The sequence below is a fragment of the Urocitellus parryii genome, chromosome 13, assembly GCF_045843805.1.
Source record: "Urocitellus parryii isolate mUroPar1 chromosome 13, mUroPar1.hap1, whole genome shotgun sequence".
In the NCBI taxonomy this organism is placed as follows: Eukaryota; Metazoa; Chordata; class Mammalia; order Rodentia; family Sciuridae; genus Urocitellus; species Urocitellus parryii.
Genome location: NC_135543.1, coordinates 68231968 through 68376146, shown reverse-complemented (window position 1 = coordinate 68376146; position 144179 = coordinate 68231968). Strand labels below are relative to the sequence as shown.

The 144179-nt window shown below is 41.9% G+C and overlaps 2 protein-coding genes and 1 pseudogene across 2 annotated transcripts; 1 reads left to right on the top strand and 2 right to left on the bottom strand.

Moving 5' to 3' along the window:
* Positions 1-23411: 23411 nt before the first annotated feature.
* On the bottom strand, positions 23412-23645 carry LOC144249986 (uncharacterized). The gene has a single exon (XM_077792233.1). The coding sequence runs from the start codon at positions 23643-23645 to the stop codon at positions 23412-23414; it is 234 nt and encodes a 77-aa protein (XP_077648359.1).
* A 1202-nt stretch (positions 23646-24847) lies between these two features.
* Positions 24848-27919, top strand: LOC113177989 (matrin-3 pseudogene; annotated as a pseudogene).
* Positions 27920-52987: 25068 nt separating this feature from the next.
* Positions 52988-113908, bottom strand: LOC144249979 (NUT family member 2F-like). Its single transcript, XM_077792216.1, has 7 exons — positions 113244-113908; positions 111979-112107; positions 110857-110996; positions 110012-110385; positions 109589-109739; positions 108385-109035; positions 52988-53676 (listed from the first exon to the last, which is right to left on the bottom strand). Exons 1-7 carry the CDS (start codon positions 113906-113908, stop codon positions 52988-52990), a joined length of 2799 nt encoding a protein of 932 aa, XP_077648342.1.
* Positions 113909-144179: the final 30271 nt, after the last annotated feature.

Here is a 144179-nt window from a genome sequence, read left to right as displayed (position 1 = left end):
AGACAGAAAAATGGAACAAGTGGAGACTATTAAGGGTCATTAGGATTCTACTGTAGTATCAAACATCTATAATCATTGGAATATGTGAAGGCAAGAAAACGATTAAAAGCATAAACATATCAATGAAATATCAGAAAATTTCCCTAATCTTGGAAAAGATTTGGATATAGATGAACAGAGACTTAAAGACCCCAAATAGATATGACCAGAAAAGATTTTCAAAACAAAACATTATAGTCAAACAGTCCAAAAGTACAGGACAAAGCAAGAATTTTCAAGAGGAAAATCATAAAATCACATTTAAAGGTAACCATTAATAAGTCAACAACAGATTTCTCTGCTAAAATCCTACAGGTCAAGTGGAAATGGAATGATATCTACTAAGTCCCAAAAGAAAATAACTGCCAACCAAGATTACTATTCCCAGCAAGTTTATTCTAGGGAATAAATAACTATTAGATCAGCCTTACAAAAGACACTTAAGGAAGTCCTAACTCTAGAAATGAAAGAAAAATAACTGCTGTCATGATAGCATGTAAATGTGTAAATCCTACTGAAGAATAGATACGCAAAAGAGAAGGAAAAAACCAAACTTTAATAAAATAATCATTAAGTAACAAACATGAGAGGAAGAATAAAGAATATTCACCACATAAACATAAATAAAATAAAGGTATTGTGCCCATATACAACTAAAAATAAATGATGAACTTTAAAAAAATATTCAAAACAAATAGAAAATAAAGATAAAGTATAAGCCTATACCTTTCAATAATTTTGAATGTAAGTTGACTAAATTCCCCAGTTAAGAAATACAGACTTATCTGGATGAATTTAAAAACAAGACTCTATAATATCCTACTTTTACAAGAAACTCACTTCAGTGAAGATACAAAGTTAAAGGATGGAAAATGACACTCCTAATGGAATCCTAAAGTCAGCAGGAGTAGCTATACTCATCTGACAAAATAGACCCTATGTGAAAGGACACAGTGAAGATAACTATGGTCAAGGGATCAGTTCATTAAGAAGATATAAATATGGCAGATTAGAAGGGTGCACTTTTGAGTTTCTGATTTGCGATTCAAATAGCAAGAGTACTGTGCCTCTGCAAGATGTGTGATGAAGAAATCACAGAAATTTGATAGTGGATAGTCATGGAATCATACTGACCCAGTAATCTGGGTGCTTAGAACAGAGGACATGAAAGAATACCCTGGAGATAAGCCAGTGGTAGCAGCAGCATCAGTTCACCTTGGAGGAAAGGTGTAACAAAATAATGGCAAATTTGGCACAAGAAAACCTACAGATAGAGAAAAGCAGTCTGAACTTATTTGAACCAGAGGCTGCATTGCAGTTGGTGTTAAAAGTCCTGTTTCTCAACTATCAAGTGGAGAGCAAAGGTAGGGAGCCATCTTGAAAAGGCCACACTGCAGCTTGTTGCTGCAGGAGCCTGAGAAACCATAGTAAATATTGCCATGTTGTTCTGGCAAGTGCTTACCCTGTGGCCAAGATGTGTTTAGCAGAGTGCAGTGGAAACAGGTTCAGAGGATTGTGTGCAGTGGAAACAGGTTCAGAAGATTGTGCCTAAAGGCTTTCAGGTCAGGGAAAAAGAGTGGAGTGGTGCTTACTTTCCTTGAGTCTGGTAATTCCAGACTTAAAAAAAAAATCAACCTGATCTCTCTCATCTTTTGAGATCCTAATGAAATGAAACAAATAAATAAATCAACAGCCAGTAATACTATAGAAACCATATAAACAGATGCCAACTGAACAAAAGTCTTTTGAATGATGAATGGATCACAGATTAAATTAGAAGAGAAAAATTAGAAGAGAAATAAAATTCCTAGACTCAAAGGAGAATATTGATGCAACATACCAAAACCTCTGGGATACTATAAAGGTGGTTCTAACAGGAAGATATAGAATTAAGTACCTGTGTTAAAAAACAAAAGTTCCAAAATGAACAATTTAATATATCTCAAAAGTCCTAGAAAAGCATGAACAAACATTCCCAAACCAGTCAAGACAAGACATTGTTAAGATCAGAACCAAAATTAATGAAAAGGAGAATAAGGAAACTATACAAAGGATCAATGCAACAAGAGTTTGTTTTTAAAGATTAACAAGATTGGCAAACCCTTAGCCAAACTAAAAGGAAGTAAAGATCCAAGTCAACAAAATTAGTGACGAAAAAGGAAATACCACCATAGACATTTCTGAAATCCAGAATATCATTAGGGACTATTTTGAAAACTTATACTAATAAATTGGAAAATCAAGAAGATACTGAGAAACTTTTAAGCACATATGATTTCATATTCAACCAAGAGGATATAAAAAAAACATGAAACAGACAAATTCTGAGCAGTGAGATTAATGTAAGATTAAGCCTTCTAAAAAGGAAAGCCCAGGACCAGGCAGATTCTCAGCCAAGTTCTACCAGATTTTTACAGAGCTAATGCCAATCCTTAAATAATTCATGAATTAGAAAAGGAGGGAACAACTTCCAAATTCATTCCATACAACCAGTATCACCCCGATATCAAAACCAGATAAAGAAACATCAAGAAAACTACAAAGTAGTATACCTAATAAACATAAATGAAAGGATTCTCAATGAAATATTAGCAGAAGCAGTTGAGTGGTTTCATCACAGGGATGCAAGTTTGGTTCAACATGCAAATGAATAAATATAATTCATTACATAAAGAGAATTATAGAAAAAAATTACATGATCATTTCAACAATAGATGCGAAAAAGCTTTAATAAATCCATTACCCATTCCTGTTAAAAATACTAAACTAGGACTAGATGGAACTTACTGCAATATCATAAAGGTTATATACAATAAACCTAAAGCTGACATTTTCTCTGAAATCAGGCAAGACAAAGATGTCCCCTCTCCACTCCTATATATAGTTCTTGAAGCCAGCCAGAGCAATCAGGCCAAAGAAGGAAATTAAGGGCATGTACATGTAGGAAAAGAAATTGTTTCCCAATGACATCCATTTCCTGATGACATTATCCTGCAGTTTGAAGACCCAACAAGCTCCATTAGAGGACTTTTCATGGTGACAAATTCAACAAATGTACAAGATACAAGATCACCATTCAAAAAACAGTAGCTTTTTTACAGTCCGATAATGAATCTGCCAAGAAAGAAATTGGGAAAACTAAGGAGTTGAAAGTTCTCTATAATGAAATGATCGAACACTGAAGAAAAACAAGAAGATGGAAAGAACTCCCTTGTTATTGGAAAGGTAGAATTAATTTTGTCAAAATAAGCATATTACTAACAGGATCTACATTTCAGTGTGATCCCCATCAAAATACCAATGACAGGGCTAGGGTTGTGACTCGGTGGTAGAGCACTTGCCTTGCATGTGCAAGGCACTGGGTTCAATCCTCAGCACCACATAAAAAATAAATAAGCAAAATTATTGTGTCCATCTACAACTACAAATATATATTTAAAAAATACCAATGACATTCTTAACAGGAAAAAAATAAGATAGTTCTATAGTGTAGTACTCTTCCGTGCTAAGGCATGGAGCTATATTAGGAGGGTCATTATCTAGGTGTTCTACATGGATGATCAAAAAAAAAAAAAACACTTTTAAGTATCTATGAAGTTGGATAGCTGTTTTTCACTGCTCATCAAGTGCCCACTGTAAATCAATTTGGGACCAGGAAAGAATCTATAATAGGCCAGCTGAGAACTAGATGGTAGGAAGCATGGTCTGCTGATCTGATGGTATAGCAAGTGAAGAGAAACTGGCAAGTCCAGCTGTATATGTATTTGTAAGGGGGTCAGGTCCAGTGGAAAACCTGGTGCCCAAAGTTCCTCATCCACAAAAAGATCCCCATTGGTGCTTGTATCCCTCCCATGTCCAGAGGTATTCAGGTCACCACTGCAGCAGGTAGGTTTCCTGTGCTTTCTTTCTTTCCCCTCTCTAGGTCAGAGGACACCCACCTGAGACTCTGGTTACCGGAAAGAGATGATGGTACCTATCTGTCGAAAGCTCTAGGCAGTAGGAAGTGCGGTCTGTTAGTCTGGTCAGCAAAACAGAGGAATGCATAGCATGCTTCCTTTCTTTGAAATAGGTGATTTGAGATGCCTGGGCCCACTGCAGACAGAGCTTGCAGAGCTACTTTGCTTACACTGGAGAAATGCAGCATTAATACCCTTAGGCATGTGATACTTCTGAGCACATAAAGATACAGGGATTCTGGAAAAGAACCAAACAGAAATCTTGGAGATTAAAAAAAAAAAACAAAACCCTCAGCGGACAGTCTCACAGATAGACTAGACCAAGCAGAAGAAAGAAATCAGGGCTCCAAGACAAAGCGGATGAACTAGAACATTCAGACAATTTTAAAAACAAAGTAGGAACAGAATGCATGACAATTTGGGCATTAAAAGTTCAAATTTAAGACTCAGGACCTGAAGAAAGAGTGGGAATACAGACTAATGGCATAAAAAACTTATTTGAAATAACAGCAAAAATAAAAGCAAAAAACCCCACAAAACTTTCCCTAATGTTGGGAATCAGATGGACAAATAAATACTGGAGGCATTTAGAACTCCAAATACACATGACCATAAAATAACCTCTCTGTGAGCTGGGGTTGTGGCTCAGAGGTAAAGTGCTTGCCATGCACATGTGAGGCACTGGGCTCAATCCTCAGCACCACATAAAAATGAATAAACATGTACATGTATAACTAAAAAATATTTTTAAAATGAACCCCTCTGTGCCTTATTATAGTTAAAATGCCAAAAGTCCAGAAGGAAGGATTTTAAAAGTTGCAAGAGAGAAGTATACCACATCACAAGGCAAACCCATCAGAATAACAGATTTCTGAGAAGCTCTAAAGGCCAGGAGGGCATGGAATGGTCTTAATTCAAGTTCTAAAAATAATTGCCAGCCTAGATCACAGTGTCCAGTAGAGCTAACCTTCACAATTGAAGAACAAATAAAAACTTTCCAAGATAATCATGAACCAAAGGAAATCAAGCAAGCCAAATTTGGCAATATGTCAAAAAAAAAAAAATCACCCACTATGATCAAGTTAGTTTCACTGCAGGGAAGTAAGGATGATGGGTCAACATATGCAAATTAAAATCAAAGCAAGAGCAAAAACAATATACCATATAAATAAAATCAAGGTCAAAAAAATCACATGATCATCTATGACAGATGCAGAAATAGCCTTTGATGAAATTCAGCTCCCATTCATGTTAAAACCCCTGAAGAAACAAGGGGCGGGCGGAAGGAACTAACCTCCACATAATAAAGGGTGTATATGATAAACCCGAATCTGACATCATATTGGTTGGAAAAAAACTGAAAACATGCCCTCTAAAATCATTCTCACACCTCCTATCCAATATAGTACAAAGATGTCCACTCTCTCCTTTCTATTCAATATAGTACTAGAATTTCTAGCCAGAGCAATTAAGCAAGAGGAAGAAATAAAGGGATACAAATAGAAAAGAAGTCAAATTATCCCTGTTTGCAGATGGTATGATCCTGTACTTTGAAGATACTAGCTCCACCAGAATACTTCTAGATTTAGCAAATTCAGCAACGTAGCCAGGTGTGCTGGCATACGTCTGTATCTCGGGAGGCTGAGGTAGGAGGGTCACAAGTTTGAGATCTGCAATTTAGCAAAACATTGTCTTAAAAATTTAAAAGGGCTGAAGGTATAGGATATAGCTCTGTGATAGAGGATCCAAGGGTTCAGTCCCCAGGAAAAACACACACATGCATAATTCAGCAGGATATAAAATGAACACAGAAATCAATAGTTTTTCTATGCATCAATAATAAACCCACGGAGAAATAATTCAAGAAAACAATTCCATGCATAGTAACTTTAAAAATTTTTTAAAACCTAGAAATAAACCTTACCTGGGAAGTAAAATTCTATACAAGGAAAATTACAGAATGCTAAGAAAAAGTCTAGACACTAGAAGATGAAAAGACTTCTCATGCTCATGGATTGGCAGAATTAGTACTGTTTTAATTGGCCACATGAGTGATCTACATATTCAGTGTAATCCCCATCATAATACTGATGACATTCTTCACATAACTAGAAAAAGTTATAAAATTCATTAGGAAGAACAAAGACCCAGAATAGATAAAGCAATACTGATAAAAGAGCAATGCTGGCCAGGCACGGTGGCACACGCCTGTAATCCCAGCAGCTCAGGAGGCTGAGGTAGGAGGATCATGTGTTCAAAGCCAGCCTCAGCAACAGTGAGGCACTATCTCTAAATAAGATACAAAAGCAGGGGATATGGCTCAGTGGTCGAGTGCCTGAGTTCAATCCCTGGTACCAGCCCCCTCACCCCCCCACACAAAAAATGCAATGCTGGAGGGACCTCAACACTTGGCTTTAAATTACATTACAGAGCTGTAGTAACAAAAACAGCTCAGTGGTGGCATAAAAACAGGCACAGACCAATGTAATAGGACAGGACACAGAGTCAAGTCCTGTGGGGATAGATGCATGAAGTATGCAAACGTGGCATACATTAAAGCCATTCCCCTTGTGCTAGGCACAGCCCTGGGCATGAGGCCATGTGTTGCAGTCCCTGTGCTTGCTCCATGCCCCACTCTTCAATTGGTCACTGCAAGAACAGTTAGAAATTGCATTGGTGGCTGCCTGTAATCTGCTTAGCTACTGTTTGAGTATATATACATGGTAACTTCGCAGTAAAATCAGACCTGCTTCCTGCTGGTCTCCAGAGGTCTTGATTATTGACTCTGCAGCCACACTCTCCTCTACCCTGTTCTGTGGACCTCCTTGCTGGATAAGAGAGATCCCCCACAAAGTCCACAGAACTACTATCATCTGATTCTTTTTAAAAAAATTTTTTTTAGTTGTAGTTGTACACAATAAATTTATTTATTTTTATGTGGTCCTGAGAATTGAACCCAGTGCCTCACAAATCTGAGGTGGGCGCTCTACCAATGAGCTATAGCCCTAGCACAATCATCTGATTCTTGACAAAAGTACCCCAAACATATTGGAACCTTTTTAAAAATGATTCTGGAAGAACTGGATATACATACGTAGAATGAAACTAGATCCTTATCTCTCATCCTGTGCATTATTGAACTCAATTCAAAATCAGTCAGATACCTGAGACCAAAAACTTTGCAATTGTTATAAGAAAAAGAAAACTAGGGAAAATACTTCAACATAGAGGTATAGGCACTTGATTGCCCGAATAGGGCCCCGATAGCTCAGGAAATAACAAGCATCAATAAATGGGATAGTATCAAATTAAAAAACTTTTGCACAGCAAACAAAATGATTATCTGAGTAAAGAGACACACTATAGAATGGGAGAAAATCTTTGCCAATTAATATTCCTAACAATATTAAGATTCAGAATATATGAAGAACTCAAAAATCTGAAAGTCAATAAAGCAGTAAGCCATTTTAAGTGGAAAAATAAACAGATATTTCTCAAAAGAAGTACATATGACCAACAATTTTTTAAAAGTGCTCATCTTTAGCCATCAGGGAAATGTAAATCAGAATTACACTCAAGATTTCATTTCATGTCAGTTAGAATGGCAGTCATCAAAAATACAAATAACAAATGATTGATGAGGATGTGGGGAAAAGGAACTCATATACTGTTGGTCGGGATATAAATTAGTACAGCCTCCGGAAATCGGATAAAAATAGAATTACCTTGTAATCCAGGTATAACACTTCTTGGTATTTATTTGGAAGAATTAAAGTCAGCCTCTTTTAGAGATAATACGCATACCCATGTTTATCTTAGCACAATTCACAGCTAAGTTATGGATTCAGCCTAGGTGTCCATCAGCAGTTGAATGGATACAGAAAATATGGTACACAGTGTAGTATTATTCAGCCACAAAGAACAAAATCGTGTCCTTTGCAGGAAAATGCCAATGGAACTGGAAAGCATCATGGTAAGTGAAATAAGCCAAACTCAGAAAAAAACAAGTATCATGTTAAGGCAGAGGAGACAATGACAACAACAAAAGGATGCCATGAACGTAGAGGGAAAACCACTAGTTTAGTGGAAGGGCATCAAGAAGAGAGGGAAGAGGAGGGAAAGGGGAAGTGCTAAAGGCTCAAATTGATCACATTTTGTTCTAGGCATGTATGAAGATGTCACAGTGGAACTCACTATTGTGTGCAATTATTATGCACCAGTAAAAGCTATGCTATGGATCAAATGGTCTTAACAGATTATCAGAACTTTCCATCCAACAGCTGCAGAAGGCACATTTTTTTTTATCAGCACATGGAACTTATGTAGAATAGATAATATATGAGGCCACAAAACAAGTCTTAAGGAATTCTTAAAAAATAAAATATCTTGTATCTTTTCTGGTCATTGCAGAATGAAACTAGAAGCCAATAATAACAGCAACTTTACAAGTTATACAAATAAATGGAGACTGAATCAAACACACCTTTGAATGAATGGTAGGTCATTGAGGAAGTCAATAGGGAAATTAAAGGAGTTCTTGAAACAAATGACATACCAAACTCAACATACCAAAACACACAGGATGCAGAAAAAGAAGGAAGCTTATAGTAATGAATGCCTACATCAAAAAATTAGAAAGCTTTCAAATAAACATTGTAATAATGCATTTCAAGGACTTCAAAAGCAAGAACAAACCAAACCCAAAATGAGCAGAAGAAAAAATAAAGATTAGAGTAGCAACAAATGAAATACAGTCTAAAAATTACAAAAGTTCAATGAAACAAAGAGATGGTTATTTGAAAAGATAAAACTGACAAATTTGTAGCTAGAATAACAAGGTGGTGAGGGGAGAAGACCCAAGTAAATAAAATTTGTGATGAAAGAGGAAACATAAGAGATAGAGAAATTCCAAAGATCATCCCGGTATGGTGGCACCTGCCTGTAATCCCAGCAGCTCAGGAGGCTGAGGCTGAGGTGGAGGATTGTGAGTTCAAAGCCAGCTTCAGCAATATAGCGAGGCCTTAAGCAACTTACTGAGACCCTGTCTCAAAATAAAAATTAAACATGTCTGGGTATTTGGCTCAGTGATTAAGCAACCCTGGGTTGAATCCCTGATACAAAAAAAAAAAAAAAATTGAAAGCATTCCCTCTAAAAACTGGAACAAGACAGGGATGCCCTCTTTTACCATTTCTATTTAACATAGTTCTTGAATCTAGCCAGAGCAATTATACAGATAAAAGAAATTAATGGGATACAGATAGGAAAAGAAGAACTCAAACTATCACTATTTGCCAACAACATGATTCTACACCTAAAGGATACAAAAAATTCACCAGAAAATTTCTAGAACTAGTAAATGAATTCAGCAAAGTAGCAGTGTATAAAATCAACACCCATAAATTAAAGACACTTCTATACATCAGTGACAAATCCTCTTAAAGAGAAACTAGGAAGACCACCCCAATTACAATGACCTCAAAAAATAAAATACTTGGGAATCAACTTAACAAAAGAGGTGAAAGACTTCTATAAATGAAAACTGCAGAATACTAAAGAAAGAAATTAAAGAAGACTTTAGAAAAGATTGAAAGATCTCCCTTGGTTTTGGATTGGCAAAATTAATATTGTCAAAATGACCATACTACCAAAAGTACTTTACAGGTTTAATGCAATCCCAGTGACATTCCTCATAGAAATAGAAAAAAAAGCAATCATGAAATTAATATGGAAAAATAAAAAAACCCAGAATAGCCAAAGCAGTCCTTAGCAAGAAGAGTGAAGCTGGTGGCATTACTAGTCCAGACCTAAAACTATACAGTAGAGCAATAGTAACAAAAACAGCATGGCGTTGGCAGCAAAATAGACTTGTAGACCAATGGTACAGAATAGAGGACACAGACACAAACCCAAATACTGTTATCTCATAATAGACAAAGATACCAAAAACATATATTGGAGAAAAGATAGCCTCTTCAAAAATGGTGCTGGGAAAACTGGAAATCCATATGCACCAAAATAAAATTAGGCCCCTGTCTCTCACCATGCACAAAACAATTCAAAGTGGATCAAGGACCTAGGAATTAAAACAGAGACCCTGTGCCAAACAGAAGAAAAAGTAGGCCCAAATTTTCATCATATCAGATTAGGCTCTGACTTCTTTAAAGAGACTCCTATAGCACAAGAAATAAAATCAAGAATCAATAAATGGGATGGATTCAAATGAAAAAGCTTCTTCTCAGCAAAATAAATAATCAGAGGGCTGGGGCTGGGGCTCAGGGGTATAGCACACTTGCCTGGTACTGGGTTCAATTCTCAGCACTGCATATAAATAAATAAATAAATAAAGGTCTATCAACAACTAAAAAAATATTTTTTAAAAAAGAAACAATCAGGTGAATAGAGAGTCTACAGAATAGGAGCAAATTTTTAACCACACGCACATCAGATAGAACACTAATCTCTACAATATATAAAAAACTCAAAAACTTAACACCAAAAAACCACAAATAACCCAATCAATAAATGAGCCAAGGAACTGAAAACTTTTCAGAAGATGATATACAATAAATCAATAAATATATGAAAAAAATGTCTGACATCTCTAGCATTTTAAGAAATGCAAATCAAAATGAAGATTTCATTTCACTCCAGTCACAATGGCACCTATTAAGAATACAATAGCTGATATGTGGATGCTGACCCCAATAGGGGTTGGGGTTTTGGCTCAGTGGTAAGAGCACTTGTCTAACATGTGTGAGCATCATTTTTCATATCTCTGGTTCAATACAAAGCATCTTTACACCATTCGTGTCTTCATACATGTACTTTGGATACTGATGTCCATCTCATTCCACCATCATTTCTATCCCCATGCCCCTCTCTTTATCTCCCACCCCTTTTTGTCCTCTCTAGAGTTCGTCTATTTAAAGGAGGGAATCTTTTCAAGTTCATTCTATGAGGCCAGCATACCCTGTTGCTAAACTGGACAAGGACAGAACAACAAAAAAGCAATCTATATATCAATATCCCTGATGAGTATAGATGCAAAAATCCTCAACAAAATATTACCAAATCAAATTCAACACCACATCAAAAAACCACACACCATAATCAAGCTGATTTTATGAAAGGGAGTAAGACTGTTTCAACATGCAAATCAACAAACATAATAAGCCAGGCATTCTGGCACACACCTGTAATCCCAGTGATTTGGGGGCTTGAGGCAGGATTATTGTGAGTTTGAGGCCAGATGAGTAACATAGCAGGTCGCTGTCAGGAAAGGGGAGGGGAGGGGAAGTAACTGTGCTACATCATGTAATCAGAATAAAGGAAAAAAATCATATGATCATCTCAATACATGCAAAAAACCCCATGTTTGATAAAAATGCAATATTCCTTCATGATAAACACTCTGAAAAAATTAGATATAGTATGCTCATACTTCAATAAAGTATAACTCATAGTAAACATTACCCCTAAATGGGGAAAAAACTGAAAACATTTCTTCTAAAGACAGTGTTCACTGTCACTTCTTTTTTTTCAATGGAGTACTAGAAGTTTTAGAAAAAGCAATTAGGTGGGCTGGGGTTGTGGCTCAGTGGTAGAGCCCTTGCCTAGCATATGTAAGGCACTGAGTTCGATCCTCAGCACCACGTATAAATAATAAAAGATTTTTTTTTAAAAGATCCATCAACAACTAATACTTTAAAAAAACAGGCAAGAGAAGGAAACAAAAGACATTCACTTGGATAGGAGGCTATCAAAGTATTATCCCTGTTTACTAATGATATCATTCTATACACGGATAAACCTAGTAACTACCAAATGACTATTACAGCTGAGAAATGAATTCAGTAAAGTAACAGTATGTAAAATCAACATACAAAACTTAGTAACTTTTCTATATGCAGTAACATTTCTATGAGTTTGCTGAGAAAGAAATCATGAAATATCTGGAATAAACTTAACTAAGAAGTGAAAGTCCTCTATGATAAAAATTATGAAGTGTTGAAAAAAAGTTGTAGTAACCAAATGGTGGAAAGGTCTCCCATGTTGGATTGGTGGAATTAATATTTTAAATATGTTAAAATGTCCATCTCACTAGTTATCTATAGATTCAACGAAATCCCATCAAAATCCTAATGACATTCTTCACAGAACTAGGAAAAAAATCTTAAAATTCTTACAGAAGCACAAAACCCCTGAATAACCAAAGAAATCTTGAGCACAAAGAATAAAGCTTAGGCACCACAAGACCTGATTTCAAGGCATACTACAGAACCATAATAACAAGAATAGCATGGTATTGGCTTTAAAACAGATACGTAAACCAATGGAACAGAATAGAGACTCAGCAATAAATTCACATATCTACAGACAACTGGTTGTTAAGTGCCAAAAACATTGGCAAAAGGACAGTCTCCAACAACAAATGGTGCTGGGAAAGCAAGATATCCACATGTAGAAGATTGAAATTCCATCCCTATCTCTTGCCACATACAAAACCAACTCAAAATGGATAAAAAAGACCTGCAACTCCTAAGTATTAGAGGAAAAATAGGGGAAACATTTCATGATATTGTGATAGGCAATGACTTTCTGGATATGACCCTGAAAACACACAAAACAAGAGCAAAATTTGACAAATGGGATTACGTCAAACTAAAAAGCTTCTGTACACTAACAATCAATAGATAGCCTACAGAATGGGAGCAAATATTAGCCAGCTACTCATCTGACAGAGTTAACATCAAGAATATATAAAGAATATGTCAAGAGCTTTGTAATGTTGTGAACAACCAATTAAAAAAATAAAAAAAGACAAAAAAAAGAATAATAAAGATCTCAGAAAACAGTGTGTCATATGCCTGTAACCCCACCTATTTGGGAGGTTGAGGCCAGAGGATCTCTATTTTGAGGCCATTCTGGGCAAATTGGTGAAACCCTGTATCAAAAATAAAAACAGGGCTGGAGATGTATCTCAGTGCTAGAGCAGTTGCCTAACACATGCAAGGCCCTGCGTTCCATCCCCAGTACTGTAAACACAACAACAAAGACCTAACAATAAAACAACACAGTTTTAAAACAGGCCAGTGATCTGAATAGACACTTCTAAAGTGAACAATTATAAATGGCGAATACATACTTAATATCATCAATCAGGGAAATTTGTCAAAACTACAACAAGATACAGTCTCTTCCCAGTTAGAATGGCTATTATATAGACACACATTATATATATATATATATATATATATATATATATATATATATATATATATATATATATAATGTGTGTGTATATTATATATAATATATACACATATATATATAATGTGTATATATATGATATATATAACAAAATAACAAATGATAGCAGAAATGGAACTCTTATACACTGTTGATGGGAATGTAAAGTAGTACAGTCATGACAGAAAACACAGAAGTACCTCAAAGAAAGAGAATTACCATATGATTCAGCTACCCCACTCCAGGGTATATATCCAAAGAAAATACAGTCAGCATACAAAAGAAATACCTGCATGTCTATGTTTATTGTGGCACTGTTCACAATAGCAAAGACTATGGAATCACCCTAGGTGCTTACCAATAGATGAATGTATAAAGAAAACACAATACATAAATATATGCATAATGAAATATTACTCAGCCATAAAGAAAAATGACCCCGGCATCCTTCCCAGTCCCTAGTAACCACTATTCTACTTTCAGGCCAACACTTTTTTTTCTTAGTTTCCACATATGAGAGAAAACATGAGATACTTACTTGTCTTTCTCTATCTGACTTATTTCACTTAACATAATGTCCTCCAGTTCCATCTACTTTTCGGTTATGACAGAAACTAAGAAAAAAAAAGTGTTGGCCTGAAAGTAGAATAGTGGTTACTAGGGACTGGGAAGGATGCCAGGGTTGGGTGGATAAAGGTTTGGAAGAAGGTGATTGGATATGATCAATACTATATACATGTACGGAAATATCAGACCAAATCCTATTAATATATGTAATTAATAAGTACCAATAAAAATTAACTGTAAAAAATACTGAATAAATACAAAAGAGAAAAATATTCTGTCTTTGCAGACTAGGTCTGTTTTGGCACTTATCTATCACTTTGCCAAGTTATTTTTTTGACATGGAAAATGAATTTTAGGAAACCCAGAGGCTAAGGTCTTGAAGAATAGACTAAATTTTGGGTTAGAAACATGAAGTTTTCTGAGATGAAGGTCAACCCATGCCTGTCTGGGTTGCTCCAGTAAGCAAGCAGTGTATATGTGTAAGACTTTGGCTTGAACAGAAAAAGAAGAGTAATGTACTCCTATAAACTGAGGGTTGGTGTACCTTTTACCCCGCAACAATATTTAGCAAGAGAAGTTTCCTGTAGTGGACCAATTATTTCAGGTACTCTGGAATGAAATGATGCCCTTACCACCTCGGGGGATTACCACGGCAGTTAAAGGAGTCAGTAAAGCAGAGACAATAGGCTGATGCCAGTCTCCGGAGCATGGTTAGAAGAGACCCCTTGCAAGCTGCATGCTTCTGCTATTGTGACAATCGTGTGGTTATACATGCCATTATTCTGGCCTCTCCACAGAGGCATATTCTAAAACTTGGGCTAAAATGGCTAAAGCACTACTGAAAATCACTAAAAGCAAGGAAATGTATATCCCAGCTCTTCCAAGAACTCTTGTAGATGTGGAAATCTTGCTGAGCAGGTGCTCCAGTGCCCAAGTACATCAAGGCTACTGCTTCTCACAGGACACCACCTGTAGACGAGGAGGCAGGAGCCCAAACTCTAAGAGAGCAGACAGATTGAACAACCCCAGGAAGACTGACTCCATAGGAAAGGAGCACAGTGTCCTCACAGTCATGATTAGGATAATCTACCTTTTTTTGTTAGTCGCCAGCAAATTGATAACAATATAAAATACAAGCAGGAAGGGTCAAGGAGGGGACTTCTATTATTTAGAGGAAGAGATACATTCTTAAGAAGTAGCCCAAGAACCAAATAAAAAGGGGCTGCTTGGATACATGGAATAAATCTGATAAGGAGCAGGTTCTACCAAACTGAGGCTGCCAGAGCATAAGAAAGATTATATCCCTATTAAGGGCTCCAGAAAATCAGTGTGGAATGTGGGAATGACCCACAGAGGTGGTTTTGGACCCTGTTCCATACTTATCTTGATGATGTGAACTTCTATGGCTTAGAAGACTGCTCATCTTATATTACTGTTATCATCCTATCTTACTACTAATTTACCTAAAACATTCCCAGAAAGATTATCAATAAACAACACTGATGAAGCCAAAGAGATCCTCCATTATCTGGGAATACTGGAATAGGTTCATCAGGCAACAGATGGTATGTGTCATGTCTTGCCAAGTATGGAGAAGGTTAAATCCACCCAGCTGTTTCTCAGGGGCATTCCTAACATATTAAATATAAGTCATCTTAATTGATAATGAGAGCTAATGCTAAAATAATTCAAGAGACCATACTTGCCCTGGACTTAATAGGATCTCTTGAAGGGCAAACTCAGAATCAAGTGTTGCCTATTCTGCAAACAAAATTTGACCTAAGTCAAAATTACAAAAAAAAAAAAAAATTACACATGGCAAGGCTGTCCCCCTCAGCCAGGTTGAAATAACCACCCACAACTGTGTTTCTGCTCACATGAATCCCAAGATGAACATGAGAGGTTATACTGAACACTGCGGGATCAAATTTGTTTTCTGGGAAACTGGCAGAGCAGTTACAATACTTAATAGGGTTAAGTTACAGTTACCACCAGTGCCATGCACCCACCTTACTGAGTGGTCATGGAGACAGGCTCCTTTTGGCAAATAACTACAGCAATTTTGCTTTGGGTTCCAAAAATACACAACACTGGCTAGCTCTGTTGGACATACATGCTCAAATCTCCCTGATTCTAAGAATCATGCATGCTTTACAAAGACCCCTCAAGGAGGTAACAGGCTTGGAAGGAGAATTAATTGGGGGTAATTAATCAATTATTAAAATTGACCCAGATTTGCTAAGAAATATTTCTGTTCTTGTTGTTTCCCATTATTAAATGGACCTTCTCTCAATAGGGAACTTCAGGAAGCAACCCTAAGGTTTTTATACTGTTGTGGGCACCACTCCATGGGAACCAATGAGCTTTTCCCTGCCTGGTTCAGGTGGTAAATATGCCACAGTAATGGCTTAGACAAAGCACTGAAGGATGACAGCCTGTCAAAGCTGACTCACATAGGAAGGGGTACTGATTCCCACAGTCTCACCTTTCAGTTCCCTGATATGGCCTGTGCTTAAAGCCACTAATAATCAATGATGAACTATTGATCACAAAATTACAGAACAAGGCAGTTCTCTTTATTAGAGAATCTCTACCAGATATTGTCACCTTAATGAATGACAAAACAATGTGGGTAAATAGTTACAGAAAGGTCAACCACAATTTACCTTAACTGTGAAGATCAGCAGCACACCTTTACCCCATCACCTATAGGGTACTTATTTAGCTTTATAGTTTTGCTGACAGGGCATCACACTTGCCCCACATTTCCACCAAAAAACTTGGTGGAAAGTCAGTGGCATCATATAAATGACATTCTCCTCAATGGTCCTGACCAAATATGTCTCACAGTCCATTACAACCATGAACAAACACCTCACTGGGAAGGGATGGGCAATTGCCCCACGTAAGATAAAAGACCCTTCCTAATTTGTCAAAGCCCTCATCAGTTCAGGGATACAACCAATTGCAAATTCTGGTACCAATACATTCTTTCCTCTGATATTTGCTGGTCCTTAACTATTCAATAACCCACAACTTTTCCACTTTTCAGTTATCAAAACTGAAGTCCTTATTGCAGGGCAGGGCCAGTTTACCTTATGAACTGAGATTCCTACTATGCCTGGGTAATGGAAAAAGTTCACTGTAAAACTGAGTCAGCAACAGAGACCTCCTTATTAAAGTGGATCTACAGAATCAAGATACACTGAACCCTACTAGAATGTCATCCTCCATGGAAATAGATACATACCCTGCCACTAAGGTTAACTTGCCAAATCCCTCCATGAAGGGATTTGGATCTGGAGGGAGAATGGTCAGCATTCAAAACAAGAAAATCAATGGTCTTTCTTTACTGGTGGAGTGAGCTCAGGACATAAGGGAGCCAGACAAAGGAGAGCTGCAGCCTATCGTCCCCAAACAAGTGCTCCAGTCTCCTTGTGTGCAATACTCCCAGCAATACAGTATCCCCTTGACAAACATTAACACTTATATTTTCACCCATTAGCCACCAACCACTTATTGGTTGGTGGCTAATGAGTGAACTAATCGGTTGGGACTTTGGCAAAATCAGTGCTATAAAACATCAGGCTAAGGCATTTAGGGTAAAAAAATGTGGGAAAATATTATCACACTGGCTCCTTTTTTGTCTCCCTTGCACAAATGAACTCAGCCCACACAAGACATAGAAGAAGCACATACAACCCCAAAGTTGATACACTCACCAAAACATCAAAGTGAGTAAACCTATTGCAGTAGGCAGAGTCCCAGACTTTAGGGATGAGGCACTCTACCTCTTCTACTCAAAGGTATGTAAGAGAAGAGGTCAGGGCATTTGGGCATCATAGAGTTATGAAAATAGACTTTTCACAGAGGAATTGGGATGTTTACACAAAGCCTGGGACAAACTTAGTGATATGTTAGAAACATAAAGACTGGGTCCACTACTTGGGAGAACCTGCAGAAGAGAAAGGCCACATAAGAACTGGAAAAATCCACTTTATTGGGTCTCTTCCTGTCCTGTGGCAGGGTCTTCACAGTGGTGGATACTTACACAAGTCTACAACAGGCACAAACCTCCATTAATGTTATCGAGGAATGAACAAAACACCTTTCATAGCCTTAGTTCATTTTTTTGTTGTTATAACAAGATCTGAAGCTGGCAAATATACAAAGAAAAAAGTTTTGTTTAACTTATAATTATCATGCTTGGGAAGTCCAAACAGTAGGGCACCAAGATATAGCAAGAACACGCCCTGCCCCAGCTGCATCACAACATGGCAGAGGAGTAGAAGGAAGTGGGCATGGACAGAAGAGCACATGTGTGAGAGGGGAGAAATAAGAGAATGAGCTGAGAAACCTTAACTCGTAACAGCCTATTCTCAGTACTCTCTCAATTCCCAAAGATCTGACCTCCTCCTTCAAGTTAACAGTGCATTAATAAGGTCAGAGTCCCTATGAACTAATCGCTTTCCACTAAGTTTCCACCACTTCTAAACCACCACACTGAGGGCCAAGATTCCAGCACATGAACCTTTGGGGAATACACTCAAACCATATCCATAGCCTTTGGTAATGTCACAAGTTATAAAGACAGATTGAGGTTCCCATTTTACTGCATAGCAAAACTAGCAATGAACATTACAAAATAAGAGCAGATAAAGACATACTAGGCTTTTTAAACAATGGCTGTTGAGGGAACATTGAGGACAATGATCTCTTAAGTCATAAAAACAATGCCCTTAGTTCTGATTACATTGTCTACACAATATTGTGGAGCATGATGTTTTGGATAAAACACCATGTGGTGCACCTGCAAATGCTGGGAATTTCCTTTACAAAGTATGGGACAAGACAGCCCAGTTGCTATGGTGATGCCCTGTTTATAAAAGGCTCTGTGCAAAGCACAGAATCTTGGCCTAGATCTCAGAAGCCAGTTCCCAGGGATGGAGGATTCTGAGCATAGTCAGATAACTACAATGTTTCACCAGATCTGCTAACTTCAAGCCTGCCTAGGCTTAATAGAAACTTTGGACAATGGGCTTCCTGGGTGCCACATGAAGCTCCTAGCATTGCAACAGTGAAGTAGCTACAAGAATGTTTCTAGCCCCATAACTTTCTAGTGCCCAAAGAACAATGCCTCTGCAGTCTTTACCTTCCTGATTATGAGACTATATATAATAAGCTTGCTGGGCCAGCACTGCGTCACTGTTTCTCCTTCAGAATGCAGTATTCCACCTGACCCAGCTTTCTCACTGTGTCTATGTGTTGTGTTTTTCTTAATTCCCCATTGCCCCTGACTAGTTTCTCAGTTTTAGCCACACAAGTCATGCACAATAATCACCCCATATTTAAACTCATAACAAATAGGGAGATAACCAACAGAGATGCTATGACTTCTGCTAATAATCATATTGGATACAGCATATTTACAGTTTTAATGGACAGGGGAGCCCTGCCAGGGTTGCTCACAGCCAAGGAACCATGGCTCTTCCATCTTTCCCTTCACCTTCAAAGACTGAACAGTTTCCCCTTGATCCCAACAAGGCACTGGTGCAGACCATTGACTCTGGGACACTTCTCGACCTGTATCTGTTTATCATCCACTGTAAGCTGAGCACAACACCCACACCACCCGCCACTATCTGGAGAGACATCCTCAGCTGCCATCCACGTGCTGTGTTCCACTACAGATGCTGTGGAAAAAACAATTCTCAGGATGCGCAATACTACCGTGTGATGCTCCGGATACAGCACCCCTCCTGGATGTAGATGACCTGTAATTTTAACCCCTACTCTGTTGCTGTGCCTCTTCTTTACCTGAGGAGTTCCCACATTGGCCATGTCAACTTCATTGTCCATCAGTGGGTCACCATAGTCTTGGTCATCTGCACCCCTACGACCGATGACAGCATGCCATACAACATAACAGGGACACACAACATGGACAGGTCTGGGGCAGTGGGACCACAGTGTTTGTCACCTGGGCTGGTTGCTCAACAACTGAGGCTGGATCTCTTCCCATCTCTGTCAGTGTAAGTCATGCAGTAATGTACACCCTTGTAACTATTGGCCTCTTTTTCTATTAATTATAATGATTTTCTCCTCCTATACTATTAATCATAATGATCTTTTACCTCCTATACTACAATCTCCATTTACTGGGGAGAAAAGAAATCTCGCTGAGTTGCCAAGGACGCATTACCATGGACCTCATCTGTGGCTTCGAGGAAGACTATGAATACTAAATAATATTACCTGGGCAAGGTGTATCTAAGAAATCAGTGACTACAGCCAGTTTTAAGAATTCTCCACAACTTAAACCTCTCACAATGCCAACTACAACTGTTACACAACAATCTGTGGAAATAGGCTCTACAACAATGAATGCTGCTCACAGAAAATAATCATATCACTTGGGTGTTGCAGCAAAGATAATTCTCATAAAAATATATTTGATCAGACTGATGGAGTTACCTACTGTACTCTCTGCACGGGGGTTTCTCCATCCAACTGCTTGCATACAGCTATTGTAAAATTTGCTAGGCCTACCAACACCACCCACAATAATGACTTGGGAAATATTTGAGGGAAATCATCATCCAATGTTAGTCTTCTGGGGGCCACCTTAGGAAACCATTCACATCTCACTTTATAGAATATAGAAACAAGAGTGAAAAGATCAGCATGAAAACTAACCTGGGAGGAAATTTATTGGTGTATTCACACCACCACCTCACTAGAGGCCACCCCTGGGGCTACTAGAGCTATTCAAACTTCCTTGAGAAGTATCCCCTAGAATGGAAAAGATGTAGCAGGTAGTCATACTACAAAACACAGCTATAATATGTTGCAACAAATAGAGATGGAAATGAGCCAGTTGTACAATACAATTAATGTTTATTTTTGGAATAACTCTTCTCACCTATGAGGATCTCATGTGTGAGTGCCCCATAGTTTCAGGCCCAATTTGGTATACAGCTAAATTTTTTTTTAAACTGTTGAGAACACCTGAATCTATGTACTACTCAAATGTAATAACGCTACTGATCATTGGCAATCAGTAGAATACTCAATCATTAATGCACACAAACTTTATGGTCATATTGTATATAGCCTTAGATACAGTAATACATATCTGCACAGATCTAAACTACATGCTGAGGTTGATTCCAAGAACCTGATCTTCACAGAGTTTACCACCTCTTGCTTGATTTTCCTTTCCCATAAACTTCCCTTATAAGAGGAGCCTATTCTAACCACCAATATCCTACAATGACATTAACATCCAATAAACTGTGAGACTTACCTCATGCAAATATGTGGGTAGTGGTAGGCTGAAGCCATAACCAATTGAGTTGAGTCAGGTACTGAAGGTGAAGTAGGTAAACCATAAGCTTATCTGACATTATATGCTCCCGTTCCCACTATTTGGAACTGCACTAAGTCACTCAAAATTACCTTCACAGGAACACAGAGAATACAGGTTGTAAGGGGAACCCAGCAGGCCTGAAATAAAATCAAATAGCCTCGCTTATCACAATCTTTCTCCCATCCAGCCCTGGAAAATTGTTTCCACACTTGAATGTTGCCCAAAAATGCAAAAATAATTTTATAGAACAGCAGTCTGTCCCTACAAGCTATACTGGCCCAACTCTCCAAAGCCACAGAGAATTTTCCCAACAGTCCTCCCTGATTATTAACCCTGGATCACTAATTTGGGGGGCAGCAGGAATAGCATATATGTGGCACACCACACAACAATTAAAAGAAACACAGCCATACCCAAAGACTTATCTACACAAACTATACAACTGCCCAAGGACTGAAATTTCTCATGGAAGTGCACTTCAGGGACCATGATGTGAGATAACTATACCCCTGGATCAATAATTAGCTGTGCATTTGATGAAATTGATGCTTGTTGGTGGACATTATTCACTAAGTTTTAATAATAGCAAGAACATGTATCAAAGTGGTCAGAAGGTCATTCTATTAACAAAATGGATGGAATAAATAAAAAGCTTCTTATTTTATTATCTATAAGTGGGCCGGCAGGCTAAGAATAGGCTTTGAAACTCTGGTTTATGTCCGTGTGGAATGCTAGGTCTTCAGGAACCTATATCACTGGCTCCAAACTCAGGCACTACAAAGTAACATCCAACTTAGATTATAACACAACATGGAGCCAGAAAAATGGGTTACTACATAAACCAGCCCCTGTATGTAGGCCCCAGTGTTATTTATTTCTTTTTAGCTGGCCAAGACTCTTGGCTCAAAGCCTGATGGGACCAAACAAAAATACTCAAATATCCAATTGTATTAAATATAGCCTGAACAAACAAAAATTTCTTATGCATTTAGAGCTGCCTGCTTTGCATTCTCCATAAAACTGAACTCAATATCTGCTAGCAGTAGATAAAGACAAACCCTGGGGTATAAAGGACCCCAAGTTGGACTGGAGTTGTGGCTCAGTGGTAGAGTGCTTGCCTGGCATGTGTGAGGCCCTGGGTTCGATCCTCTGTACCACATATAAGTAAATAAAATAAAAAAGATCCATTGACAAACAAAACAAAACAAAACAAAACAAAACAAAACCCAAGTTGCTGCTCTTCAGAGCTCTGTGGCCCAGGGACTCCCTGTGATGGGATGAATTGTGACCACCCCTAAAATTAATATGCTGAAATCCCAACACCCAGGATCTCAGAATATGATCGTACTTGGAGATAGGGGCTTTACGGAGGTAACCATGTTAAAGTGATGTTTTTAAGTGTGGGCTCTAATTCAACGATTGATGTCCGTGTTAAGGGGCCATGGGAACATAGAGGGATGTCTACAATATGCCCTATATATTGTCTTTTATTTAATCCTTAAAACAATCTTTTGATATAATTATTGCTATATCCATCTTGAATAAAAGAGTTCTAATTCCAGGATCACACATGTAATAGATACAAACTTCTAGATTTGAATTGATTATTTTTTTAAAATATTTTTTTTTTAGTTGTAGATGGACATAATACCTTTATTTTATTTATTTTTTAATTTTTAATGTGGTGCCAGGGAGCAAACCCAGTGCCTCATGCATGCTAGGCAAACACTCTACCACGGAGCCACCACCCGGGCCCTTGAATTGAGTCAAGTTTCTATCCTTTTCCCACTATATTATTTTCCTCTTAATTTTGGCATCAACTTTTTTATTCATGCTATTCAAACTATAGACAAACAACTGAAATTAAGTCAATTAAGGCATTCTAAGGCAAATATGTTTCAGGCATGATATGTATTTCATGGTCAATATCAGAAAGATCTTGAAAACAGCTAAGCTTTATTCTTGTCTCAGGGAAATCTCTTAAGAAAATATGCATTGCATATTACTATTTCAAGTTGTAAAGAAATGGTATCATGGGAAAAATCAATGCTTATTCTCTTTCAGGAGATATCAGTTGATTTTCAGTAGACATTCCATTTGCATCTTTTTATCTGTTTTTGTACTTGTCATAGTTGCTTACACTGCTTTCTTAGGTTACACAGAGATAACAGGAGACTCAGATTTTTTCTAATAGAAACTCAGTTGAACTCCTCACCTACAGTAACATCAGTCACCAGAAAGACATTCGAGGAAAATAACCAGTTGTTTGGTGAAGCTGTATCATAAACCTTCTCAGGGCTAATTTTTCTTGCTCAATCTCTTTGAACCGGATGATTAAAGATTTCTGAAGTTTTTCAATGTGAATCCTGGTCTTCTTTTCCTCTCCGAGGTTGTTCACAAGAGCCCTACGCAGGAATATGGGATCTCCAGGCTTTAAGATGCTCCTCTTTATCATGAAGCCCATTCTATCTGTCCTTAAACTGTGACTGAAGAGATTCAAGGCAGGATAGTGAAGCTGCCTGTAAGTGTCTCTGTAAAATGATTTGTGTTTTAGAATATTAGAAACCATAGCACCATGGGAACAGAGCCTCAAAGAATCTTGGAGTTGAGTGACATCAGAGATCTACCTAGTCCAAACCCTTAAATTTACTAATCAGAAGATTTTAAGTTTGAAGATAAATTATTCCTAGTTTAGGAATATAGATGAGTGTAGTGAAGGCTATCTAATACTAACCACCATCTTGTCCCTCTACTTAGGTTAAATAGTGCCTTTAGGGGCTTCTAATCAGGACCAAGATGTTCACGGAGAGAGAAAATTAGAAGGTTGATTCAACAATTGGGTTTTAGAAACTTATTCTTCATTCTCTTATCTATTTACCTAAAGTTTCTGAATGAGATTGTGTCTTTGTTTACACTTAAAGTGAGACTTAGACAAGAATATTTTCATGAACTATCTAATTTTCATATAAGAATAGGAAACAAGAAACATGTATGTATTCTATTCATCTTCACAAAAAACAAAAAATATAAACTAAGAATTAATGAGATTATCTAAATGGAAAGAGGCAATGCAGATAGGATGGAGAATGGGAGCTAGGTAGGAGGAATATGAAGGCTTCTTCTTTGAGTACACCCAAGTCTAACTTCTGACATTTAGAAATGCTCATTTTTCTTGTGCTCAAAAATAATTAAATTCAACAAGATTGGGGGAGGTGATATCCCAAACTACTTCATATGAACTCCAGGATTGAGCAAAGATGCAAAAAACTTTGTGAGGATTGAGAACTAAATTCTCTGTTGGAGAAAGAGCTACAAATGAAGAATGAAGAAAGGCTATTCTGTATTCTATGGTGCTAGACTGGGATGTGTGCTTTTATGAATCAGCATGAATTTGTTATATGAGTCGGTACTAATCTGTGGTTCTATGCATTAGTATGAATTTGTGATTATATGACTCAGCATAAATTAATCATTCCATGAATCTGAGGCTATATAAATCAGTATAAATTCCTATGAGGAATGGTCCACTAGAAACTCTGGCCTCCAGAGAAACCTTAGAGACTTGAAACTTTGTGACTGTTCCAACCTAAATTGAGGCCTGTTTATTTATTCCCAGCTTCACTTTCTGGAAGGTGCAAAAAACAGGTTTATGGGAGCCTCCGCGTCCCGCTCGCTGGGAGAGAGGTACCTCTCCTTTTCCCTCTCCCTTTCCCTAAGAGCTGTCTGCTGGTTCTCAGCTTGAAGAAGATTCTACAGTCCTTATTGATCCTTTTTCTTGGCGTTACCATTTTTTGAAGCAAAGTTAACCTAGCTTTCTAGTTTGAGCTTTCTTTTTGGCCATCTTTAAAATTTTTTTTTTCGATCTATAAAATAGACAAGAGATAGTTCTACAATGTCCAAGTCATTCCAGCAATCATCTCTCGGTAGGGACTCACAGGGTCATGGGCGTGACCTGTCTGCAGCAGGAATAGGCCTTCTTGCTGCTGCTACCCAGTCTTTAAGTATGCCAGCATCTCTTGGAAGGATGAACCAGGGTACTGCACGCCTTGCTAGTTTAATGAATCTTGGAATGAGTTCTTCATTGAATCAACAAGGAGCTCATAGTGCACTGTCTTCTGCTAGTACTTCTTCCCATAATTTGCATTCTACATTTAACATTGGAAGTAGAGGTCCACTCCCTTTGTCTTCTCAACACCATGGAGATGCAGACCAGGCCAGTAACATTTTGGCCAGCTTTGGTCTGTCTGCTAGAGACTTAGATGAACTGAGTCGTTATCCAGAGGACAAGATTACTCCTGAGAATTTGCCCCAAATCCTTCTGCAGCTTAAAAGCAGGAGAACTGAAGAAGGCCCTACATTGAGTTATGGTAGAGATGGCAGATCTGCTACACGGGAGCCACCATACAGAGTACCTAGGGATGACTGGGAAGAAAAAAGGCACTTTAGAAGAGATAGTTTTGATGATCGTGGTCCTAGTCTCAACCCAGTGCTTGATTATGACCATGGAAGTCGTTCTCAAGAATCTGGTTATTATGACAGAATGGATTATGAAGATGACAGATTAAGAGATGGAGAAAGGTGTAGGGATGATTCCTTTTTTGGTGAGACCTCGCATAACTATCATAAATTTGACAGTGAGTATGAGAGAATGGGACGTGGTCCTGGCCCCTTACAAGAGAGATCTCTCTTTGAGAAAAAGAGGGGCGCCCCTCCAAGTAGCAATATTGAAGACTTCCATGGACTCTTACCGAAGGGTTATCCCCATCTGTGCTCTATATGTGATTTGCCAGTTCATTCTAATAAGGAGTGGAGTCAACATATCAATGGAGCAAGTCATAGTCGCCGATGCCAGCTTCTTCTTGAAATCTACCCAGAATGGAATCCTGACAATGATACAGGACACACAATGGGTGATCCATTCATGTTGCAGCAGTCTACAAACCTGGCACCAGGAATTTTGGGACCTCCACCCCCCTCCTTTCATCTTGGGGGACCAGCAGTTGGGCCAAGAGGAAATCTGGGTGCTGGAAATGGAAATCTGCAAGGACCTAGACACATGCAAAAAGGCAGAGTGGAAACTAGCCGAGTTGTTCACATCATGGATTTTCAGCGAGGGAAAAACTTGAGGTACCAACTGTTGCAGCTGGTGGAACCTTTTGGAGTCATTTCAAATCATCTGATTCTAAATAAAATTAATGAGGCATTTATTGAAATGGCAACAACAGAAGATGCTCAGGCTGCAGTGGATTATTATACAACCACACCAGCATTAGTATTTGGCAAACCAGTGAGAGAGTTCATTTATCCCAGAAGTATAAAAGAATAAAGAAACCTGAAGGGAAGCCAGATCAGAAGTTTGATCAAAAGCAAGAGCTTGGACGTGTGATACATCTCAGCAATTTACCCCATTCTGGCTATTCTGATAGTGCTGTCCTTAAGCTTGCTGAGCCGTATGGGAAAATAAAGAATTATATATTGATGAGGATGAAAAGTCAGGCCTTTATTGAGATGGAGACCAGAGAAGATGCAATGGCAATGGTTGACCATTGTCTGAAAAAAGCCCTTTGGTTTCAGGGGAGATGTGTTAAGGTTGACCTTTCTGAGAAATATAAAGAACTAGTACTGAGGATTCCCAACCGAGGTATTGGCTTACTGAAAAAAGACAAACCCCGAAAGAGATCTTATTGTCCAGATGGCAAAGAATCTCCAAGTGATAAGAAATCTAAAACTGATGGTTCTCAGAAGACTGAAAGTACAACTGAAGGTAAAGAACAAGAAGAGAAGTCGGGTGAAGATGGTGAGAAAGATACAAAGGATGACCAGACAGAACAGGAACCTAATATGCTTCTGGAATCTGAAGATGAGCTACTTGTAGATGAAGAAGCAGCAGCAGCACTTCTAGAAAGTGGCAGTTCTGTGGGAGATGAGACTGATCTTGCTAATTTAGGTGATGTGACTTCTGATGGGAAAAAGTAACCTTCAGATAAAGCTGTAAAAAAAGATGCAAATGCAAGTGCTTCAGCAGCAGCAAAGAAAAAGCTTAAAAAGGTGGACAAGATCGAGGGACTTGATCAAGAAAATGAAGCTGCGTTGGAAAATGGAATAAAAAATGAGGAAAATACAGAACCAGGTGCTGAATCTGCTGAGGCTGCTGATGGCCCCAACAAAGATACAAGTGAAAATGCAGATGGCCAAAGTGAAGAAAACAAGGAAGACTATACAATCCCAGATGAGTATAGAATTGGACCATACCAGCCCAATGTTCCTGTTGGTATAGACTATGTGATACCTAAAACAGGGTTTTACTGTAAGCTGTGTTCACTCTTTTATACAAATGAAGAAGTTGCAAAGAATACTCACTGCAGCAGCCTTCCTCATTATCAGAAATTAAAGAAATTTCTGAATAAATTGGCAGAAGAACGCATGCAGAAGAAGGAGGCTTAATATGTTCAAGAAGCTTAATTTCAAAGAAAACAATGGTTCTTTGTTTTTAATGTTAACCTTTTTTAAATACAATACTGATAGTTAGAAGAAAACTATTGTACTCTTTTGTTTTAGTGGAAAAATAATAGATGTCTGTTCATGTGTTAAGTGTTATAGCAAAAAAAATACACATACGGTTAAGTTAATGAAGAATAGTTTTTGTTTCATCAGAATGGCAACAGACAGAAGTACTTTGTAGAGACTGACTCCATAAGCTACGTTAAGACAACTTGCACCACTAAGTAAAAGATAACATAGAACTGTTCAGAGAAATGAAATTTAGTCGTTCCAAGCTTCAAAGAAATGTCAATTTTTGATCCCATTCAATAAAGAACAAAAACAATTGTATTTTTATTACTTTCATCTGAAACATTCCACATTTTAATCTGAGCCTTGCAGACTTTTCATTTGGAGTTTGAAGCTGTTTTGGTTGCATTCATTTTTAGAGAACTTCATGTGAAATTGGCAATTCAAATGCAGGTGCAGTTTTCTTTTAATGTCATGCTGTTGTTTAGGTAATAAGAAATATTAAGTAATTGGCTTTAGATTTTGTAATTTTTCCCTGAGTTCCTGCTAGGTTTTGTATTCTAGTAGTCAATGTATTTTCAGTGAAATGTAAAAATATTCCCGTTCTCTTTGACCAGTATTAATTTCTTGAGATCTACTGCTTGTCACTTGAATCCTATAGCTGTCATACATCGCTGGTATAAGAAATATTTGATTTTTGAAGTGTGTAGACCATCTCTTCATATTTTCAAGATGTAATTTCAACATTTCTGCATTTTAAAGTTTGGCCATAATTCTAGATGCACGCTTCTAATTCATGTACCTGTACATGTGACCTTTGTGAACAAAAATTTGCATGTATAATCTGTGTTTACTTGTAACTCTGGTTATTTACTGCTTATATCTGTGGATTCAAGTTACTGAAGTGAATACCAATAAGAAAAATCCTAGGCCATGTTCATTGGTTATATATGTTTGGATTGTTAACCAAAAAAAAAAAAAAACAGGTTTATTTCTCTCTCTGTGGGTTTTATCTCTTACTTTCACTTAAGTCTTGATTCTGTTGTTTTATTTCCTTTAAACTTTTTACACATGCATAATTCTTTTAGCTCTCCTATTACTGAAATCTCAGGCCAGAGAGTCAACTTTGGGGATCCCAACAAATCAGGTATGGCTACTCACCCCAAAAAACCAAAAGGAAAAAGTAATGGTGAAAAGCAGAAAATGAACTTAAATCAATATAGCCATAGTGGAAGGCAAAGCAAGACAGCATCTTGGCTTTGTCTTCAGAGTACTGACAAGAGGTTTAGGTTTAGCAGGGGGTAAGAGGTATGCATAATTAAACATTCCTGGTCAAATCCCGGCCTGATTGGTCATTATTTCAGTCCTGGTTCTGTGAAGTGGCGCCAGAGAAGTCCTTAAGTACTTGAGGGGCATGATTATCTATCAGATCTGTGATCCTCAAAAGGGGCAGTCAGGTTCCCATGAGATGCCTGTTCTTGCTTAGAATTGCAGTCTCATTATGGTGTGATCTGCTTGCAAGGCTACACTATTCCGAGAAGAGGTTGGGCAATGATTGGAGACTTCTAGTGCTGCTCTAGGGGATCTAGAACAGGACGCTGGCAATTCAATGTCCTTACAAACCAATACGTTAGTTACTTTTATATTGGTGTTCTCAGTTCTGAAGGGGGACGAGATAGGTCAGGGCTAATAAACCATGTATCTGAATGAAAGTATTAGAAATATCAGGATGCCCAGAAAGCAGACACATACTCAGCAAGGCAAATTTTGCTTCTGCAGAAAGGTGTGCTACCGAAAAAACTCAAGCAAGAATAATAGGCGGGAGGTCTGTCCAGGTTTTTATCCCTAAAGCATCACTGCCCCTTTCTATCACTATTATTTTAGTGATAGAAAGTCACACAATAGGTAAAATATTTTCAAATTGGATTTTTAAAAAGCTAACAGACCAAAGAAACTCAATGAGCCCAACAAATAAGAAAAAAAGAAGAAAATTAAATCAAAGCATATTATAATCAGATTGTTCAAAATGTTATAAAACAGCCAGAGAAACAAGATACATGACATATAAAAGAACAATGATTATATTCCATGCTTATGACAATTTTATCAAAATGGATTCTACTATCATGTGTAACTAAAATGAACCAATTAAAAAAAGAACAAAAGAATATTTCTCTTAGGAAACACGTTAGGGTAGCAAACACTGAAGTAACATCTTTGTAGTACTTACACAAAAAAATAATTTTTAAATCAAAGACCTTTCTTTTTTCTTTTTTTTCTTAAAGAGAGAGAGAATTTTAATATTTATTTATTTATTTTTTTAGTTTTCGGCGGACACAGCATCTTTGTTGGTATGTGTTGCTGAGGATTGAACCTGGGCCACACACATGCCAGGCGAGCGCGCTACCGCTTGAGCCACATCCCCAGCCCATCAAAGACCTTTTCATACAAGGAAAACCATAATCAGTCAACTGAATATCTGCCATATGACAAATGTTAAAATGTTTGCCTTCTCCTTGAAGGAAAGAGATGTCATATGAATCTTCACAAAGGAATAAAGAATATTTGGATAATAAGTATGTGAGTAAATGATTTTTAAAAATTTCCTAAAAAATTAAAAATAGAAGTACAATATGATCCAGCATCTCACTTTTGAGTATGAACTTAAAAGAATTGAAATCAGGATCTCAAAGACATATCTGCACATCCATATTCATTGTAGCATTATTTACAATAACCAAGATATAAAAACAACCCAAATATCTATGAACATTAGAATTAATAAAGAAAATGTGATGTGTATACACTCACACACACATACGTACACATACGTACATCATGGAACACTATTCTACAGCCTTTAAAAAGAAAAAGAAAGAAATCCTACCATTTATGACAATATGCATAAAACTAGAAGATGCTAAGTGAAATAAATCAGGCACAGAAGGACCAATACATAATTCTACTTACATGAAGCGTCTAAAATAGTCAAAGAAGTAGAAAACTAAATGGTAGACTCCAGGGGATAAGAGACAGGAAAATGAGACATTGTTGTTGAATGGGAATAAAGTTATAGTTACACAAAATGAAATAAGTTCTAGAGATCTGTTGAACAATGTAGTGTCTATAGTTAGCAATATGGTATCATGTACTTAAAATTCCATTAAAACCTGATGTTAAATTATTTTTTCATGGTGCTTAGGGATCAAACCCAGGGCTTCATGCATGTGAGGCAAGTGCTCTACCACTGAGCTACATCCCTATCCTCATGTTAAATATTTTACTATCAAATATATATACACATCAAAAAAAAAAAAAAAAACTCCAGTAACAAAGCTGGCCATGCTGGTCTATGCCTATAAACTAAGCTACTCAGGAGGCAAAGGCAGGAGGATCACAAGTTAAAGGCCATCCTGGGAAACTTAACAAGAGTTTGTCTCAAAATAAAAAGGGCTGGGGATGTAGCTCACTGTCAGAGAACTTGCCTAGCATGCAGTATTGCAGCAAACAGACAAAACCACCAGAAGCAAATGAGCGAATCCAAAAAAGAAACAGAAGGAAAATTTTGGAAACAACGGATGTGTATTACCTTGGCAGTGAGGATATTTTCGTGGATATATGCATATGTCTAAATTCATCAAGTTGTACAGATTAAATATGTGCCAAGGTTTATATACCAATTATACTTCAGTAAAGTTTAAAATTTGAATTTACACATACAGTAACAAAAATAGAAAAGGATAAGCAAATTAAACCCAAAGTAAGCAGAAAATAAAGACCATTAATCATGAAGTAGAAAAAAGGAAAAGCAATAAAGAAAATAAATGAATTTAAAAGTTTATACTTGGGGCTGGGGCTCTAGCTCACTGGCAGAGCACTTACCTAGCACATGTGAGGCACTGGGTTCCATCCTCAGCACTATATAAAAATAAATGAAGGCATGCTGTCCATCTACAATTACAGAGAGAGAGAGAGAGAGAGAGAGAGAGAGAGAGAGAGAGAGAGAGAGAGAGAGAGAGGAGAGAGATTGATTAACCTTTTTTAAAAAACTTATTCTTTGATATTTGAATAAAATTTCAGAGTCTATAAATACTAAACAGATAATAAGAGAATCACAGGCTGTGGGATATGTTTCTCCTTTGCTAGAAATCAAGAAAACTCTTTTTTCCCTTTTGATCAAAACCTTGTCTTCATTATTGGTTTGGCATCAGGGATGAGTATTGAGCATTCAGTAACAATTGGTGGTCCAGATCAGATGGAACCTGATGGTGGTCCAGATGGACCTGCCACTCCAATTTTCTAGGGATGGTCTAGCATTCTGGGGAACCCTCCTTCCATGCTAAGGATGCAAGGTAGCTGGTGAGCTTGTTGAGAGCCAACAACTGGAGAATTAGGAGATGAGGTGAGTTTGCCTGGGGCCAAACCAGAGGAGCTGTTCCTGTGAGTAAAGGGGAGGGACTGAGGGACCATCCCAGCAGCTGCTGAAGTTTATTTTGCTTCTGGGAATGCCTTCCTTCTCTCCCTGAACTGCATGTGTTGCTCCATCAATTGGTCTACCCTGAGAAAAAGGAAACCCAAAGCAGTAAACTTGCAACACCTTGGTCATTCATTAAGCTCCCTGGGTGTGCACTCTGAGATACTTGATTCCATATATCTGGTTCCCTTTCATAGGAACATTTGGTTCCTCTTTATTGAGACATCTCTGGCATCACTGCTGTAGGAATTATGGTTAAGTGGAAGTAGGGAACTTAGGGGATTTCCCTCCCATCTGGTCTATTTTAAAGGTTCTTATCTGTCAGTCATGGTTTGGGGGCTCCTCTCTGGTTGTGTGTGTCTGTGTTTTTGTTTGTATCCATTACAAGCTCTTTAAGAGACAGGCGATACTGCTTTGATCCTATAGGCAATCTCTTGGGAAAGATCTTGGCTGAAAAGTCATCTATAAGACTTTCTAAGAAAAAGATGAGTTTTACTATAATGATCTAGCCTTAAAATAGCTCTCTGAATTATATAATTTTGCAGTTGGAGTTGTTCTTTCAGAGGTAAAATAAGTAGAAGAAAACCTGCCGGTACATGCATGATAAGGAGTCTGAACAGCTAGAAATTAAGCTAATAGTGCAAAAAGGCACTGCTTCTCAGCCCAGCACCAGGGAGTTGCAGATCATCCAGCTCTGAGTCAGGGACATCGACCCTGGGCTAGAGGAGAAAGTCTCAGGAAAGCTGCCTGGGCTGTTAAAAACAAACAAACAAACAACAACAACAACAACAACAACAACAACAACGGGCAAAAAGGACTTGGCTTCTGTCCTGCCTTCAGCCCTTCTTTCTAATGGGGGAAACCAGATTCTGAGAATGGAGTTGGTTGGGTGGGGTCTGTGTGGGCTGCAGGCCTTGCTGATTTCTTTCTTCATTCTTATCTCTTAGGTTCAAGGAGTGATGGTAGAGGGCAAGAATAAAAGAAGTGAGTTTTGTTTTGAGTGAAAGGAAGGGAGATAGAGCTCTCGAGATGCAAGGGGGGACCTGGCAGTAGGGTTTCCCATTTGGGTGCTAGTCTGAACACTTGTATGGCTTCTGGGTAGGGGCAATGATCAGAGTCCATGCTGAACAGATATTGGAAAGTGCTGGGGCTGCTGATTGGAATTTATATTGAACAGGTATTGGGAAGGTACTGGGGCTATTGGCTTGGCTGGTAACCTTCTAATTGATTATGTCCCTTTAGTCCTTAAGTCTAAACTTTTCTGCAACCTCCATTTGGGTCTGCCCCCACTTCTGTTTTCCCACAGCTCTGGGGCAAAGGACTTGGCTGCAATGTTTCTACAGGTTAACCTCAAATAGTGATCTTTACATTTGAAAAACAACAACAACAACTTTAATTGGTGCCCATTGCCCTGACTGCCCAACCATTAAACTATGTTATCTTTTCCAGGGGGTGTAGGCTGTCAGTCACAAAGGATGTGGCAAAGGGAGCCAGTATGCTAGATTATGACCTGAAGACAGGAGTAGTTTCCCCTTTTAAGATTTGATAGGATACCCCATTTGACCAGGGGCCATCCATCACTGGAGCATATCAATTCTTGATATTACAATATCCCATTCAATTAAATGCATGGGGAGACTAGCAGGATAAACAACTGCATCCAGAAAAAAAAAAAAACCAGAAAATAAAGCCAACCTGTGTTTTGTTGGCAGCCACTGCAAAGGGATCTTCAACAAAGCCTAAGGAAAAGGATGGACAGGGCCTCCCCCATTGAATATCAATGTGCCTAGTGTAAGAAAAAGAAAAAGAGCCTCTGGGCATGACCGACAGTGGGGATGCACTTATTAAAGCTGATGGCATTTTGATAATGATAAGGGCGACAGGTCAGGCTCAACAATAGCCTGTGTTCCAACCCCTTCAATGCAATGTGGGCACAGGTTTTGTATATACCAGACTGTCCGATTCCTCTTGTGTAATGAATTTGTTGTGTGAATTAAGTGCACAGATCAATATTCGTACCCAAAAGCAATAACTTAATTTGCAAGTGCCTCCCCAAAATTCACTCTGGTTCCAGCTTTTGCTTGCTAACCAGGAAAAGAAACTAAGCACATTCCATTGGATGTCTACGAAAAACATGATCCCTGCCCAATGTATTCCTTGTCCAGTCACCAGCCAACTGCCACCATGGGCCTCTGGACTGCCCTGATGCTAAATGCCCTCACACTGTTCATGTCCCACCTGATAGAAACAAGGTATTTGGGTCACTTCCCCCCAACTTCACTCTCTCTCAGCAGGAAGCAGCTTGGGGGTGTCATCACACATTTTCCCAAAGAAATGGAAGACAGAAATTGACAATGGAGAAATGTAACAGTGGTCCACTACATGCTTTGAATATAGCCCTTGCTGCTCTGCCACTGAGGCTTATTTTAAAATGGGCATGTTTTTTCCTCTTCTCCTTAATGTCCCCTCCCTAATCTCAGGAGAAACAGGATTACCCCTCTTCTCCGGTGCAGATCAAGTTCTTTGTCCCTGAGCACACACTCTCACCACAGTAAAGAAGTAATTCAGACTTTGGGGAAGGTATCGGAAGATCTAAGAAGATCCCAAATTTACAAGTTAATTACAATTCCCATCAGGAAACACCTGGAATCACATCTTTAAAAACCTTCTGTTTCCCTAAATAGGTAGAATCACAGACTCTGGGACAGAAATCCCCTGTGTTTCCCTTTACTAGCAAAGCAATGAAATTTATTTTTCCTTTTTTAAAAAAATGATAATATTAATAACAATTTTATTTATTTTTATTTGTTTTACTTAGTTACACATGACAGTACAATGATCTTGACATATCATATATTTGAATCAGATGGGATATAATTTCTCATTTTTCTGAGTAAACAGGGTGCAATTTTAATATCCTTGTGCTTCTGACAATTTTCCTCAGGACTGTCTTAAGAATTGTTCAATGTTTAAGAATCACCAGGAGAACTTGAGACATATTCCTGAGTCTACCTTTAGAGTTCTCATTTAGTACTATTGGGGTAGGGGCTTTAAAATGAGCGTATTTTCCTGTTCTTTGCGCCAAATTACGAATCTAACATATCAATTCTTTGTATAATATTAAGGCTACTTATCTGCTTTTTAATTTTTTTTAGATAAGATCTCACTAGGTACCTGGGCTGATCTGGAACTTTGTAGCTCAAGTCTTAGCTTTCTAAGTAGCTCAGGCTACAGTTGTATACCACCACTTTCACCCACAATATTTATTTCAAATTCATGTCTGTTATATTATCTTCATAATTTCTGGGTTTCTTCCTGTGGTCTGTTTTTTAGGGTTTTTATTTGTCTGTTTTTTGGCCTTACCTTTTTGTATACTTTGTTATTTTTGTAGAAAATACTGGATACTGTACATTTAAAAACTTATAGTTAACTTGGATTTCTAATTGATTTTGGAAAGAAACATAGGCATTAGTAACCCCAAATCTTAACCTTATAAAATATTGAGATACTTAAAAGCTGGTTTTCAATCTCTGTGTAAACTGGTCTATTTTCCACTTAATTGTGTATAATCAGTGCATCCCCAGTAATTTCAGGCAGAGTTTATAATGGTCCCCTCCTTTGTGTGACTTTGAACATTAATATTTTTAATTATAGCTCAATAAATCTATCAGATGCTGAGTTTATCTTTTTAGGTTTCCTTTGCCACTCACAGAATTGGTAAATGCCTCAAGAAAACAGGGCACCAAATCTTAGGCTCCTGGATTCAAGTCAAAATTACAAGAGATTAAATATTTCAATGTAATTTTTCTTATAGTTCTCAGTGTCTTGGCCATTTTAAATCATCTTCTTCCTTATTATTCCCTGAATTAATAGCCATAGCTACTGAGTTTGTTTGTTTTGGTGCCAAGGATAGAATTCAGGGCTTCAAATATGATAGCCAGTGCTCCCAGCTATCTCCCTAATCCTTTCATGCTCTCAAAAATGGTGTTTTTTGAAAATGAACAAATATTTTCATTGAAATTCTATTATAATCCATGTCTTTTCCTTTACTTCGTGGTCTGAGAATTTAAAAATATTTATACTAATGTTATAAAGTATACATTTAAAGACTACTGATTTGCTTTCCAAATTTTAGTCTTTAATTCCACTACATTTTTAAGTTTTTTCCAGAATTAAAAATGAATTAAGTACTACTTAGAATAGAATTACTACATTCAATGCTGCTACATCACATTCACTTGGGGAATACAGTTCACAATAGTTTATGGGCTCAAAGATAATAAATTGTTACTGAAGGGTTTTGAGGTAAAGTATGGAAATTATTTTATAAATTCTCCAGTTGAGTGAAATACAAAGCTATTGTTTAAACCTCTGGCATATCTCTTCTTTGCCAAGTTATTTTCAATGCCAGTTTAGTTATTCATAAAATTTCCATATGATATGATTTTATTTTTAACTTTTACTTCCTTCCCTTACACAACTATCTTCTTTCCTACATGATCACCTATCAAATGCATTCAAGTTTAAAACAGGCCCCTCTACACTGAATTTTGCCTTGTTCTTCAAAACTATCTTTGCTATATCTGGCCCTCTTATCTTTCATATAAACTTTAAAATACATTTTAGAATCCCACGTGATTGCTATTCTAAATGTCTCTTAAAAGATTTACTAAACGTAGATTTTAGAGGTTGGAAGGAAACGTGAATTATGGGCCCTGACGACTCGGACTCATTAACTTCACTATAACTCCTGTTTCATTCTAAGAGACTTGGGAAAATGAGAATAAAACATAATAGCCACAGTATGGTTTGAATATTAAATGTCCCCCAGAAGCTCACGTGGTAAAGGTTTGGTCCCCAGCTGATGACAATACTGGAAAAGAGTGGCAACTTTAGAATCTGGGGCTTGGCTGGAGGAGGTCATTAGGAAGTTAGGACCTCTACTGGGGTCCTAGCCTCGTCCTCTCTTCCTATTTTTCAGCCACCGGGAGGTAAGCAACTTTGTTCTGCCACATGCTCCCGGTCATGAGGCTCTGCTTTGCCACAGGACCCAACAACAGAGCCAACTAATCACAGACCGAAGTCTCTAAAACCATGAATAAACTGATGGAAATAGTAATCAAAAACTTTCTAACTGGCTGGGTGTGGTGGTTCATGCCTGTAATCCTAGCAGCTCGGGGGCTGAGACAGGAGGATCATGAGTTCAAAGCCAGCCTCAGCAATGGCAAGGCACTAAACAACTCAGTGAGATCCTGTTTCTAAATAAAATACAAAAAAGGGCTGGGGGAGGTGGCTCAGTGGTGGAGTGACCCTGAGTTCAATCCTGGGTAGCCCCCCACAAATGTATGTGTGTACACACACACACACACACACACACACACACACAACTCACAATCCCTCAAAACACCAAACATTTCAAGATAAATGTAAATACTTCTCAAACTCTTCCAACAAATTTCAACCTAATTCTATGAAGCCAGCATTACCCTGATATCAAACCAAAGATACTACAACAAAATGATAGAACAATATATCTTATATAGTGATGTAAAAATGTTCAACAAAACACTAGCAAATTTTCTCCTGAAGTCCCTCCATATAAAAAAGTATACCTAGGTGTGGGGACAAGTGCATGGAGTACTGCATACATGGCATATGTTAAGGGCATCTGAGTGGCAGGCCACTCCCCTCATGCTAGGCTTGTGAGTGGCAGGCTGCTTACACTGTAGACACAGCCCTGGGCGTGAGGCCATGTGTTGAAGTCCCTGTGCTTGCTCCATGCCCTACTCCTCAATTGGTCGCTGCAAGGACAGTTAGAAATTGCATTGGTGGGTGCCTGTACTCTGCTTAGCTACTGCCTGAGTATATATACATGGTAATGTTCAATAAAATCAGATCTGCTTCCTGCTTGGTCTCCTGAGGTCTTGATTAGTGACTTCACAGTCACACTCTCCTCTACCCTGTTCCGTGGACCTCCTCATTGGACGAGAGAGAACCAAAGAACCTAGGGGCTAGGGTTGTGGCTCAGCAGTACAGCGATCACCTAGCATGTGTGAGGCCCTGGGTTCAATCCTCAGCACCACATAAAAATAAATAAATAAAAGTATTGTGTCCACAGAAACCAATCCACAAAACTACAACTATCTTATATTTGATAAAGGGGCTAAAAGCATGCAATGGAGGAAGGATAGCATCTTCAACAAATGGTGCTGGGAAAACTGGAAATCCATATGCAACAAAATGAAACTGAATCCCTTTCTCTTGCCATGCACCAAAGTTAACTCAAAATGGATCAAGGAGCTTGATATCAAATCAGAGACACGGTGTCTGATAGAAGAAAAAGTTGGCTATGATCTACATACTGTGGGGTTGGGCTCCAAATTCCTCAATAGGACACCCATAGCACAAGAGTTAATAACTAGAATCAACAAATGGGACTTACTCAAACTAAAAAGTTTTTTTCTCAGCAAAAGAAACAATAAGAGAGGTAAATAGGGAGCCTACATCCTGGGAACAAATCTTTACTCCTCACACTTCAGATAGAGCCCTAATATCCAGAGTATACAAAGAACTCAAAAAATTAGACAATAAGATAACAAATAACCCAATCAACAAATGGGCCAAGGACATGAACAGACACTTCTCAGAGGAGGACATACAATCAATCAACAAGTACATGAAAAAATGCTCACCATCTCTAGCAGTCAGAGAAATGCAAATCAAAACCACCCTAAGATACCATCTCACTCCAGTAAGATTGGCAGCCAATATGAAGTCAAACAACAACAAGTGGGGAAAAGGGTACACTTGTACATTGCTGGTGGGACTGCAAATTGGTGCGGCCAATTTGGAAAGCAGTATGGAGATTTCTTGGAAAGCTGAGAATGGAACCACCATTTGACCCAGCTATTCCCCTTCTCGGTCTATTCCCTAAACACCTAAAAAGAGCATACTACAGGGACACTGCTACTTCGATGTTCATAGCAGCACAATTCACAATAGCAAGACTGTGGAACCAACCTAGATGCCCTTCAATAGATGAATGGATAAAAAAAAATGTGGCATTTATACACAATGGAGTATTACTCTGCATTAAAAAATGACGAAATCATAGAATTTGGGGGGAAATGGATGGCATTAGAGCAGATTATGCTAAGTGAAGCTAGCCAATCCCTAAAAAACAAATGCCAAATGTCTTCTTTGATATAGGGAGAGTAACTAAGAACAGAGTAGGGACGAAGAGCATGAGAAGAAAATTAACATTAAACAGGGATGAGAGGTGGGAGGGAAAGCGAGAGAGAAGGGAAATTGCATGGAAATGGAAGGAGACCCTCAGGGGTATACAAAATTACATACAAGAGGAAGTGAGGGGAAAGGGAAAAATAATACAAGGGGGAGAAATGAATTACAGTAGAGGGGGTAGAGAGAGAAGAGGGGAGGGGAGGGGAGGGGAGGGGGGATAGTAGAGGATAGGAAAGGCAGCAGAATACAACAGACACTAGTATGGCAATATGTAAATCAATGGATGTGTAACCGATGTGATTCTGCAATCTGTATACGGGGTAAAAATGGGAGTTCATAACTCACTTGAATCAAAGTTTGAAATATGATATATCAAGAACTATGTAATGTTTTGAACAACCAACAATAAAAATTAAAAAAAAAATAAAAAATAAAAACATATTGTGTCCAACTACAACTAAAAAATAAATATTTTTAAAAAAATGTATACCTAAATTTTTCCCTTAAAACCATGATCATACATCAGATTTCTCTATTATGAATACACAAACCTAACACAGAGCAATAAAATGCATACCATTAGCTATCTATTCAAATATATGCACAAACATTCACAATATCTCACAATGCCCTCAAAAAACATAGAATTACCACTACCACTCAAATACACATACACAATTCACACACCATTTCCTAAAATCACATTTCCAATACCACTAGAATACATGTTAAACCCATCCATGTGCAATTAATACACACTTTAAACAGATAAAATATAGGACTGGGGTTGTGGCTCACGGGTAGAGCACTTGCCTAGCATGTGTGAGGCCCTGGGTTCGATCTTCAGCACCACATAAAAATAAATAAATACAATAAAGGTATTGTAAAAAATAATTCTTCAAAAAAAGATGAAATATATACATGACATGATGCAGATTACACACACCCAATGCCTCTCCCTCAAAACATACACAAAATTGCAAAAGTCATTATTATTAAAAATTCCAAACGTGGCAATGCAATTCGTGTCACACAGCAGCCTTTCCACACCTAAACACAGGACCTTATAATGTCTTGATACTCCTTTGGGAAATGTACATACAGTAATGGAACAAGATCTAAATACATACACAATATGGTAGACATACCATTATGACAAGTATTTACTGTCCCTCTGTGGTGTCTCTAAATCCTGACCTCACTGAACTCAGGTTCAAGTACCATGTCAATTGCCTTGGCTAATGAAGTATAAGGAGAAATCTCTGTCACACATGACTCCCTCTATTCTTGTCCCAGATGGATTTCTCATTTCATTTGGATCTAAGGTGAAAAGACCATATTGACTTAAAATTAACCAATGGAAGGTAGGCAATGTAAGTGAGGAACAAAAATTTGTGTATGGAAGTCACATAGATGCAAAATTATATTTTTATATAATATACCAAAACAGAAAAATGTGCCACTGTATACACACACACACACACAATCCCATCAAAACTCCTCAAATACACACCCTCAATCCCTTAAAATTATACACACATCCATAATACTCTGACTCAAATACACACATCCCAAACCCCAATCCCCAGATGCATATATTAGATACCTTAGCCAACTCAAACACACGCATAAAACTTGTACAAGCTACGAATTCACAATGCTCTGTCCAATAAAATTCAACGTGTACTTTACATAAACTCACCCTCCTCAAATACTTGTTGAGCCTTCCTACAAACTCTGAATATTCACATAAATAAACTACCCAAAGAATCATCATGAAAGAACATATAAGCCCTTCACCCAATCAAAATCCAATTCTCTTAGCTTACACCTGCGCTGTCACTCACAGATTATCTGCACACTATAAACCCAGCTAGAAATGCACAAGACCCTCCCTTCTTGGAAACTCCCTAGTCCAAAGTTATGGGAGAAGGTCGCACCTGAAAACATGCTTGCCAGAAATGTTGACCATGCCAGGCACGGTGGTGCACACCTGTAATCCCAGCACCTTGGGAGGCTGAGGCAGGAGGATCGAGAGCTCAAAGCCAGCCGCAGCAACAGTGAGGTGCTAAGCAACTCAGTGAGACCCTGTCTCTAAATAAAAGACAAACTAGAGCTGGGGATGTGGCTCAGGGGTCGAGTACCCCTGAGTACAATCCCCAGTAACCACCCCCACTCAGAAAAAAAAAGAAATGTTAACCACAACAAAACCCACAAACCACATACAAAAACCTTGATCACTTAAGTCTTGTTTCGATCTACTGGACTGGAACTCTTGGTGACTTACATGAATAAGATAAGACATACACAGCCCACACTCCAGAAGAGGCTACTTTTTGAAACACTAGACAACTGATGCACCCACCTAGGACCATCATACATGTTCCCTGGAGCCTACCATCTTCCATTCCAGCAGGCCAGCTTGTTGCTCATAAAGCTCATTCTCACTACTTCTCAAGTCATTGACTCTACTGGGTGACAGTGAAAAAACATACACACACACACACACACACACACACACACACACACACGATGTAAAATGCTCAACAAAACACTAGCAAATTCTCTCCTGAAATTCTTCCATATCAAAAATGTATGTTAGAGGCTGGGCTTGAGTTCTCACAGCCCCTAAATTCACACATGTAAACCTAAACATATAATCCTAAATCACTCTGAACATATGCAAACAACTCCCACAATCCTGAACACAAACACACATTTGTTTTTTCCTTCCTCAGAATGGAAATGAAAGTAATGAATTTGAGCTCAACAGAAGTAGACTATGTTGGACACGGACATCTGCAACCTGGATCTATTCTCAATGAAGGGACACTTTTACCAATTTCTGAGAATGCTGCTGGAAACAGCCTTGGCTGTCAGCTCCTTTGACCTCTGCATCAGCTATAGAGAGCACCCTCAAGAGCTCTTACAACTTTCTAGGGAGGTTTCATGGATAAATGCGTAATAAACAGCTGAGCACAGCCCTAATGACAATATTAATTCTCCCCTGACACATGAGGCTAGCAGAGACTGTTTGGGAGCCTGGGTCATATTTCAACATCTCCTCAGCCTGATTATGGTCTTTTTGAACTTTTCTTCAAAAAAAAAAATACAATGCAGAAAAAACTGTCTCAGGACTGAACTGCAAGGAACTCAACATAAGACAGCATTCTTTGATTCCTTCAATGATTACTCATTAAGCACCAAGAGGCACTGAAAGACCATCTCTCTTATGGATATTTCACCCCACAGAAGGAAATAGACAATAAACAAATATATGTATTATGGAGTCACACATGGAGTTTTTGGAGAGAATCAGTAATTAGATTAAGGGTCAGGGTCTCTACAGAAAGAAGGGAAGGACTACAAATATAGGCTGGAGGAAAAGTGCAAATGGAAGAATACATTGCCTTGTACTGAACAGTTTCAACTTCTGTGTTTTTCTCCTCACTGGATACAGTCTTATCTTAAGGTGTACATTCATTTTCGGGTGCACTAGATACCTAGTGAACCCATATTGTAGACTAACAAACACTGGAAAATTCAGCAATTCAAAATGACAGGCATTTATCCTCTCAGGCATGGCATCTGAGGGTCAGGATTAGGGGTGGCTCTGCCAGACAGCTCTCCTTTCCCAGTCTGGCCTCACTCAAGTGACAGGGACATGCAGCTCTTCCAGGGCCATATCCTCCAGCAATCAGCCTCGTGATGTCCTCCTGTCTATGACAGAAAAGAAAGAGGAGGACTCCCAGCAAGGCAGAAAGCTCAGAGCCAGGACACAAGGGAGGCTGTGTTGAGCCACATGGCGCAGGGCAGAGATGCACTGAGGTAAGGAACCAGGTCATTTCTGCTACTCCCTCAACTAGGTGTAGACTCGGGAACAAATATTACCCAAGAGCAAGTTATCATACTTGAACTTTTGGAAAGTCAAAAACACACCCACCTATATCTTTTTCATTGCTTACTTAATGCAGTCACAGAAGGATGCCCTGGAGGATTTCAAGACAATGGGACTGCTTGCTGTCCCTGAGGTATCAATCCTACATGAGACAGATGCTAAACTCAATGTTCTTATGAGGGAGAGGTGGGAGTTGGGGCTTTAGGAGCAAGAGCAGGGAGCCCATGTTCCCCATGGGCCATGGAATACATGCTGATGCACTGACATGGATGGAAATGGGGTATATATTAAGGAGGTGGACAGTTATATTCTGGACGGACCAATAAACAGGATATCAAACATTTTTGGCAACTACTAAAAACACACCCTTCACTGCTCCAAGCACTTTACACCTTAACTCTAATCTTCACAATCTTGTAGAGTTAGCTTTATTATTCCAGTTTTATAGAGAAGGAAGCTGAGGCTCAGAGAGGTTAAGACACTTGAGCAAAGTCACTTGCCCAAGGATCAGTGCATCACTGAACACTGTGATACACTGTGTTTAGTGGCTCCAGTTTGGTAGTGGAATTTAAGCATGGTGGGACACTTACACCCCTGTAAACTAGAAGTCAAGGCTCTTCTGCCTACCCCTAAAGGACATCTTACTAGAACGCCTCTAGTGTGTATGTGTGTGTGTGTATGTGTGTGTGTGTGTGTGTGTGTGTGTGTGTATGAGGTTTGAGGAGGCACATGGCAGCTGAGACAGATTTTGCAGGCTTTCAACAGCTCAAACCATGAAACCAGGTGTCTCTGCCCACCAGCTATGGCCCAGAGAAGCCAACAGCCCCTGTAGCTGCCCAGCTGGTTATCAGAGCATTCTGCATAGAGAGAACATCTCCCATCTCACCTCATGCCCAAGAAATCACACAACTTTATGACTTCTGCACATCATGTAGCCAATGCTATGAACAATAGAAGCCACCAAGCAGCTGACTGGGAGGCTACTCGGCCTCTAAGTATGGCCACACTCAGCCTTTCGAGTGTGTACTTTTGCTTTGCAATCAAGCTCTTTCACTTTCCCTAAAATCCGGGCCTTCAATTCTTCTCTGCCAAGAAACCTGAAGGTTTGAGTAGAGGATCCTACATTTCTGAAGACCTTCTCAAACCCTTCACTGGTGACACCTGCACCATCAACACATAGACAAATTACCAGTTTTTACCTAAAATAGAAAACCATAGTACTCTGAATGTTCACGCCATTCCTATACCTATGCGCACACATACACATGCGCTAGATACAAACATACAACAGACACACTGACCATATGCACACCGTGAAAATACTATGGGCACAGACTCCAGAAAACCACCTAGCATACACAAGTTGTCTCACACACCACCCCAGCCGAGACTGAAGGTTTTCAGTAGACTTTCATAGACTTTGCCTCCATATCAGCAATAAATTCATAGACATAGGCAAAGAGGGATGAACTGAGGGAAGGGGTCGAGAGATGCTCTCACCTAGGGAGTGGGTATGAGGAGCTGTAGGGACGGCCACCAAACAGGAATTAGGTCCGTGGAGTGGGTAGGAGCCCTCCTGGTTAGAGAGCAGTGTGAACAAAACCATGATGTTTCTTGTTCTCATCAGAACAAAAGAAAGCTGCAATTTTGTGCACTCTCTTTTTGCATAAAAAATTTGTTGTGAGCAATTACCACCAAGTAGAAAAGAAACCCTGAGGGAGTGGGTAGTAGAGATGTTTATGCCTGTGTCAGAGGGAGATATTTGAAGAGACGACTGATGTATGAGTTAGCTTTTTGTCACTGTGAAAAAATACCTGAGAAAATCATATTAAAAAGAGGAAATTTTACTTTGGGTCCTGGTTTCACAGGTTTGTACCTCAGTTACATGCTGATTTGGACACATTCTTGTAGGAGGCCTGTGGGAGAACAGTGTGCCACGGCAGGCGCACATGGTGGAGGAGTCCTTTTCACCTCATGGCAGCAAGGAAGCAAATGTGGGGACATGGTCCAAACATCACGTACAGAGCACACCCCCAATTCCTAGGCTCTGCTGCTTAAAGGTTCTGCCATCTCCTGACAGTGCCACAGGCCAGCACCCAAGCCTTTTGCACATGAACCTATGGGAGTCATTTAAGGTCCGAGCCATAACACTGGTAATGGTCCAGAGCTCCTCCTAGGAAAGTAAGAGGGTTTGATCTGAGGCACCCCTTAGTACCCTCCCAGCACCAGGATTCTCAGCTCCTCCAGTTCTAGGAGGTGGTGGGAAGCCCTACATCCTGAGGTTGTGAGTTGAGTGTTCACCAACCTGGAGCAAGAAGGCTCCTGAGTGTTAGAAGGGAGGAGACAAAGCTGCCTGGAATCAGGGCAGGGAGGAGGGGTCCAGAGCAGGGTGGGCAGTGGGATGAGGATGCAGGAAGAGTGGGGGCCCCAGAATCAGAGACGATGCTGCTGCCACTCCCTAAGGGTTTCTATTCCACTAGGTGGTAAGTGTTCACAACAAATTTCTTATGCAAAGAAAAAGTGCTCCAAATTGCAGCTTTCTTTGGTTTTGAAGAGAATCAAGAGACTTCATGTCTTTGTTCACACAGCTCTCTACCCGGGAGGCCTCCTACCCACTCCATGGAACTAATTCCTCTTTGATGACAGTCCCTAAGGCTCCTCTTAACTGCCCCCTATGTTACAGAATCTCTCTCGACCCCTTCCCTCAGTTCAGCCCTCTTTGCCTATGTCTATAAATTTATTGCTGATATGGAGGCAAAGTCTCCGAAAGTCTATTGAAAACCTTAGAATTCTAATATTTGATGAGTGATGTGTGTCATGAGAAGGTCTTCCTAAAGTTTTTTATAATGAGCTAAAGCAAAAAATTTAAGATGTTAGCAGACCACGGCTCAGCTGTTGACTGGCATGGCACAGGCTGGCCAAGGTCCGGGGAAACAGGAGACTCTGACCAACCCTACCCAGTGCAGAGACACCAGGAGGAGCTTCTTCAACTGAGTTTCAATGAAGGTGCAGCTCACAAAGGGCATCCATCCACAAGGGGCCAGTCCCTGTGGTCACCGTCAGAAAGCAGAGCACATCAGTAATTGGGGGAGTGGGTCTTGCTGGTGGTGTCATATGACGTTTCCCTAGGGCGCTGTGACTTCTTCCCCTAGAAGCCAGACCTTGTCCTCTCATCAGGCCACCTACCCAGGAAGACCATGGCCATGCTGGGGATCAGTCCAAACTCACTGTCCAGCATCATTCATGGGAGGAGAAAGAAGCTGTCTAAAAAATAACACTGTTTCCAGGCTTACTTCTAGAAACCTGATGAAAGGCACAGGGGGACCAAGAGCCAAAAGCAACCCTCCAACCAAATGAGACAAGAAGGCCCAAAGCTGTCAAGAGGCACTTGATAAAAGATTGTGTCCCTGCCTGTGATGCTCATGGCTGCCACAAATGTCTCATGGTACTCGAGCCTTCGTTTCCATACAGGTCCTCCCCTGATGGTTCCACCCTGTAGTGGAGAGGCTCTAGATGACTCCACCCCTTTCGGGCCCTTCAGTGGTCCCCAGTGTGATGCCCAAGGAGCCCCTCCCCTGCCTGTGCTTATGGAGAAATGCTGCAGGTATCTGGAAGGACACTGCATGCCTGAGGCCACCTTTATAATTCAAATAAGATTCCTTCTTCACCTCCTTAAGCAAACCTTCCCTTGACCACTTCCCCTTCTGCCGCAGCATGAGTCCTAATGAAGGCTCTTAGGGATGGGTAGAGTTTATGTTCATGACTCTCATCTCAACTGGAGCAGGTCAAATTGGTTGCACTGAAAACTGGCAAACTGGGCAGGTCAACCTGAGGGTGGTGAGCACAGAGGATGACCCAGAGCAGTGGGGAGCTACAGGAGCTGCTAGATCTGGCGGTCAGATGGTCTCCACGGAAGTGTTGGAGGTGGCTGGCTACTGCTCCCAGGGAAGCAACAGGAGAGCTGCTATCACTAGGTCACTGACATTCAACGTCAGGGCTGTTCACACTACAATCTGAGGGCCACCAGTCTGTCAGTCCTCAGACCTCAGAGCTGCCAACACCCAGGGAGATGCGCTTTGGCTCTTCGTGATTCCTCTTCATGCCTGGCCCTCAGATGATTGGTAAGAGAGACGTTTAAGGGACACAGATCATGAAGGGATGCACAGGGACAAGATCCCCTAAACCAAGTGACCCCTTTGCAGTGGGGTGATGAGTGGGGTTCTGGGAGCTTGTTGGCTCTTTTCTCCCAGGATCAGTGGAAGGACCAGCCTCAATCCAGAGGCAAGACCCAGTGGATGGACACTTGTGCACCCTGGTGCTTGGCATCTCCAGTTACCTCCTCCTCTCAGTTCTCACTGCATGGTGCTACACAGACTCCATGGCAGAAGCAGCAGCCTGAGAAGATTTTTCCTACAAATCTGCCTTTATTCCCAGTGACACAAGGCCAACAAGGTCCAACCTCCCTCCAGGCTTGAACATCCCGCCCCCTCCTCTCAGTAGCCTCCCTCTGCCCTCCCCTTCCCAATCCCCTTCCCTTCCCTGTCCCGAGGACTAGCTGGAATTGTCCTGAGTGAGGAGGAACTCTGGGTGTGCAGAATGAAGCAAGGGTGAGACCTGGCTTGAGGGGCTGCCACCCCAGAGGCCACCCACCAGCCCTACTGTCCATAGAGCCTCCTTTTCTTCTTCGGTTTGCCTGGTGCCTTGCACTTCCTCTTCTGAGGCTGTGAGGTTTGAACCTGCTTCAGATGCAGGTCTTTCCCTCCAGTGACCTCCAGGGGAGGCCTGGGGCGAGGCATCTTTTCCACGTTGCGGGAGCGTCCAGTGAGAGCGCTCTTCTTGGACATGGCAGCTGGAGGAGGGTGGGGGATGAGGCTGCCTGTCTGGGCAGGTGGGGCCTGGGGTGCTTGGTCTCCTGAACAGAGGGGTTCCATGCGAGGACCCTGGCTCTGGCCCAGAGCCCAGGGCAGCAGACGGTGCTGGGAGACCAGGAGGAAGTCCAGGCATTGGAGGTCATCGTCCACACTGCAGCCATTGGCTGTCCCATGTGGCCCCCCTGAAGCAGTGGCTCCCCTGTGTCCACCAGCACCTTTTCCCCCCAGGTTTAGGGAGGGGGATCTGTGGTTCTGGGGTGGATGGTTGGACCCGATGGCCCCCCGTGAGGGAGACACTTGACAGCTCGGGAGGATAGCAGTGTCCTTTGGACCCAGCAGCTCTGGCTCTGTGGCCCTGCGCCTCTTCACATCCTGGGAAGCCACCTCTGGGGGCCAGTTCCTTGTGTTGACCCCTTGGTCAGTGCAGTGTTTACGTTTCTCTGCACCTTGGCTGGCAGCTGCCTCGGAAGCTCTTGAGTCCTGTTGGGACATAACATGACCTTGGGGCACCTGCAGAGGTGCCTCTCCACCAGTTCAGGAGGGGATGGGCTCTGGCTAACTCTTCTTTATGCATGATGAGGGCCAGAGGGACCAGGGACAATCATATTTCCACGGGAGGTGGCAAGTGGAGCTGACACTCGTCTTGGTCTCAGAGGACAAACTGAGGCTCTACTGGCCACCCTGCTGGGCTTCCTTTCAGGTTGATACCCTGAGCCTGTCATGACTCTTCTTCTTCCTTTTACCCCCACCTACATCCTCTGTCCTGGGGCATTCACACTCACGAAGCCATGTGTCACAGGCAGGATAGGGACAGACAAGTTCCTGTGTGCCATGTGAGTAGGGTCCTGTACATTTCTCATCTACCTGCTATTCCTTGGTCTCCTGTTCACCTCTGGCCACTTCCTTTCCTGTCTACTTGTCTCCTGATCTTCCAGGGAATCCTGTGTGCTTTATCCACTTGGTGTCCATCTCCAAGTCCCTACTTGGTGTCTCTACTTCCATATTCTACCTAGTGCCCCTTTTTCCTTGTCTACCGTTTGTTTCTCCCCAACCCCTGGTGTTCTGTGACCCTGCACTTGTTTATCAGATGTTCCTGCCTTTCCCTTTTTTTAAAGAATATTTTTTTAGTTGTCAATGTACCTTTATTTTATTTATATGTGGTGCTGAGAATCGAACCCAGTGCCTCACACATGCTAGAAACGCGCTCTGCCCCTGAGCTACAACCCCAGCCCTCCCTGCCCATCTTTTATAACTGGTGTACCTCCTGCCCCTGGTCTACTGGGAGACCCTCCTTCCCTCCTCTACCTGGTTAGGGATAAGCCCTCTACCTGCTCCAACTGTTTTGTTAGGTCCACGATATTTAAACATGGTTCGGAGGAAAGCAATTCTTCCAAGAAGTGGGGGTTAATCATGGTTTCCATCTAGGAGGAGAAAGAAGAGATTGTGAGTGACCTTGGGGAGAAAATGGCCCCAAGTCGGGAAGACTTCTAGGGAACAGGAGGCAAAGATGACCCCATCTTGGTCCATACCACAGGGTTAATAAATCCCATCCACTAGCTACACACATGTATACAAGCGTGTGCGTGCACACACACACATGAACACAATACTGAGAATCTAAGCTATGAAGCTCAATTCTACGGGTCCTAAAACCTTGTAGAGAGCAAGATTGTAGGCCCAGCCCACCTTGTTGACAAAGCCCTCATCAATGTAGCTCAGGAGACTTGGATCTGGATATAAATCATCCTCCACTGGCTGTTGCTCCAGTCCTTCGTCTCCCAAGTTTGCAGCAATCTCTTCTATAGACAAGTGGAAAGGCTCCCAGGTGGCAAAGTTGGTAGGCCCGACTAGCTCATCCAGGATGTCCATGAGCTCTTGGATGGCTTCAGGTGGGATCTCCTCTGGCGCCTTGGTCTCACACATCTTAGTCTCTGGTGCCTTGCGTTTGGCTGGTACTGAGTGGGCACACTGTGCCATAGGGGTGGTCTTTCTGGAGTTGCACACTAGGACAAGGAGTACCAGAACAGTGCATGGATGGGGGATCCACCTTTATGCCTAACACCTGGTAGTAGGCAGGCTTCAGGGGACTTAACCTGGTCTACCATGCACTAGGACCACCATAGGAGGACCCAAGGGAGATGACAGTGCACCAGGTGCAACATCTAAAAGAGTCACGTGGGAGGAAATTTGGAGCCACTGATATACCATGCACTCTGCCCAGCCAGACTCAAGTCATGGGCACATGGTATGTTGGTTCTTTGGAAAGGCAGGGAAAAAGAGGAGCTATGTACTTGGCACAGTCAATACGCAGTTCAACAAAACGGGTAGCATGGATCTCAGGTACTAGAGGCTGTTCTTGCAATACTGAATGCCCCATGCTGAAGGTAAAGTTCTTATTTGGGACAACAACTTGCCTTGGCCCTTGGCATACTTTGGACACTATCATGGGTTTCTGTGGAAAAGCAGGGGCCCTACCTGGTTGTTGCACAGCCTTAGGGGCTGGGGGCCTTGGAAAATCCCTCCTTAGAGATACAGAAGGAGGTTGGCACTGGAAGACCTCTGACAGCTGCATCCTTGGATCCTCCATCTCCTCTGCAGCTTCAAACTCCATGTACCTAGGTGGGGTTTGGGTAAGGGAGGCACAGGCTGAGCTGAGAAGTGGGTCAGCCATACCAGGCAGATATGAGACAAGCTGAGAGACCTATATACCAGGCAGGTACTAGCCCCATACCAGGGGGAGCTGAGGGCAGGGATGTGGAACTATGTTCTGGAGTGGGCTGGACCAGTCCCAGGAGGGAGCTGCTACACAGGAAGAACCACAGTTCTGGGGAAACACTAAATCAGCCAGCACCTGAAGGGAATCAGATCTGAGGGACCCAGGTAGGGCCCCTTGCTGACCCTTGTTTCAGATCTCTCCTGTTTCTGCCTGGAACCACAGAGATGAGGTAAGTGCCAGAAGCTGGTAGGGATGTGATTTATATCAGGGAACACCAGGTGTCCTGATCCAACTCAGGGACACTGAAGCTGGGACCATGAGCCCTGGAAGGATCACTTGGGAGACAAAGGGACAGGAAAGGTCATGTGAAAATGGAAGCTAAATGAGAACATTGGTGGCTTCCAATGAGGGTGGGTACTTTTTCTTCTCTTCACTTGTTAGAATGGCAGGGATTATATAGAGAAAAGGTGATAAAGACTGGAGATGTGTCCTTGGGGTATCTGAGATGCTGTATGCCCCTGACCATGCACTCTCCACTGCCACCTTCTTCTGGAACATCAGGTTGAAGTAGTGGCCATTTTCATGACCTCATGTAGTCCCTACTCTGTAAATACAGAGGTGCCAGTTCCCAGACAGGTGGCCTATGTAAGGCTAGTGGGACTTTTCCCCTCTGCAGAGCCAACAAAGCTCCTCCCCATCTTGACCCTGAATCTCAAGGCAGAGTTGGGATCAGGAACATTGAGGCTGCAGTTTCTGGGATTGTTGCAGAGAGAATGCCCAGGCCTAGAGGGAGCCACTATCTGGAGAGCCAGATGCCTTGGAACCAACACATAGGTAGGTGACAGGCCCTACCAGACCCTGCTGTGCAAACCATGATCCTCCAGCACTCAGGTCCGGGCCCTGAAACCTGACTCACTTTTCTGCAGTCTCATAGAAGGCCATCCGGTCAAAGTTGCTTGTGCACTGCCATTCCTGCACACCCTTCCACAGGGCCTCCTCCATGGTCATGGTGGGCTCCAGTTCAGAGAGAGACCGAAGCACTGGGCTGGAATTCATTGGGATCGTCAGGGTCCACAAGGTCACCCTCCGCTCTCATCTTCCCAACGTTCCCTCCTACCTGTGTTACATCTGCCCCATCATGTTCATCTCAAAGCATTAGCATTTAGACTCCAGGACACTGTTCCTTAGGCCAAACATTAACACCAAGGTCTGCACTGGCCTTGGGATTTTACTTGGGTTCTTCAGTGGTGTGGTGTACTAGGTGCTGAATGACTTTTTATCCTCCAAATCCACCTGTTGAAGTCCTAACCCCCAATGTGGTGGTATCTGGAGACAGGCTTTAGTGTTTAGGAGGGTTTGATGAGATCCAGAGAGAGTGGCTTCATGAGGGCATCAGTGGTCTTCCTGGAGAAGACAGAGCCCTCATGGGACTCTGGGTCAGGCACTTTTTATCTGGGACTCCAGACTGCAGAACTCTGAGAAATGACTGTCTAGGGTTTCATCTGCCCAGTCTATGGTGTTCAGTATGGCAGCCCAAGCTAACCAAGACCATGCAGAGAACAGCCTGGGAGCAGGGTTACATACTGGGGCAAAGATGAACATCCCCATCCAGAATCCAAAGTGAGCTCCCCCATGAGTGCCACATCATATAGCATCTTTATTGGGGTTTCAGGACCATGTGTGTGAGTGTCTGCAGTGTTCACCCTTGGGGCCAGTACCCCTAAACCCACTTCTGCTGGTGATGTCCTTTGTGCTGGGAACAATCAGGTCTATGGAGGAAGGTGAAATGACCAGGGAAGGAACCATCTTATGGAGTGAGACAAATCCTGGCTCATGTTTCCCCAAGACACTCCTCTGACTTTGGGATCTCCGTGTGATGGAAACAAAGTTTGCTGAACTCACAGGGCTGTGATGGGCACCTGAGATAAGGCACATTTTCTCCCCTGGTGTGAGGTGAATATGGCTGGGAATATAGCTTGTCCCCTACCCTCAAGACCTCCCTTCCAGTTCTCTACATCCCAGCCTCCTTTGTCCATTCCATGCTTTTCCCAATCTTAGAGTCCCAGAGGGTGTTCTGGGTCCATGGGGAGAACACTCACACAAGGAAGCAAGAAAGCGCTTCCACATCTGGAGTCTGAGGAAGGTGCCTGCGGACCAGGGTCTTGAAGCGCTGCCAGCGCCTGAAATCTTCATAGTTGCTCTGAGGTCCACCGGAGTCATCTGGTGGCACTGTAGCCTGGAAGGTGGGCAGTGCGCCCTCCCCAGACTCTGTACCTGGCCATTGGCAGGCATTCATTGGGAAGACGATGGGGGCCAGGTCGGTAAATGGTGGTGGTGCTGGGGGACTAAGGCCCAGTTGACAGTCGCCCCCATGGATCTGGATTCCCCCACTGGCTGAGGCAGGCACAGTGGTCCTCAGGGCAGAAGGTGCGGTGAGGAATGGAGCAGGATGCTCCACACCCCCACACAAGGCCCCTGGGGCCCTCCAGTTGAGGGGTGCCTGAGTGTGGGCAATGTTCTGAATATGAGGGGGCCCTGCTGGCCTCAGTTGTGGCCCACGTTGTCCAAGGGTGGACAACCCTGGCACATATGGTTGTCCAGGGTAAGTGGACAGCACCAGAGGGTTACCCTGGGAGATGGGTGCAGTCACCCATGGTGCCAGGGGTGGCTCCCAGAACGGCTGGTGTGTTGGCACAGGGGCAGCTGGAAGAAAGGGCAGGCCCCTGAACGCAGACATGTGGGCACCAGGATTGAAGTTCATGCCTGGTCTCTGGGATGCAGATGCTGTGGAGGCAAAGAAAGGGGAGAATGGAGGAGGGGGAAATGGCAGCAGGATTGAGGCCCCCAGTTTCTTACTCAGTGGGAATCTGAGGACAAATGCTCACAGCTCAGGGCCCTGTGGGCAGGGAAACTGTGCAGTTTGCAAATGTCCCTGAGTGAATTTCATGCTGAGTTCCCTTCGTCATAGTTCTACCCTGAGAAAACTGTTTCCCCGGACACCAGGACTCCCTGAAGGCTGTCAGTGGACTGTGGCACCTCAGCTTTCCCTGCCTCTGAGAGGACCCTTGTGCATCCTTGGCAGACAATCCATTGGCCTCCTAGGTGACTCCCTAGAAATGGATCAATTTGACTCTGCTCAGTGGCACCATGCCCCTCCCACGCTCGCCAACAGGAAAGGGATCTCCTCGAGGGCAGATGCAGGTACTCCAGGGTCATTTGTGAAGGTGACAGGTTCTAAAGTTATTGCCCCACCACCTCCTCAGCCTTCCTTTTGCTAATCCTCCTTGTGTAGCCTCCACTTCTTTCCTAGGCTTCCACAAACAAACAAAAAACACCTGATTTAGATCTCTGCCTAGCTAGAGGCTGAGGAATCCTGAAGTTCACCCAGGAGCACATCCTGCCCAGCATATGGGTGCCTCTCCCAGCACTTCCCACAGCAAACACTATGGGGGGACAGATTCTGGCCAGCCATGTCCCCAGTGTTCACTGGATCCTGCCATGACACAGGGAAGAGGTCTGTGTGATAGACACTGATTTCGCTGAAACCCTCTCCTGCCCTGACCAGCAATGGCTGCTGAGGATCATGGAAGGTGATGGGATGGTGAGGATTGGGGCATTTCAGAGATTTTCACAGCCACTGGTCATGTTGGTACTGGGCCTGGGAATTGGGGCCATTCTGAGGTCCTTTTCCTTTGAGCTCCCATTCACAGATTGATGGTGTCACAGAGAACCAGGTCTGTGCCAGCTGCCACACCAACCAGGTGTGGCCAGGTTGTCTGCAGCACATCCCTGTTCACTAGTGTACCAAGGAGTGCGAGGTCCACCGCTCTTCCACACTTGCACATGTTGATCAGGACCCCTGCCTAACTTCAGTGACAATATGAGTAGGGCCCCTTCCTAACTGGGTGCTATTCTCCTTCCTCTCTTGAAAAGAACCCAGTCATCTTCAAACCTGATCCTTGAAAAAAGAAGGACACCCCACATGTGTTCATGGAGTACCCAACAAGGAAGATGAGAGAAGTCTTCCTGCCAACATGAAATGAAAGGCTTGGGCTACCCCACAGGGAGGGGCCAACACCAAGAAGCTCTGAAAGAACTCCTCTTTCCATCAAAGTGATAACGATTCAGAAGACCTCACAGGAGCCCAGATCTATGTTGGTTGAGGTTTCCTGGGTTCCCTGACCTTTAGGAATCGAGGACACCAACTGTCTGAATGGAAGGAGAAGTTTTCCTGGGCAGGAGGTTGGTGAGGTGCTCTGGGCTGTGGCAGTTGGAGTGCCCTGCAGCCTCACCCACAAACAGTATATCACACTGCTTTTGTGGTCATTGAGAACCCCACTGGGCAGTTTTCTAACTAAGAACACTTCTCAACACTGCCCAGTTATGATCTGAGACACTCGGTCAATCCCCTCAGAATGACATCCCAGGCGGCTTCCCTGTGTCTGAAGAATGGACACAGGGTTCAGCATCTTGAGTCCTGGGAGCCCGAACTGACCACCACTGTGACACCATCTGTGACTGCCTAAAAATCCATGCAGTGACCTGTGTCCATTCTATAAGGAATCAAGCCCTTGGCCTCTCTCCCTTCTGTTGACCCCATGTAATTCCCCTGAGTAGCCTGGACCTGGGTCTTAGGAACCCTCCTCCCCATGAGCAGTGTCAGTGTTCCCAGTGCTTCCTGGGCCATGTCAAGTGCATCCTCTAAGGCTCTTTCCTTCCCTTACTTCTGCTCAGTGAGTTGACCTCAGGGGAAATACTCCATTCTAACTCCCAAGGGTTGGGGGGTGACTGGCCCTCAGATAACAAGCCCCTGACCCTCCAGGCTCACCTCCTTCCAAATGTCAGGACACTGGACACAATGTCTCACAGTCTCCACAGTGGGAAAAGTCAGTACAGGACCCAGAGAGTGACCTGTCTGTAACAGATGCTCAGGGTCCAACTGAGCCAAGCTGGGCAAAGTTTAAATGTAAACCCCAGTGGAATGTTGGACCCAGACATTCTGCAGGGGGAGGGGCCAAGGGGAGCTGGCCTGGGTGGGGGCTGGGCAGACATTCCATGAAGAGCTCTGGCAGGTATAGAAGAACCTCGAGTTTCCCTCAGGCAATTCAGTGGTGACACAAGTGGTGTGTGCCTCTGGGTCATTTTGAAGTAGTTTCTCAAATGCACAGCAGAGTGGTGAGAGCCATGGCTCTCATGAGCCACACAGTCAGGGGTCTGAATGGCCCCTGCTCTAAACTGGAGGGTGTGGATTGCATTTTATGGATAAAAGTGTTATTTTTTTAAAATCCCATTCCCTGTTTGCAAAACAGACTCTTGGGTGTTCCTGAAATATTCAACACCTTATTATAAGTCTTTTCAATGAATGGGCGAAGGGGCAAACTAAGAACAAGCTTCTGTCACTCTTCCTTCACTTTTCATGTAGTTATTCCCCACACTGATGTCATTGATGATATAGCTGGTGGGGCTTTATTTTTTAAACTAGTGATATAAAATATGCAGTGTAGAATAACTGTCTTTTTAATTCCACATTTTGTTTTTAGTAGTTTCTTATACTGAATGATGGAGTTCAGATTCTCAAAGCAAGCTTTATTTGCTAGACCCAGGTTGAATTCAGGGGCCTTGCATACTCTTGGTCAGTGCTTTGCCACGAGCTTCAGCATTACCCCATCAGTCTTGCACTGCTTCAAACTGCTCATATAATCACACTACTCAAATGCAATTTGTGCAAAGTGGCCATGGGAAGGAGCATTGAAATGTCCTTTTGTCCTACCATCTGACCTTTACTCTTGTAAAGTCCTGAACTCATATTGATTGCTGAAGGGAAAATAATTAAAAACACTGTGAACATAGATGTCCTTGTCGTCAGGAACATTGGCGGAATGCGAAAGGCCCTGTCTGCCTCCTGTAATGCCTTTCTGTCCTAGGACCTTGGCGGTGTCACATGTGACATGTCTTCCACATTATCCTTTGGAAAGAAACGGTGCTAATTATCTAAATTTCCAGAAAGAGAATCAAAGGATTGTTTTTGTTTGTTTGTTTTGGGGCAATGCATTTCAGGGTCAATGGGATCCACCGTACACATATGAAAAGTCAGGCTAAAAATATGCCATGGAGTAGAAAAGGAAGAGGATGCATTTGGTGTGTGCGCAAATTGGTCGACATTGCCAAATGTTCATGAAACATACGAGAAAAACTGTCAAAGAGAACATTTGAGCATCTGTATATAGTGGAGGGCTCTCCTTATGCAATAATGGCTCAGTAGGCAAAATCAAGGAATGGGGTTTTCAGAGTGTTACCCAGACCTATAATTCTTTAATGGAACCTATGCTGGACTAGGAGGAAAGCACACACTGATGTCTGGACAAGTGAACAGGAACCAAAGGGAGTTAGTGGGAAGGGGGTGAAAACACTGGGCCCAAATGGGGAGCCAGTGCTTCAGGGTAGAGAGATCCCAAGGGCTGCACAGGGCGGTCTCTAATTCCTAACAGTGAAAATCACTTTGTCATTAAAGACGCCCTGGCTGAAAGAAGGGCCAGCCCAGAGGCTCTGGAGGAGGAGCCGCTTTGCAGCCTTCCTGACCCACTTGGTGCTCCTGCAGGGGGTCTCTCCTGCACCCCTCGCGCATGCGCACGTGCTTGGCTGGAAGCGCATGCTCACAGGTCGCCATCCAACGGCTCCAGCTTCCGTTGGGGCTGCAGCGGGGCAAGGCGCAGGCGCGAAGGCGGTTGGCCGGTTCCCAACGGCCGGCGGGGCGCCCATGGCGGAGTCCAGACTCAGTCCCATAGGCCCGAGGTACTGGACCCGCGAGCCTCTCCCGTCCCCAGTGTGTCCCTGCCGGGTCCTCTGGCCCCTGTGCCTCGCCGGGGGCGCCGTCCTGGCCTCCCCTGGGACGTGGCCGCCCGCACCAGGCCCGGAAGTGAGGGGCCCTTGGCCAGTGCGGCCCCCACATTGGGGCGTCGTCCCTCCGTGTCCCTTGCATCCTGTGTGGCGCCAGGCTCCGGGGCACCTGTGCGGTGCTTGAGAAGCGTGGTCCCGGTCAGCAGGTCCGGGGCTCCTGTCGGTGTCAGAGGAAGTGGTGACGGTCATCTCCTTGTCGCTGTGAAAGCTGTGAATGTTGGGGACACCGTCAGCTGGCATCCGGGTTGTTAGGCTGAAGGACGCGCATTTCCCGTGACGTTAGCGACTTTGCAGAAGGGAACACACTGAGCTGAGTGTGCTGGGTCCACTGTGGTCACACCGTGATTGACGGCCCTCATGGGTGGGCTGTCGGTGGACAGAGCACCTGAATGATGACCGGAGAACGGTGTGACCCCAAGTCGTGTGCAATAAAGAGACTCGTGTTGTATTATTAGTGTGTGGTGCTCGTGTATTGCGCAGTGACACTGATGATGTGCTCTCAGCGTGGTTGGGGGGCTGTTGGGGGGCCCTTGTGGGTCTTTCTGGGTGCCAGGAAGTTTTCCTTCCGTCTTGATGGGCATGAGGATCAAGGGGTAGTAACTTGTGCAAGAAAATGAGACGCTGCGCTGGTCCTTCTATGGTTGGTAGGAGTTCAGAGGGCATGAGTGGTTTTCTCTGTTCTTTGGTCAGGTGGTGGTGTCCCTAATGTGTTCATATGTATTCAGAGTGTTGGGGTGGTTGTGTTTTCGACTGACCAATGACAATCTGCTATGTATTCAGAAGTGGGCGTATTTGAGATTAAGGGAAAGTCATGACTTTTTGTGAGACTGTGTAGGGTTGGGTGTGTTTGGAGGCTGTGAAAAGTAATGAGCATAAACACTGGGAGTGGAGGTTAAGTGTTTGGAAACTGGGTTTTGTAATATTTCACCTGTGGTTTTTTTTTTCTTTGTTCTTTTGTTTGTTTGGCTCATGAATGCTGGGAAGTGTGCATGCACCATGGGAAGTTTGGAAATAAATATGTGTGGGTGTACATTTGGGCAGTGTTAAGGACTGTGTTTGGGTATATTTCTCTGGGTTTGCAAGATGATTGATATAATTGGGAAATGTATGAGTATTTTTATATTCAGGACATGCTGTTTGTTTATGTGGGTTTATTTTTATTTTCCATATTCATATTCATGTATATATACTTGACTGTCTCTGGCTGGATTGTGTGCACATTTGTGGAGTAGTAGGATATGGAGTTATTAGGATTCTGCATTTTGGAAGATGAACAGTTATTTCTTTGTATTGGCAATTTGTGATCTTGTGTATGATGGTAGTATAGATATCGGGTCTCTTTGGGAATATTTGGGTATTTGTGTATGTTGGGGAATTGTATAGAGGTGTAATGCCTGTGGAGAGGTACATGTATATGGACATTATATTCACTAGCACACCCCAGAGGTGCTCATATGTGTGTGTTTTGCATGTAACAGCCATAGTTATGAGAAGGAAGAGTATTTAGGTGTATGTGTATTTAAGGACATGGCAGTTTTGATGTGTAATTTCTTAGGCTATGTGTGCATTGAGTAGAAACTTATTTGTATACAACTGAGAAGTGTGTATTTAAAGTCTGTGCATATACAGGATACAGGATACTCAGGATGTTTGAAGATTTAGGTGAGGTTTCCTGAATGAGTGGTCCTTTTGTGTTTAGTCTCATGTGTTAGAGAAATATATGTTGTTGGTGGCTGCATGTCTTTGAATTCATGGATCTCTTGGGGTGTGCATTTTGGCAGATGTGGGAAGTTCATTGTGTGCTTGGAAATAGATTGTATACATTGTGTGTTTAAGTGTTGTGGAGAAATGTATTTTACAAGTGTGGGATTTCACGTGTGTCTTTTTGGGTACGCATGAGACAAGTGTCTGTGTACTTGTTGGTTTTCTAGAGTCTGTGCCCTGTAGGGTATTCATTGTGGGTATAGCAGCAGTGTGTTGGTTGTACAGGCATGTCTCCAGCTCATGTTGTATGTGTATGTGGTATATTTGAGCATTTAAGGTGAATAGGGTGTTTTTCTGTAAAAGTTCATGTAATAACAGGAGTTATATCTGCTTAGGGTGCAGTTAGCAGTTGTACGTATATTCAGAAGCAATGAGGAATATTTATTGCTGGAGATATAATTTTTTTGTGTATTTGGTTTTGTGTATTGTAGTTTGTATTCCAGAGAAGACAAATTGCTTGTAGGAATTCCTTTGTATGCTGGAGATGGCTGGAACTAGTTGTGGTAATTGATGGGGCTCATCCCTTTTTGGGTTTGTATTTAGTGGTATCTGGTTGTTAGGTTGAAATTAGTCTTGGTTGGATAGACACACCTCATAAACTAAAAGTCAAGACTTTCTACCTCCCCCTGGATGACACTGTATTAGGCATTTACTAGCACACCTCTAGACTGTGTGTGTGTGTGTTTTCAGAATGTATGACTAGTCATCTGTGTGAAGTATACATAACTCAGGCAACAATGAGTTCAGGTGTTGGTAATTCTATGTGTATTGTGAGGGGGGCATCAGGAATCCTTGTGTGTATGCATTGACCACATGCATTGACCGTGGTCATTGTTATCCACTACATTGATTCTGACTGGGTTAGTTTATTCTTTAGGGCCCCAAACACTCATGAATGTCGATTCCTTACTCTTCCTCATGTGAATATCCATTCAGGTAGTTGTGGATATCCATTCAGGTAAATGGATATCCTTAAGCAAGTAGTTTCCTCTTCAGCGTTTGTGTGATCCAGGCATTTCAGTTGCAAGATGGATGGACCTGACTGACAAAACAGAAATATTTTATTAGGTTTCCTATTTGAGATGGTCAGCAAGCATAAAATTGTGTCATTTCCTGGACAGGAGGTGAGAATCCCTCCCATGGCAGTGCCCCGAGAATCAGCTGGGCCCCTGGATGAAGTTGGCTTCTCTGAGGTTAAGCAGTGGATGAAGACACCAGCCTCCACAATGTGAGGCTGCCGCATGTCTGCAGAACTTCTACCCCAGAACCACTTGTGCCCTAGGTAGTGTTTGCTGCTGGATGCCAGGCAACCCTTCCTTGTGGAATCCTGAGGCTTCAGGGCTGGTCAGGACCTCCAAGGGCCTCTTGGTAGGGGATTAGAGTGTTGTCCTTTTTTTTCTTACTAACCTACATGGCATTTTCCCTGGGAAACCAGGTCTTTTTAATGTCCTTTGCAGTGGATTACAGCTACTTGTTTGGGGAGGTGGAATGCCCCTGATAATTTTAGAATAATTTTAGATTTTCTGTCATTCGTTTAGTAGGAGAATTTTTTGCAGTAAGCATTCCCCTGTCTTTCCAGTTGATTGCATATGCAACCTCATCAGCAAGGCCTTATCAAGGCCCTGTCTCAACATAAAAAAGGTGGGGATGTTGCTTGGCGATTAAATACCCCTGGGTTCTTTTTTGCAGGTACCCTCCTCCCCAATAGAATATATCCTAAGTAATCTTTTGTTTTGTGGCCTGATTCAGAGTTTAGATTCCCAGTAAACCCATTGTGCTAGGAAGTTTAGTTGCTGAATAGTATTTTGATCAGAGTTGTTTTTATTCAGGTTACAGGTGAGGATGTCATCTACATACGGAAGGGCAGTTCTAGCCAGTTTTGAATCCATAAGTACCCATACAAAGAAATGGGGGCTGTATGTCCAGATAAGTTGTTTAGAGTGTGTGTCTCCGGATCTCCCCATCCAATGGCAAAAGAGTTTTAGGAGTGGGATGCAGAAGTATAGAGTAGAAAGCCCCCTTGAGATCAAGGACAGTGTGCCACTGAGTGGTAGATGGAACCTGGGACAGTAAGGTGTGTTTGTTACCATGGGGCAGAGGAAGATCACTGCCTTGTTGACCAAGTTTAAATCCTAGAATAATCTACAGTCCCCATTTGGTTTAGGCCCAGAAGAATTGAGGCATTGCAAGATAACTGACAAGGAATTATAATGCCATACTGTGAAGATATACATGCAGTGGCTCTTAATCCATGCAGTGCTTCTGAGAGCCTTAGGGAATATTGTCTTTTGTATGAATAACTTGTTCCCTTTAATGAAATCTGCATCAGTTGTCCATTCAGGGCTTGTCATGGGATTCCACTGTGTCAGACTTTGGATCAACCACCAAAGAAACAGTATGAATTGTGATTTTACTCCTATACCAGTCGTACTTCTGAAATTGAGAGTAGCAGCATAGGATGTCAGGATGTAGCAAGTGTCCACAGGGAACTGCACTGACTTATCTGACTCCTCAAGAACTACCCAGGGTTTCCTCATGTGAAATGGGAATGGTTGTTAGGGGCTTCTTTCTTCCATTAGACTCTCCAGTCTTCTTTCTTTTTAAAAATTATTCTTAAGTTTTAGGTGGACACAATATCTTTATTTTACATTTATGTGTTGCTGAAGATCAAACCCAGTGCCTTATGCATGCTAGGTGAGCGCTCTGCCACTGAGCAACAACTCCAGCCCTCTCTCCAGTCTTCTTGAAGGGGCCAGGTGTTGTGTTTTCAACCCTTTTCTCAGTGGGAACGGGCCAAGTTCACCTTTCAGTGTCAGTTGACAGGGTCATCCTTACATATAGAGAAAGTCTGGGGCAGGAGTGGGTGTTGGGCTTGTGCACTTGGGTGCCAAATGTCCATTTCCCTTGCATTTGGAGCTACTCTGCTTTCAGTTGCTTCCTGCTGTATTATCATGAGGACTGAATCCTGACCTGTCAAGTGGTGGGTTTTTACTGGAGGTGCGGCTAATTGTGAGTGGGACATTTGGGCCTTTTGTGCATCCCTCCTTTTTCCTTAGCAGATGTTATTGAAGACAGAGAAAGTCATATCAACTGATTTTGAGGAGCCCAAAGTTCCAATTGAAGCTTTTGGAGTTTTCTCTGGATATCAGTGACAGACTGAGCAATAAAGGGCTTGTCCCTAAAGGGAGATCAGGTCTAGACTGGTGTAGTTGCTAAAGATCTAATTAAGACATGTATGGAATCCACAGGATTTTCTTCCCTTCCCAAGGTAATCTTGAATTTTTCATGATGAATATGATTTGATTTTTTAAAAAATATATTTTTTAATTTTTTGTTTTTATTTTTATGTGGTGCTGAGGATTGAATCCAGTGCCTCACACGTACTAGGCAAGTGCTCTACCACTGAGCCACAACCCCAGCCCATGAACATGTTTGTAATATAACTTTTCCTTCCCATTGCTGTGCTCATCTGTGGTGCAGCAGGTAGAGAGATTAAATAAATATCCCTCCACCTGAGATGGAAGGCAAGAATGAGTGTTTGAAAATTACTGGTAAAGCAGGAGGAAACTTCTGAGCAATTGTCAAGTCTTTCTTTGGATTATTTGCAGGTCATCTACATTTTCACTCAGTTTGGTGCCCTCCTTTTTGGGCAGGAGTGTTGGAACCAAAGATTTGGGCATTGGATGGTACAAGGCTCTTCTCTGGGTGTGATGTCGAGGACTGACAGTAGCTGCTAAGACATTTTTTTTAAAGAGACAGAGAGAGAGATAATTTTTTAATATATAATTTTTAGTTTTTAGTGGACACAACATCTTTATTTTTATGTGGTGCTGAGGATCGAACCCAGAGCCCCGCGCATGCCAGGAGAGTGCGTTACAGCTTGAGCCACATCCCCAGCCCTGCTAAGACATTTGAGAGTACTTTGGGACATAGAGAGGAATGCCAGGGGATCCTCTTTGTTATTATGAGCTATAGCCTCCCCTGGTGAGACAATAGGAACTGTCAGCAAGGCATGATCTGGCTTTCCATAGTCTTAAAAATCATTCCTTGTCTCCCCATGTCAGTCTGGATTTTGATAAAATGCCATGAAGTCTTGTCCCATGTGGAATCTCAGATCATTGGCATGATCATTCGCAGAAACAAATCCAGTCGTATGATGAAATTTAGGCCACCATTTTGGTGCCTAAATATGGTTCCCCATATCCCATCTTATAATTTGTCCAGGCAATATTATGATAGAAAATGAAGCACTTTTGCCTGAGGACACCAGGGTCAAAATCATCCCATTGTTTTAGACTACAGTGTAAAGGGGGTACTCCCTTGTGTTGAAAGTGAGGCTCCCATGTTGTGATACTGGCCCCTAAAGGAAAGAATGAAAGTAACTGACTCAGAGGTAATTGAAGCATTTCTTTTTGTGCTATCTAATGAGTTTCACACTGTGCAGGCAGAAGGTGGGGTGTCCCCCTACTTCTGCCTCACTGCCAGATATCTCTGGCAACTTTCTGAGTCCCTTCAGTGAACTGTGTCTGCTTTCCTCCATTGTGTGGCCAACTATCAGATGTGGATGCTTTGATGTATTAATCTGGACCTTGCATCCCTCACCTTGTCAATTTGTAGGTCTTGCCATCAGTAACGAGCCTCTGGAAAAGCCCCCGTGAAGCCAAGTGACAAAGGGACAGATGTCCTTGTGCAGTAGATCAAAGAGCCAGTAGTGTTGCTGTGAGTTGGTCCTGTAAATAATGGGGAAGTTGCCGTCTCCCAGTAATTTGAATAAGGAGTCCTCCTTAAGAAGCCCTATACTTCTATAACTATGCCGTAGATCACAGGGTGATCACTGGGTTTTTGCAAAGCTCCAGGAAGTCCAAAAGAGTATCTAAAGGGATGAAACCTAGACAAAGGTCAAGAGGGGGTTTCTCACAAATCGTGCATCAGAGAAGTCTAGGAGTGTCAAGGTGATGGCTAAGACTAAAGAAGGTCTCCAAGGTATGGTCCCAAACCAAGAAGTAAAGATGGAAAAGAAGCAAAAGTATCCATAGCACTTGGATTATGGAATTCAGGGGTGGTGAGAGGGAACGTGAAAGAGCTGTAATGCAGCCTCACAAGACACAGAACATGAACCTATATGGTGTGTGGGTTTGCTTTACGCTGGGTATTTTTTGTCCTTTCATATATGTTTATTTTTCTCCTTTCTATCTATTATAGGTGTATTTCCTTTATTTAAAGTAGAGGATTTGTAGTTACATATGTGGTCGATATCATTGATTCCCCAGTGCTTTCTTTCCCTTCTCCCTCCCCCTGAGCCCTTTCCTCTGCTCTACTGGCCTCCCTTTGCTTTTCATGAGGTCACCCAAGCTTTCTTTCCCTTCTTCCTTTCTAGCTTCCACATTTGAGAGAAAGCATATGACCCTTGACTTTCTTAGTTTCAACATAATGTTCTTATGTTCCATCCGTTTTCCTGCAGATGATGTGATTTCATTTTTAAGGCTAATAACTCCATTATTGATGTATATACATTTCCTTCATCCATTCGGCCATTGGCAAACACTTGGGCTGTTCCCATAGTTTGGCTATTGTAAATTGTGCTGCTGTGAACTTGACTGTGCCCTTGTCACTGATAGGCTGACTTTACTTCTCTGTGGTAAATACCAAGGTGTTGTGTAGCTGAGTCGTATGGTGATTCCTTCCCTAGTGCTTGTACCAATTTACAATCCCACTAAGGATGTAAAATTGTTCTCATCCCCTCCCACCCTCATTCTCTCCAGCATATATTATTTGTATTCTCAATGGCTGCAATTCTACCTGGAGTGAGATGAAATCTCAGTGTAGTTTTGAATTGCATTTCCTTACTGCTAAATAACTCATACATTTTTTTTCATATATGGGTCACTTGTCCCTTTATGTAAGCTGCCTCTTCTTACAACTATTTTCTTTGCTATGTGCAGAATCCTTTGCATTGCTTTTTAAAGAAGTATGTGTTTATTTCATTTCTCTGATTACTTGTTGTGCTATTTATTAATTTGGTGTTGATTTTTTTGAGTTCCTAATATATTCTGGATACTAATCATCTGTCTGAAGAGTAGGTGGCAAGGGCTGGGGTTGTGGCTTAGTGGTAGAGCACTTGCTTAGCTCATATGAGACACTGGGTTTGATCCTCAGCATCACACAAAAATAAATGAGTAAATGGATAAAGATATTGTGTTCATCTAAAAAAATATTAAAAAAGAAGAGTAGATGGCAAGCATTTTCACCTATGCTGTAAGTTCTCTCTATATATCTTTTTTGTTTTTCTGAACTTAAAATTTTTATTTAAAATTTTAATGGTATTGTTAGTGCATGTTAGTTTTATGTAAGATTTTGGTTCACTTTGACATGATTATATAAATTATATTTGACATGACAAATATAATTCATGCCTGTTTAGTCCTCAGTACTTCTCTTTGCATTCCTTCTTTTTCCCCCCTGCTCCTTTAACTCTACTCATCTGCCTTCTGTACATGTGTATCTTTTTAAATTTGTACCTTTAGGTACACATAAAGTTGAAATTAACTGTGGTTTATTCATATATTTACGTGGCATAATTTGGTCAATTTCATTGCACCTTTCCTTCCTTATGCCATCCCTCTTCCCTCCTTTTCTTTCCCCCTTTCCCATTCTTCTTATATTTTTTCTACTTTCATGGGATTTGCCTTTATTTTTTAAATTTTTTTAGCTTCCCCAAGTGAGAGAGAATATTCAACCTTTGATGTTCTGACCTGACTGATTTCACTTAGCATGATGTTCTCTAGTTCAATCTGTCTGCCAGCAGATGCCATGATTTTATTCTTCTTTCTGTTTGTAAAACTCCATTCTGCAAATATACCACATTTTCTTTATCCATTCATCAGTCGATGGGCACCTGGGCTGGTTCCATTACTTGGCTTTTGTGAATTGCAATGCTGTAAGTGTTGATGTGCTTGTGTTGCTATGGTATGCTGACTTCAGTGCTTTCGCTTAAATACTAAGGAGTGGGATAGTTGGGTATATGGTGGTTCTATTCCTAGTCTTTTGAGGAACATTCCCGCTGCTTTCTGGTGGTTGTACTAGTTTGCAAACCTACCAACAATGTATGAGTGTTCCTTTCTCCCTACATCCTCGCCAGGATTTATTATTATGTGTATTCTTGATGATTCCCATTTTCAGTGGAGTTGAGATAAAATCTCAGTGTAGTTTTGACTTGCATTTCCTCTGATTTCTAGGATTTGAAGGCCCCCCGCCATATATTTGTTAGCCATTTGTATTTCTTATTTTCAGAAGTGTCTCTTTTGTTTTTCTGCCCATTTACTGACTGTGTTTTCTGTTTATTTGGTGTTGAGATTTTTGAGTTCCTTATATATTCTGGATATTAATTGCTTGTTGGAGGGGCCACTGGCAAAAGGGGCCACTTGTCCTATTATGTTACCTGCCTCTTCTTGCACCTGTTTTCTTTGCTATGTGCAGGAGCTCTTTAATTTGAGATTGTCCAAATTATTGATTCTTAGTTTCATTTCATGAGCTTTATCAGTCTTGTTAAGGAAGTGAGTGCCTATGCCAATATATTGGAGTGTTGAGCCTGTGTTTTCTTCTATAATTTGCCAAATTTCTGTTCTAAAGTCTATATCTTTGATTTCATTTTGAGTTGTCTTTTGTGCAGGGCAAAATATAGGAATCTGTTTTCATTCTTCTGCTTGTGGATATCCAGATTTCTCTTCAGTTTTTGTAAAAAAGTTATCAATACTTTCTTCAACATGTGTTTTTGGCATCTTTGTTGAGTAACAAATGACAGCATCTATGTGGATTTGTCCCTGTATCTTGCATACCAGTGGACTTCATGTCTGTTTAGATGATAATACTATGATTTTTTATTACTATAGCTCTGTAGTGTCATTGGTTTTGTGATGCCTCAATCATTGCTCTTCTTGCTCAGTATTGCTTTGGATATTCTGAGTCTTTTTTTCTTGCAAATTTATTTTAGAATTGTTTTTTTTCTAGTTCTTTGAAGAATGTCATTGTTAGTTTGTTGGGAATTTCATTGAATCTGTGTAAGACTTTTGGTAGTATGACTACATATTTTACTTTTACCTATTTAAGGAAGTGGAAAGGCCTTTCCATTAAAGAATTAAAGAAGACCTTTAATTTCTTTCCTCAATGTTCTCTAGTTGTCATTGTAGCAGTCTCTCACCTCATTGATTTGATTTAATTCTAGGTATTCAATTAGATTTTATGAGGCTATTTCTGTTTCTTTTTCACTGGGTTCTTTATTAATGTATAAGAAAGGTGCTGATTTTCTTGTGCTGGAATTTTAAACTGCTGCTCTTCTTCATATCAAATCTAGTGGCTTTGTGGTGAAGTGTTTTGGACATTCTAGGTATTTGACTGTATCACCAAAACGGATATAATTTGACTTCTTCTTTTCCTATGTTTATCCCTTCCATCTCATTTTCTTGCATTATAGCTCCAGCAAGAATATACAGGACTATATTGAACATAAGAGGTCTGAATGGGACACTCTTCACTTGTTCCAGATTTAAAGGTAATGTTTCATATTTTCCTCATTCACAATGATGTTGAGTTTGGGTTTGTATATATTGTAGCCTTTATGGGTTTTGCAGTAAGTCTCTTCTATCCATTGTTTCTTCAGTTTTCAAAATGAATTGGTGCTGCATTTTATTAAAGTGCTTTCTCTGTATGTATTGAGATGACTATATGATGGTTCTCCAAATGCTACATATGTGATGACGTACATTTATTGATTTGCATATGTTCAAATCAGTATCCCATTGTATCCAAATTCTACATGTGTAATGAAGTACATTTGTTGATTTGCATATGTTCAAAGTAGTATCTGTTGTATCCTTGGAGTGAAACCAATTTAGTCATGCTGTACAATCTTCTTAATGTGGTGATGACTACGGCTTTCTAATACTATTATTAAGGAGTTTTGCATCTAAGTTCATTAGGGATGTTGTTTTCTACTTTTCTTTCCTTAATGTGTCCTTACCTGGTTTTGGGTGTCAGGGTAATATCTGACTTCATAATATAGATTTGGAATGGTCCACCCTTTTCTATTTTATTAGTTCCTCTTTAAATGTCTATCAGAATTCTGCAAAAAAATCTTCTATTTCTTCTATTATTTTTAGAAGTCTTTGTATTACTGCTTCTATCTCATTGTTTGTTATTGGTCTATTTAGCTTTTCTCTATATTTACAGTTTAATTTTGGTAGGTCATATATGCTTAGAAACAGATATTTGTTCCTGGTTTCCTAAGTTATCAGAATATGAGTTTTCAATATAGTCCCTGGTGATTCTTTTAATGTATGTGCTGATTTTTTTCTATTTCTTCTCTGATTTTATTAATGTGAGTTTTCTCTCTTTTGGTCAGTTTGGGCAAGGTTTTATTTATCCCATGAACCAACTCTTCATTTCATTGATCATTTGTATTGTTTTTATTGTCTACTGTATTGATTTCAGGTCTGTTGTCCATCATTTCTTTCCTTCTTCTGGTTTTGGAAATGGTTTCATTTTGTTTTGTTTAGGGCCTTAGGGTGCATCATTTTATCTACTGATCTCACTTTGACTTTCATGAATTTCCCTCCAACTTTCTTTGAAATTTTCTTTATACACACACACACACACACACACACACACACACACCATTTTTTTCATCATTTGTCTATTACTGCTAGGCTGATTCTATAGTGTGACTGTTGTAAATGATACTGCTATAAACATGGGTATCTATGTATAACTGAGGCATAATGGCTTAATTCTTGGAGGAGTGGTATAACTGGGCCATATGGCAGTTGTTTTCCTAGTCTTTTGAGGAATTTCCATACTGTCTTCTATTGTGGTTTTACTAATTTACAGTTCCACCAATAGAGTGTACGTGTTGCTTATATTCTACATTCTCTCTTTTTTTTTCTTTTTTTTCTACATCCTCTTTACCATTTGTTATTTGTATTATTGATGGCTATCATTCCAACTAGAATGAGATGAAATCTCTATGATTTTGGTGTGCATTTCCCTACTTGCTAGAGATGTTGAACATTTTTTCATCTATTTTTTAGGCATTTGTATTTCTTCTTTTGAAAATGTTTGTTTACTTTTTTACTCATATTAATTGGGCTATTTATTTTATGGGTGTAAGTTTTTGAGTTATTTATATCTTATGGATATGAATGAGCTGAGTAAGTAGATGGTGAACATCCCCTATTCTGTAGGTTCTCTATTGTGCTCTTATTTGTTTCCTTTGCTGTGAAGAAGCTTTTGAATTTGATGCTATTGCACTTTTGATTTTTGTTTTTATTTCTTTTTTAAAAAACTTTTTTAAAATTGTAGGATACAATAGCTTTATTTTATTTATTTATGTGGTGCTGAAGATCAAACCCAATGTCCCATACACATACATGCAAGGTAGGCATGCGACCACTGATCCAAAAACCCAGTCCCTGGTTTTATTTCTTGTGCTTTAGGAATCTTGTCAAGTTAAGGATGTTGGTTCTGTGCCAGCATGTTGATATGTTGGACCCACATTTTCTTCTATTAGTTGCAGAGTTTCTGGTCTAATTCCAAGGTCTTTGCCACTTTGAGTTCACTTTTATGTAGGGTCAGGATTCATTCTTAAACATATGAGTATCCAGTTGTCTGAGCATCATTTTGTCTTTTCTCCAGTGTATGCTGTTGGAACCTTTGTCAAGGGTCAGATGACTGTATATGAGTGGGTATGTGTATGTCTTCTATTCTGTATCATTGGTCTATGTATCTTCTTTTATTCCAGGACCATGTTGTTTTCGTTACTATACTGCCATAGTATAATTTGAAGTCAGGTATTGGGAAGCCTCTATCATTGCTTTTTTGGTTTAGAATTTCTGTGGCTCTTCTGGGGCTTTTATTTTTGAAGCTGAATTTTAGGGCTATTTTATCTAGTTTGATGAAGACAGTCTGGTATTTTGATGAGGATTCCATTTAATTTGTATATTGCTTATGGTAGAATGGCCATTTAAAAATATTTTAGTTGTAGATGGACACAATACCTTTATTTTATTCATTCACTTTATGTGTTGCTGTATGAGGGAAGTGCTCTGCCACTAAGCCACATGAACATGTGAGGTCTTTCTGTGTTCTTGTGTCTTCTTTGATTTCTTTCTTCAGTGTTTTGTAATTTTCATTGTAGAAGTTTTTCACTCCCTTAGTAAGATTTATTCTTGGGTATTTTAGTTTTTGAAGCTATTGTGAATATGATTTTTTTCTGTTTTCTCTCTAAGTAAAATAAATTCATTATTGGTATGTCTAGAAATGTATGATTTTTATTGTTAATTTTGTAACGTGCTACTTTGTTTCTTTTTAAAAGCTCTTGCAGTCTTTTTTTATAAGCTTTTGGATTTTCTTAATACAGGATCATGTCTTCTGTAAAGAGTTATATTTTGACATCTTTTCCTCCTATTTTTATTTATTTTATTTGCTTCTCTTGTCTACTTACTCTGGATAGAATTTCTAGTATTATCTTTAATAGGAATGTTGAGAGTGGACATCCTTGTCTTGTTCCAGATTTAAAGGAAATGCTTTCAGTTTTTCCTCATTCACTATGTTGTTGCATTTCCTGTTTTCATATACAGCTTTTTTGATCTTGAGGTAGTTTCCTTCTACCCCTAGTTCCTTCAGTGTTTTTATCCTAAATAGGTGCTGGAATTTGTTGAGTGCTTTCTATTGAAGTGAGTGGTTTTTTACTTTTAATTCTTGTTATGTATGGAATTGCATTTATTGATTTTTATTTGTTCAACCATTTTTGTGTTCCACGAATAAAACCAATGAGGTCAACATGTATAATTTTCTTAATATGTTGTTGATTATGATTTGGTAATATTAAGAATTTTTGCCAAAACTAAAAAATAAATATTAAAAAAATTATCTAAAAAAAAAGTTAAAAAAAAAAAAAAGGGCTGGGGATGTGGCTCAAGCGGTAGCGCGCTCACCTGGCATGCGTGCGGCCCGGGTTCGATCCTCAGCACCACATACAAAGATGTTGTGTCTGCCAAAACTAAAAAATAAATATTAAAAAAAGTATCTAAAAAAAAAAGTTAAAAAAAAAAGAATTTTTGCATCCAAGTTCGTCAGGGATATTGGTTTGTAGTTTTCTTTCCTTAATGTGTCCTTATCTGAATGATTCTGGAAGTGTTACATATCTTGCTATTTCTTGGAATAATTAAGAAAAAACCTGGCATTAGTTTTCTTATAGTACTCAGCTGAGAATTGATCTGCACCTGGGCTTTTTTGTTGTTGTTGGAAGGACTTTCGTTAATGCTCTATCTCATTGCTAGTTATTGGTCCATCTGGGTTTCTTTGTCCTATTGATTTAATTTTGGCATGTCATGTTTGTCTAGAAATGTGCCCATTTCTTGTAGGTCTTCCAGTTGATTGGAGTATAAATTTTCAAAATAGTTCCTTAACAATTCTCTAGATTTCTGCCGATGTCTCTGGTGATTTCTCCTTTTTTTTTTCTCTAAATTTTGGTGTTTTCCCCTGCCCTCTTGCTTTTGGTTAGTTTACCTGCAAGGTGAGAATCTTGCAAGCACAAGTTTTTTTTTTTTGTCCTACTAGCTTATGTCTTTGAGTTGAATTGTTGAGACCAATCTACAGGCATACCACCCTGAATGCACCTGATCTTGTCTGAAGTGTTCAGACTGTTTATATTCTGTGTTATTACAAAGACACATTTATTCATTCTTACCATGTTTTTTTTTCTGACAACAAATTTGTTCCTGTTTCTCATTTGATTATCTACTCTTCAAATTAGATTTATCTATGTGCTCTGTATTGTTTTTGTTTTCTCCTGTAGTTCTTGAAAGATTGTTTGTTGTCCTGGTTTAGTAGTTATGAATTTTTTTAGGTTCTGCTAATCTTTGAAGGTTTTGGGTGTTCTTTGATTTTGACAGATAGTTTTACTGGATATAGCAAGCTTGGTTGGCAGTTATTTTTCCTCAGGCGTTGTAACATACCTTTCTGGTCCTTCTGAAATTTAGAGTTTGACCTGAGAAATCAAAGTAATTCTTACTGGCTCACCTCTAAATGCATTCTGATGTTTCCTCTTCAGGCTTCTAAAATTCTACCCTTGCTCTGTGTGTTGGGCATTTTAATTGTAATATGTTGTGGGAGGTTCTTTTTGGATATTGTCCTTTGAGGTGCTTCCCATAGTTGGACGTCCATCTCCATCTCAATGTTTAGGAAATTTTGTTATTAGTTCCTGAAGAGGTCATCCTTGCCATTACCCTGCTTCTCCCAACCCTCTCCTTTCCAAGGATTCTCAAATTTGGTGACTTAATATTGTCCTAAATTTCTTGTGTATTCTGGTCATGGTTATGTGTTTTCACTAATGGTGTCTGAATGTACAGGTGGACAGTTGTCTTCCCACTCTGATGTCTTATTCATGTTCTACTCTACTAGAGAGACTTTCAAGGGAACATTGTATTTATTTATTTTGCTTTTATTACTAGGTTTTTTGGTTCTTTGTCAATATTGCTATTCATTATTAAATTTCTTATTCATATCCTGTACTGACTTTCTTAATTCATTCAGTTCTTTTAGTGTTGTCTTTGAATTTATTGATCATTTTTATAATTGCTCCTTTGAATATATTATGTGGTACTTCATGCATTTCAGTATCATCGGACTCAGTGGAATTATGAAGCATAGGGTTATCATGTTACCTTGAGTGTTCATGTTTCTTGTATTCCTGTGTTGGATTTTGTGAATGTTTGGATGCATTTCTCTTCCATTAGTGTATGTGGCCCATTTAGGGCATATCATTCTATTGGCAATGTGTTCAGGGATATCAGGGTGTTTGGAATTTTTCAATATATTATCAAGTGTATTTTGAAGTATAGTTTCTCTCCTAGTTCTGTGGTGATGACCAGAGTATTTTGATTTAATATGTAGTGTGGCAGAGCTTGCGAATTCCACTTTCCCCCATAGGTCTCACAAGAGTGGGATGCTTGTAGACCATGCAGTCCTGCAATTGTGTCTTATATGGTGGACTATGATTGCTCGTCACTTAACGAGACTATATCCTAAAGGAGTATGGAAGCTGTCTACATTACGACCCCTTGTAGGTATGGTCTCCATAGTATAACACAAGTTGATTGCTTGTGTTTTTGTTGTAGGAGTGGATGTCCGTGGGTGGGATCTGAGGTCTCAGGTGCACCTAACTATTCCTGTTTGAGCATGGTCATCAGTTTTGGTGATTTCTTTCACCTAGTTTTCGAATTAAAATATCACTGAAGTTCAAGTATGGTTTGTGGGTGGTGCAAGGTGTTGTGTCTCATGGCTGAGTTTTGGAAGAGCTCCACCTGTGAACTCATGGTGTCCCAGTAGGTTCCTAGCACCTCACAGAAAAAGGAGAGTGGAACAATAGTAACAACAGCATCAACCTGTATACAGCATTGAAACACATACCCAGTGCCCAGTGTGATATCTACAACACTAATTGCCACAAAAATAGGAACGGCAGGCTTAGCAGCCAACAGCGATAGCAGTGAAATAAATGCCTTGAAGAAGATCCACCTCCAGAAACACATCAGGTGTCAGCTAATCTATCTGCAGTGCTTAGCAACTGTAGCACCTTGGAGGGTGGCGGGGTTAGGAATTTAGAAACTAAACAGTTCTAAAGGATCATAAAATATAGAGTTCATTAAGAGACAAGGAAATGGGAGGTGAAGGCAAAATAAATGTTAGAATTTTCACAGTGTGAACGGAGAGCAGAATAAATGTAAGAAGGAGGAGGACAAGAAGTAAATAAATAGAGAATGAAATAACAAGAGAAACTGGCTGTTGAGATGGAGAAGAGAGTTTTTTAGAGACAATAGACACAAACAAAAGTCCACAAATAAACAAAAACTCTAATCCTCAAATGAGAAAACACAGAAAATTAATGAATATAAAACTGAGATAAAAGAAACAAAAATGTATATGAATGTATATCCACAAATCAAGTAGCAGAATAAGAACACCAAGAAAACAAAAACAAACAAATAAACAAATAAATGAAAGGAGAAAGAGAAGGGGAAATCACAATGAAAATAGCTGTTTGAGCTCAGGTGGTGAAACCTGTTGCATTGCTTATGCAGCACTGCCCTTCTTCTTGGACTGTGTACCCCTTGGAGCAAACAAGGACTTGGGGTTGTTAAACAGTTTTTTTTTGTGCTCCTCCCTGGGCTGTCAGTTGTAGTGAAGTGGAATTGAAGCTGCAAGTAATAGCTTGCAGGTTCCCTTCTCACCTGTATAAGGTAGGATAGAATGGGAGTGTCAAGTGGAGTTTTCTCCAGACTACAACAGACCCAAATCCATGCAGAGTTACAAGTGGGAAGTACTTGTGGTTGGGGCTTAGCTCTAATCAGGTGTTGGGAGTTTGTTGTGGTTATTTGCTTTGGAGAGGTCAGATCAACATATCCCCAGGGCTGGGCAGATGCTGATCCTCTGATGGCCTTCCTAAAATTTCTTCTGGTATTGTGGGGTGTCAACCTCCCCAGGTTGTACACACTTCACTGACAGTGAATGTGGCCTTCCCAGACTCAGTCTCACAGTGAAATCTCTGGATAACATCACACACACACACACACACACACACACACACACGTAGGGTATGATGTGACATGGGGGGCATGTTGTATCAGAAAGGAGGAAACCTAGCTTGCTGACTTGCTGCCCGCTTCCTGGTCTAGGGGCCGCACACGTGGCTAAGGTGATCAGCCAGGAGGCGGTGCTGTGGGTGGTGACGGAAAAAACAGACCACCTCCAGGATAGGTCCAGGACTCTTCCACCCTCACCCTCGTGGACAGCTCGTGCCTTCCCTTACAGACCATGGGATGGGTGTACATGTGAACTTGCACCACCCCTCTGACCTTTATCCTGATTGGTTCCTGCGCATTATATTAGCTGTGTGTACTTCCTGGATAAATGAGATCCTGCTTTGACTGGTGTCCCTGGCGCGTCTGATTGTCCTCCAGCGAGGGAGGGCTGGGTGTGGGCAGCCAGTCAACCTTTTTCTTTCTTGGCTTGTCCTGGTCGGGGCGTGCTTTCCCCATGTCTCCCACAGGTCAGTAGAAAACAGGGGCGGGGGCTAAAAACCCCAACACACACACACACACATACACACATGCACACAAGCGCACACACACACCTGTTCAGTTTCCTGACACACTTCAACTGGTCATGGGAGCCACCAGAAAGGGAAGGTGAACTGCACTCCTGTCCGTACCTCTGAATTGAATCCCTCGGGGTACGATTTTCTCCATGCTTGTTTCAGTCACCTTCTGGTAGGTGCTTGTCTGGTCAGTGTAGCAGTATTAGCTGTGATCTCCTGGGTTCCTGAAGGAGGAAGCTGCAATGTGGTTTCTTCAGAATGTCTCACCTCAGTTGTGTGTTTGGCAGTTGAGAATCACAGAGCACTTTTCAAACACCAGTTGGCTGTGTGGGCAGTTTCAGAGGCTCTGCTGCTCTGCAGGTTTCCCGTGCCAACATTATCCTTTGTGTTTGTGTTCTCTCTCCCCTCTGTGCGGTGGCAGTGCCACTATCACACATAGATGGCACTGGCTTGGCTCCAGTGTATCTTTTCTTTTCCTTTGTTCAAAGCACCTGAATTTGTGGGTCTCTAAGGGTCTCAGATTTGATATTGGGTTTCAGTGAATTCCCCTTTCCCAACTCACTGAGAAGCAGTAGTCCCACTCCTTGAATTGCAAGCCACGAAGTAATAGAAATGCCGCCTTTCTCAAATCTGTCATCTTTTTTTGATTACTCACAAGTTTTATTGGTTATTTTTAGTTACACACGACATTAGGTTCATTTCAACATACTTATAAAATATGGAATATAATTTGCTGTAATTCAATCCCCAGTGGTTTTCCTTCCCCTTTTCTCCTCCCTCCCACTTTCCCTGTCCTCCTATTCCTCTGATCTTTCTGCTATTTACTTACAGTTCTTTTAAGATTACTGTCTTGCAGATGTACATATTTATGAGAATCACTGTGGAGTATTCATATATGTACACTGGAAATTTAGGTTTGATTCATTCTAATGTTCTTCCTTTATTCCATCCCTCCTCCCTCTCCATCAGTCCCCTGTCTCTACTTCTCTTATCTTCTCTTTTGATGGAGTCTCACCCCCCCCTTTTCTTCTTTTTTTCCTTATTTGGACTAGTTTCTGCATATCAGAGGAGACATTTACCCTTTGACTGCCTGGATCTGGCTTACTTCACTCAGCACGATCATCTGCAGTTCCAAACATTTGCTGACAAATGTAACAATTTTATTCTTTCTGAAGGCTGAGTAATACTCTATTGTGTGTGTATGTATCATATATATATGTGTGCACATTCATGTAATATGTACCTATATGTAAATGTATATGTCACATCATTCTGCATCCATTCATCTGTTTTAAGGGCACCAATGTTGAGCTTGGCTATTTTGAATTGCTCTGCAATAGACATTGGTGTGGCTACATCCCTACAGTATGCTGATATTAGAACTTTGGAGTATATGTATAATTGGGGGGAGGCAATCTCCATACCTCTTCCCAGAGTGGTTGCACTAATTTGCAATCCCACACAAAATAAGTGAGAATACCTTTTCTCCAATATTCTTGCTAGTATGTAGTGTTTGTATTCATGATAATTGTCATTCTGACTGGAGAGAGATGAAATCTTGATTTAGTTTGCATTTGAATTTCCCTATTGCTATAGATGTGGAATTTTTTCCCTATATTTGTTGGCCATTATATTGCTTCTTTTGAAAAGTGTGTGTTTAGTGTTTATCTGTTCTCCAGTGTGTGGTTTGGCACCTTAGTCTAGTATCAGATAGCTGTATTTGTGTGGGGTTTCTCTGTGTCTTCTGTCTCATTCCCTTGGTTTTCATGTTTGTTTTAGTAATAGTTCTGTGCTAGTTTTGTTAGTATAAAAATTATAGCTCTGTAGTATAATTAGAGGTCCTGTATTGTGATGCCTCCAGCATTGCTCTTTTTGCTCCAGATTACTTTGGCTATTGTGATATTTTTCCAAATGGGTTTTCGAACTACTTTTTGCTAGTTCTGTGAGGAATGTCAGTGGTATTTTGATGGGAATTGAATTGAGTCTTTATATTTCTCTTGATAGTATGGCATTTTAATTATATTAATTCTGCCTATCTATGAACATGGAATGAGTGGCTGCCCCAAAGTTTCATAATAAAGGTGCTAAGAAAGAATGTAAGACAGGAAAATAACTAAATATTTTTACTGTGGGGCTCTCATTCACAAATTTAAGCTTCCTGGAGCATGTGACAGGATTTTAAACAGCAGTTTGTTGCAAGCCCAGCCCAGGACATGGGGAAATCGGAGTCACTCTTTGCCGGGGAAGCCGGCCATCAGACCAGAGCTGGAACCCACCACAGACGGGTGGAGTTTGAGCCCCACAGAGTTCTGGCAGCGTGGAGATGCAGGGTTACTGATCCTTCAGGCTGGAGCAGGTCAGAGTGACCCCATCACCACAGGGCACCAGACCGAGGACCAAATTCTGGACATACCATAGGAACAGAACAGCCCAGCTCCCTCCTCCTCACTGGACATCCTTGTGCGGAAACGGGTGGTCGCCATCTTGGAAAATCTACCTCATCAACTTTTGGTGGGTGTAACAGTCAGCGTGATGGGCATCTGAACAGGTGTGTGAGTCCCCACCCCCTCCCCTCTACCCAGCTGTGATAACTCAAAACCATTCTCACCAGCTCTTGGTGTGTGTGAATATCAGAGCCAAGTGCAACTGAGAAGGTGCCTGATCTCCAACTCACCCTCCCCCACCTGTGATAACCCAAAACCTTTTTCGCCAGCTCTCGGTGGGCATAGCTATCAGAGGGAATAAGTCAGAACAGGTTGCCGGTTTCCAACTCTCCCTCTCCACAGCTGTGATGACTTGGTGACTACCCAACACAGAGATAGCTATGCTCAGTTGATCAGGAGCGCTGGTGGCCAGGGCACCACACGCCCAGACTGAACCCAGGGCTGCAGACAAGAGATCCATCAATTGGGCCTGGTGGGCAGGAGAGGTGAGGGGGATAGAGTCTGGGAGCAACCCAAAGAGACTGGGATTGAAGAGGCACCCAGCAGGGGAGAGAGACCTGCCTCACATGGAATTCTTCCCACCCTGAGGGCAGTGACTCAACCTGGAATGCATGATGCCACCTACTGGAAGAGAAGAAAACAGAATTCTAAGAGTGCATTTTTTTCCTTCTTTCCTTTTTTCTTTTTATCCTTTTCTTCTCTCTTTTCCTGTCTCTTTTTCATTCATTTCTTTCTATCTCTTCCCTTTTTTCTTCTTCTTTTCTTTTTACTTGTCTTCCTCCTTCTCTTCCTCTCTCAACCTCCCAAGTGTTATTATTTCTGCACCTGTAATTTACGAAATGCAAATAGGCGTTTGTTTCTATGCTTCTTATTTTCCTCCCACATACGTAACTACCCTAAAATACCTCCTGTCTATTCTCCTGCTAATAACCCCCTTCATTAGAGTTCTCCTCTAAAGTAGCTAAGATATATTAACCCCACACCATCACATCTTTCCCCCTTAACATAATGTCCTATGTCCGACCCTCAGTTCTCTATACGCCACCAGAAACTGTATGCCTTTTATGAAACTAATGAATATATTTTAAATTATAATTGAATCCAACATCTCTAGACATAGAGACTAACTATAAATATATTAATAACAAAAACTAGCTCATAGATGGTGTGTAGTTGATACTGGGAACTGTTTACATTGTCTCCCATCATAAAAGAGAGACCTCAGAACTATACAAGAGCAATACAAATCTATAGGGGAAATGGGAAAGAAGCAGAAGTGTCCATTCTCGTATCAAATAAAATAAACTTCAAGCCAAAGTTCATCAAAAGGGATAAAGAAGGACACTACATACTGCTCAAGGGAACCATTCACCAACAAGACATAATCATTAATATATATGCCCCAAACAATGGTGCAGCTATATTTATCAAACAAACTCTTTTCAAGTTCAAGAGTCAAATGGACCACAACACAATAATCATGGGTTATTTTAACACATGTCTCTCACCACTTGACAGATCTTCCAAACAAAAGTTGAATAAAGATAGTATAGAACTCAATAACACAATTAATAACTTAGACTTAATTGACATATATAGAATATATCAACCAACATCAAGCAGATACACTTTTTTTCTCAACGGCACATGGATCCTTCTCAAAAATAGACCATATATTATGCCACAGGGCAAGTCTTAGCAAATACAAAAGAGTAGAGATACTACCATGCATTTTATCTGATCATAATGGAATGAAATTGGAAATCAACGATAAAATAAGGAAGAAAAATTCCTACATCACATGGAGAATGAACAATTTGCTACTGAATGAACAATGGGTTACAGAAGACATCAAGGTGGAAATTAAAAAATTCTTAGAGGTAAATGAAAACACAGACACAACATATCGAAATCTCTGGGACACTCTGAAAGCAGTACTAAGAGGAAAATTCATTGCATGGAGTTCATTCCTTACAAGAAGAAAAAGCCAACAAATAAATGACTTCACAGTATATCTAGAAGCCCTAGAAAAAAAAGCAGTAGAAGGCAAGAAATAATTAAAATTAGAGCTGAAATCAATGAAATTGAAACAAAAGAAACAATTGAAAAAAATTGACAAAATTAAAGTTGGTTCTTTGAAAAAATAAATAAGATTGACAGACCCTTAGCCATGCTAATGAAGAGAAGAGAGAGAACCCAAATTACTAGCATACGGGATGAAAAAGGCAATGTCATAGCAGACACTACAGAAATACAGAAGATAATTAGAAATTATTTTGAAACCTTATACTCTAATAAAATTGAAGATAGTGAAGGCATCAATAAATTCCTTAGGTCATATGATCTGCCCAATGGAGTCCGGAAGATATATACAACTTAAACAGAGCAATATCAAGTGGGGAAATAGTAGAAACCATCAAAAGATTACCAACCAAGAAAAGCCCAAGACCTGACAGATATACAGCTGAATTCTACAAGACCTTTAAAGAAGAACTAATACCAATACTCTGCAATCTATTTCAGGAAATAGAAAAAGAAAGAGTACTTCCAAATTCATTGTACAAAGCCAATATTACCCTGATTCCCAAAACCAGGCAAAGACACCTCAAAGAAAGAAAACTTCACACCAATATCTTCATGAATATAGATGCAAAAATCCTCAATAAAATTCTGTCAAATCAGATACAAAAACATATCAAAAGGATCGTGCACCATGATCAAATGGGATTCATGCCTGGGATGCAAGGTTGGTTCAACATATGGAAATCAATAAATGAAATTCATCACATCAATGGACTTAAAGATAAGAACCATATGATCATCTCGATAGACACAGTAAAAGCATTTGACAAAATACAGCATCCCTTTACATTCAAAACACTAGAAAAACTAGGCATAGCAGGAACTTACCTCATCATTGTTAAAGCTATCTATGAATAGCCAGCATTATTCTAAATGGAGAAAAACATTCCCTCTAAAATCTGGAACAAGACAGGGATGCCCTCTGTCACCGCTTCTATTCAACATAGTCTCTAAGCACTGGCCAGAGCAATTAGACAGATGAAAGAAATTAAAATAATAATTATAGGAAAAGAAGAACTTAAACTAGAACTATTTGCTGATGATATGATTCTATGCCTAGAAGACCCAAAAAACTCTACCAAGAAACTTCTAGAACTAGTAAATGAATTTAGCAAAGTGGCAGGATATAAAAATCAATGTCCATAAATCAACGGCATTCCTGTATATCAGTGACAAATCCTCTAAAAAGGAAATGAGGAAAACTACCCCATTCAAAATATCCTCAAAGAAAATAAAATACTTGGGAATCAACTTAAGAGGTGAAAGACTATACAATGAAAACTATAGAACCCTAAAGAGAGAAATAGAAGAAGACCTTAGAAGATGGAAACATCTACCTTGTTCATGGATAGGCAGAGTTAATATTATTAAAATGACCATACTACGAAAAGCACTATACAGGTTCAGTGCAATTCCAATCAAAATCCCAATGGCATTCCTCATAGAAACAGAAAAAGCAATCGTGAAATTCATCTGGAAAAATAAGAGACCCAGAATAGCTAAACAATTCTAATCAGGAAGAGTGAAATGTGGTATTGCTATATCAGACCTTAAACTATACTACAGAGCAATAGTAAGAAAAACAGCATGGTACTGGTACCAAAACAGGCTGGTAGACCAATGGTACAAAATAGAGGACACAGAGACTAATCCACAAAATTACAACTACCTTATATTAGACAAAGGTACCAAAAGAATGCACTGGAGAAAGAATAGCATTGTCAACATATGGTACTGGGAAAAATGGAAATCCATATGCAACAAATGAAATTGAATCCCTATCTCTCACCATGCACAAAAGTTAACTCAAAATGGATCATGGATGTAGGAATTAAACCAGAGACTCTGTGTCTAATAGAAGAAAAAGTAGGCCCTAATCTCCATCACATGGGGCTAGGCCCCAACTTCCTTAATAAGAATCCTATAGCACAAGAATTAATACCAAGAATCAACAAATGGGATGGATTCAAACTAAAAAGTTTTTTCTCAACAAAAGTAATAATATGTGAGGTGAATAGGGAGCCTATATCCTGGGAACATATTTTTACCCCTCACACATCAGATAGAGCTCTAATCTGTAGGGTATATAAAGAGCTCAACAAGATAAGCACCCAAAACCCAAATAATCCAGTCAATAAATTTGCCCAGGACCTCAACAGACATCTCTCAGAAGAGGATATACAATCAATCAACAAATATACGAAAAAATGCTCATTATCTCTAGGAATCAGAGAAATGAAAACTAAAACTAAGATATCATCTCACTCCAGTCAGAATGGCAGCCATTATGGAGAAAAACAACAACAAGTGCTGGCGAGGATGAGGGGAAAAAGGTACACTCATACATTGCTGGTGGAACTGCAAATTGGTGCAGCCAATTTGGAAAGCAGTATGGAGATTCCTTGGAAATCTGCGAGTGGAACCACCATTTGAACCAGCTATTCCTCTTCTTGGACTATATCCAAAGGACCTAAAAACAGCATATTACAGGGACAGACCCACATCAATGTTTATAGCAGCACAATTCACAATAGCTAAGCTATGGAGCCAACCTAGATGTCCTTCAATGGATGAATGGACAAAAAAATGTTGCATTTATACACAATGGAATACTACTCAGCACTAAAAAAATAAGATCATGGCATTTGCAGGGAGATGGATTGCATTAGAGCAGATTATGCTAAGTGAAGTTAGCCAATCCCCAAAAATCAAATGCCGAATGTCTTCTCTGATATAAGGGGGGGTGGGTGACTCAAAATTGGGTAGGAAGGAAGAGCATGGGAAGAAGATTACCTCTAGAGAGGGAAGAGGGGTGGGAGGGAAAGGGAGAGAGAAGGGGAATTGCATGGATGGTGGAAAGAGACCCTCATCATTATACAAAATACATGTATGAAAATGTGAATTTGGTGTCAACATATCTTATATACAGAGATATGATAAATTGTGGTGTAAAGGTGTATTAAGAATTGTAATGCAAATAATAATAATAAATAATAATAATAATAGAGTTCATGTAAAAAATAAATATATAAAAATTTTAAAAAATGAAATCTGAAAAAGAACATGGAAGGTCTTTCTATCTTCTTTTTTCTTCTTCAACTTCTTTCTTTTGTGTTCTGTCGTTTTTATCATAGAGGTTCTTTACCTCCTTTGTTAGATTAATTCCCCAATATTTTTTTTATGTTATTGTAAATGGGATAATTTTCCTAATTTCATTTTTGGCAGATTTATTATTGGAGTATATAAGAAAGTGATTGGTTTTTGTACATTGATCTTGTATCCTGCTACTTACTGAAGTTGCTACTCAGCTCTAGAAGTCTTCTGGAGACTTTTTTGTGACTTCTGAATGTAATTAGAAATAATTTGAGCTCTTTTCCTATTTGTATCCTTTTAATTTCCTTCTCATGCCTGATTGCTCTGGCTCCCATTTCAAGGACTATGTTGAATAGGAGTGATGAGAGTGGACCTTCTTTATGGTTCCTGTTTTAGAGGAAATGTTTTCAGTTTTCCTCTGTTCATTATGATGTTGTCCTTGGGTTTGTCATCTGTATCCTTTACAATGTTGAGGGAGTTTCCTTCTATCCCTAGCCTCTCTAGTGTTTTAAACATGAATGGGTGCTATACTTTCTCAAGTGCTTTTTCTGCAACTATTGAGATAATCATGTTTCTTTTCTTTAACCCTGTTTTTGTGGTGAATTACATTCATTTATTTTCATATGTTGAACCAACCTAGCATCCTTGGGATGAAACCCCCTGGATCATCATGGACACAAAACCTTTATTTTATTTATTTATTTTTATGTAGTGCTGAGGATAGAACCCATTGCCTCACACGTGGTACCCAAGCATTCTACCGCTGAGCTAGAACCCCAGATGTACAATAATTGATCATCATGCACTGTTTTTGTATGTGATTTGCCAATATTTTATTAACAACTTCTGCATCTGTGTTCATCAAAGATTGTTATGATTTGGATGTGAGGTGTCCCCCAAAAGCTCATGTGTGAGACAATGCAGGAAGGCTTAGAGGAGAAATGAGTGGGTTTTGAGAGCCTTAACTGAATCAGTGAATTAATCCTGCTGATGGGATTAACTGTGAGTGGTAACTGAAGGTGGGTGGGCTGTGGCTGGAGTAGGTGGATCATTGGGGGTGTGACTTTGGGGTATATATTTCATATCTGGTGAGTGGACTTCCCCTGCTCCTTCCTGATGATCATGTGAACCACTTCCTTCCATCACACTGTTCTTCCATGTTGTTCTGTCTATGGACTGAGACTTCTGAAACCATGAGCACCCAAATGAAATGTTGACTAAAATAGTTCTTGTCAGGACTTTTAATCACAGTAGTAGAAAAGGTGGCTAAAATAAGGGTGTTAGCTTGACGTTGTCTTTCCTTGGAGTGTCTTTGTCTTAGTTTAGTATTTTGGTGATTCAGGCCTCATGGAATGAACTTGGCAGTGTTCCCTCCTACTCTGTATTGTGGAATTATTTGAGCAAGATTTGTGTTCTTATTAGAAGGTTTGGTAGAAGAACGTGGCTGAGAATATGCTCAGTCCTGGGCTTTCCTTTGTTGGAAGACTTTTGATAACTTTCTTTATCCTTGGTAGTTTGGTTAAGGATTTATTACTGTTTACCTTTCCATGTTGCAGTAATTCACTTGCAGGTCAGCATGGGAAAAGAAAGAAGAAGAAGAAACAGAGCAAGCAAAGCAGCAGCAGAAAAAAAGTCCTTTATTGTGTACAAGCAATCTTTTTATAGTATTGTGAACAAAAAAGGCTGCCTTCCAATATCAATAAATCAGGTCTTTCAGCTAATTAAACATAGCATACAGAAGTTTTACTTTCTAATCAGAAGTGACCCGCTTCTCATGGCTAATCTATTCTCGGCTCGGAGTATGTTGAGCTCTGCTCTTTGTTTAGAACAGATAAAAAATTTTTCTCAGCGCCCTCCTAGCCCACTTGGCAGAACATCCCGTTTGCAGGCAAGTTCTCCCAAGGTCAGTAGACACCTCGCTTTCAAGCATGTCTGTTGTTACCTATCTAAACCTTGAAGAAGCCTCTCGTTTGTGAGCAGACTCTCCCAGGGACAGCAGACATCTCGTTTTCAAGCATGTCCGCTGTTACTTTATCTAAACCTTGAAGGAGTCCCTCGTTTGCGAGCAAGCCCTCCCAAGGACAGCAGACACCTCGTTTGCAAGCATGTCCGCTGTTGCCTTTCTATATCTCGACAGAGTATCCTGTTTGCAGGCAAACTCCATCAAGGACACTAATAGTAACGCAGTCACATCTGATTCTCTACATTTCCAAAAAAAACAAGTTTTGTTTCTTTGGTCACCCATTGCTTCACATTATATTTTTGTTTTGTTATTCTCAATTTCATTGATTTTGGCTGTGGCTTTAATAATTTCCGGTCTTCTACTACTTTTGTTATTAGTGTGTTGTTCTTTTTCTAGGGCTTTGTAGAGTAAATTTAGATTATTCTTTTGGCATCTGTTTTTTAAATACATGAACTCAATGCTAGAAACTTTCCTCTTAGACATACCTCATACTCTGCCAGAGATTTTGATATATTCTATCACTATTCTCCCTGGTTTCTAATAATATTTAAAAATTTCTCTCCTATTTCTTCTGCTATCTATGGAACACTCAAAAACGTATTATGTAATCTCTAAGTGTTAGAGTAGTTCATGTTTTTTTTCATGTAATTGAGTTCTGATTTCATTCCACTATGACCTGATAATATGAAAGGAATTATTTGGGTTTTCTTTGTATTTACTAATATTTGTTTTGTGACCTAAAATATGAACTATTTTATAAAATGTTCTATGTGCTGCTGAGAAGAAAGTGAGTTTAGTCATTGGATGAAATATTCTATCAATGTCTGTTAGATCCATTTGATTAATAGTATTTTTTGAGTTCCAAAAAGCCTTTACTTATCTTATGTCTGGATGATCTATCTAGTGGTGACAGAGGTGTGTTGAAATGACCCAGTATTATTGTATTGTGGTCTATTTAATTCTTAATATTGATAAGGGTTTATGTACAAACCCTTATCATTGATTGGGGCATTAATATTTATAAAAATTATATCTCTTTAAAAATATTTTTTAGTTGTAGATGGACACAAAACCTTTATTTTATTTATTTATTTTTATGTAGTACTTCTTTTTTTAAAATAATACTTAGTTGTAGGTGGACACAATGCCTTTATTTTTATTGACTTATTTTTATGTGGTGCTGTGAATCAAACCCAGTGCTCCACATATGCCAGGCTAGTGCTGCAGTACTGAGCCATAATTCCATTTCTCTTTAGCAAAAGTCTTTTTGGTAAGTGTTATGGTTTTGACTTGGTGTCCCCTGAAAGCTCACGTGTAAGACAATGAATGAATTTTCAGAGGAGAAATGATTGGTTTGTAAGGGTCTTAACCCGATCAGTGAATTAATCTCTTGATAGGGATTAACTGAGTGGTAACTGAAGTGGTAGGGTGTGGATGGACGAGGTGGGAATTGGGATGTAGCTTGGGAATACATATTTGTATTTAGCCTGTGGCGTGTCTCTCTGCTTCCTGATCACCATGTAAGCTGTTTCTCTCTGCCACACTCTTCTGCCATGATGTTCTGCCTCATCTTGAGCCTTGAGGTATGCTTTGTCTTATAAAAGTGTAACTGTGCATGTTTATTTTGGGTGTCTAATTGCACAGATTTATCTTTTTCCCATTGTTTTCCTTTATGCTTTGGATGTATTTGTCTTTAAGGTGGTCTCTCAGAAAAAACAAAGATGGGTCATGGTTTTGGTCCTCCCTGCCAGTCTGTTGCTTTTGGTTGAACAGTTGAGACCAACTACATCCAGTGTTTCTGTAGAGAGATAACAGTAACTTCCTCCCCTTTTATTTCTAATGTTTCATTTGGTCCTGGTTCACCTTTACTGGGCTTCTCTTCCAATGAGACTCATCCATTGTGGTATCTGATTGTTTTATTTCTTCTGGGTGTAGCATTTGTTGAAGCTTTTCTGTAGTGCTATCTTAGTAGTCATGAATTCTTTTGGTTAGTACTTCTCTTGGAAGGTTTTTATTTCTTCATCAGCTATGAAGGATACCTTTACTGGACATAGCAATCTTGGTTGGCAAGTATATTCTTTGAGGGTGTGATATACATTGTTCCAATCCCTCATTAATTGGGAGGGTTTGTGTGAAGAAAATAGCAGAAATTCTTATTGACTGCACAATAACTGTGAGTTTCAAATTTTTCTCTTAAGTCTTTTGAAATTGTACCTTTTCTATGTATTTTCTATTTTAATTATAATATTATAATTTAATTATAATTCATAATTATAATATAATTATATGTTATAATATTACATTTTGATTATAATTAGAGTATCTGAATTGGTCTTGTCCACTTGGGGTTCAGAATGTGCATTTCCATCTCATTCTCAAGGTCTGGAAATACTTTCTGATGTTATTTCATTGAATAGGTGATTCATAACCTTAGATTATATCTCACCACTCTCCTCATTGTCAGTGATTCATTCTTAGGTTTGGTCTTTTAATATTGTACTAGATTTCTTGAATATTCTGTTTTGTTGTCTTTTGTTTCTGTTTTTAATATCATATACATTGTCGTTAGGGCCTGAAACTCTTGTCTTCTCTGTTGTGTAATCTGTTGGGTGATGCTTTCAATGAAGTCTGTACTTGGATTTATTGAGCCTGTCATTTCTTGGATTTTTGTTTTGTGCATTCTCAGAATCTGTTTTACTGAAATAATTTTTTGTTTCCTGTATTTTTCTATTAATTCTTGCTTAGATCTTCTTGTAGTTCATGGATCATTTAAAAATATTGGCTTTCTAGATTCTTCATCCTGCATTTCTTCTAAGGCATTGTCTACGTGGTCAGTTTTGGAATTATTGTTGTGAGGTATTGGGAGAACTTCCTCACTTGCTTTCTCCTGTTGCTTTGAGGTGTAGGTTCTTTCTCTTGTGGATCTAGAGAATGAGACTTTCAGTCATATAGTTACAGAAATTCTTTTTCTTTCTTTAAACATAGAAGTGCAGCTCCCACGTGGGAGGGATTCCACATGGGTTGTTGTTGAGTTGCTATTGTGAGGGGTTTATATTGTTGTTTCTTCAGGTGACTTTTAAAGCCTTTGTGGATGACTTTCAGGGAGTGGAGTCTCTACATCCAATAAGAGTAAGACATTCTCTGATGATGGCCACCACCCTCCAATCAGGATGTTGATCAAGTCCTGTTCATGTGCTTATTCACGTGCCCTTTAGATACTTTGTACATGCAATTGTACAATCGAGGTCGCTGCCCTGTGTGTATCTATCATGTTTCTAGTTCCTGCTCTTATTCCCTCTTCTGAAGAAATAGCCCTAACTGCTATTTTGGAATTTGGTTAATGACCACTCCACCTTCCTCTAGCTCTGGCAAATAGGAAAACTCTTCAATGGGTCTAACTAGAGGACCTTAATAATGCACCTGCAGCCCCATCTCTATCACCATCTCTCTGGAACTTGATAGCTTCCAGATGAGAAGGGATAAATTTCACTGAGGCATTTAAAAATATATTTTGGATGTTGATGGACCTTTATTTTATTTTTTTTTATTTATATGCAGTGCTGTCAATGCTACCTAAGCATTCTACCACTGAGCAACAACCCCAGCCTATCACTAAGGCATTTAATATACATGGGCCAAAGAGCAAAATCAAACACACCATGACCATGGGCAAGTAAAGGCCACAATCTTTGTAGGATTTGAGCCCACAGGGATGTCCACCAGTTGTAAAGCTCTTCTTCATAAGTTACAATCTGATTGGAGTGTTATGTAAGTGGACTTGAATCTAGAATGGTTAACATAAAAGCGATATTCTCGTTGCAAAAAGACAGCACTGGTTCTCAAAAGTTCCAGAGCTTGGTGATTTGTAGGATCTCTCCTACCAGGAGACTTCCTGCTGGGTTAATTTTGGACTCCCCTGTAGTGGTTTCCATGAGTGCCTTAACCAGATGGGCATAGAGATGTACAGAGGTTCCTTCTAACAGATGCCCCTGTGCTGTCACTATTCCTGATGTTAAAGGTTTCAATTTAGTGAGAGCTGCAGACATTGCCCTTTTAGCTCTTGATTAGCTTTTATGTACCTGAGGCATCTTAGCATCCCCGGTGCAATTGAAGCTTCCAGGGAGACATAGGCCAACCAGCTATGGCCTCTCCACACTGGTGGCAAAGAATTATATGCCCTGTCTCCAGAAATGAAAAATATCCCCTCTTATGGCTCCAGATTTATTTATTTGGAACCCATATGGAAAAGGTAAGTTAGGGGGTTTTCCCTGAAAGGACCTGGAGCCTTTTCTAAATTAAAGCACAGTGTATTTTAATCTTCAAATATCATATTGACCAGGAATCCAAAAATATACATTTTATAAAAGAGAATTCTTGAGAGGAAATTAATGATCATTGGGCAATAGAGAGGTCAGTACTGTTAAAAATACACTGAACTCCATCCTGCTCAGGGACTGGAGGCACTGCTTTTGGAACCGAAGGAGGTCTTATGGTGAGGGATAAATTGAAGCATAAGAACAAATGGGTCTCATAGAGTCCCTTGTAATTTGGGATATCACTTACTACATTGTCCCCAAAGCAGAATGCCTTTTAATCATCTTCAAAAGGTCTGCGGCCTGGTGCAGTCAGCCTTAACAGATCCCTTTTCCTTTTGTGGTCCCCTTTCTCTAGCATGCAGGGAGGATCTTACTAAAAGATAAGAATGCCAGAGTACAAAAATACCAGCCTTGACTTTAAAAGTGATGCTTTTTCTCTGGTCTTGAACTGGTCTGGGAACTTGGTCATGTAGCCCACGTTACAGACAGATATCCAGCAAAAAGCTTACACATAGTGACTTATGCCCATTTTCCTCCCTCTTATAAAACAAGTCTAGCTGTGAGTTAGTGTTATAGTTTGTTTCCCTTTGGAGGCCATTTTATCCCATCCTCCAGCTTATATTTGAGCCAGGTTTAGGTGCAAAACAGTATCAGGCATTTATTTTTTTAGAGCTTGTGGATCAAACTGATCTCAACTGTTTAACATATAGCAGAGGGAGTATTTTCCATCCGTATGACAAAAAAGAAGGGAAGGACAAGGCATCCCCTGTTACTTCCTTTGTCTCCTCATGGAGTGTAAACTGGTGTTCCTTCCCTTTCTCGTGAGCAACCATGGGAGAGGGTTGTGGCCTAGTGGATTAGTCGCTTTTGTCAACATGGTTCTGTATCCTATGATTTCCTGTCGGTTACAGTAAACCCTAAGCAAACTGTGTTGAGCCTACCAATATATTGATACATTTTGGAGGGAGAATTATTCCTAACTCAGTATGGTGAAGTTATTTAATAGCTTCTCTAAGGTGAAATATCAGTGCACTGCACAAACCAGAATCCAACCCTCCATGCATCAGATCAACAAGGTCCTCTCAAAACACCAATCTACTCTCATCAACACAACCTCCTATGTCCACTAGAATTCCACCACTCAGGCAAACCATGTCCCAAGGAATAATAGCCCACACCTGCTCCAGTGTCCCCCATGTGACAACATAATTGGCCAAACAACTGTCAGCTTACACTATCACAGTAGAGCTGACACCCCAAGGATAGGTGACCAGAAACATGCACACACCCAAGAACCAAACATGTGCTCTCAAGAACTCCGTCCAAGCACCAAGGTGAAAACTTGCAAAAAACCCCGAGAGCCCATTTTGGCTTAACACAAGCAATGCCACCCTCCTGCCTGAACCAAGCCCATGTAAGTCCCCATTCCATAAAGCTCTACATCAGCACACAAAGATCACAGACAAACACACCCAGCTCCCAGATGTATATGACCTACAGCCATACACACGTAGGGTGTAAACCATACTGCAGCAACCAAAACAGCAACCAGCCATGAAGCAGCATTCAAAAGACCCCAAAATAGGTGTGACTCTCAACCCCCTAAGACCACTCTCCTCAAAAACAAAAAACCCAACAGACACAACTTGATCACATACAAAAACTGAATGAAATTTACCTTGCAAGAGCCATCTGCAACTTTCTTAGACACGCTATAACTTGTTTAAATCCTTAGCTTTGTACTCTCTGGCCATACCAAATGATTTATCTTCCAGAAACTTCCTGGTTGCTGCTGTCCTTTCTCAAATTCACATCCCGAAACAATCCTTACATAATTCCTGAACACCACTCTTCCCACAAGACAAAACATTTTCATCAAAACAAAACAAGCCCTAACTCCCCATGCTCCCTGCCCCCTCTGTGGTCTGGACAGGGAGGCAGGCCAGATAATGCTCTGGGTGATGTCCCCAATTAAGGAGAAAAAACAATCATGTCCCTTCTGCCGGAAAAGGCATATTGACTATTTGTATCATACCTTGGGTCTTAGGGTCTAGCCTATGAGCTCTTAGAGAATTGAGGCCAGAACCTTCCAAATTGGCCCCTGCCCTAGAGGTGGTTAGTAGGAATATGATCTAGGTTTATGTTCTAAAAGTATCTCAAGGACTCAAAAATTACCCATAGCTTTATCTACAGGTCCTAGTGAAACAGTTGGAATTCGGAGGAACATATCAAGGTACCTGGGTATACTAGTGCACGAGAAGGGGTGAGGAGAGGAATTTCCAGCATAGAAGTAAAGAAAGAGACACAGACCACTTGGTTAACACTCTTAGGGATTAGTGGGTCATCTCTTTCACAAAGACCAGATCAGACCAAGACATTGTCTCAGGATCCGAGAAAATGCATCAATCAGGTGAGGGCACCCTCCACCATTGGACCAAGTCAGTTACAAAATGAAAAGAAGCAGACACACTTGAAGTTGGTAATTCAAGCTGGTTTGTGTTCTGCAAAGAGAAGCTGAAGCAAAACTTCACCAGTATTTCACCATCAGGGATGAAGGAAGTTGAGCAAGCCTTCTCCAGTAATCCTGTTACCAGTGTCTTTACCCTGGAGGCCTCACTCATGGCTTTTAATTGGCTGACAGGTACCCAGTATTCCTCTTTTGGACAGAGATAGGCTTTTCCCCTCGAAAAGGAGTATAAAACTCCAGAAAACTTAAGTGACAGTTCTGTTTGTTTTACTTCCCCTTCCAAGGATTCAAGATGAGTCCCCAAATCTGTGACATAGTGAGATGTAGGTTCTTTGTCTTGCAGATCTGAAGAATGAGACCCATGGATGATGGAGGGTAGAGTAATGTGACAGAATTAATTTCTTTAATTTAAACAGAGAGAAAGTACAGCTTTCACAGGGTGGGAGTCCCAAATGTGTTACAGCTGATTTGCTGCTGCCTACACACTTATGTGGTATTCCTGGAGTAACCCTTAAAGCTAATGGCTGGTGATTTTTAGAGTGGGGAATTTCTACATCTAATCAGAGTGAGAATTGGTGGTCATGGTCCCTGCTACCCTCCAATTAGGATGTTGATCATGTGCTGTTCATATGCTTCACCACATGGGGTCTGGCCCATCAGATATTTGTACGTGGAATCGCAGAAGTCAAGCTCCCCACCTTGTCTGAATACCATGTTTTTAGCTCCCTCTCTCATTTACATTTGTGTGCATCTGCTGGGATGGATATTTCTTCTATTATATAAGGTAGTTTTTTGAGAGTGGGTGGGTACTGGGGATTGAACCCCTTGCTTAACCACTGAGACATATCCCAGCCCTTTTTTTATATTTTTTCTAGAGACAGGGTCTTGCTGAGTTGCTTAGGGCTCACTAATTTGCTGAAACTGGTTTTGAACTCAATCCTCCATCTTCAGCCTCCTGAGCCACTGGGATAATAGCCCAGGTACAAGGGACTTTTTATCGAGCTGTTTTCTCTTTTTTAAATTTGTTTATTTTTTCTTTTTAGGTATTCATGACAGTAGAATATATTTTGACATATCATACATACATGGAATATACATTTATCCCACTCCTTGGCATATGCCCAAAGAACTTAAAATCAGCGTGCTTCAGGGATGCAACCACATCAATGTTTATATCATCTCAGGTCACAATAGCTAAGCTATGGAAACAACCTGGGTACCCTTCAACAGATGAATGGATAAAGAAAATGTGGTACATACACACAATGGATTATTACTCAGCCATAAAGAATAATGAAATTATGGCATTTGCCAGTAAATAGATGGAACTGGAGACTATCATGCTATGTGAAATAAGCCAATCCCCAAGAACCAAAAGCCAAATGTTGTCTCTGATACTCAGATGTTTTATCTTTTCTAAGGGAACTGGACTGGGCAAATACCTAAGTGTTAATTCTGCCTCACAGTGTGAACCTTAGCTACTTATAACTAGCACCACTTTGAGAAAAGGCACTAATTCCTAGTAACTGAAACCACTTCAGAACAAAGCCCTAAACTTTTACAAAGCCCAAAACTTTTTGAGCATGTTCTCTGCATGTCTACTGATCAAAGTGAATAATGGGAATGATGTTCATGAATGGGTTGAGATACTAAGTATTAAAGAAATGAAAATTTCCATGAAAGAGTACAGGACTCTCTGGTCAGCGTTTCTCTTACTGATTTAAGTTTGGGCTGTAGAGGATTCAAGACTTACTAGTGGGAAAATGGAAGAAACATTGAGGACATAGGCACAGAAATAATCATGGCTGTACTTCCCAGTTACTCTGCAGTTCACAACGGAGGAAACGGGAACACTGCTAGTTGCTCCCTGAAAACTTTTTGGAGTTGGTGTGTGTGCTTGCTTTCTGGCTGAGGCTCTGGAATTAAGAGACTATTTTTCTGGGATTTTAGACACTCTGCATGGATTGTTGTCACCTCTGCCCATGGCTGATCAAACTTATTAGGGAAGCCTGTGTGCAGAGTTTCACTCCATTCCTGCCTGAAAACCTCTTTCATACCACCCCTTCCTAGAGACTCAGTGCATGTGCTGGGAGGAGGTGGGACATATCATCTTCTTTTCTGACTTTCCCTAGGCTTTGAGAGGTGATTTAGGAATCACAACATTTAGTCTAACATTTAATCAATCTCAGTTCCCCACCTCTCCCCATTGTGAGGCAAGATCCTTTTTTTTTTTTTTTTCATCATAGGCCACAAGTTAGGCAGGGGATAGGACTGTGTGGAAATATTTGCTGTGCTCTCTTGGGTTCTCACTTGTGCCAGATCCAGCATCACCACATCAAGCTGGATCTCTGCCTCAGGTTTAGGTGCACATTCAAGCACCGAGAAATGTGGAACACTTTTCAAACACCAGCCTGTTGTTTGTCCTCAGTAGCTAAGTTCAGACTGCCTTCTACATGTGTTTACGCACAAAATTTATTTGCTGTGTTTCTCTTTCCTATAGAGCTGCCCTTCCATCTGCAGTGGTTGGGTGTTCCTGCTGCCCTGGCTTTGCTGCCAGTGCTCCTTGGCTGTGATGTATCCTTTCTTGTACTTTTTTAATAACACCATAATTTCTGGTTCTTCATGAGTCTCTGACATCCATTATTGGATCATAATGTTTTTCCTCACTCCTAAACCACTTAAATAGCAGTGGGGGCCATTTTGATGAATATCTTCTCATAGTCTTCTTAATTCCTACAGTTATTCCTTATTCACTCTCCCTGATCCCATGGCATACCCATGGTAACTAGAAATAAATTCCACCCCATAAATCACCATTCTATGGAGAATATCATTCGATATATAATCAGCAAAAATGTTACACTAGTAATTTGAATAAAAATATGCATGTATGCCAATATGCACACATATAACTGCACACACATGTATACATATGTATGTATAGTTACTTCCATGAAGTAAGAATAACTACTAAAAGTGTAAATACGAATTGCAAGATATAATAGAGCCTCAGTCCAAAGAACAAGGAAAAGTGAATCAGGCAGTATTGTCGATGTTCAAAAGAAGGCTCAGCAGCTCAGATTCAAAACTAACCACAAAGTGCACTGCTGCAAGAAAATGCGGCCTGTTCCAGGCAGAAGTAGGCTCACGTGGTGATATGCAGAGGGAACATTATTTGGAAGAACTGAAGAACTCTCAGATGAGTAAACCTGCATGAACACTTGTTTTGGCTGCTTACAGAGGAAGTCATTCCATTTGTGCCCTTTCTGCATGTTGCTCACCCACTAAGCATTAAAACCCACGTGTCCTGGTATATATGGGGCAGGAAGGAAATTCAGAATTAGCATCAGGAGAGGAGATACTCACATATCTTAGGTTTCTTTGGGTCCATTTAGATGCAATCATGAATAGGCAAAGTACAACTAGCTCCCTTAGTATTAGCAGCTCTGAGGTTGGAGTGCCAGTGGCTCTCAGATTGTTGCATTAGCAGCACTCCCCATATGTTCCTGGCACCCTGAGCCAGCAACTATCTATCATGAAAAGCCATCACCAAAATGCTTAAAAAATTCATACATCCTTATATGTCTTGAATTCATAAAGAGAAAAAAGTATCCATGTATTTTATGACATCTTAATATGTCAGTTGTTACTCTTTATTTCACCAGGTGAAATTGACCACTTGGCAACATTTTCTTTCACATTGCACGGTTTCTTTAGTATTTATTAAAATGGGTTTCTTTAGTATTTATTAAAATGCAGGACTGCTAGTCAAAATTCTGTCTTGCATCTGGGAATGCTATTGTTCAACTTAATTTTTTCTCAGTAGAATTATTTATTGTTTTTATGAATTGGAGGGAGTACCAATGCTGTTTGTCCAAACTTATGATAATTAGCATTTGGAAAATTTTTACAGTGGGCACCCCACTTCATGCAGGCTGGGTTGCTGCAGAGTGACAAATTGGCTTGCCTCAGATCACCTTGGTGCTGGCCTGCCAGCCTCAGGACTTCCTGAGGCAGGGGGTCGAACAGTCAAGGTCAATTGGATGGACTTGTCAGAGACATCCTCAAAACAACCAAATACTGAGGGTCCCTATGCAGAGGTTTACAGAAAAATGCCTTTTATGTCTAAAATGGAACCAATTGGAATGTTTAAGAATGTGGGATAATAAGGTATAAGGATTGGGGATCACTGAATATATGGAAACCACTCCTTTATTTATTGAGGCCCTGTACTAGTCTCCATTCCCCAACAGTATATTACATGGCCTGTTATAGCGTCTTAAGAGGCCCTGTCACTTTTATAGCTTATAATAATTTTTTAGTTTCTGGTTTCAGGGGATACTGTTTTGGTGGGAAAAGGACATAGGATATTTGAGATAGATCTGGACAGGAGCAGGTCCTGTATCTCCACCTATTTTTCACCATGTACCCCAGACATCTGGGTTAATCTCCATTTCTACTAAGGGCAGACATAGTACCAGTTCTGGTATCATTAGAAGTGTGGTGCCTAGATAATTTAAAATATCTCTTTCCACAATTAGAGTTGGACTTTCAGGCATTATCAAAAAGCCATGTGAGAGGGGTGTGGCTGTGGCTTGGTTGCAGAGCCCTTGCCTAGCTCGGGTGCCTGACTGGGTTTGATTCTCAGCAGTGCATACAAATAAATCAAATAAAGACATTCTCTCCATGTACAACTACCAAAAAAATTTAAAAAGACATGTGAGAAGAGATAATCTCAAAAGAAGACAAGAGAGTGGGTGAAATCTCCAGTCATAGGTTTTCCTGAGACTCCTCTTGTGGTCATAGTGTGAGAGCCTGGGTTTGAGAGGAGGACAGGCAAAATGGCTCAAGTGTAGAGACAGAAATTATTTCCCTTCCCTCAACAGTAACATTCATCCTGGGCTCCTGTGTGGAAATGACAGTCTGAGTAGTTGGGAACCTGAGAAGGATTCCCTGGGCCCACTAGTCCTGTTGTTGCAGTGTTGGATGTGAGGGATTGGTCTACTGGGGACATTGCCTCTGAGTGCAGTCCTTCACTGATAGGAAAGAGTGTTGGTTGCTTCCATTGCTTTTGTGGGGAGTCTTTTTTTTATAATGTCCCTCTTGGCCACTGTTGTAGCAGGCTATGGTGGGACCTTTCCTTTGAAAGGCAAATTCCTTTGGAATTAGCCCTGTGTAGAGGTGTCAAAAGGGCAGCTGCCTTTCTTTTGCCCTTTCTTTCTGTCCTTCTCCTCCTCTTCTTTCTCCTCCTCCTGGTCTCAATTGTAAAAGAATGAGTGGCATTTTTTTTAGAGGAGGAAAATTTTATTTTGGGGCTCACAGTTTCACAGATCTTAGTCCACAGATGACTGACTCTATTCTATGGGGCCGTAAGGTAAGGCAGAATATCATGGCAGAAGACCGTGTGGAGGAAAGCAGCTGTGAGCACAGAACCAGGAAGCAGAGAGAGAACTGTGCTCAACAAGCCCAAAATATATACCCCCAAAGCATTCCTCCTCCAGCTGCACCTTACCTGCCTGCAGTTGCCATCAAGTTAACCCCTATCAGTGGATTAATGCACTGATTAGGTTAAGACTCTCAGAATCAATCATTTTCTTTTTTTTTTTTTTGTTTAAATTTTCTTCTAATTTATTATAATTGTCAGAAGAATGCATTATGATTTATATTACACATATAGAGCACAATTTTCATATCTTTGGTGTATACAAACTACATTCACACCATTCATGTCTTCATACGTGTACTTAGGGTAATGATATCTTTCTCCTTTCACCATCTTTCTTACTCCCATGGCTCCTCCCATCCCCTCCCGCCCCTTTGCCCTATCTGCAGTTTGTCTAATCCTTCCATGATGAGTGTCAATTTTTAAGAGACATCTAAAAAGTTTCAGTGTCTTTTTCTACATTTGATTTTTGTAATCTTTTCATAATGTCAGCAACTGAGTTATGAATTTGTTTTTTAAGTTGTTACATTGGGAAACTTGGGTCCATTGAGGTATGTTTAATTAATATTTCCCCGAGTCTTTTTAAAACGGTTGTGGAAGGGGCTGGGGTTGTGGCTCAGTGGTAGAGCACTCACCTAGCACATTCGAGGTACTGAGTTTGATTCTCAGCACCACATAAAAATAAATAAATAAAATAAAGATATTGTGTCCAACTACAACTAAAAATTTTTAAAAAGGTTGTGGAAGTTTCTTCATTCCCCTGTGTTATCAGAGAGAGTTTGGAATGATTTAGAGATTTAGTATGGGTTCTCCTTAAGCCCTCAAGCACACAGTTCTGAAAGTCCTTTCCCTGCCATTACCCCACGTGACTGTCTGCATCTTGTTTGTGGTCCTTCTGGGGAACTGCCTGTTTCTTCTGAGTCTGCTTCATTTGGAAGGAGTAGGTCTTCTGGGATTTGCACTATATATCATTCACCCACAGAGCGTTCAGTGCTAGAGAGGATGTGGTTCAGTAACAATATTATGTCTTTCCAGGTTAGATCAAAATTTGGTTAGGGCCCTGAAATGTTGCAGTGTATTTATCAGGGTCATCTGAGAATCTTCCTAGGTCAGTCTTAATTTGTCCCAAGCCTTACAGAGAAAAAGTGACCTGTACCATTGGAAGGAGGCTGGAATACATTCCTCCTGGTTTTATGTTCCCTCAGGATTTGGGGGCTCTGTTGCCAACCCTGAAAAAGGAGGGCATAAGGCTTAGAAAAAGGCTTTACTGTATTTGATCCTCTTCTAGGAGAAACTGCTTTCCTGTGGCCAGTTAGTGCAGCCAAGAGTGAAGAATCTCATCTACATTGGTTGCATAATTTTGGGTTGTGCCTCCAGGCAAAAAAGCTAGTACACTATAGTGTACCTGTGACCATCTTTTTCCTCCATTTTACAATCTAAGTTTAAGTCTAAAATGGTATTATAGTATATACTTCCCCAAGGGGGCTATTTTTCCCCACTCTGCAACTGATTTTCAGGCCAAGCTTGGGTACAGAAAAATATCAGACATTGCTTCTTTAGAGACTTGAGTGTCAAAGAAATGCCAGTTTTTCAAAATTCTACTTAAGGAGTACTTGCGCCAGATGGAGTATTACCCATCTGAAAGACAAGGGGGAAGAAGGCATACCTTCGTTGGCATCCCTTGGTATCCCTCCATTGCCTTAGTCAAACTGAAGTATCCCTCAATTCCCTGTGGACTGGAAAACCATGGGTGACCACTCCTTCAATCCTGCTGGTTGCTCTTACCAACACAGAGTACTCAGAGTACCTGTGAACCTCCACACACAAGTGACCACATTTTGAGGTCTTTATATGCTGGTTGGATTAGTTGCCCTTAGTAATACATGATCCAAAATTCCTTTCCTGTGTCACTTCCCTCTTAAAATGATAGACCCTGTTTTTTTGTTTTTGTAATGTTTTGCCTTCCATGGTGGAGGCACTGTGGACAGGATTGTATGTCCTGGAGGAACTCAGTTATTATGCTAAGAGAGAGCCATGTCCCTCAGGGTCATGTGCCCTGAAGAAGTTTTTAGCCTTTCCTATTTGCCATCATGCTCATACTTGGGGCCACTAAAATTTTGTTCTATTTGTCACAAATATTGGATCTTATATTGCATGAGAATCTTTGTTTGGGGTGCATTTTTTCTTTGAAATGGCAGGGTTTGGAAAGCTAGAGAATGGGACCTTTTTTCTGGGTAGAGCTCAGGAACGACAACATGGGTTTGGGTCCTAACAGGTGATTAAGGTCTTGAAAATTCCCCAAAACTTTATCTATGGGTTCTGTTGAAACAATTGGGGTCTCAATGGGTATAAGAAAACTGAATCTACATGGTGTTTGCAGTGCATGTGTGTGAGAGAGAGACTAAAAGAAAGAGAAGAGAATAGGATAAATAGACCACCTGGCTCATTCTCTGGGGATTTGTGTGTTACCTCTTTTTCAAAGACCTTGTATGAGACTAAGACTTTGTGTTAGGATCCAAAATACACCAGGTGAGGGACCCCTCCACCATTGGGTCCAGTCAGTCTGAAAGTGGAAGAAACAAGCAGACACTTAACTGATCTACTGACCTGGTTGTGTTCCACAGAGAGAAGCTGAAGCTGAGCTTGACCAACGTTCCTCCCTTAGTGACGAAAGGGATTGCACAAGCCTCCTCCAGTAAGTCTGTCACCTGTGGCTTTAGACCAGCAGCTACATTATTGGATTTTAAGTGGGTAATAGGCGTCCATTAGTTTTGAAAGAGAGCTTTCTAAAAGGGATTATAGAACTCCAGAAAAAAAAGATGGGGAGATTGTTTGTTAGTCTGGTTCACTTAACCTTCCCAAGAAGCTCCAGGTTGGGCACAGAAAGATGAAACTTGATTCTCTACTGCTGTTAGCAGGGGACACTGGGGGTTTTCTGCTTCTGCTGGCAGGTGAAGTCTGTGTAAGGTGCAGATCTCTGCAGCTAAGAAGTGGTGGCCCTCTCAAAGGTGGGTTATACCCTTCTATGTTAATGCAGAACCAGTGGCTCACCATCAATTCCTTCTTCCTGGGATCTTTCTTGCAAATTCAAAGAATGAACTCTGCAGACTAGGAAGAGTGAGTGTCATGGTAGGATTTATTGAAGAGCAGGAAGAGAATCCTTGCAGTGCAAGAGGGGACCTGATAGCAGGCTTTCTCTGCCCGAGGGTGCTAGTGTAGGGGTTTATATTGCCCTTGGGTCACTGTGTTGTGTTCCCACTTATGCTGATTAAGCTTTGGAAACATACTAAAGCTACTGGTCTCAATTTAGGAAAATTGGGGTTTGGAAAAGCAGTAACACTATTGGTTATCCCCAAATCCCACTCTGGTTTTCCTCACTTGAATTTTCTGTATGCTTTGGGAAACCTGAGCTTCAGTTCATTAAATTGTGCATGCTCATGGTGTGTCTGAACTGCAGGGCTGTGTGGAGTGTGCTTCTGCAGTGGGCATCACCCATGTGTGCAGGCGGGGCTCTTGCAGGGTGATGGATCAGCTGGCCCCAGCTCATCTCATTGCTGACTGATGCTCCAACTTTCGTGGTCCATCACTCCCCTGTTTGCTGGAACTTGTTGGTATCTGTCTGGCTTGGCATCTGGGGAGTCATGATAATAGGAGGAGTGTGTCTTGATTATGTTGTTAGTTGAAGTTGCGAAGGGTGCCATGACTTCTTCCACTAGAAACCAAGCCTTGTTCACCTATGCAGGAAGGCCTTGGCCATGCTGAATACTTGTCCAGCCTGGCTATCTAGCCTCTTCCACAGGATCAGAAAACAGCTGTCTAAGAAGAATGCGATCTTCCTGGCCAGTGATAGAAAATGCTTCAGAAGACTGAAGGCTCCAAAGCAGCTCTCCTTCTAAATGAGACAGAAGAGAAAGGGCCAACACTGTCCAGGAGGCATCCAAGAAAAATTTAGTGGACTGTGGTTATGGGTCAATGATAAACTCCTCACCTACCATGTGTGACATCCTGACTTCAATCCCAAGTACTGCCAAAAAAGAAAAAATGAAAAGGAAAGGAAAGAAAAGAAAAATTGTCCTCCCTGTCTTTGGCATCCATGTCAACCCCAATTATGTCACTGCCACAAAGATGTTTCTTTGGTCACAGGTCTATTCTAGGTGTCTCTTGATGATACCAGATTTTGAATGGCTTCAGCTGTTCCTTGTCTGATTAGGAGCCTCTTCCCTATTCATACCTCAGAGAAGACCCATGGTTATCTGGAAGGATACTGTGTGTGTTTGAGCCCACCTTTCCTTTTTTAAAATGGGAAATGTGCTTCCTTCCCCATCTCCGTATGCAAAAAGTGCCTGTACAATTCCCCTGTGGGGCAGCATAACTCCTAGTGAGGCCTAAAGTAGATGGGTACATATAACCTATTCAAGCCTTTTACCTCAAGTAGAGCAGGTGGAGCTGGTTGCACTAAGAACTGGTCACTTTAAAGGCTGCTGGCAGTGAAAGCAGCCTGGTCAGCTCACCCTGAGGGCAGTTATGAAAGGGAATGACAGAGCGCAATGGAGAGCTGCTAAGAGCTGCTAGGTCTGGCTGTTGAAAGAGTTCCAGGGAACTGTCAGTAGCTGCTGGCTCCTCCTGTCAGGAACACAGTGGCAGAGCTGCTAGGACTAGGAGCTGGGGTCACTGGCATTCACTCTCAGGGCTATGATCTCTAAGATATGAGAGACTCTGTCCCTTGACACTCAGAGCTGCCAACACTAAGGGAGGTGCACTCTGCCTCTTTGTGGTTGCTCTCCAGGTGGATGTATGCACCCTCAGCCAGTTGCTAACAGACGTTTAAGGGACCCCATTAATGAAAGGATGTGTAGAGAAGGCCCCTTAAACTAACTGAGGTCACGTGAACAGGACCTCCTGATCCAGTCCCAGGAGGGATCAAATCCAAAGGTAAAGCAGTTCTAGGCACACCCAACATCACTTAGCACCTGAACTGAACCATGTGGGCCTTAGTGAACCAGGCACATTCCTTTATGTATCCTCCCATCCCCTTATTCCAGGCTTCTCATGTCCCTGCCCTGAACCACACAGAAAAGCCAAGCATCAGCATCAGGTCAAAGGTATGACCCAGGTGATGACTGGGTTTCTGTTAAGCTTTTGATCTGTTTTTCTTCCAGGATCAGTGGAAGGTGTAGGCTAAATATGGAGGCAAGGGCTTGGCCCTGCACCCGAGGAATGGAATCTGCAGATACCTCCTCCTTTCAGTCCTCACCCCACACACAGAGTAGCACAGACTCCACAGCAGAAGGCAGCAGCCATGAGAACGTGTCCCTACTGAACTATTGTTCTTCATTCTGACAGTCAAGTCCCAGGATGTATAGCTGTGCCCCAGGTATGCGCCTCTCTCCCTCTCCCATCCCAGTACCCACCTTTTGCCTTCCTCCTACATTCCCAGTGCCCTCCCCTTGCCCTCCCTTTCCTGAGGACTAGCAGGATCAGTCCTGAGTGACAAGGATCTTTGCCCCTGGTGTTGCAGGATGTGGGGAGGGTGAGATCTCCCCAAGACCCTACCTGAGGGGTGGGCACACCAGATACCACACACCTACCCTGCTGTCTTCAATGCCTAATTGTTCCCTAGGGTCTGATGGCCGACACTTCCTCTCAGATGCTGGGCAGTAGGAATCCGCCCCAGAGCCACATGTTGCTCTCCAGAGACCTGGAGATGAGACTCAGAATAGGGCGCCTTTCTTACACGGGTTGAGTGTCAAGCTGTAGCTCACTTCCTAGATTGGCATCAGAGGGGGATATGGGCTGAGGACTCCTCTCTGGGGCTGAGGGGCTGGCGGTGCTTAGCCTCCAGGGATGAAGGGGTCTGTGTGAAGGCCCTGGTCTGGGTCGGTTCGCAGGACAACAGAAGGTGCTGGGAAGCCAGGAGGATGCCCGGGACGTGGAGGGTCATGGTCGTCCTTGCTAAACACCTCTGCTTTCCCATGTGGCTCTCTCTAAAAGAGAAATTCTGCTGGGACCCACTGCCCTTTTGTGTTGCAAACTTAGGGAAGAGATTCTGTGGTCCAGGGGAGGCTTAAAGACTGGATGGCACCCATTGAGGAAGACTCACGACAGTGCAGGAAGATACCAGTGTGCTCCTTTATAGGACCTCGGGTTGTGTGACTCTGCATCTCTTAATTTCCTATGAGGTGACCCATGGTGGGACAGATCTCCATTTAGGCCTCATGTCCAGTGCTGTCACCATGTCCCCTACACCTTGGCTGACAGCTGATTTAGAAGCACTTTATTCAGGGCACAACATAACTTTGGGGCAACTACACGGATCATTTCTTCTTTGAGGGCAGTGGGTGATTTTCCCTCAGCTTCAGAAGGGAAATGGCACTTTCCCAGTCTGCAGTGGGCATGAGGGGAGACAGAGGGACTAGGGGGGCCATGTGTAAATATGAATGGGAGGTGTCACTTGTCTTGGTGTCAGACTGAGGTTTTGCTGGCCACTCTGCTGGGTGAGTCCTTCCTCCTGCCATCTTTTTGGTTAGAATCAAGATATCCATGTGTAGTCCTACAGAAAGAAATACTTCCAAGTAGTGAGGGTGTGGTACATAAAGCCTCCACTTGGAGGAGAAGAGATTGTGTGTGGCCTTGGTAGGAAGTGAGACCAAGTCAAGGATACCTATGGTATTTAATGGAGGCATTGATGATGTCTTCCTGGTTCACACCATGGGGTTGTTAAATCAAGACCAATAGCTACCCCACCCAACAGACACCCAGTGCCGAGAATCTGAAGAATGAAGGATAATTCCATGAGTCTGGGGTGGCTTTCCCAAAGTCTTATAGACCTGGGTTCCCACCCTAGCCCACCTTGGTGACAAAGTCCTCTTGGAGCACAGCTCATCAATGTAGAGCAGGAGATTCGGTTCTTGGTACAAGTTGTCCCCTTTTAGATGCCACTCAATTTCATTCTCTTCCAAGTTTCCCATGGACTTCTCCATGGCCAAATGTGGGCTTTCCTCATGGTGAAGTTGGGAGACCCCACCAGATGTTCAATGTCCATATATACCATTATGGCTTCAAGTGAGATCTAGTCAGGCACCTTGGTCTCTGGATACCAGCAGCATTAGACTTCTGGTGGGTGAGCCTAAGGGCCAGCCTTTCTGGAGGTGCAAACTAGGACAGAGGGTAAGAGGGTGGTGCATACAGGGTTGTTCCAGCTGTGCTCCAGCTATTTGGTGGAGGGAAGAGTTCAAGGGACATACTCTGGTCCAGGATGGCCCTGCACATTCTGACATCAGGACCCATGAGTGGAGACTCTGCACCAGTGGGACAGTGTGTCATGTGGGATGACATTTTGAGATACCAATATTTGATATACTTGGGCCACACAGACTCATGTCCTAGGTAGATGGTGTGTTGACTCTTTGCCTAGCCAGGGGGAGAGAAGATAGCAACTTGGACTAGGCTATATCCACTTCATGTCCAAGGGCAGCTGGAATCCCAAATGCTCGGGGGCTGTTCTTCTTTTAAGACGAGTGCCCTATCCTGAACAAAATGTTCACATGTGGGACAGTAGACTCCATTGTCACCTTTTTTAAATCATCAATTCCTCTGGGAATGCATTTAGCTCTATCTTGCTGCACAATCTCAAAGATTAGAGAATGTGGAAGTTAGATAGATAATCCCTCCTCTTTGGGATTAGAAGTGTCTGATGCTGGATCTCTTCTGGAACATTAGGGTATAATTGTGGCATCTTTCGTGAGCAGGGGTGATCCATATGCTGTAAGAGGGCTTATTTCCCAGGTGGTTGGCCAACACCAAGCTAGTGAAACTTGTATCTGTGGGCAGCCCTCACTGCTCAAGTAGACCCCCTGAGCTTGGCTGGTTACTTACCCACACCCTAACCTGAACCTCTAGGCAGTGGTGGAATAAGAACGTTGAGGCCAGAGCTTCCAGGACTATTAGAGAGTGTCCAGCCTTCCAGGTAGAGGGAAGAAATGCTTGGAGAGCAAAGTGTTCAGTGGTTTTCCCTGTGGTAGCAGATGCCCTTCCTGGCTGGGTATGGGTTACAAGGCCCACCTGGGCCAGCTGTGCAGCCCATGTTCCCTAGCACTTAGGCCTAGCCCCAGGTGTCTGACCCACTATTCTGCCATTTCATAGACCATCTGGTCAAAGTTGAATGGTGACATGATATTCTTGCAGACCCCTCCATATTAGAAGTTAGAATTTTAATATTTGGTGGGTGATGTGAGTTATGTAAATGTATTCCTAAAGTTATTTTGTAATAACCTGCAGCAAAAATAGTGAGATGTTAGCAGACAATGCCTCAGATGTTTGGCCAGCGTGCCAGAGTCTGGCCAAGACCCCAGGAAACAGGAGACTCTGATCAGTGCGGCCAGTGCACAGAGATCAGGTTTTTAAACGGAGTTTCAATAAGGGTGCAGCTACCAAAGGGGGCCCACAAGGGCCCAGTCCCTCTGGTCACTGTCAGGAAGCACAGCTTTTCATTAATGGAGGGAGTGCGTCTTGGTGGTGTAAGTTGATGACTCCCTAGTGTGCTGTGACTTCTTCCACTAGAAGTCAGTGCCAGTCCTCTCATCAAGCCATCTGTTGAGGAAGACCATGGCCATGCTGGGGTTTTTTCCATCCTTACTGACCAGCATCATTCAGGGGAGGAGAAAGAAGCTGTCTAAACACATACTGTTTCCAGAATTACGTCTGGAAACCTGATTAATGGCACAGGGGCCTGAAGACTCCAAAGCAGTTCTCCATCCAAATGAGACAGGAAGGCTCAAAGTTGTCAAGAAATACTTGAGAAGACATTGTGTCCCTGTCTGTGAAAGCCATGGAACCTGTGTCCTATGAAGAACCATGGTGTTTGATTACACACGACAGACCACAAAGTACATCACATCTGATCCCTTTTGTGCATGTCAGAACTCACCCCAGCTCTTATCTCATCAGGGGCACTAAACTTGGGCCTCCTTGTAATTAAACCATTCTCCTTTGCAAACTTCCCAGTTTTGTATATGGGCAAACCATGTTGTGTACCTCAGTTTCTTTTTCTCATTGGTTTGTATGACTTGATTACATTTGGGACGGCCACAAGGAACACAGGTCAGGCTGTGGTCAGGGCAGGGATGACACCAGGGAGGGTCAGAGCTATGTCAGTGGTGGTTCTGCCGTGGGATGCAGTCAGAGCCTCCAGGCTGCTGGGTCCCCAGGGAGTTCATGGTCAGGACTGTAGAGGGGGTGGGAGGGTGGGAGGAAGGCCATGATCTCTCCTCAGGCCACCTACACAGGAAGACCAGGGCCATGCTGGGGATCAGTCCAAGCACACTGTCCATCATCATTCAGGAGAGGAGAAAGAAGCTGTCTAAGAAAAAAGACAAAACAACTGTTTCCAGGCTTATTACTAGAAACCTGGTTAATGGCACAGGGGACTGAAGGCTCCAAAGTGACTCTCCTTCCAAAGGACACAGGAGGGCCCAAGGATATCAAGAGGCATGTTATACAAAATCATGGCTCTGTCTGTGATGGCCATGGCTGCCACAAATGCCTCATGGTCACTCGGAGCCTTTTGCTTCCATAGCAGGTCCTCCCCAGATGACTCCGCCCTTTGGGGCCCTTAAGTGGTCCCAAGCCTGGAGAGCAAGGGGTCCCTCGCCTAACCATGCTTATGCATGGCTATCTGCAAGGACACTGCATGCTTGAGCCCATCTTTTTAATTCAAATAAATTTGTTTCCCCGTCTCCTTATGCCAACAGTGGCTGTGCATCCCTTCATGATCTGTACCTCTTCCCATTCTGCTGCAGCATGAGTCCTAATGAAGGCTCTTAGGGATGGGTAGAGTTTGTATATTCAGACTCTCATCTCAACTGGAGCAGGTCAAGTTGGTTGCACTGAAAACTGGCAAACTGAGTAGGTCAACCTTAGGGTGGCCAGCACAGAGAGTGACCCAGAGCAGTGGCAAGCTACAGGAGCTGCTAGGTCTGTCAGATGAGTTCCAGGGCACTGTTGCAAGTGGCCGGCTACTGTCCCCAGGAAAGCAACAGGAGAACTGCTGCCACTGGAGCTGGGGGTTGCTGACATTCAGTGACAGGGGACTAAACACTACGGTCTGAGAGCCACATGTCAGTCCTCAGATCCCAGAGCTCCAACAGCAAGGGAGATGTGCTTTGCCTCTTTGTGATTCCTCTTCATGTCTGGCCCTCAAATAATTGGAAAGAGAGATGTTTAAGGGACAGAGATCATGAAGGGATGCCCAGAGAAGATTCTTTAAACCAAGAGAGGCCTTTTCAATGATGTGATGATTAGGGTTCTGAGCGCTTGTCTGTTTTCCCCTAGGATCAAAGGAAGAACCAGTATAAATCTGCAAACAATTCCCAGCTGATGGATGCTTGTGCGCCTTGGGTCCTGGCAACCAGAGTTATCTCCACTCAGTTCTCACTGCATGGACATGCACAGACCACATGGCAGAAGGCAGCAGCTGCAGAAGATGTTTCCTACCAAACTGCCTTTATTATAACTGACAGTCCACCAGGGTACAGCTTCCCACCAAGGCTTGAACATGGTGACCCTCCCCTCTAGTACCCTCCCTTCTGCCCCCCACCTGCCCTCTTTCTACATTCCCTGTACCCTCCCACCCTCTACATTTTCCTGCGAACCCGCAGGAACTGCCCTGTGTGGGGAAGAAGGTCTTCACAAGCTGAAGACCTTTGGCCCTTCTGGTGTAGAATGAAGCAAAGATGAGATCTTGCCTGAGGGGCAGCCACCCCAGAGGCCACCGGCCAACACAACTGTCCTCAGGGCCTCTTCTTCTTCTGGTTGCCAGATGACACACACTTTCTCTTCTGAGGCTGTGAGGTTCCACCTAGCTCCAGGTCCATACCTTGCCCTCCGATGACCTGGAGGGGAGGCCCAGTGCAGGGCATCTTTTCCACATTGCATGAGCGTCCAGTGAGAGCGCTCTTCATGGTCCTGGCACCTGGAGGAGGGTGGGAGCTGAGGTGTCCCCTCTTGGGAGGTGGGGCCTGCAGTGCTTGGTCTCCTGAGCACAGGGTTTCTATTGGAGGGGCCTGGCTCTGGGACAGTCCCCAGGGCAGCAGGCGGTGCTGGGAGATAAGGAGGAAATCCAGGCTTTGGAGGTCATCGTCCACACTGCAGCCATTGGCTGTCTTATGTGGCCCCCCAGCAGAAGTGGCTTTTCTGGGACCCACTACACCTTTGTTCCCCAGGTTTAAGGAGGAGGATCTGTAGTTCTGGGGAGGATGGTTGGAGTGGATGGTCCCCAACGAGGATGACCCGCGACGGCCTTGGAGGACAGCAGTGTCCTTCGATCCCAGCAACTCTGGCTCCATGGCCCTGCTCCTCTTCATGACCTGGGAAGCCACCTCTGTGGAACAGTCCTCCATGCTGGCCCCTTGATCAGTGTGATGTTTCCGCTTCTCTGCACCTTGGTTGGCAGGTGCCTGGGAAGCTCTTGAGTCCTGTTGGGACATACCATGACCTTGAGGCCCCTGCAGAGCTGCTTCTTCACAAGCTGAAGGGGAATATGGGCACTGGCCAACTCTTCCTACATGCATGACATGGGCCACAGGGATTGGGACAATCATTTCTATGGGAGGTGGCAAGTGGAGGGACAGACTGAGTCTCTGCTGGCCACCCTCCTGGGCTTTCTTCTTGATGCCCTGAACCTACCCATGACTCTCCTGTCTCCTTCCTTTCCCTTCTACATCCTATGTCCTGTGAAGTCACTCAAGGAAACATGTATCATAGGTAGGATAGGGACAGATGACGTCCTGTGGGCCACATGAGTAGGGTCCTGTGCCTTCCTCATCTACTTGCTATCCCTTGATCCTCTGTCCACCTGTGGCCACTCCCTTTCTTGTCTAGTTGTGTCCCTTTGTCTCCTAGCTGGCCAGTATTGCTCTCTGCCTTATTCACTTGGTGTCTTTCTCCACGTCCCATAACCCTGGTTTGTCTACCTCCATAGTTCTATGTGGTGCCCCTTTCTCTTCTCTATCTTTTCTTTCTCCCCAACCTCTGGTGTTCCTGCCATTGTTTGTGAGGAGTATAACCAGTGTACCTCCTACCTGGTCTACTGGGGGACCCTCCTTCCCTCTCTACCTGGTCAGGCGTGAGTCCTTCCTCCTGGTCCAGCTCTTTTGTTAGGGACAAGATATCTATATATGGTTCAGAGGAAAGTATTTCTTCCAGGAAGCGGGGGTGAATTATGTTCTCTGCCTGGATGAGAAGGAAGAGAGTGTGAGTGACCTTGGGAGTAAATAGCCCCAAGCCAGGAAGACTTCTAGCAGAAACAGGAAGCAATGATGATCCCATTCTCCTAACACCATGGGGTTATTATAGCCCAACAACCTGCTACAAACATTTTACAAGAGGGCACGCATGTTTGCGTGCACACACACACACACAAATTCTGCTGAGAATCTGTGCTAGAAGATCAATTCCATGAGTTTTGCAACATTGACTACACCAAGATTGTAGGCGTGGCCCACCTTGTTGACAAAGTCCTTATCAACATAGCTCAGGAGACTGGGATCTGGGTATAAATCCTCTATTGGCTGATGCTCCAGTCCTTCCTCTCCCAAGATCTCAGCAAGCTCTTCTGTGGACAAGTGGGAGGGCTCCCATGTGGGAAAGGTGGTAGGCCCAAAAAGCTCATCCATGATGTCCATGTACTCTTGGATGGCTTCAGGTGGGATCTCCTCAGGCGCCTTGGACTCAGGCCCTTTGGTCATGGCCACCTTTTTCTTGCGCGCCTTGGTCTTGCATGCCTTGGTCTCAGGCACCTTGGTCTCTGGTGCCTTTGGTTTGGCTGTTAATGAGCAGGCAGGCTGTATTTTGGGGTTGGTCTCTCTGGAGGTGCGCCCTAGGACACGGAAGACCAGAGTGGTGCATGAATGAGGGATCCATGATCATCCCAAACACTGTTTAGTAGGCAGAGTTCAGCGGACCTAACCTGGCATGCCATGCATGAGGCAACCTGACCTAGGACCTGAGGGATATAACAGTGCACCAGATGCACCATCTCGGAGAGTCTAGTGGGAGGACATTTAGAGTGACTGACATTCCATGTTCTCTACCCTCCAGGACCCAAGTCCTGGGCAGATGATATGTGTGTTCTTTGGACAGACAAGGAGAGAAAGGAGCTGTGTACTTGTACTGGTGAATACGCAGTTCAAGGCTGGGTGGCAGGGACCTCAGGGGCTAGGGGCTGTTCTGCTTCAAGACCAAATCCCCCACACTGAGGAAAAGGTCTTATTTGAGACGACAACTTGCCTTAGCCCTTGTCACCATTCAGAGACTGTCGTGGGCTCCTGTGGGAAAGAGGGAACCCTACCTGGCTGTTGGAAAGCCTCCGGGACTGGCGGCTTTGAAAGTTGCAGCATTGGAGGTACAGGAGGAGGTCGGCACTGGAAGACCCCTGACAGCTGCATCCGTGGATCCTCCATCTCCTCCGCAGCCTCAAACTCCTTGAACCTTGGTGGGTGAGGGAGGCACAGGCTGAGCTGAGAAGCAGGTGAGCCATACCAGGCAGGTGCTAGCCCATACCAGGGAGGAGCTGGGGGCAGAGATATGGAGCTGTGTCCAGGAGTGGGTCAGCCAGTCCCAGGAGGGGCTGCTACATAGGAAGAATGGCAGTTCTGAGGGAACACCACATCAGCCAGCACCTGAAGGGAATCAGCTCTGAGTGACGTGGCATAGCCCTAGGTGACCCTTGTTTCCCTGTCCCTGCCAGGAACCACATGGACCAGGCAAGTTCCAGAAACTGGTCAGGGAAGTGATGTATATGAGGGCCCTGGCCCAATTAAGGGATGCTGAGGCAGGGACCTTGAGCCTTGGAAGGATCCCCTGGGAAAGAAAGGCACAGGAGGGGTCATGTGGAGGTGGAAGCTAAACTGAGAACATTGGGTTGCTTCCTCGGAGGGCTGGTTCTTTTTCTTCCTTTCACTTGTTGGAATGTCTGGGATTTCATAGAGCAAAGGCAGTAAAGATGGCAGACCTGTCCTAGGGCATCTGAGGTTCTGGATGCCCCTGACCATGCACTCTTCACTGCCACCCTCTTCTGGTACATTGGGTTAAAGGGGTACCACTTTCATGAGCTCCAGTAGTCCCCACTCTGTAAAGAGGTGCCAGTTCCCGGGCAGGTGGTGTGTGTGAGGCTAGTGGAACTCTTTACCTCTGCCCTGACAACAAAGGAGAAGGAGTCAGTGTGGCTGGACTGGTTTCTCCTCCCCATTGGGACCCTGAACCTCAAGGCACAGTTGGAATCACAAACATTGAGGCTGGAGATTCTGGGATTGTTGCAGAGAGAATGTCCAGCGCTTCAGCTAGAAGGAGCTGCAATTTGGAAAGCTGGACGCCTCAGAGCCAACACATAGGTAGGTGACATGCCCTACCCGACCCTGCTGTGCAAACCCTGAATTCCCACCTAGGTTCTGGGCCCTGGAAGCTAGCTCACTTTTCTGCAGTCTCATAGAAGACCATCCTTTCAAAGTTGCTGGTGCGCTGCCATTCCTTCCAACCCTTCTGCAGGCCCTCTTCCATGGTCATGGTGGGCGCCCGTCGGGACAGAGACCGAAGCACTGGGCTGGAATTCATCAGGATCAGTGTCCACAAGGTCACCCTCCTTCATCAGCAGACCCACATACCTTCCTAACTTTGTTACTATTTCCCAGTGATGTTCACCTCAAAGTATTGACATTGGGACTCCAGGACACTCATACCAAACCTGAACACCAAGGGCTGCATTGACCAGCATGACTGTGATTGGCTTCCTCCATGATGTGCTGTACTAGGTGCTGAATGTGGTTATCCTCCCACATTCACCTGGTGAAGCCCTAACCCCCAGTGTGATGGTATCTGGAGCCTGGCTTTAGTGCTGAGAGGGTTAGATGAGGCCCTGAAGGTGGTGCTTCATGGGGGCATTAGTGTTCTTCCTGGAGAAGGAGGAGACACTGAAGAGATGTCAGTCATGTGAGGACACAGCTGAGCCAGCTGTCTTCCCAGCAAGGAGAAGAGAGCCTTCGTGGGACTTTAGGTCAGGCATCCTTTACCTGGGAATCCTGACTCCAGGACTGTGAGAAAGGAATACCTGCCTGTGTTTGTGTCCACGTGTTCCTCAGTATCCTGTATGGTGGCCCAGGCTGACTAAGACAGTGCACAGAATGGCCTGGGAGCACAGTTACAAACTGGGGAAAGATGAACATGCCCATGCAGTGTCCAAAGACAGCTTCCCCTTGAGTGTGACATCACCAGAGGGTCCCAATCAGGAGATCATGACAATGTGTGTGGGTATCCTTAGAGTTCTGTCTAGGGCCAGCACCCCTAAGCCACTTGTGGTTGTGATGTCCTCTGTGCCAGGAGCAATCAGGGCTATGGTGGAAGGTGAAATGACTGGGGGAGGGAGCATTATGTGCAGTCAGACAGCCAACTCCAGTTCCTGGCCCACATTACCCCAGGAACCTCCTCTGACCTTGAGTCCTCCTGTGATGGTGATGATCATTGGAAACAGATTTCCTGCCCTCACAGGGCTGTGATGGGCACCTGACATAAGGCACATTTCATTCCCTGGTCTGAGGGAATGCATCTGGGAATGTAAGGGTCTCAGCTTGTCCCCTCACCTCAGGACCTGTCTTCCAGTTCCCCTACATCCCAGCCTCCTCTCTCCAACCCACGCTTTTCCTCCTCACAGAGCTCAAGGGGGAGCCTGAGGAGAACACTCACACGAGGAAGCAGGAAAATGCTTCCACATCAGGAGTCTGAGGAAGGTGCCTGCGGACCAGGGTCTTGAAGCGCTGCCAGCGCCGGAAGTTCTCATAGACACTGGAATGTCCACCGGAGTCCTCTGGTGGCACCACCGCAGCCGGGAAGATGGGTGGTGCACCTGCCCCATACACTGTACCTGGCCACTGGCGCGCATTCATTGGGAACATGATGGGGGCCACCTGGGCAAATGGCCGTGGTGCTGGAGGGCGAAGGCCCAGGTGCCAGTGGATCCCATAGTTCTGGATCCCCCCACTGGCTGAGGCAGGCACAGTGGTCCTCAGGGCAGAAGGTGCGGTGAGGAATGGAGCAGGATGCTCCACACCCCCACACAAGGCCCCTGGGGCCCTCCAGTTGAGGGGTGCCTGAGTGTGGGCAATGTTCTGAATATGAGGGGGCCCTGCTGGCCTCAGTTGTGGCCCACGTTGTCCAAGGGTGGACAACCCTGGCACATATGGTTGTCCAGGGTAAGTGGACAGCACCAGAGGGTTACCCTGGGAGATGGGTGCAGTCACCCGTGGTGCCAGGGGTGGCTCCCAGAACGGCTGGTGTGTTGGCACAGGGGCAGCTGGAAGAAAGGGCAGGCCCCTGAACGCAGACATGTGGGCACCAGGATTGAAGTTCATGCCTGGTCTCTGGGATGCAGATGCTGTGGAGGCAAAGAAAGGGGAGAATGGACTAGGGGAAATGGCAGCAGGATTGAGGCCCCCAGTTTCTTACTCAGTGGGAATCTGAGGACAAATGCTCACAGCTCAGGGCCCTGTGGGCAGGGACATTGTGCAGTTTGCAAATGTCCCTGAGTGAATTTCATGCTGTGTTCCCTTCGTCATAGTTCTACCCTGAGAAAACTGGTTCCCCAGACACCAGGACTCCCTGAAGGCTGTCAGTGGACTGTGGCACCTCAGCTTTCCCTGCCTCTGAGAGGACCCTTGTGCATCCTTGGCAGACAATCCATTGGCCTCCTAGGTGACTCCCTAGAAATGGATCAATTTGACTCTGCTCAGTGGCACCATGCCCCTCCCACGCTCGCCAACAGGAAAGGGATCTTCTCCAGGGCAGATGCAGGTACTCCAGGGTCGTTTGTGAAGGTGACGGGTTCTAAAGTTATTGCCCCACCACCTCCTTCCTCATCCTTCCTTTTGCTAATCCTCCTTGTGTACCCTCCACTTCTTTCCTAGGCTTCCACAAACAAAATACACCTGATTTAGATCCCTGCCTAGCTAGAGGCTGAGGAATCCTGATGTTCACCATGCCCAGCATGTGGGTGCCTCTCCCAGAACTTCCCACAGCAAACACTATGGGGGGACAGATTCTGGCCAGCCATGTCCCCAGTGTTCACTGGATCCTGCCATGACACAGGGAAGGGGTCTATGTGATAGACAGTGAGAACCCGAGATCCTCTCCTGGGATGACCAGCAAAGGCCACCGAGGTGTATAAATTGATGGGATGGTGAGGATTGGGGTTTTCTAGAGATTTTCACGGCTACTGTCTTGTTTTTATTGGGCCTGGGAATTGGAACCATTCTGAGGTCCTTTTCCTTTGAGCTCCCAGTAATGGGAAGAAAAGTGTCACAGAGGATCAGGCCTGTGCCAGCTGCTACCAGCGTCCACCAGGACATTCTGAGAGTGTAGTCAAGGAATGGGAGATGCACCACACTTCAACACTTGCACATATTAATCAGGACACCTGCCTAAGTTCCAATGACAATATGTGTGGGGCCCCTTTCTAACTGTGTGCCACTCTCCTTCCTGTCTTCGTAAGAACCTAGTCATCTTCATACCTGATCCTGGAAAATGAACACCCCACATGTGCTCCCTTTTCATGGAGTACCAACCAAACCAGGAAGATAAGCAAAGTCTTCCTGTTGATTTGAAAACAATGAGCTGAGCCTACACTCAGAGATAACGATTCAGAAGACCCCTCCCCCAGAGGCCTAAATCTATGTTGGTTGAGGTTTCCTGGGTTCCCTGCCCTTCAAGAATCGAGGACACCAACTGTCTGAATGGAAGGAGAAGTTTTCTTGGGCAGGAAGTTGGTGAGGGACCCTGGGCTGTGGCAGTTGGAGTAACCTGCAGCCTCACCCACAGAGACTATATCGTATTGCATTTGTGGTCATTGAGAAACCTACTGGGTAGTTTTCTAGCTATGAACCCTCCTCACCACTGCCCAGTTATGATCTGAGACTCAGTCAATCCTCTCGACATCCCAGGCGGCTTCCCTGTGTCTGAAGAATGGACAGCATCTGGACTCCAGGGAGCCGTAACTGACCATGACTGTGACACCATCTGTGACTGCCTAAAAAATTATGCAGTGACCTGTGTCCATTCTACAAGGAATCAATCCTTTGGCCCCTCTCCCTTCTGCTGACCCAGTATAATTCCCCTGAGTAGCCTGGACCTGGGTCTTAGGAGCCCTCCTCCCCATGACCAGTATCAGTCTTCCTGGGGCTTCCTGGGCCATGTCAAGTGCATCCTCTAAGGCTCTTTCCTTCCCTTACTTCTGCTCAGTGAGTTGACCTCAGGAGAAGTACTCCATTCTAACTCCCAAGGGTTGGGGGTGACTGGCCCTCAGATAACAAGCCCCTATCCCTCCAGGCTTACCTCCTTCCAAAGGTCAGGACCACTGGACACAGTGTCTCACAGTCTCCACAGTGGGAAAAGTCAGTAGAGGACCCAGAGAGTGACCTGTCTGTAACAGATGCTCAGGGTCCAACTGAGCCAAGCTGGGCAAAGTTTAAATGTAAACCCCAGTGGAATGTTGGACCCAGACATTCTGCAGGGGGAGGGGCCAAGGGGAGCTGGCCTGGGTGGGGGCTGGGCAGACATTTCATGAAGAGCTCTTGCACATATAGAAGAACCTTAAGTTCCCTTCAGGCAATTCAGTGGTGACACAAGTGATGTGTGCCTCTGGGTCATTTTGCAGTAGTTTCTCAAATGTGCAGCAGAGTGGTGAGAGCCATGGCTCTCACGAGCCACACAGGGGTCTGAACGGCCCCTACTCTAAACTGGAGGGTATGGATTGCATTTTATGTATACAGTGTTTTTTTTCATCCCATCCCCTGTCAGCAAAACATACTCTTGGGTGTTCCTGAAATATTCAACACCTTATTATAAGTCTTTTCAATGAATGGGTGGAGGTGGCAAACTAAGAACAAGCTTCTGTCACTCTTCCTTCACTTTTTATGTATTTATTCCCCACATTGATGAAATAGTTGGTGGGGCTTTTTTTTAAACTAGTGATATAAAATATGCAGTGTAGAAAAACTGTCTTTTCATTCCAAAATCAGGTGTTTGTTTTTTTAGTTGTTTGTTATACTGAATGATGGAGTTCAGATTCTCAAAGCAAGCTTTATTTGCTAGACCCCGGTGGAATTCTGGGGCCTTGCAGATTTTTAGTCAGTGCTTTCTCAGTGAGCTTCAGCCCTTACCCCATGCAATCAGTTTGCACTACTTCAAACTGCTAGACCACAAGTGCTCATATTATCACACTTGTCAAATGCGATTTTTGCAAAGTGGCCATGGGAAGGAGCATTGAAATGTCCTTTTGTCCTACCATCTGACCTTTACTCTTGTAAAGTCCTGAACTCATATTGATTGCTGAAGGGAAAATAATTAAAAACACTGTGAACATGGATGTCCTTGTCATCAGGAACATTGGCAGAATGGCTAAAGGCCCTATCTGCATCCTGTAAAGGTTTTCCGTCCTAGGACCTTGGCAGCTTCACATGGGACATGACTTCCACATTATCCTTTGGAAAGAAATGATACTAATTACCTAAATTTCCAGAAAGAGTATCAAAGGATTGTTTTTGTTGTTTTGGGATAAAGCATTTCAGGGTCAATGGGATCCATGGTACACATTTGAAAAGTTCAGGCTAAATATATGCTATGGAGTAAAAAAGGAAGAGGATATTTTGGTGTGTGCCCAAATTGGTCGACATTGCCAAATGTTCATCAAACATAGGAGAAAAACTGTCAAAGAGAACATTTGGGCATCTGTATATAGTGGAGGGCTGTCCTTATGCAATAATGGCTCAGTAGGCAAAATCAAGGAATGGGGTTTTCAGAGTGTTACCCAGGCATATAATTCTTGGAACCTACAGCTGGACTAGGAGGAAAGCACACACTGATGTTTGCGCAGAAGGGGGTATAAACACTGGGCCCAAATGGGGATCCAGTGCTTCAGGGTAGAGAGCTCCCAAGGGCTGCACAGGGCGGTCTCTAATTCCTAACAGTGAAAATCACTTTGTCATTAAAGACGCTCTGGCTGAAAGAAGGGCCAGCCCAGAGGCTCTGGAGGAGGCGCCTCCTTGCCCATGACACCTTGCAGGCTTCCCGACCCACTTGTTCCTCCTTTGCGGGTGCCCCCTAGTGTCCTTCTCGCACCCCTTGCGCATGCGCACAGGCTTGACTGGAAATGCGCGCTCGCAGGCCGCCATCCAATGGCTTCAGTGTCCGTTGAGGCTCTGGCGGGGCAAGGCGCAGGCGCGAGTGGGGCCCGTGTGTTCCCAACGGCCGGCTGGGTTCCCATGGCAGCGTCCAGACTCAGTCCCATAGGCCCGAGGTACTGGACCCGCGAGCCTCTCCCGTCCGCAGTGTGTCTCTGCCGGGTCCACCGGCCCCTGTGGCTCGCGGGGCAGTGCGGCTGCCGGCCTTGCTTCCCCTGGGACGTGGCCGCCCGCAGGTGGCCCGGAAGTGAGGGGCGCAGGGGCCAGTGAGGCGCCCACGGGCATGGTCCCTGTCCCTTACAGTCTGTGCCACGCCCGGGCTCCGGGGCACCTGTGCGGTGCTTGAGAAGCGTGGTCCTGGTCAGCAGGTCCGCGGCTCCTGTCGGTGTCAGAGGAAGTGGTGACGGTCATCTCCTTGTCGCTGTGAAAGCTGTGAATGTTGGGGACACCGTCAGCTGGCATCCGGGTTGTTAGGCTGAAGGACGCGCATTTCCCGTGACGTTAGCGACTTTGCAGAAGGGAACACACTGAGCTGAGTGTGCTGGGTCCACTGTGGTCACACCGTGATTGACGGCCCTCGTAGGTGGGCTGTCGGTGGACAGAGCACCTGAATGATGACGGGAGAACGGTGTGACCCCACGTCGTGTGCAATAAAGAGACTCGTGTTGTATTATTAGTGTGTGGTGCTCGTGTATTGCGCAGTGACACTGATGATGTGCTCTCAGCGTGGTTGGGGGGCTGTTGGGGGGCCCTTGTGGGTCTTTCTGGGTGCCAGGAAGTTTTCCTTCCGTCTTGATGGGCATGAGGATCAAGGGGTAGTAACTTGTGCAAGAAAATGAGACGCTGCGCTGGTCCTTCTATGGTTGGTAGGAGTTCAGAGGGCTGGGGTGTTTTCCCTGTTCCTTTGGTGGGTGCTGGGGTCCCTAATGTGTGGATGTGCATTCATAATTTGGACCTTGTTCTGTTTAGGACTGACTGAGGAGAATGTGGTGTGTGTTCAGAAGTGTGGGTGGTGGTGTCTGCGTGGATATTGGAGATCAAGGGAAAGTCTGACGTTTTTGGTGAGACTGCAGGGTTTGGTGTACTTGGAGGGCGAGAGAAGTAAACTCAGGAGTTGGGCTCAGGTGTTTGTAATTTGGTTGTTGTAATATTTTATCTGTCGTCTTGTTTGTTTTGGCCCATGAATGCACCTTGGGAAGTTTAGGTGTAATATGTGTGTTTGGAAATGGGCTAAGTTAAGGAATGTGTTTGGGTATGTTTCTCTGGGTTTGCAATGTGGTTGTTGCAGTTGGGAAATGGAGGAGAGCGGTATTTGTATTTTGGGACATAGTGCTTGGTTATGTGGGGTTTAAAAAAAACGTCTTTTCATTTCACTCAAGTATATATACTTGAGTGCATGAAGGCTAGTCAGTTGCTAATTTTGTGGAGTAGTGGGATGAATATGTTCAAGTGTAGTTTGGAGTTGTTAGGGTTCTGCATTTTTGAAGATGAGTTATTTTTTCATATTTGGAAGTGTGTGAGCTTGAATATGAAGAGTGTGTGATATTTTGTGTATATTTGGATATATGTGCACATTTGTTGGTAGTGGGTACCTGGGTAGAGATGAGATGCCTATGTGGAGTTACTTGTGTATTGAGATTGTATTACCTACCTCACCTTAGGGGTGTGTGTATTTGTGTTGCATGTAGTAGCAATAGTTGTGAGCGGGAAGAATGTTTAGGTGTTCCTTAGTAGGTGTATTTAAGGGACATGGCAGTTGGTGTCTGCTTTCTGCTGCCATATATGTATTAAGTAGAAAGTTATTTATAACTGGGCAGTAAGGATATATGTATGAGATGGAGATGTGACATTGTGTATTTGCATAAGGGAGTGTGGAAATTGTGCTTATATGTGTTAGAGATTCATGATACAGTTATTCCTTAGAATTTGAGTAGTTATAAAGTGTATTCTAGTTGCCTGTGATAATTTGTGATTTGTAAGTGAGCTTAGTTGTATTTTATATGATATGCTGGAACTATTTTCTTTTGTGTTGCAAATTCCTTTGTGGGTTAGCAGATGGGTGGGTGAATTCTGTAAGTTTCTTCAGTTGGAATGAGATGGCTACGAGTACTCAAAGTGTATTGCTTTGGAGAATGCTGTGCCATTTCTATGTGTGGACAGGAATGTTTGGCTGGTGAGGTTGGCAGAGTGCTTTCTGGCTATGTAGAATACTGAGTAGTGTTTTAGGGAATCTCTGTATTCATGTTTTGCATATATTTCCGTGTGTGAGTCTCCTGTGGGAAGTTTTACATATATAGTGATCCATATATAGCGATTAATTAATATGTGCATGGTTTTTCAGGTGTGCTGGTATTGAGCTCTCTACCTCATGCATGCAAGAATAGCATTTTTGCATTTTGGGTGTAGATAATCAAGTGATGAGGAGTATGTTCATGAATTTGTGGATGTGTGTATTTAGAATCAGTGTGTATACAAAATGCTCAGGCATTCTGTTTGTGCTTACTTTGGGATGAAATTCTTGAAAATTTTGGTGGTGACATTAGGATGTGTGATTCTAGTATATAATTATGTTTTACTCTCATGCATTTGAGAAATGTTGGTTGTTGTGTCTTGAATTCATGGGACTCTTAGGTTCTGGCAGATGTGAGGGGTTCATTGTGTCCTTATAAACAGATTGTCTTCAGGTATTGTGGAATGTATGTAGTTTAGAACTGTGGGGCTTCATGTGGGTCTGCTTTGTTTTAGTGCAAGAGATGACTGGTTTTATACTTTTCAGTTTGCCAGAGTCCGTGCCCGTAGGGTATTTGTTGGATGTATATGAGCAGTGTGTTTGTTGTACAGGTATGTGCCTGGCCCATGTTGAATGTGTATGTTTAATTGTGGTAATGCACATGAATTTAGGACAAATGGGGTATTTTCTGCAAAAAAAAAAATCATGTAGTAACAGATGGTGATTCTGTGCGTTTTGGGTGGAGATATCAGATGTACATCTGTTCAGAATCCTTGAGGAGTATTTTTGGCTGGAGATGTTACTGGGGTTTTGTTTGTGTATTTGAGGTTGGAATTCAAGTTAGTTCACCCTGGGGCAGGTGAGTTTTGTGCACGTATTCTTTCTGTGCTGGAACTGCCAGGAGCCAGCTATGGTAGCTGTTGCTGTTCATCCTTTTGAGTTTTATGTTCAGTGGCATCAGGTCATTAGGTTGGAATTAGTCTTCAGATAGAATCTGGGAAAGGCTCATGAGTTAGAAATTTGGTCACCAGGGGATGGTTCTATGGGGGAGATTTTCAAGGTGGGATATTGCTAAGAGCCACATCCAAGTAATATGATGCATGGCATTTTTGGTTGAAAGGTGACCCCAGCTAGTCATTGAGATGATATGATTATGTTAAGATTTGCATTCATATGGATATTGGACTCCTGCTGTTCACCTCGGCCTGCTTCGGGACTCCTGGAGAGTTCCCATTGGTTGGGGAAGTGCAATAGGAGGGAATTCTGGGGGAGGAACTTCCTCTGGGGTTCCAGGAGAACGACGCGTGTGTGGATCAGCAATCTTCCAGGGTGCGTACGGGGCATTGGCAGCAGTTTCAAAAATAAAGTTTGTTCCTGCTTGAGTGGCTCGTGATTTTGTGCCCAGCCAGACTGGGGCAATTGGTGGCCCGTACATGGAATGCCTGAAGCTTGGAGGTGAGTAAAATTGCTCGCCCCTGTGGGAAGGCGAGAGAATGGGTGACCATTTCAAAAAACAATGTGCTCTTGTTTTGATCTATTTTGTTTTTATTTCAAGCTGCCTTCCCTAGAATTTTCTCAGGCAAACTGTGAAAAATGGTTGGCTCAAGGTTTGAAGTTGTTCGGCCTTGAGAAAGAGAAAATTGATACAATTATTTTTTTTCCTTTTTTGTTTCATTCTGTTTCGGTTTTGTTTTATGCTATCTTATTGGGTTGTGTTACCTTTATAGTAGATTAGAAACTAGTAAAAAACAAACCGAAAAACTGTTAAGTAAATTGTTAGAGGTCCAGACTATGGTAGAAAACATGTTAGGTCAAGCAAAAGAGAAAATCTCTCGAGTTAGTCAGACAGAGGAAAATTTGAAGAAAGCAAGCTCAGAGGAAAAACAACCATCAGGCGGGGAATTACAACAGGAGGCTGCTACTAACAGCCAGAGGGCGTAATTCAACCAACAGCTCCATCTACAGCTGAGCGGCCCTCAACTCCCGTAGTTGATGGACAGAATCCTGAGGCAGGACCCCAAAGATTAGCATGCCCTGTACTTGAACAGGCAGGATGGCAACGAATTCACCATGCTTTAGATTTCAAAAGAGTGAAGCAATTAAAGGAGGCTATAACAACCTATGGGCTGCAAGCACCCTTCACTGTGAGCATGGTTGAATCCATTACCAACTTAGACATGATGCCAGTGGATTGGGCTAACATGTTTTGATCTGTGCCAAATGGAGGACAATATTTGTTATGGAAGGTTGCCAATGAGGAATTTTGCATGGAGACAGCTAGGATAAATGCAGCAGCCTGTTACCCTCAAAGAAATCTAGATATGTTATTAGGAAAAGGACCTTATGAGGGTCAATGGCAACAAATTGAATATGATCCTGGCATATACACACAAATTGCTGTAGATGCAGTTAGGGCATGGAAAACTTTACAGGGGCATGGAGATTTACAAGGACAATTATCTAAGGTAATACAAGGAACTAATGAACTTTACGCTGAATTTGTAGACAGGTTTATTCAAACAGCTTCTAGAATACTTGGGGATACAGAACAGGCAATGCCATTTATAAAACAACTGGCTTATGACCAAGCAAATCATTGCTACAGAGAGGTCATTAGACCATGGAGACATGAAGATTTAAACACATATATTAAATTATGTAGAGACATTAATGAACAAGGGCAAGTCTTGGCAGCAGTACAACAGGCTTTAGATGCCAGGCCAAAAACATGCTATAATTGTGATCAAACAGGACATTTTAAAAGGAGTTACCCCATAGGAGTAGGGTTTAACCAAGCTAGGTATCAAAGGAATAGAATACCGGGTATTTGCCCACGATGCCATAGAGGGAGACATTGGGCTAATGAATGCCGTTCTCAAACCACCATAGAGGGTATTCCGTTATCAAAACGGACAAGGACCAAGTGTTTACCCACGATATCGTGGAGAAAGGCATCAGGCTCCATTGCGAAAAAACGGACTAAAGGGCCCAATGCTCCAGGGCCCCAAACCACAAATATACGGGGCAATAGAGGAACCCAGCAGCACCATCAAGGTAGTGCCCAGGACACATTATCCATTAAATCCCTCATCAGACAAAATAGAGGGAATGCAGGGTTGGACATCTGTGCCTCTGCCAGAGCAATACTAACTCCAGAGATGGGAGTTCAAATCATTCCCACAGGAATTAAAGGACCTCTTCCCCAAGGAACAGTAGGCTTATTATTGGGACACAGTTCTTCTACACTAAAAGGACTTATGATAAGTCCTGGGGTAATTGATCCTGATTATGAAGGTGAAATAAAAATTATAGCTAGTTCTCCAAGAGGTATATCAGTAATTTCACCAGGAGATAGAATAGCACAGTTATTAATAATACCCAGCCTACATGATAAATTTTCCAGTCATACTGTAGAAAGAGGTTCCAGGGGATTAGGCTCCACAGGTGTAGATTGGGCTATGCTGTCTTTAAATTTAGATTCTCCCCCCATGCTAAACTAAATATACAAGGACATGAATTTAACGGTCTACTGGACACAGGTGCTGACCTTAGCATCATATCTCGTCAAGAATGGCCAAAACATTGGCCATTCCAACAAGCCACTCAAACGCTTCGAGGCCTAAGAGTGGCAACTAATCCCCATAGAAGTGCAATGGTATTAGATTGGAAGGATCCTGAAGGATGTGAAGGAACTATGCAGCCGTATGTATTGGATCATCTTCCTATAAATTTATGGGGACGAGATATAATAGATCAATTAGGTTTGACATTAACAAATAACATCAATCCTAACACGCCCACTACTAGGGCTAGACAAGGCTTTAGGAGAGAAAAAAGATTAAAAGAACAAGAACAAGGTATAGCAGCACCAATTCAAATAGATCAAGGAATAAATAGACATGGATTGGATTTTCAGAAAGGGCCACTGAGACAATCAAAATTACTTGGAAATCAGAAAGACCAGTGTGGTTTCCTCAGTGGTCCCTAACTAAAGAAAAGATACGAATAGCCCATTATCTGGTCAAACAACAATTAGCGGAAGGACATATACAACCTTCCGTATCTCCCCATAATACTCCCATTTTTGTCATTAAAAAGAAATCTGGTAAATGGAGATTACTGTAAGATTTAAGAGCCATTAATAATGAAATGGTTATTATGGGACTTGCTCAATCAGGGATTCCCCAATTGTCTGCCTTACCAAAACCTGGTATGTTTTAGCTATAGATATTAAAGATTGTTTTTTTTCAATTCCAATTCATCCTGAGGATAGTCCACATTTTGCATTTACTATCCCTGCACTAAATCATGAAAGTCCTGATCAGAGATATGAATGGAAAGTACTCCATCAAGGGATGGCTAACAGCCCAACTATGTGCCAAATTTATGTTAACAAAGCAATCCAGCCACTTAGAAATCAAAATCCTGAACTACAAATATTTCACTATATGGATGATGTGTTATTGGCATATAAAGATAAAAACACATTGCTAGAATGTTATGCCACACTTACAAATTTATTAAAAAATTATAATCTAGAGATAGCAATAGATAAAGTACAATTAAATCTTCCAATTAATTATTTAGGAGTTCTATTATCCTCAACCATGGTCCGTCCACCAAAAATTCAAATACAAGTAGATCAACTCAAATCACTTAATGACTTTCAAAAGTTATTGGGAGACATAAATTGGATAAGGCCTTATCTAGGCATACCAACAGGAGAGCTAGGACCTTTATTTGATATCCTAAATGGTCCATCAGATCCAAATTCACCTCGCATGTTAACGCCTGAAGCAAGAAAGGCATTAAAAATCATTGAAACATATATGGAAAATATGCATTTGGATAGAATAATAAGTTTGCATTTATTATTTATTGTACTACCAACAAAAAATATTCCTACAGGAGTATTTTGGCAAGAAGATTCCTTATTGTGGATACATTTATCTTATTCTCCTAACACTATTCTTACTAGATATCCTGAGGCGGTAGGTCAATTAATACTCAAAGGAATAAAAGCAACAAAGGGAGTGTTTGGCATTTCTCCCAATAAAATTATTACTCCATATACTATGGATCAAATTGATGAGTTAGCTAATGAGTTAAATACTTGGGCAATAATCATGTGTAAATCTAATGTTTCATTTGAAAATCACTTACCATCTAATCCTTTGTTGTCTTTTTGGTCTAAGCATCCTGTAGATTTTCCAAAAATGACAAGAAAAACCCCTATCATGAATGCTCCAAATATATTCACTGATGGGTCAAATAATGGTACAGCAGCAGTAGTTACCTCTGATCAAACTTTTACATTTTTAGTACCCAAACAATCAACTCAAAAGGTAGAGCTTAATGCAGTATTACAAGCTTTTATGATGTTTAAAGATTCTGTATTTAATTTATTTTCTGATAGTCAGTATGTAGTTAATGGTATAGTATCCCTTGAAGATGCTGGTAGGATTTCCCCTTCCTCTACTGTTTTCTCTTTGTTTTCCACTATACAAAGTCTAATCTGGGACAGAAAAGATCCATACTTTTTAGGACATATCAGGGCACATACAGGATTGCCTGGAGCCCTTAGTTTGGGCAATGAATTAGCAGATAAATCTACATATGACATACATATTTTCTCCACAATAGAAGAAGCTATAAATTTTCATAAAAGGTTCCATGTCAAACAAAAGTGTTTTAAAATAACTAAAGAACAAGCCAAACATATAATAAAACAATGTCAAAATTGTGTGACATTTTTACCACAAGCTAATCTTGGAGTCAATCCTACAGGACTGATACCTAACCATATTTGGCATATGGAGGTCACACACTTGCCAGAATTTGGAAAATTAAAATATTTGCATGTTACAGTTGATACTTCTTCTGGATTTTTGATGGGCTCCCTTCATGCCGGAGAAAATACTAAAGATGTTATAGCTCATTGCTTACAAAATTTTGCCACTATGGGCGTTCCAAAACAGTTAAAAATAGATAATGGTCCTGGTTATGCTTCTACCTCTTTTAAACAATTTTGCTCATCATTTGGCATTACTCACATAACAGGAATTCCATACAATCCACAGGGACAAAGCATCGTTGAAAGAGCTCATCAAATTATTAAAATGTACTTATTAAAACAAAAGGAGGGAATTGGAAAGGGGTATATATCCCCCAAAGATAAACCTAAAATAACCCTTTTTACTCTAAACTTTTTAAATTTGGATTCATCAGGGCTTAGTGCTGCAGAAAGACATTTGTATCCAAAAAATGTACATAAGCCCAAGGTACTTTGGAAGGATATTCTAACAGGACAATGGAAAGGTCCTGACCCAGAGATTGTCTGGAGTCGGGGTTCTGTTTGTGTTTTTCCACAGGGAGAACAGCAGCCGATTTGGATTCCAAAGAGATTAACCAAAACAGTTTCTACAGACCAAAAAGAAGATGATTTGACTCAAATCTATAACAGCTGATATCCAGAACTCCAGCTTGGCTATTCTTACATCTGCGACAGTGGTTAACTAGAATGCTTTTTTCAATATCTATTTTATTATTGCTTTTTCCCACATCATAAAGTTCTATTTTATTTTTGAGCTCATACAGACCTAGGTTAATGTTTTTCTGATCAGTTTCATTTTTTGACTATGGAGTTTTTAAACATTGCAATGGAGATTTCACCTACGTAAAGCTACAAGGCCTTTACTATTGTCTTATGTGTTGTATGTTACGTGTGCACACTTCTGTTTTGTGTTGTATGTCTGTATGTGCGTATGTCCATATATCATATATGAGGAGCGCTCATGAAAAAATGGATCCAAATTTTTTTTTTATTATTCACGTGATTTTAATGGTTTAATTTAAATTGGGTAAACAGCTGTTGAGGATTGTTTTAATATGTGAACAAATAAGCAGGTTAACTGATCTGTTTGTTTACTTCCACCTTTCCTTTTCATTATATTCAATAATTCTGTTCAGCATAATGTAAATTGTTCAAAAATTTGTTTTCTTAATACCTGTTGGAATGTTACATAATTTTTTTTTGCATCATTGTCAGAATTCCTATCTTCATTCCAGTGCCGGTGAAGACAAGATGAAACCAAACTACAGTTTCTTCAATATTTATCACAACAAACTGTATAAACTGATGTGTCAATGAATAATAACTCAACAAGTAATGCTCAATCACTGAGTCAATTTATTTTGGGAGGAAATGGACATATTAATAGATTCCTCTGCTTTGAACTGCTTACAAAACTTGCCTGGACTATGTATCACTTGTATGCATTGTGCTCTATCTGTTGATGCAGCGAATTATGGTAGTGCTGGCGTATCTTTGCTGATGTGTCACCAGTGTTGCAATTTTTCCTAAAGAGACATCAATTGACTTGGTGTCATGGCATTTCTGTATCCTCCTCCCTTCTACTAGTGATGGTCTAATTTTGGGGGCCAATAGAGGAGAGGCAAAGAACCTCACCCCCCCCCCCCACTGGTGCATAGGCCTATCCACAAGTATGGCTATATGCTGGGCCGGTAGTCAGTGACGGGTATGATATAATTGCAGTGGTATCAACCTAAGACAGGAGGCTAACGCCTAGAGGTCAGTTTTCCGATGACGGGTAAGAACCATATGTTGAATTGGACAAACCTAACAGGCACGGTCCCTAGCCACATTGCTTGTTGCTTAATTAAACAGAAGGGGGGAGATGCTAAGAGCCACAGCCAAGTAATTTGATGCATGGCATTTTTGGTTGAAAGGTGACACCAGCTAGCCATTGAGATGATATGATTATGTTTAGATTTGCATTCATATGGATATTGGACTCCTGCTGTTCACCTCAGCCTGCTATCGGACTCCTGGAGAGTTCCCATTGGTTGGGGAAGTGCAATAGGAGGGAATTCCGGGGGAGGAACTTCCTCTGGGGTTCCAGGAGAATGCTGCGTGTGTGGATCAGCAATCTTCCCGGGCACGTACGGGCCATTGGCGGCAGTTTCAAAAATAAAGTTTGTTCCTGCTTGAGTGGCTCGTGATTTTGTGCCCAGCCAGACTGGGGCAGATATAGTGGAAGTTAATCATGTCATTGGGTTGTTCTCTGGAATGGGAATATTGGGACCTGAGTCTTTTCTTATCCATACCCACTTTCTTTTTGTTGTTGTTTTGTTGTTGTTGTTGTTTGTTGCTTCCTGGCCACATTGAAGTGATGAGAATGAGAGCTTAAGCATCCTCACCCCTCCAGCATACTATACTGCCTAGCAGGTCCAAAGGCAACAGGGCCAAGCAGGCAGTCATGGATGGTAACCTCTAAACAATGAGCCCAAATTAATCTTCTCTCCTTTCATGATGTTGATATCAGATATTTTAGAACTAGGACAGACTACTGTTTAACCCAGAAACATTGGTGCCAAGAGTGTGCATGGTTTTTTTTGACCTGTGATTCAGAAGGCTTTTGAACAGGTTTCCAGGAGGATATATGGAAAAGCTTGGAGAAACAGGCTAGAGAAAGCCTGGAGTGCTAGGAGAGAGCTTTGTGGGTGATGCTGATGTGAAGTCAGACCAGAATGTGTGGAGAGATGCAGACAGTAGAGGCTGTGTCCATGAGGGTTAGAGACTGAAGTAAGTTGGGAATTGGATTAGAGACCACTCACGTTACTTCTGACAAGACTTAGCCTACATTCTACATGTCCTTAAAATTTGTGGGAGGCTTATTTAATGGTGTGAGAAGGTTATACTTTATAGATAGGAGGTGTCCCCATAACGGTCATGTGTAAGACAATGCAAGAACGTTTAGAGGTGAAATGATTGGGTTTTGAGAGCTTTATCCTAATGAGTGTGTTAATCTACTGGTGTGGATTAACTGGATGGTAATTGTAGGCAAGTAGGGTAGGCCTGGAAGTAGTCAGTCAAAGGGGGCATGCTTTGGGGGTTCAAAGTTTGTCCCTCTCTCTCTACTTCCCCATTGCCATATCCTGAGTGTCTTTCCCACTCCCTACACTTCCACCACAATGTTCTGCCTCATCTTGGCCCCAGAACACCATATGGGCCCACAGAGGCCATGGGCCAGGCTGCCCTGGCTAATGTTCTCATTGACAGCTGACCTTGGCATTGTCCATGTGATGCTGGTTATCAGGCTTATAGCATGCAGGAGTAGTAGGGCTGTAAAGGTTTGCACTGATACTTCAGAGGAAAGGCTGGTTGGTGGCCAGGAAGAGCATGTCACAGTCAGAGTGCAATCCAGCAGCCCCAGCAGCAGTGATTTGTCAAACTGTGAGGGTGGAGCCAGTGTTGTGGTGGAGACCTCAGTAAGTTAGCACTGGCAGGCCTAGGAAACGCCTGCTCAGGGAAGTGAACGTAGTGAGCACACCAGCTCTAGGGACTGGTCCCACATCAGAGCGGTCTGGAGGGGTGAGGATGCTCAAGCTCTCGGGGATGAATATCACACCATCAGGGCCCTAGTTTCACACCTGGAGCGCTAGACTTAACGTGTGCCCTGCTGTGCTTTTTCAGTTTCCTCCTTGCTGGTTTCCTGTTCTTCCCTTTGGGGCTGGTTGTGTTTCCCCTGTGCAGTTGTATCTTGGAAACATGCTAACTTTCTTTTTGATTAATAAATAGGATTTCAGCTAATGCAACTACAAAAGGTTTGATTGTGCTGCTTTGCTTCCACCTGTGATATCCAGTAATGAAGAGGCAGAGAGGTGTGAGAGGAAAAGGCTTCGTTTGCAACAATCCAGTGTGTCAGAGATGAATGGCTAGCTCCTGGTCTCACCTTGCTTAGTTCTGCTGAGTGAAAGTATATACAGTATGTTTCCTGGGATTGTTCTCTGAGTCTGGGGCAGGAGGGCACAAGGGTAGTTCACTAGTGTTGACAGGATGTCCTTTAGAGAGGGTTGGGGTTGTGGCTCAGTGGTGGAGCATTTGCCTGGCATGTGTGAGGCACAGGGTTTGATTCTCAACACCACATATAAATACATAAAGACCATTGACAACTAAACAAATATTTAAAAAAAAATCTCCTCTAGACGAGCTGGGGTCATGTGGGTCTTATCTGAGTCCAGTGGACACTGATCCATCCCAGACCTGTGAATCTAAGATAGTGTGATTGGTTAGATGTCTGCCTTCTCAAGGTGTGTGAGTCTGGTTTCCATCCTAATCAATGTCTTCTCTACACTTGTGCCCATACCTTTTCATTTGGACATTTCCTGTGACCTAGTATGGAGGAGTGCCCAGTGCAAGGGTTGGTGCTTTTAACTGTTTCTATGTTTAGTCATTAAGATAGGGATGGGTTATGGGAAGAAAAGAAAGCTATGCTCATGAATGAAAGAGAAAACAGTGGCAGTAAAAAAACCTTTTAATTCAGGGTTAAGCATCACTATGTTCCCTTGCATCTCAGAGGAGACTTTGGATGAGGACTATTGAGAAAAGCACTGTTGAGATTTGTGGACTGACTCTTGGAGACTTGGAGTTGGACTGAATGCCTTTTTTTTTCCTGTGATACAGACATGAATTTTGGGGGACAAGGGGTAGGGGTAGGTGTTCTGGTAATGACCTTTAGTGTGCCCCAAAGGCTCAGGTATTAAACCTGTGGCTCCCTGCCAATGGCACTATTGGGAGGTGCTCGAAGCTTTTAAGTGGGGTCCAGTGGATGAAATTAGTTCACTTGGGAAGGGGTCCTGGGATCCTTATGCATTTCTCTCTCTGCTTCCCAACTGCCATGGAGTGAGCAATTTTCCTCTGCTACACACTCTGCCAGATATTCTGCCTTGCCAGAGGTCTGTGGCAAGAGTGCCAAGTGATCGTGGACTGTAACCTCTGAAATCATGAGCCAAAATAAGTCTTTGCTCCTTTGACAGTGTTGATCTTGGGTGTATTTTCACAGGGTTGAAAAGTGATTGGGACAGGTCCTGTCAAAAATACAAGAGGCTCCAGACCCTTCCTCTAACCAGATTTACCTCCTCTGTCTGTATGTAGCAGGGAACAGCTGATAATTTACTCACTCATCTTTTGCACAACAAACATGCCAGGAATGTCCCCAGGTTAGAATTCAGGCATGTAAGGATGCCAAAGGCCTCTTGTGTGAGAACACTGCAGACCCCATTCAGAAACGGGAGCAGATGTGGCTTAAAAGAGTTGAGGTGAACAAGCCTGGCCTGGCGTGGAAACACACATTGCACAACAATGTGGCCTCCCAGCTAGGAGACATCCATCTTGACTGACAGTGGCTACTCAATAGGGTCTATTTGGGGGATCCTCTCCTTTTGGTACCCCGTAAGTGTCCCAGAGGACCTTTATCTCCAGAGGCATTATCTGAGAGGGTTTTGAAGGGTTTTCCTCTGTATTCAGCAGTTATTGAGTGGCTGGCAAGTACCTTTCAGTTTTATAGGAGGGAATGTGCTCTCTCCTTTGTACTTTTATAACAACAAGGTATGTGCCTGAAGTCTGCTTCTTCACCACTCCACCTCTGTGTGCAGGGCCCACAAGATCAATATCATTGATCAAAAGGCTAACTGGATGTGTCAACGTTCAGATTATGTATGTGGTGTCTGTGTGTGTGTGTGTGTGTGTGTGTGTGTGTGTGTGTACGAACTTGTTCTTCTGGCACCAGGACTTTGTGGTCTCATGTGTTTCACTTCATGTGTAGAGGTATGGAAAGGACATGAAACAGGACACCATGAATTATCTTTGGTGTGAGTGTTTGATTGTCGTGTGTAGAGATTGGTCTGAGTGATGTCTTTGGTCAGTGTTGGGTGAATGCCTTTCTGGCAGGACGTGTGTTTGGGGTGTTAGTGCTAGTTCTGAAAGTGTTGTTGTTCACAATAGTCCACAATGCCATGTGTGCAGCATGCATTTGAGAAGAGCTAGGATGTTGTCTTACATTTCTGTGTTGGATCTGTGCATTTTCATAGAGTTTATACATATGTTCATGGTGTCTAGGTGAGAATTTAGGTACATATATTTTTTGGTATATAAAGATTTGTAGAGAATGGGATTTTTTTGGTATGTTGGGGTATTTGGAGTTATGTATGTATGACCAGTGGATGTGAACAGATTCTGTTGATAGTTTCTCAAGATGAACTGCTGTGTATGTTCTTATTTTGGGCTTTGAGTGATAATGTTGTTCTTGGGAATGGAGGAGTATCCTGTTTGAGTATATAGAGGAGTTAGTGATATCCATGTAAGCCTGAGCTTTGCTGAACTTCAAATTCTGAAGCATTCTGTGTATGTGCGTATTTGCGACATATAGGTGATTGTATGTGCTACATTTGAGAATAGAAGTTGTTGTCATATGTTAATAAGTATATTTGTTCTAAATCTATTCAGTTATTGAGGGGGGTTTATATGATTGCGTTTGGGGGATACTGAATGGGGTGTGAGGCTATATGTATCTGAAGCACACAAAATACCCCCACACAATAGACCCTTGCCTTAATTAAGCTTCTCCTATTGTTAGATCAGCAGCATTCATGCAGGGGTTATTGTGGCTGGTCGTGTCCTCTTTCTTGTGAATGCCAGGTTTGCACACAAAAGGTGAGATAAAGTCTGTAAGCTTGTTGTACAAAAGATATTGTCTCTGTTTTCTTGGTAAAAACTTACAAAACCTGTGTCTGGCCTAGAGGATGGGATGAAAAGCACCTGTAATGTGAACCCTCAAGCCCCCCCACCCCGCCGCCCATGGGATATAAAGATCAAACTATTTCCATAATACCTGTCCAGAGAATGTTTCAGGCACGAGCCGCACTCTGGACTGGTTGACTGCAGCCAGTAACCTGCTTCCTGAAACTTCCTCTGGTATCCAGCCTCCTCTTTTCTACTTTATATCTATGTTAAGTGTTTCTTGGAGGTGGCTGGAATATGGGGCTTTGTAGGAAAGGCTATTTATCAGAATCGTTTGGATTTTGGTGTGCATTTGTTTTAATTTGGGCATGAGGTGTGTGTGGGTGTGCAGTCAGGCATCTGGAAGAGGATTTTCAGAGTTCCACAGTGTGCGCTTTTGACTGTGTACATCAAGAAGTATGAGCAGTCCTGCCCATACCTGTTCATAGTGAGAGTGGCTGCAGTCCTTTGGTTCTGTGGGTGTACTGTGGATTTGTAGGTTCAGACATACACGTGTGTCTTCAAGCTTATGTAATCTAGGGTTGTGAATGTATTTAGGAACTGTGATGGCTGAGAATTCACTTTCAAGCAATAGACATGTGGAGTGTGTTTCCACTGAGGGAATGAAGGAGTTAAGTTTATATGGGAATACAAGTTAGGAGGCTTCAGTACTGACAGTGTATATGGGTAATTTATGGCATGGTGGGACTTGTGGTTAGTTATCAAGAGGAGGATATGAATGGAGTGTTTCTGTGAAAGTATTTTTTGTTTTGAAAAAGGTATGAGATTAGAGAGTGCAGAGGTAAAATATGTGTATTAGGGCCACATATATGTTATGTGTGTATTTGGGAAATGACAATGTGTAGATTGTAGTTCACATCATTTGGTTGTGTACATTGGGAGAGGGTTGGGAAACTTTATGTGTGTTTGGGAGTTGGTGTTCACATATCAAGTGATTCTGGGGATATAGCGTCATGTTTGTGTGTGTATGTAGGTGATTGTGCCTCTGTCCTTTAGGGTGTATCTGGTTGCATTCAATCATGGGGAGATTCTAAGAGTTTTGTGTATGGTGGAGATGAAGCAATATTACATTTATTGAGTGTATATTTCTGTTGAGAGAATCAAGTCTGTGCGATTTTCCAGAGAAGTTAGGATTTTGTTTATGTGAATTCTGTAGGGTTTTTTGTGTGTTTGTATAGATATTTGTGTATTTTTATATGTGTTTCTGTGTATGTGCATATTCAGTGTTTGGTGATATTATGTGCATGTCTTCAGGAAGTGCAGAGTATATAGGAATGTATAAGCCTGCAGGTGGAAAAGGATACATTATAACTGCATGTCTCTCAGTCCTGGAAGACTACAGGCATGTGTATTTGGGGTGTGCATGGAGTATATTTTTGAAGAAGTTATGGGGTGGTGTCTGGATTCAGTGAAGGCAGAGATGGGGGCTATTTATGCATCCTTGTGTGTGTGTTTGGTGGAATGGCAGTGAGCTGTGGGTCATGAACCTGTTTTCAGATGTGGGGGGTTTTGATGATATCTGAGTTGGAGGGGTTATAATGAATGTGCATCCTCACATGTGCATGCTTCAGCAAGGAGTGTGTGCACAGGTCTCTGTGGCTGGGTGATGTGTGTGTGCATTCATGGCAGTAAGGGGTGGAAGGAGCACATTGGTGATGGCAAGCCTTTCCCATGTGCACTGACCCCTTGTTCCCATTGATCTGAAACTCCAAAAGTGATTTCTGCTTTCTCGTCCTTATTTGATGTCTGACTACATTAGTTGTTGCAGTGGGCGGATGTGCCTCTTGTGCTTCAGTGGATCCTGTGCTTCTTGGATCCTGGATTGGTGGATGGAAGCCATTTAGGGATGACCCCTCAGGAGTGGTGGTGGGGAGCTTTTCCTCCAAGATATGAGGTATGGCCATTCCTCTTCAGAATGGTTCAAAGGGACTGACTCCAGAAGGAAACTGCCAGGAGATTCACAGATTTAGGAACAATTGCTGGGAGAGTTGTCTATGTTTGTCCACCTGTTGCATGCTCCCTTGGGTATGTCATGCGGGAGGACATTTTGAGATACCCATATTCGATATATTTGGGCCACACAGACTCATGTCCTAGGCAGATGGTGTGTTGACTCTTTGCATAGGCAGGGGGAGAGAAGATAGCACCTTGGACTAGGCTATATCCACTTCAAATCCAAGGACAGCTGGAATCCCAAATGCTAGAGTACTGTTATGCTTGCAAGATGAATGTCCTATTCTGAACAAAATGTTCAAATATGAGACAACAAATTCCATTGTCTTCCCCGCTTTTATCATGAATTCCTCTGGGAATGTGTTTATCTCTCTCTTGCTGTACAATCTCAAAGACTGGAGAACCTGGAAGATAGCGCCTCAGTGGGATTAGAGAGGAGTATGGCACTGGAATCCATAATCATCTTAAGCTTTGGATCCTTCATCTCTGCAGCCTCAAACTCCACAACCTGGCAGGTAATCAAGGTACAGGATTATTAAAAAAAAAGGATTAGTCATTGGAAAATCCAAGCTGTAGCTTCATACCAATGGGGAGCTGGTAGTAGGGATGGGGAGCATTGCTCTGAATTGGGCTAGTCTGGTCCCAAGAGGGATCAATTCCCAAAGCAGAAAGAGTTCTGGAAAGACCCTACATCACTTACCACCTGAAGGGAATCATGTGGGCCTAAGTGAACAAAGCACATTCCTTTATGTATGCCCTCCTTATACCAGGCTTATCATGTCCCTGCCCTGAACCACACAGAAAAGCCAAGCATCAGCATCTGGTCAAAGATATGATTTATGTAGGAGAACACCATGAATCCTGTCTCTCCATGAATGGTGTGGTTAGGACTGTGTACTATAAAGAAGGTCCAAGGGCACAAGACTCAGGAGAGGTCATGAGAAAGTCAAAGCTACAAATAAATTTCCAGGATGCTAACCTTGCATACATGAGGCATGGAGTTGGACACCATTACACACAGAAACCACACACACACAAATATACCCATGCACACTCAATATCTATACAAAAACAGAGAGACATAAAAATAATTTCAAAACATGAATATATAGACTCCCTAAAACACCATACAGTATTCTATATATCCAGAGTACAAACTGCCAACCTCATCCTAGAAACACCCAGAAACCCACTGCACTCTCCAAAGTAATAATCCTAACAAGCTCATTTTGAGGAAAAAATTTATATAATTCATCAACCCACCATTGAATCCACAAACCAATTTTCATGATCAAGATACAAAAATATCTCCAGCATACCATTAAAAGTATACACAAAACCACTTACAAACATGATCTGTTCAAGTTATCACTGGCAAGTAGAACACACCTCCTTCCTATGCAAATCCTAAGAAGTAACTGAATCATGCATCCCTAACACAGCCAAGGGGTGCACATGAGTGTGGGCTCCCGACAGGAATCCCAGGAAAGCCCTGCAGGAAGAGGATGGAAGTGAGTCAGAAAGCAAAAAGGTTTCCTGGGCAAGTTGATGCCTTCTCATGGAGACTCTGGGGCTGGCCTCCCTTTAAGCGAGTGTGAATAAAGTGACCACTTATGATTTTCAGTATTACAAACTTATCATACCTGCATTAGATACCACCCTCACTGCAAGCCTCTGAAGTCCACCCTGAAGCATAGGCTCCCCATGTTGGCCAACTGCTTTTACTCACTTGGCCCTAAGTCTGTTTGATTCTTGCTTACTCGTTCAAAAATCAATGTGTGTGTTGCTCCTACTTCATGTATAGGTCCCATTAGAGAACAGTTGTGGTAATAAAAAAATCAGCCCCGGGGAACACTCTGGTGGTAAGGATTTTTCTCAGAGCAGAGAAAAAGATTACCGGCCACCATCAGTATCAATGTGATCCATGTACAACTGGTTCTAACATTGTTGCTACTCTATAGTATAGAAATAGATTGACCTAACCAGAAATATGTATCACCTCATGGGAAACAAAGAACTAGTATGAAAAAGGAAATGAACAAGAATATATAAGGCTATGCCTCCCTAAAGTAAATGCTCAGCCTTCAAATAAGAACGCACTGAGTCTGTGAAGTGGAAATCAACACTGCTTCCCTGCTGAATGCCCTGGTGTCCTGTGTCTGTGAGAATCCTGCAACACTCTAAAGTCTCCATTACTCCATTCTTTCCCACTGTATTTACTCTACAGGGTATATTTATTTCATAAGGAGAACTCTACCAACAAGTACTGATACACAAATGTTTTCCTTGAAAGTTTTTGTTAGACCTTTCATTAAGACTTGACAATATTGACCAATTTCAATAGATGGCAATTTTACCCTTCGCCAGTTTGGGCATATACTCCTCTAGAACTTTTAAAAATGTGTACTATGGCCTCACTAGGCCTCTTAATAGATTGGGGGGGGAGTCAGTCTTTTTATGCTCTTTATGGGAATCTGTATAATTAGTATCATTTCCCTCAAAAGATAATATGGAAGATGCATTACATGTGACACTGCCAAGGGCCCTCAAGTGCAAAGTGAAAAGCTCTATAAGATGCAGATGTGGTCTCTTGCCATTCTTCCAATGATCCAGATGTGTGGAGAGCACCAGATGCCTTTTTCTAAATTCCAGAGCTTTAGTCCAGAGCTGTCATATTAGTCCAGAGCTTTCATACAGCAGTGGTCAGACAGTAGGGGCTGAAGGATATTTAGCTGACAATTTCCATGGACAGTCTTCACAAACTGAATGTGAGCTAATTATTTCTGCATCTTGGTTTGTGAAAACTGATTGCAAATTTTGGATAACATTGTTTTTCTGGAATCGAAATTTTAAATCAGAGTTCAAAAAAAGAAAGCTTATGTCAAAGATGTGAATAAAAATTATTGGAAATAATTAGCTGATTTGACAGGTAGAATAACCGTTCGCAAAGAAGCCTGACTTCGTCAGTGCTTGAGACAATGTTTTGTCATAAGAGTTGAAGGTCTAATGAACACACACACGTTTTGTGGACATAATGGGGTACAAAACACAATATCCAATAAATGCAAAACACACACTAAAGTCTAGTTTATTGGCTATTCATCCCCATGATTGGGTGGCAGATGAGAGCTGTAGCTCACGCCCCCTACCCAGCTTTGTAGGAGTGAAAGATACTGACTCAGGAAAATATCAAAATACATAATACAAAACACCATTTTTAACAAATGTGTATGAACACCTTAAAAAGCAAACAATCACAGGTTCCTCCAACAGTTTATTTAAGAAAGAGAATGGATCCTAAAGAACAACAGTGATAAAACTTATATTTCTCCATGCCAAAAGAAGCTTAAGCAAAGAGCAGCAAGGGGCAGTTATTTGTTATGAACAATTACTAAGTTCTATATTTCCTACATTTGGGTCTTATCACTCTCAGTTGGAGGTGTATATAAGTTTCTGTAAATAAAGGAAATATTTAGAACAGTGCTGCATTTGTTCAAGTGTATAATATTAGAGGCCAAATTATATGTGTGAATTTTAAGAAATGTTATGCTGCATTAAGAATAAAAATAATGTTGACTTAAAAAAGAGCAAACAGTGAGATAGAGACAGGTAATGAGGAAGCTAACGAATGGTGCCCCCAGCATCAAAGATTGGAGAGCTAGGATTTAGATGAGTGGGTGCATAGGAATGGGAACTGCACATTGGTGGACAGAATCCTGGCTAGTTTGAAAATGCAAGCCCAGTATATGAGGAGTGGATTTCTAGTGCCTAGACTTTGATAAAGCAGATTTTGCTCCACCGTGGGAGGGCCTCATCAAATCAGTTCAAATCATTAAAAGACTGACATATCCTGAGAAAGAGAGAATTCTGCCAGAAGCCTTCAAACATGGGCTGCAACATCAGCTCTTCCCTGAGTCTTCAGCTTCCTGACAGACCCTGAAGGAGTCAAATTCACCATCCCCCACCCGCAATCACAGGAGCCAATTCTTTCTAATAAATCTCTCTCCCTGGTCTATCTACATTCACAATACACACACACACACACACACTTGTACTATTTGTTTTCATGGAAAACCTGACTTCTAACACTTACTGAGAAAAAGAAAAAAATGAAATCCTTAAAACTTGATATAAACATGAGGTATTATAAAAAGTCTGGAACCATTTTCTTAAGTCAGAATAGAAAACTTTTTAAAAAATTCAACCCCATCTCTCGCCATGCACAAAAGTTAACTCAAAATGGATCAAGGAGCTTGATATCAAATCAGAGACTCTTTGCCTGATAGAAGAAAAAGTTGGCTATGATTTACATATTGTGGGGTCGGGCTCCAAATTCCTTAATAGGACACCCATAGCACAAGAGTTAATAACAAGAATCAACAAATGGGACTTACTTAAACTAAAAAGTTTTTTCTCAGCAAGAGAAACAATAAGAGAGGTAAATAGGGAGCCTACATCCTGGGAACAAATTTTTACTCCTCACACTTCAGATAGAGCCCTAATATCCAGAGTATACAAAGAACTCAAAAAATTAGACAATAAGATAACAAATAACCCAATCAACAAATGGGCCAAGGACCTGAACAGACACTTCTCAGAGGAGGATATACAATCAATCAACAAGTACATGAAAAAATGCTCACCATCTCTAGCAGTCAGAGAAATGCAAATCAAAACCACCCTAAGATACCATCTCACTCCAGTAAGATTGGCAGCCACTATGAAGTCAAACAACAACAAGTGCTGGCGAGGATGTGGAGAAAAGGGTACTCTTGTACATTGCTGGTGGGACTGCAAATTGGTGCGGCCAATTTGGAAAGCAGTTTGGAGATTCCTGGGAAAGCTGGGAATGGAACCACCATTTGACCCTGCTATTGCCCTTCTCGGATTATTCCCTGAAGACCTTAAAAGAGCATGCTACAGGGATGCTGCCACATCGATGTTCATAGCAGCACAATTCACAATAGCTAGACTGTGGAACCAACCCAGATGCCCTTCAATAGATGAATGGATAAAAAAAAATGTGGCATCTATACACAATGGAGTACTATGCAGCAATAAAAAATGACAAAATCATAGAATTTGCAGGGAAATGGATGGCACTAGAGCAGATTATGCTTAGTGAAGCTAGTCAATCCCTAAAAAACAAATACCAAATGTCTTCTTTGATATAATGAGAGCAACTATGAACAGAGCAGGGAGGAAGAGCAGGAAGAAAAGATCAACATTAAACAGAGACATGAGATGGGAGGGAAAGGGAGAGAAAAGGGAAATTGCATGGAAATGAAGGGAGACCCTCATTGCTATACAATATTACATATAAGAGGTTGTGAGGGGAATGGGAAAATTAACAAGGAGAGAAATGAATTACAATAGATGGGGTAGAGAGAGAAGATGGGAGGGGAGGGGAGGGGGGATAGTAGGGGATAGGAAAAGTAGCAGAATACAACAATTACTAATTGGGCATTATGTAAAATTGTGGATGTGTAACCGACGTGATTCTGCAATCTGCATTTGGGGTAAAATTAGGAGTTCATAACCCACTTCAATCTAATGTATGAAATATGATATGTCATGAGCTTTGTAATGTTGTGAACAACCAATAAAAATAATAATAATAAAAAAAGAGAAACAACAGAGGAATTTGTTATTTAAAAAAAAATTCAACCCCAAATGGATCAAAGACCTAAAAGTAACATTTGAAACTGGTAGAGGCAAACACAGGGGAAAGGTTCCAAGACAGAGGCACAGGAGCACAGATGGCAAAGCAAAGGAAGACTGCACACCCACCCACTCCATGGTTCACAAAAGAACCAAGGCACACCGCTTCTGTAAGAGGTACTCCTCAAAGTAATTCAATATTGAACAGTCAGAGACTCAAGAGAGATGCATACACTATGAATTTATGAACAGAGGATGAGAAAGAATACATCTGAGAATCACAGCCTGTGGGGCATGAGTCCCATGGTCCTCCTTTGATAGCAAAGTAATAAAACTTTTTTCCTTTTTCTCCAAACCATGTCCTCATTTTAGGGTTGGCATCAGAGACAAGGATGGAACTTTCAGTAACAAAACTGGTACCCCAGGTTGAATCTGAGAGCTGCCCCTGCTTCAGCTTTCATGGTAAGCCTGGCTTTCCAAAGAGCCCCACTTTCATGCTAAGGGTGCAAGGTTGCTGGAACACTTGAGAGTTAGGAGATGGGTGAGCTTGCCCCGGTAGAACCAGAGGAGGCATTCCTGTGCGTAAAGGGAAGGACTGAGGGGCCATCCGAGAAGCTTCTGAAGCTCTTTTTGCTTTGGGGAATTCCCATCTCCTCTCCCCGAATGGTACAGGTTGCTCCATCATAGTCCACTTTGAGAAAAATGAAACTGAACTCAGTATAAGTTGTGACACCCTTGGCCATCTGGTAAGTCCCCCAATGTGCATGCCAAGATCCCTCATTCCACACATCTGTTTTCTCTTTGTGGGAATTTTTAAGGCTTACTAGGATGAGGCCGATTCTAAAAGCAGCTACTGGTGTCCCTTGTACCTCTCCCCTGCCTGCAGCTGAATCTGCTCCACCAGATGGGATCTCTATCCCCTGGAAGAAGCCCTTGAGTACTCTGCCAGCTGGCTTGGTCCCCGCTCTGCCATTCAGAGTGTGTCTCCCTCCTGGGATCCTCAGCCTCCAAGCATATCAGTGGGTGTAATGAGAATGGAACCGAGGACAAGATCACCTCACTGAACACATATGAAGGTGTCTCATCCCACCTCTGACAAGCCAGGACCCACAGGATACAGAGAGGATGGCCTCCTGGCTGTCTCCTATTAATAACCTTTAGGTTACTTTTTGAGGGAAGATAAACATCAGGTCACTTTTAGAGGCAAGCCAATCAGAATGACTTTTGGTTTCTCAGCAGAAAATCAAAATCACAGAAGGTTTCACATGACAGGTTCCAAGCCCTGAGAGAACACACCTGTCAACCAAGATTGATATATCCAGAAAAACCAACCTTCAGAAGCAAATGAGGATGAAAACTTTCCAGGAGAAGTAGAAACAAAAAGAAATCATGGCTACTAAATTGGCACTAAACAAAATACACAAAGGGCTACTACACAGAGGAGAAATAAAAGAACTACAGAGCTCACAAATGGACAGATCTCATTTGAAGTGTAGCCAAGCATGTGAGAAACAGAAACAAATTCTACATCAGAAAACACAGAAGGAACTACCAAACATCTCTTTATAATAACACCTAATGTAAATGGATCTCTACTTTCCAATGAAAAGATACAGGCGGACACAACAAGTCACAATACAATACCTAAATATATGATGTTTGGAAGAGACTCACATTCCATTCAAGGACAGCTACAGACAATTAAAAATGATGGAAACAGAAAACCATGTAAATGAAGCCCCCAAGAAAGCAGGAAAAGCTACTCTCATATCTGATAAAGCAACCTTCAAGTCAAAATTAATCACAACAGGCACAAATTTCACCACATATTGGGCAAGAGAACAATAGAACACATAGATACAATGACAACAGATATTTATGCCCCAATCATCAGTGCCATTAATTATATAAAAGAGACACTTCATGAGTTAAACTCTCAGAGAGACCAAGGTACAATAATTCCTTGAATCACATACTAATGGAATGAAAATAAATATGTACACCAAAACCCCACAAAAACTAAATGAAGATATAGAGATTGAACAATACATGTTTGAATGATGAATGGGTGATAGAAGAAATCAGGGAAGAAATTTTAAAAAAATTCTTAGATGTAAATGAGAACAGTGATACAATATACCAGTAACTGTAGGTCAGTATGAAGTTAGTTCTAAGAGGAATGTTTAAACAATCAAATGATGCATCTAAAGGCCCTTAAGAAAGAACAAACCAAATCCAAAAAGAGAAGAAGGAAGGAAATAATTAAGATCCAAGCCAAAATTAATGAAATTGAGAATGAAGAAAATATAAATGCTCCATTAAACTAAGAGTTTTTGAAAACATAAAAAGATGGATAAGCCCTTAACCAAAAAAAGACTCAAATTAATAAATTCAGAGTTGAAAAAGTAGAAATCATCACATATATCACAGAAACAAAAAAAAATCTTTATGGACTATTTTGAAAAATTATACACCAATCAACTGGAAAACCCAGGAAAAATGGGTACATTTCTACACAGCTATAATCTGCAAAAATTGAAGTCAGAGGAAAAAGAAGGTCTAAACAGACCAGTAACTAGCAATGAGAAGCAGTTATGAAAAGCTTCTAAGAAATAAAACCCCAGGTCTAGATGGATTCTCAGCTAAATTCTAGGAGACTTTAGGAAGAACTCATGCCAGTGCTCCATGAAATGGAAAGGGATGGAATAAGTCCAAGTTCCCTCTGTGAAGTCTGTATCCCTCTAAGTCAAAACCAGATAAGGACACACGGAGGAAAGAAAACTGCAGACCAATATCCCACATGAACTTAAATGCAAAAGTTCTTAATAAAATGTTAGCAAATCACATTTAAAAACATGTTAAGGGTATACAACATGACCAAGATGGATCAAAGAGCCAGGGATCAGACCAGAAATTATGCCTCCTTTAGAAGCAAATGGAGACTCAACACTCCAAGAATGACTTTATTAATAGGACCCACACAATTCAGGAAATAAGGCCAAGCGTTAATAAATGGGTGTGTATTGAATTAAAAAAAAAACTTATGCACAGCAAAGGAAACAAGATTTTGGAACCTATAGATTGAGAAAAAAATCTTTGCTACTCTTCTGACCAAGAAATACAGAATGCATAAAGAACTCAGAATGCTTAACATCAAAAATCAAACAATGCAATAATAAATGAGCAAAAGAAATAGACACTTCTCAAAAGAAGAAATAAAAATTGCCAACAAATACATGAATAAATGTTCAATACCATTAGCAATTAGGGAAATTAACAACCCCAAGATTTCAGCTCACTCCAGTCAACAAGACAGCATCAAGAAAACAAACAGTAATAAATGCTGGAGAATATGAAAAAACACAGCAACACTTACACACTATTGATGGGACTGTAAATTAGTAGAAACTCTATGGAAATACGTATGGATGCTCCTCAAAACACTAGAACTGAAACCACCATATTACCTAGCAATACCACTCCTTGGTATTTATCCTGAAGATTTAAGGTCATCAAGCTATAGTGATACATGCACACCCACCTTTGGAGCAGCACAATTCACTATATCCAAATATGAAACCTAGGTCCATCAAAAGATGAATGGAGCAAGAAAATGTGATATGTATTGCATGGCTCTCTCTTGTCCAGTGTGGCTGTGGAGTCACAAATCAAGACCTCCAGAGACCAAGCTAGAAGCAGGTCTCATTTGATTATGTAGTTACTGAGTATATATACTTGGGCTGTAGCTAAGCAGATTATAGGCGGCCACCAATACAGTTTCTGGCCAATTGACCCTGCGACAACCAATCAAGGAGAAAGCCATGGAGCAAGCGCTGGGACTGCAACATGTGGCCTCACTCTCAGCCACTGTGCCTACAGGGTAAGCAGTTTTCCGCTCACATGCCCAGCACAAGGGGAGTGGTTTGCCACACCAGTGCCCTTAATGTATGCCATGTATGCAGTACTCCCAGCACTTGTCCCCACAATATGTGTGTGTATGTAAG

Bases quoted from the DNA above. Each gene is read 5' to 3' on its own strand.
- LOC144249979 (XM_077792216.1), bottom strand. From the start codon at position 113,908: ATGAACTTCAATCCTGGTGCCCACATGTCTGCGTTCAGGGGCCTGCCC. The intron at 112,108-113,243 runs GTGAGTGTTCTC...GATGAATTCCAG, and splicing joins GCATTTTCCTGCTTCCTCGT to CCCAGTGCTTCGGTCTCTGT. The intron at 109,036-109,588 runs GTAGGAGGTACA...ATTCCCCTTCAG, and splicing joins AGGGTCCCCCAGTAGACCAG to CTTGTGAAGAAGCAGCTCTG.
- LOC144249986 (XM_077792233.1), bottom strand. From the start codon at position 23,645: ATGGGCTTCATGATAAAGAGGAGCATCTTAAAGCCTGGAGATCCCATA.